Below are 119571 nucleotides of genomic sequence, written 5' to 3'. Positions count from 1 at the left end.
AAACTAAAAAAAAGAAACAAACAAAAAGTGTAATACACTTCCAATTTGTTTGGTTGTTGTTTTTTTTTGGCTACTCGAAGGACCAAGAGATCTGCTTTATTAGTGGGTACTGCCCCCATTCATAAAACATAACTATGCTCAGAGAAAACCTCCCTTGATTTACCCTTTTCTTAAATTTCATTGAAACAAGGCATTCCCCATGTCTAGAAAGTACTTTATATATATATATATATATATATATATATATATATATATATATATATATATATATATATATCTTTCAGATTCTGGGATCCAGTCAGGTACTACATCCTCTATGAGGCCTTCTTTTGACCCTGACCATACTCCTATGCTTCCATAAGAATACTCTTTCTCCCTTTACATCATATAACCCTAGAGTCCCTTGACTTCCCACCTTGTGTGTGTGTGTGTGTGTGTGTGTGTGTGTGCGTGTATACATATAATATAAAGTATATAATATAAACTTTGGAGAATATAAACTCAAGATTCTCTCTCTCTCTCTTGCAAGCACACATGCTCAATGATAATTTCTAAGAAGATGACACAGAAAAGTATATATTCAATTCCAGTCCCTCTCCTGAACTCCAGATTCCCATCACCAGCTGCCCATTGGACATTTCAGACATCTAAAGTAGATCAGAGCTCATTTATCATCCTTACTCCAAAAACTACCTTTCTACTGAACTTCTCTATTTCTGTAGAGGACACCACCATACTATCTGCAGTTCTTCACTCTCCTTAGTTCAATGTTTGCAATCTGTTGCCAAATCTTGCTCTTTCTATCCCCACAACATCTCCTTTTTTGCTACTATAGAGTCATCACCTTAGATCCTCATCATCTTTCATACATCCTATTGCAAGTCAGGCTCTCCCCACTCCACTCTTTCCTTCATACAGTACCAGAGGGCTTTCCCTTAAGCATAGATCTATGTCACTCTTCTTTTCTTTTTTTTTAGGTTTTTTGAAAGGCAAATGGGGTTAAGTGGCTTGCCCAAGGCCCCACAGCTAGGTAATTATTAAGTGTCTGAGCCTGGATTTGAACCCAGGTACTCCTGACTCCAGGGCTGGTGCTTTATCCACTGCACCACCTAGCTGCCCCTAATAAGTATTCACAACAGCCACACATTCAAAGGCTAGTCTTCCTTTTTTTTGGGGGGGGGGGGGTTGCAAGGCAAATGGGATTAAGTGGCTTGCCCAAGGCCACACAGCTAGGTAATTATTAAGTGTCTGAGACCGGATTTGAACCCAGGTACTCCTGACTTCAAGGCTGGTGCTTTATCCACTATGCCACCTAGCCACCCCCTGTCACTCTTCTTTTCAATAAATTCCAGTGATTCCCTATTACATCTTGGATCAAATATAAACTCTCTTGTTAGGCCTTCACAAACTAGCCTCAGTCTATCTTTCTAGCCTCATTACATTTTATTTTACTTCCCACACTCATCAGTCTCTGTGTTCTTCACCCAAATCAACCCATCTCTGGCCATCTCCTGTGCTTAAAATGTATTCCCTTTTCAACTCTACTTTTAGAGAAGTCCTCACTTCAAGCATCATTTCCTCTAGGTGCCTTCCCCACCATACTACCTTGCATTTAACTATGTTCTATTTATTTGTATATTTTTCTGTTTGCATATATATATATATATATATATATGTATGTGTGTGTGTGTGTGTGTGTGTGTGTGTGTGTGTGTGTGTGTGTATGTGTGTGTATATGCATGTATGCATCTCCTCTGATAAGATATATGTTCCTTGAAGACAAGGACTCCCTTGAAGACAAGGATTCTTTCTCCATTACCTAGGACAGAGCTTGGCAGGTTGATTGAATTAGAGCTCTGGGGTGGCCAGGGTACCATGGTAGACATGGGCTATTGGGATCAGGGGAAGCACAGGACATTTGAGAGGACACAGAGCATTAAGGGAACCATATATTGTCAGGGCAACTCAAATCGTTGTGGGGATACTACACTAGAATATGACATTATGGGTAGATCTGGGACATTAGGTACACTTGGGCAAGGAATAGAAGGCATATAGACTTTATGGTAGGGATAACAAGGCATGTAGTGTTAGAGAAGGCATGAAGAGATACCTAGAGTATTGTAGTAGCATCACCTCTCATTTAGACTACCACAGCAGCCTCTTCAGTCTCCCTGGCTCAAATCTCTCCTCTCTTCTTCTGATCATAAACCTCTGTTAGCTCCCTTTTTACCTTATATCAAATACAGACTCCTCTGCTTGGCTTGTAAAACCTTTCTCAATCTGGCTTGGATCTATGTTTCCAAGATTCTCATGCATCAATTCATGTATACACCCCTTCAAACACCTCTGGTTGTTCCTCACACATGACATTTCATAAACATTCTTTGTATCTTTTGTACTGTTTCCCAACTTGTTTCAGATCTGTCTCCAAGAATCCCTAGTTTCCTTTAAAATTCAGCTCAAATACTAGCATTTCCTCATTGGTGCTTCTCTATCTTATTTAGCCACTTAACCCCATTTGCCTTGTATGGGGTAACTAGGTGGCTCAGTAGTTAGAGCTGCCTCATTCAAACATCCAGGAGGCCTTTAACAAGTACTTTTTCATTGACTAAGATGGGGATGGGGTGGAGGTGGGACTGTTAGAAAGAGAAAAAGTATTAAGAGAAAAAACAGTGCTACTGGATCTCACAAAATTGGACATGGAGGAGTGGTGGTGGTGGTGGTATATAGGACATTAGGGGTTTTTCTTCATTTTTGAAGAAATCCATGACATCAGGGAGGTGATGCCATGACAAGTACATGAATTAGATTTGAATGAGGGGGTGCTGCATCACCAGTCTCACTTTCCCCTCCAGAAATATGAATCTGGACAGTAGGAAATGGCATTGGATATTAGGCAATAAGGGTTAAGTGACTTGCCCAAGATCACACAACTAGTAAGTGTTTGAGGTCAGATTTTAATTCAGGTCCTCTTGACTTCAGGGACAGTGCTCTAGTAAATAGGACATTTGGGTGTCAGGGTATGGGAATTTGAATCCAGGTTGAGACACTTGATACTCACTAGCTGTTTGAACTTGGGCAAGTCCCTTAACCCTAACTGCCTCGCATCCAGGGCCATCTCCAGGTATCCTGATTCATATATGGTCATTGGATCCATATGGCTTTAGACGAGAAAGTGAAGCTGGTAACTGAGCATAGCATCCCCTCACTCAAATCCTGTGCTTGTCATGGCATCACTTCCTGGTAGTCATAGTCTGAGAGAAAAGGACAAACATCATCAGTATATAGGACATTATGGTAGATATCAGGAACATCTGGGGAGCAGTGGATAGAGTGCAGGGCCTAGAGTTAGGAAGGCTCATCTTTCTGAAATCAAATATGATCTCAAACACTTACTAGTTGTGTGACCTTGGGCAAGTTACTTAACCCTTTTTGCTTTGGTTTTCTCATCTGTGAAATGAGTTGGAGAAGGAAACAGCAAAAAAGCACAGTATCTTTGAGTTGGACATGACTGAAAATAGCTGAACAATAATAACAAAAATGGTATATATCAGGCATTGGGGGAGGCACAGTCCATTGGTAACAGACAGAGGGCAATGGGATGGTACATGGTGTTAGGATCACAGAATTTTATGGAAGAAGTTGGATATTATCATACAGGAGATCAGGGTGCAATGTGTCACAAGGCAGTAAAAAAAGACAGAATTAGGAGAAGTCACAGTTTGTTAGAGGAGACAAAGGCATTGGGGAGCACAGTAAGAAAACAAATGGTATTAAAGAAGGTACAGGATGTTTATAGAAGTGCAAAACAGAAGGGAGGCATTAGGAATTTTGGCAAGAACATGATGTTACGGGGGCACCAGGTGTGAATCAGAGGGCAATAATTGGGGCTTAGGATCTTTTTGGGGGGACTAGGGCAGTTCACAGGGTGTCTGGGAAGTCACAGAACATTAGGGAAGACAAGGAGTACACACACAAACACCACTGACTTTTTGTGAAATCAAGTTAGGTATACATAGAGAATCATCTGAAGCACAGCCAAATTAGAGAAGGTACGGGATATTAGGGGAGACATTTATAGACAAACAGGGTTTTCTTGGGGTAGCACAAGGCATTTTGAAAAGTAAATGACATCAGGAATATAAGGAGATTTTGAGTGGTAGATTTCAAAGAGATAGATGACATCAGGGAGATCATGAATTGTTAGAGTAGATGAGACTAGAGCACTGGCCCAGAAGTCAGGAGGACCTGAGTTCAAATCTGATCTCTGACACAATGCCTATTCAGCTGTGTGACCTTGGGCAATTCACTTAACTCCATTGCCTTGCAAAAACCAAACCAAACTAAACTAAATAAAAGAATATTAGCAGAGGGGGCGCTAGGTGGCATAGTGGATAAAGCACCAGCCCTGGAGTCAGGAGTACCTGGGTTCAAATCTGGTCTCAGACACTTAATATTTACCTAGCTGTGTGGCCTTGGGCAAGCCACTTAACCCTGTTTGCCTTGCAAAAACCTTAAAAAAAAAGAATATTAGCAGAGGCACTGGGTATGAAGGGGAACAAAGTGTGAGGGATGCAGTTGTCATTAAAGAAAATGTAAGGTATTTGTCAGGACTGAGCATTAGGTGATGTACAAGATGTTATGGAAACAAGGCATTACAGGAGGAATACACAAAGCATGAGAGGAGATAGGAGAAATTATGAGGGACAAAGGACATGTAGCAGAAACAGGTCATTAGAGAAGGTGCAGGGCATTATGGGCAGCTTGGATTACTAGAGGAGCACAAGACATCATGCAAGGTTCAGAGTATTAGTGGGGAAAAAAAACCCCATCATAGACTTAGAACTAAAGTCATCTAGTTTACCCCCTTTATTCTGCAGCTAAAGAAACTAAGATGGGCAGCAGTTAGTGACTTGCCCAATGTAGGAATCAGATGGCAGATTGAATTCACTTCTTTATTTCCAGTGCTCTTTCCTCAGTGCCACCCAAAGAGCACCAGGAAAGGTCTGGAGCAGTAGGAGAGGCATAGGGCACTCATGGAGACACAGGACTTTTGGGGAGACAGTGTAGTAGAAGAAACCATTGGATGTTAGAGAAGACAGAGAGTGTGAGGGGAAGCTAAGGGCTTTCCAGTAGAATGTTAAACTCCTCAAGGGCAGAGGCTCATATTTTTGATCTATGATTCCCAGCATCTAGAACAATTTTTTTGCATACAGTAGGTATTTAACTACTATTTGGGGAGGTCTAAGGAGTTTGGGGAAGCACAAGATAATAGGGAAATAGGAAAAGCAAAAGAATCGAGGACCATAATTCCATTTACTTCTCTAAATATTTTTTAAGGTTTTTTTTACTTCTCTAAATATTTATTAAGCATTTATTATGTACAAAGGATTGTGCTAAATATTGGTGATATAAAGGCAAAATATAAAGGAAATCCCTGCCTTCAGGACACAACATCTGTACAGATAAATAATTTGAACAAAAGAATACTGTCATCTGAAGGAAGGATGGCATTCACAAAAGGTTTTCTAGAGAAAGTGGGAGCTAAGCTGAATTGGATGGAATTCTCAGAAGTAAAGGTGAAGGTGGGGAGGAGTACATTACAGGCAAAAAAAAAGTGTGAAAAGTCTGGAAGTGGAAAAAAATGCTTAATACTGGGGACACAGGTCAATTTAATTGGAATCAGTACATGATGGGGAAAATGCCAAACAAGCCAGAAAAAAATTAAGTAGGAGCTTGATTGGGAGGTAGAGCATTGCCTGAGAAATTCTTATTTAGTTAACATGGGAGGGACATGGCCTCATATATGCCCTAGGAAGATAATTTTGGCATAAGAAAGATGGATTGGGGAGGGGGGAAGGTTGTAAGCTAGAAAGCCAATTATGATAGATCAGGTGATGAAGGTCTGATATGAGGTGGGCCTTTTAAGGGAAAAGATCTGGATGGACATGGGGACACAGGCCGTTGTCACAAATGGTGCAGGGCATTATGATCAGCTTGGATTACTAGAGGAGCACAAGACACCATCCAAGGTTCAGAGTATTAGTGGGAAAAAAACCCCATCATAGATTTGTAACTGAAGTCATCTTGTTTACCCCCTTTATTCTGCAACTAAAGAAAAGATGGGCAGCAGTTAGTGACTAGTGCAATGTAGGATCACATGGCAAATTGTCTCCCCAAAAGTCCTGTGTCTCCATGAGTGCCCTATACCTCTCTTACTGCTCCAGACCTTTCCTGGTGCTCTTCGGGTGGCATTGAGGAAAGAGCACTGGAAGTAAAGAGGTGAATTCAATCTGCTATCTGATTCCTACATGGTGTTCCTGGAGGCATTGGGTAGTGGGGCACAGACTGTGGAAGGGACAGATTACAAGAATTGAGGGTGACATGATAGAGCTGGTACAGACCATCAACAAAGTCACAAAGAAGACTTTATGGAAGTCAAGGATGACTCTGAGGTGGCAAACCACAATCAATAGAAATCAGGAAAATTGTATCAGGTGGGAATGTGCTAAATTTGCCTTGGGGTACCTCTGAGATGTTGGCAAAGCTGGACCAGAGTTCTAAACTAGGCAACAAGTTTGGGCTAGACATATAGATTTGGGAGTTACCTGCAAAGAGATAATAGTACTTGTAAGAGCATGTGAGCTCACCAGAGCAAAGAGTTTAAAGGAACAAAAGATAACATAGGCAGAAAGAACCCACTGCAATGACTTTTGCAGGAATGACTCTTTTTTTTTTTTTTAGGCTTTTTTGCAAGGCAATGGGGTTAAGTGTCTTGCCCAAGGCCACACACTTAGGTTGTCTGAAGCCGAATTTGAACTCAGGTACTCCTGACTCCAGGGCTGGTGCTCTATCCACTGCCCCACCTTAGCCACCCCTATGACTCCCATTTTACAGATAAAATTATGAGGGCATAAAGATGAACTGACTTGTCCAAGGTCATATAGATAATGAGTATCAGAGGCAGGCTTTGAACCCCAGTGAGTCCTGATTCTGGGTCTCACACTCTTCCCACTAAACTGCACATTATGAAAGACAGAAGCTGAGTCGGGTGAGGGGTATGGTGTCAAGGTGTTGTGGGCATCATAGAACATTAGTGGAGGCACAAGGTATTTGAGGAGACAGGGTGTTGGGATGAAACACAGAAATTAGAAGTGACATGGCAAATTAAGGGCATCAAGGAGATACAGCGTATTTTAGGAGGCACAGTGTCCGAGGGAAGTAATAGCATTTTGAAAAGGAAGTCCTAAGGGGAACTTAGATTGTGGGAGGCATTGGAAAGTCTGCCTTGGAAAGCAGAGAGGGTTATGGGGACCAGGAGGCATTCGAGGAAGCAGTTAATAAAAGGTCCAAGTCACATGTTAGGAAAGAACAATGTGTTCTAGGAGGTACAAAGCATTTGTGGAGACATGAGACTCTCAAAGAACATAAGTATTGGTGGAAACACAGGCAGTTGTCACAAATGGTGTTCCTGGAGGCATTGGGTAATGGGGTACAGACTATGGAAGGAACAGATTACAAGAACTGAGGGTGACATGATAGAGCTTGCACAGACCATCAGCAAAGTCACAAAGAAGACTTTATTTAAACACAAAAGGTTAGAGCTAAAAAGAGTTATGGGGTACACAGGTTGTTACAGGCAACATATGCAGAATTCACGACAAAGGGCATAGGCATAAATAAAGCCTGTAGCTCAAACCTAGGACCAAAAGGATTTGGGGTTGGGTCATAAGGTCCAACCCTCTGCTTCAGGAAGACTCAGGGGTATCCACAGCATGGCCTCAAATAACAGCCGGTCTGAGCCAATGAGAGGGAAAGAACTTTTCTAAAAATGGCCAGGCAGGATCCAACAGCTGGGGGTCAGACCTGTCACATGCAGGTCTAGAATTAGAATTGCCCTCTTCTATCCAGTAGGCCTATGGCCTGAGCAGGAGTTAAGATGATATTGGGGATATATGGACCTGTTTCTATAGGAAGCCGTAAGCCCAGCAGAAAGATGGATATTAATAAAATTCTTCACTTCCCCAATACCATTGACAACGTGTGACCTTGGGCAAGCATCTTAACTTCTGTGGGCCTCAGTTTCCTTATCTATAAAATAGCAGATCTGAGACTAGAAGATCCCTTTCAGCTCTATGCAAAGCTTCAGATAGCACATAGCCCTCTCAGGAAGCAGAGAGTAATAGAAAGAGCCCTAATCTTGAGAGTCAAGGACCTAGGTCAGGATACTATTTCTGTAACTTTAGGCAGATTACTTCTGCTCTCTGGAGTTTGCTCATCTGTAGAATGAAGCTAATATTCCCACTCCATCCCTCAGATGGTTGTAGTAAAGAAAGCACTTTGTAATCTACAATAGAAAAAGGAACTCCATTCTCTCACCTGCTACCTTTGGTTATTTTGCATCTCTTTTTAAATGATTCTGACTTGAATTTACCATTTTTGATTTACAATAGGTCTCTAGGCACAAGTTTCTTTATCCCTTTATTTCTTGGATCCTATTTAGTTCTTACACTTTTAAGTTTATGAAGACCCAAGTCTCTCTTCTCAGGAAGCAGAGATCTTCCCGAAAGAGTTCAAAGAGGGTTTAAAGACTAGATCTTGGAGTTGATTGATAAAGAAAAATCCTATCACTAAAGTTATAGGGAGGGAGGTGTAAGTAAAAGGGATAGGAGTTGATGCTGTAATTCATAGGACTTCTCCCTCTGTGAACTGAACTCCTTTCACTAATGCAGGATCATTCCCCAATATTCAGAGGAAAGGAAATCTTCCTATTACTACCACTAAGCCCTCCAAATAGTGATCTTCAGATATCCTTAAAGTAGTGGGTATGCAAGGGACTTAGGTTTTTGGCTTTGTGGAAAAAAAGGTTTGGGGATTTTTTAAGCCATCAGTGTCCACAGTCAAGGCCATGAGAAGACACCCCCCCACCTCCACCACTTGTAGGTATCCCCTGCACCATGGAGGATGGTGTACTTCAGTATTTGGGTAAAGGATGTATCCAGATGGATGGGCTCACTTTGCCTTAATGAGATTTGACACTTACTCCAAAGGAATATGTAAAAATTTTATTTCTTAGAATAATTTTGGAAGATTGTGTGGCCAGCCTAGAGGGGGTCATAGATGGAGAACACTAAACATCAAGTTCACATTCAGACTTCGTTCTGTCTACCAGCCTTTCTCAATCATACTAATCCACTTTTATGCTGGATGTTGACTCTTCATCAAGAAGTCCCACAAACTAAGGTTGCTATAGACAGTTCTTTTTTGAGTTGAAAAATGAAATTTGTTGCTTAGTCTCTCAGCTGTGCTAATGGGGAGAGGTGAAAATTTTAGTTCTAGGTTGGATGAAACTCAAAAAACCTAGAATCTAGGAGGTTGCCCTCTGCTCTCCTTCACCTTATCGTTCCTGACTCCCTACCCCACTCCACCGTCTTTTAATAATAAAGTTAAAGAGGACATTGCCTGCCAGTATTGCTCTGATCCAAGAAAGCAAGTGGATAATGGAGGAAAATCAACTCCCCATCAAAATTCACCTCTCATTTAGAATAGTCCTCAATAGGATACTCTTGGAGCCTCAATTTCCTCATCTGCCAAATGGGAATAATACTTGCACTATCCCCCCCAAGGCTGTTGTGGGAAGTGCTATGTAAATCTTAATGTACTATAAACATGAAAGTTGGGTTATTTTAATTCTAAAGGAATGAATATTTACAAAGCAATACATGCCAGAGAGTAAAAGCTAAGATAGGAAGGTCAGAGGCATTTTGTGAAACTGAAAAATCTTTTAATTGCCCCATTGCCACAGAAACTCATTGGAAGCTCATCACCAGCAAATATCAACATCTCCTTGCCTCTCCTGTCTCCCCATCCCACTGTCTTTTAATAATAAAATTAAAGAGAACATTAATACTAAACCTTTACCCCAGGGGTACTTATAAAAAAGAACTAATGGAAGGGAGTGAGGACACTGTACTTTGGTTTGGGGTTTGGGGTGTGGGTAGGCTTGCTAGTTTACTTAAGTGGTAGGTCTGGGATTGGGTTCCACCATCCAAACAAGATGGTGGCTAGAGCACTTATCTCTAGTTGCTATCTAAACTGGAAAGAAGCTGCCTGGTGTTGTCCTGTGGACAAGGCAAGCTCTATCCACTGTCTTCTGTTTCTGGGGTGTCACTGTTTAGCAAGCTCAGCAGACATCACCCTGGGTTTGAGTGTAAGGCACAGAGCTCTAGAGTTTCTATCCCTAGCCTTAAACTTGCAAGGAATAGGAATGTCTGTCCCTGAAACTCTCCATGTGCCCTCCCACCCCCCTCCCTTGTGGTATGTGTCCTCAGTCCCAGGATTCCACTGCAGCAGAGAGCATGCATGAAGTCAGCCTCTTTCTCCAGTATTCCTCATTTGGTTATGGCCTTGGGCCTGATACCTGTAGGGAAAGAAGAATAAATAGTTTGGTTAAGAGTGACTTGTCTCTCCTTTCCATCTTCATCATGCTGCTGAACCATCAGTTTCCTAGTAGGAGAGGCAGCACAGACTGCAGTGGGGAAAGACCCCCTTGTTAGTGGAAACTTTGAGCCAACAAGACGGGGACACAAGGATGCTGCACTTCTGACTCTGCTTCAGCCTGAATAAATGGTTTCACAATTTTCCAGCAAAAATCAGAGTACAATTTCATTCAACTTTAGATTGTTTTACTTCCCATTCTTAGATTGATGGAAAGGATCTTAGAAACACCCTCCACGTCCTCATATTTGAGGAGAATGAGGTTCAGGAAAGGAAAGAGACTTTCCCAAGAAGACATAGTATCAGAGCAGAAATTCAAACCCAGATATTTAGTTGACATCATGGAATAGACCACTGGGTTTGGATTTGAGAGGACCTAGATTCAAAACAAAGACTTGCTACTTACTGCTTCTGGGACCCTAAACAAATCATAATCCCTTGGAACCTCAGTTTCCTCTTGGTGAATCCATTCAATAAAGCTTTGCAGTGATAGGCTAGGACAGAAAGAACTAGCATGAGGAAGAACCTGGAGTTGCAATCACCTCAGTGCAGAAGAGGAACAATCAGCAAGAGAGACCAGTGGTTATTGTAACATAAAAATGTTGGTATTTTAAGATAACCAGCAATCTTTTCCTCATCTGGGGGATCAGAGAGAGTAGAAGATAAGGAATGAGGGAAACATGAGGAAGAAGAGTTTGATTGGCCACCTACAGCACATGTTTGCCACCAGCAGAAAAACCTGCTGCCTCCCAGGGGAAGAAGCACTACGTTAGTGGAGAATCGTCGACACAGGACTGGGGAGAGCACCGTCCCACCATCGCCACCCAGGTTAGTCGACAAGAAGCAGTATATCTGACCATTTACCTACCTCACTGAACCACACAAGGCCATTTTGTTTTATGATCTCCAGAATCAAAGTCAACCTCTGCTTTTGAATAAAAGACACATGAAATACCTTGTCACATAGAGCCAAAAAACTCCCCAAAATAAAGCAAAAAAAAGGTACTTGTAGTACTGTTTGAGATGGCAAACTCCTTAAGGACAGGAAAACAAAGGAGAACAAATGGAACTCTACACCAGTGATGTCAAACTCAAATAGAAATGGGGCCACTAATTCATATGCATAATGGCCACATATTAACTAAATTTTAATTTATTTTGCTATTTTATCACATATTTATCAATTATATTTAAATTGAACTAGGGCAATGCTTGGAAATATTATGGGCATCTCTGCCCATAATTCAATAAACTCTTAACAAGTGACTACTAAATGCAGAGGCTAGTCCTTAGTTCAGTGAACAATTTGAGTCTTTTTTCTAAGCTAGGTCTGGAGAGCAATAAGAGCTGAAAAGTATATAAGGTGGCAAGTGAGTACTGGATATTTACTGAAATTTGAAAAGCACCTTATCTGTTATTTGAGCTTTGTAATAGTCCTATGAGTGAAGCAGTGAGTAAACTACATTGTCATTCTCATTTTACAGATGAAGAAACTGAGACTGAGAGAGGTTTTAATGACATGTCCTAGAATCAAGTAAGTGACTAAGGTGGGTTAGAGCTCAAGGGTTTCTTGGCCACAAGAGCATCCCCCCTTCTATCCACTTTATGTCACTGCCACACTGTATGTGTGTGTGTGTGTATTTATGATCCTTTCCATTCACACTGAAATATGAGAGAGTTCTATTAGCCATGAATCCCTATCTAAGAGACAAGGGGAAAGGCAACGAAGATCACAATTAGTATCTGAAATGGTGTTGACCTTCATGTATGAAAATGACATGAAATGAAGTTGGCATCTACATGGTGTTTTAAAAACTTAAAGCAAAACTTATCCCATTTGAGCCTCACAACCACCCTGGGAAGTAGGTGTTGTGATTAGCCCCATTTTGCAGATGAGGAAACTGAGGTTGAGAAAGGTCACATGGCTTGCTTAGGGTCATACTGCTAGTAAGTGTCTGAGCTAGGATCTAACTGCAGGTCTTCCAAACTCCTAGTCTAGCATGGTACTACCTAGCTGATGGTAGGTGGAGGGTCTTTACTGAGCCTGATCTTTCTTGTGACCAAAGATGTATTTCTGAGCGGCTGGCTGAGATCTGGGTTCATTCTGCAGGTAGAGTCAGAGCTTAACTGTCTTCTAGCTGAGAACTGAGTTCTGGTTGGTATCACCAGATACCTTAGGAAGACCAGATGCCATATGACCATACAATCAACTTCTCTGACTTAGTGGAAAGGGCCTGGAAATGGACAAAAGAAGTTACCTTCATGGCTCCTAGAATGCCTCTTCTTCCTCCGCTTCCCAGATCCCTTCTTGGTCCGTTCCTGGGATCGAGGAAGGGTTCCAGAGCCTGAGGAGTCAGTAATAGCTCCTTCAGAGAAAGATCTGTCCAAAGATGTGTCTAGGACTGAGTCTGGTGCTGTATCTTCTTCTTCCTCCTCCACCTCTGGAGGAGTTGGATCTGCATCCTCTGATCTCTGATAGCCACTCTCAGGTCCCTTGGCTGTTCTGCCAGCCTGGTGTTCTGCAGTTTGATCCTCTGCTCTGGTGGCATCAACCTCACTGCCTATGTCCATGCCTGAAGGGAAAGAGCCACTGGAAAACTTGATGGGCTTCAGAGTCTTGGAGTCATCAAGAAGCACTATTTGAGGGTCACTGGAAAAGCTTGGAGTAGAAGCTTTGTTATCCTCTGGGCCTGGATTGTCATGACCACTGACTTCAGAGTTTCCTTTGGAGATTCCACCAATAGACCCAGGACCATCTGGGTAGTCCTGGTTGCAGGTCTCTCCAACAGCAGCAGCAGCAAGGTCAAAGCCCTGTTCAGACTTGGAGCTCTTGCCAGCATCCTTTATGGCTGCTAAGAATAAACATAAGAATGTCAGGAAAGGTATAACCATTCTAGAAATGGGGATGGTGCTGAATCACTCTTTCACTTGGTTTTATTCTAGGGAGAAAGCTCAATATGGCCATGTCCACAGTACCCTATGAGATTATTATTTGTATATCAATCATCCTTCACTCATGTAATTGCTGAATGTCTCTTCCCTCTTTTATCTCAGCTCCCCACCCCAAGGTCTAACTTGAATGCCACTTTCTCTAGGAAACCTGCCCTGGCTACATTTCACCTCCACTGAGCTCTCCTTTCAGGGATCTCCTATTAACCATACAGTCTTGAAGTACCCTCATTTTATATGAGTTGAGTTTCCAACTAATCTTAGAGTCTCCCCAATCAGGAATTGTTTTGTCTTTGGATAGTAAGACAAAAAAGCCACTCAGAGCATTTGATGAAAGAGTGGGCTACAAGGAGGGATCCAAGTTCTCAACTCAGGGAACCCACTTCACTTAATTTACATTGAGTGTGTGATCAATGGCAAAAGAAATCCTCGGGGAAGCATATTCAACTTCATCTATATCTACATCAGGAGAGCTAGATGACCATGAATGAACCTTCAAGGTCACCTAGTTGAATCCCCCCATTTTACAACTGAGAAAACAGAGGCCTAGAAATACTTGAGGATTTGCCTGAGGTCAGATAGGTAAGCTAGAGGCAGAGTTAGTTAAATCCTAATTTTCCTGTTCCAGAACTCTCTCCACTGTGTCACATGAACCAAAGCTAACTCTTGAGTTTGTGGGTAATACACAATGTTGTCTGCTACTGAACTGTTCAGTCTGATTAGATTGGTGCTTACCCTTGAAGAGTACTTCCAGTTAATCTATTATTGACATCTTCAGAACGGGGAGGAGGTGGGTTTATTTTTTAAATATTTTATTCAGAACTTAAGAAATAAAACAAGCATTTCCATAACATATTGGAATAGAAATAAAAAAAGATGATTGCACATTAAATGGCAAATCTATCATGTATAACTTGTTATTCTGTTTGTTGTTGTTGTTTTGTCCTTTGTTCTTGAAGAAGATCATGACACCATGGAAATGAGGGTATGTGGATTTGAGTGAGGGGTAGGTGTAGTGCTAAGTCTCCAGTCTCACTTTCTCCTCCAGTCATCTGGGTCGAGGGGCCAGATATGGGTCAGGATGACAAGAGATGGCCCTAGATGTGAGGCCATCAGGGTTAAATGACTTGCCCAAGGTCACACAGCTAGTAAGTGGCTCTAGAGCTGGTGCTCTATCTACTTTGCCATCTAGCTGCCCCTAAATTATCATAGAACCTTCTTCCCCCCATGCCCCCCCACTCACCTCAGGGATGGCTACCATTAGATGTAAATATGTAAAATCATTCTATACAAATTCTTATTTATTACTTCTTTCTCTGGGTGCCCTTGAAATTAATATGAATAGGGCCTTAATAATGACAATGATAAAAAATAGTACAAGAAATTTATGTAGCACTTTAAAGTTTACAAAGTGCTTTACATGTTTTTTCATTTGGTTCACTATCATGATCCTTGTGATAATATTTATCATAATTTATAATTATTATGATAAAAATTTGCTGTTATCTTTGTTTATACAGTTGAGGAAACTGAGGCAGATAACAGTTAAGTGACTTGCTCAGGGTTACACAACTGGTTAGTATCTGATTTGTATCCAGGTCTTTCTAACTCCACTTTCTCCACTTTGGCATCTAGCTGTCCATATTAGTGATGTAGAAAAACAGAACAGAGCCAGAGCTTGGCAAGCCTCTGAGGTTTTAGTGAGGGGCTATCAATACAAGAAAATGAATCCAAGGTCAAGGCTAAATTGGCATATATACCAGCCTGGAGTTGTCAGCTGGTCATTAATTATATCACCTGGGGGTAATTATGGACAAAATTTCAGAGATTTCATGAGCAGACTGCTGACACCTGTGAGCTTGGCAGCTCTGCAGAGACAGAATGTGGATGAGACCATTCTCCTGGTGCTATAAAAGGGAGGTAACTTGGACCGGGTCAATGGCCTAGATTTGGGACGGGTTCTATTCCCATTGTGCTTTTCTGAGTGAACTGTCTGATTCTTTGAAGGTTCAGAACCCTGGGGAGGGTGAAACCTGTCTGGGCATCCCTATCAGAGAGCTAGGAAACTTTGGAGCCCCAATATGGCTTGTCTGTGGAGCTGGATTTGGAGGGCTGCCTATGAAGATACCCTGACCTCAGGGACAGCTTTAGAATACTTGCTAAGTTGCAACTAAGATGCTTTCCATTCTCCTGGTAAAGTTAGTTAGAATAACAGGGAATAAGAAATCTGGTGGTGGTTTGGCTTCCTTTCCTCTATGCTCCTCTCCCATACCTTCCTCCTAATGAAAGGGTAACTTCAGGACTCAAAGAGGAATTCCTCATTAGAACAAAAGGTTAAACAGAAAAAATGGCAGGGCACAGGGAGCAAAAATTCAAGCTAGGAACCAACCAACCAACCCAGTCTTCTTGAGCCCTGCTCTGTGTACAGTCTGAGGGAATAAAGAGAGGTTCTGGATCAGATCCAACTCCTACTCTCCTACTTTTGGGGAGTTTACAAAATTGAGGAGATTTAAGCTTTTTCCTCAGGGATTTCCCAACCTGGACACACACACACACACACACACACACACATATAATCAGAGAGTCTCCAAATCTTAACAATACAAATTGTAGGATCTAGAATTATATAGGGCTGTGAACTAGAAAGGAAGTTGGAAACCATTTCCTTCAAGTTTCTCATTTTATAGAAAGAGAAACTGAGGCAAAGAGAGGCAAAATGTTGTTCAAGATCACACAATGAATTGGGGACAAAAGCCAGGATTAGAATCCAGGTCTGGTTTAGTATGAGAAGGGAAGGCTTCACGGAGGAGGGAGATTTGAGTCCTGAAAGATGGGCAGGTTGACAAGGGGTTTGCCTTCAAGAGAGCAAAGGAGCCGTATCTTACCAGCCTCTTTTTCCTTGCAGGTTTCAGCAGGGGCCACTTTTAGACCATTCTCTGAGTCTCCTTTGCCTTTGGCAGTCTTCCTCAGCTGGAAACCTTTCCTGATATCAGCCAGGAGGGCGTCGATGACACACACTTCCTCTTGTTTCACGATTCCCTTACGAACTATAGAAATCCCAGATATCCCCCAGTCACCCTAAAGATAGAGCCTGCCCAGTCTTGAGGTCTCTGAGACCAAAAGAGTAGCAGATACAACTTCTCCCCCAAATCTGAAGGGGAGGAAGGAATATGACCTCTGCCCTCCAGGAACTCCCAAGGGGAGGAAGAGAATCTAAAAAGGATGTAAGGCAAAGAATTGGAAATTAAGTGAATGCCCTTCAGTTGGGGAATGACTTAACAAACTGTGGTGTGTGTGTGTATATATATATATATATATATATATATATATATATATATATATATATATATATATATAATATATATATATATGTATATGTCATGAACACTATAGTTCTATTAGAAACCAGGAGGGATGGGAATTCAGGGAAGCCTGGAGGGATTTGCATGAACTGATGCCAAATGAGATGAGCAGAACCAGAAAAACATTGTACACCCTAACAGCAACATGGGGGTGATGATCAACCTTGATGGACTTGCTCATTCCATCAGTGCAACAATCAGGGACAATTTTGGTATATTTGCAATGGAGAATACCAACTGTATCCAAAGAAAGAATTGTGAAATTTGAACAAAGACCAAAGACTATTACTTTCAATTTAGGGAAAAACCCTGTTATCTTATTATGTAATTTTGCTATCGCTTGTACTTTATTTTTCTTCCTTAAGGATATGATTTCTCTCTCATCACATTCAACTTAAATCAATGTATACCATGGAAACAATATAAAGACTAACAGACTGCCTTCTGTTGGAGGTGGGGGGAGGGAAGCAAGACTAGGGGCAAAATTGTAAAACTCAAAATAAATAAAATCTTTCTTTAAAAAAATAAAAATGAGGGGTGGCTAGGTGGTGCACTAGCCTTGGAGTCAGGAGTACCTGAGTTCAAATCCGGCTTCAGACACTTAATAATAACCTAGCTGTGTGGCCTTGGGCAAGCCACTTAACCCTGTTTGCCTTGCAAAAACCTAAAAAGTAAAATGATGTAAGGTTATTTAGGAAAAAAATAAATAATTTTCAGTGAGTAAGGTTGGGCAAGAATGAGGGGTTGCTGGAATCACTGGCAGAATTAACTGGGGAGGGGGGGGCTTTGATAAGATGAGCTTTGTAGAGAGTGGTTTGGGAAATCTTAAGTCTTGGTCTTGGCTGAGAAAACTTGGGTTTGGGCTTTTAGAATAGTAGAAGGAGAGGATTCTTCCCCACCCTTTAGCCTAAGCTGCTTACTTGGCCCAGATTCCCCATGGCCCTGGTTTCCATGCTTACCAATCTTTCCATCTTCCCCCCGGGGCCTTTTGGCTTCTTCAGCTTCTAGCTGCTTCTTCCTTTTCTCTGCTTTTACCGCCTGTTCTTTCCAGTCCTTGTTCTCCTAATAACAAAGAGAGAGAAGGAGAAAAGGACTTCTGTCAGTGATGAATCTCCATGGGCCTGGCCTGGGGCTTTGGGTTTTGTCACAGATGCCTATTTATAGCTTATTAGAATGTCAGAGGTCTTAAGAAACTATCTGGTTAGCACTCTCATTTTCAGAAGACAAAAATGAGACCAAGAGAGAGAAAACCACTTGTCTAGGGTCAAACAAGCAAGTTAGTGAGTCTAGAACATGGATATTCTGATTCCCAGTGCTGCTCTTCTCTCAATCACTGCTATGTTTCTATTTAGTTGTTTTTGTGTCCCATATAAATATAGCTGTGTACTCCTCTTAGATGATGAGCTCTCTGAGGGCAAAAACCATTTATGTGTCAATATAGCACAGAGAAACAATAAGCGTCTGATAAATGCTTACTGGCCAAAATGGAATGGGATCTCATTTGCACAGATTTATTTGTCAGATGGTGATCTCTTTAAAGGCAGGGCAGAGACCACAATGTTTATGGCCTTCTGACTGTCTAAGATAGGCAGGGAACCTGTCTCCATAAGTCTGTCTGACTCAGTGGGCTCCCTGACCGTAAGGGCTGTCTATGGAGGGCTCTCTGTCTGAGAGGTGCAGACACCATGTCTGCAGAGCTCTTTCCAGTGGAGCCCAGCCTGGCACCTCAGTCTTTATCTAAGGTGTCCTAATGATGCTGGTATCAATGCCTCAACTTCCTGGGTCTAGAAAAGAGCCTGTGAGGAAGCAGAGTGATCTACCTGATGCTGAGGCAATCCTTTGGGTAGATACAACTTGTCAGATTAAGTAAAGAAGCCACTATGATCACACAGGCCATTGATCTCATTATCACAAGTAGCCCAGGAATCCAGAGCTCCCCTGATAACAGCTTTGGAGTAGAATGGAAAAGATTTTATTGGTGTAGGCAGTTCCAAGTGTGGAGTTGTCCTCTACCGATCCAGAGTGGGATTCATCTGAAAGTTACAGACTTGGAGGGTTGGTTGTTCATAGGAACTGAGAGATAAGGCAGCATATAAATCTAGATCTTTCAGACTCTGGGGTCAGCCTTCTATCTTCTATGTTACAGTGCCTCTCAAAAAATATAAGATCCCATTTCTATAATAAATGGTCAACTATTCAAATTTCCATTGTGCTTTATAGCTTATGAAATATTTTCTTCACAGCCTTCTGAGGCAGAAGGTTTTAGAGAACAGCCTCAGAGAGGGGAAATAATGTGCCCTAGATAACTTGGCCAGTGAGGGAGCATCAGAGCCAGGATAACACCCCAAATCCCTTTAGACTATGCAAGTGGGGAGTTCTAGACTAATTCTGCCAATTTGGGCAAATTTGTCCCTTTGTGTGCCTCCTTAGCAGCAAATACGGGGCTCAGAATCGTTGCTTTCCTTCCCCAACAGGGGATACTGTGAAGCTGAAATGATATAAAAGCTAAGAAAGGGTTCAAGGAAGTTATGAGTAGCCTGTAGATGTCAGGGATCATGAATGTGGTGTATCTCACTTATTTGGTTTTGTATGTTCAGCATTTAGTGCCCAATACAATATTGTCATTGTTCAAATGTGTATGACTCTTCAGGACCCCATTTGGGGTTTTATTGTCAAAGATAGTGGAGTGGTTTGCCATTTCCTTCTCCAGCTCATTTTACAGATGAGGAAAATGAGGCAAGCAGAGTGAAATGACTTGCTCAGGATCACACAGTAAGTATCTGAGGTCAGATTTGAATGGTCTTCTTATAATTTCACTCATATCTGAGTTTGTGACCCCCAAAACAAAAGGGTTTTCTTGTCAAAGATACTAGAGTTTGCCACTTCCTTCTTTAGCATATTCTACAGATAGGGAAACTGAGGCAAACAGCATTAAGTAACTTGCTCAGGGTCCATAACTAGGTCAGATTTGACTCAGAAGAGGAGTCTTCCTGATTTCAGGTCTGACACTTTATCCACTGTGCTACTTAGAGCAGTCAATGCTTAACCTATCTATTCTAATCATCTTTCTAATCTAATCATAATCTGTGATATCTGTCTATCTATCTATCTATCTACCTATCTATCTATCTACCTACCTACCTAACTAAATTTATTTGAATAGAGGGTCTCAAAAGTACCCAGTAAATGTTTTTGGTACCAGCAAGTACCAAATGGATATCTGTGCAATTTGAATTTGTAATTGTAGCATGAAATAAAAGTTTTCCCTTGTTCATTGATTACTCACCTTCAGGGCTCTGATGAAAAGTTCTCGAAATGTCTTCATGGTGTTAAAAGTGTCCTCCAGAGAGAGCTTGTGGGCATCCTCACAGAGGTAGTCAGCCAGCTCCTCCTTCTTCCTCTCAATGACCTTAAATTCTTCCTCTAATTCTCTGGAAGCTGAGATGCTATCCTGGGGAAGAGTAATTCATTCCCAATTCAGCTTTGTCTGAGGACCACCCCCCTTCAACAGTCCACACATGAATTGTATTAATTCTGCCAGGAGATCTGCTCCATCTAGTTTGGGGACTGTTTTCAGTTCTAGAGAGGTTTTACCCTGGATCAAAACTGGCCTTTCTGCAATTTATGATTACATTTGTATGCTAGAGCTAGCCTATACCAGCTTGAGAGAGGTGATTATTAAATTTCTAATGTGAGCATTTACATCTTGGGAAATCGGTGCTACAAATCAGGTTGATTTATTATTTTGTTGATTGTCTAAAGACTTAATAAAGTGACTGATAAAATGCTAATAAAGCACATTAAACTTAAGAGTGTGTTTTCTGTGCACTTATTTTTCCCTTTGGAGAGTCAGTTGTTTTAAACATTTACCTATATATCACTGGTAGAATCTTTGGGTCAGACAAGATTTCAGAAGGCATCTAAAATTCTCTCCTACCCTCTCCTAAGTGAACTTTCTTGATGACATCCCCAACAACTCAGCTTAAACAACTTCTTATTTCTTGATGTCATTGTCTCAGATGCTTACTCTGCTTCTGGATAGCTCTGAATGTAAAGGAAATCTTGCCTCACAGGATCTCTGCAACTTTTATCTAGTGCTTGGTTCTTCCCAGACACAGGGTCCTTAGATAAGTATATAGAAGGAGTTGTTCCTAAAAATGCATCATACGTTCAAAAGAACCCTCCCCTTGGATAGCAGCTGATGGTAAAACCCATACCCTACTTGCTAAAGACACAGAACAAGGTCTGAAGAGGCCTCAGGTCACTGCTAGGAACAACTCACTCATGGTTCAGTTCTTCTTCACTTCTAACCCCTGTAGTTTGACTTTTGGGATCTTTGGTTCTGTCACTTGCCCAGATCTGTTTATTTTGTTTTTTTGTGCCTCCCCCTCCCCCCCCCCCCATTGGACCTAGGAGTTCAGGAAAGACTTATTGAAGAGCCCTCAGGGCACCAGACTTTCCCTTTCCTTTTTACATTACTGTCTTTTTATCTTTCTCTCTTTCAGGTTATCTGTCTTCCCAGCTCCTTCCCTCAGTTTCCATCCATGTCTGGTGCTCTCCAAAAGCTGTTCTCCCAATCCAACACATCCTGACCTATGCCTCCTTTGGACTGTGCCCATCACTCATGAGTCTACATCAACCTCCCAAATTCAACTGCTGGTCACTTGCCTGGAGGGGCTTTGCATACTGCTCCTGAACCTCAGGAATCCCTGAAGATACCTTCCGCTCCATTTCTAGCAATTGCTTCAGGTTGGTGCTGGCTTCTGAGTGGATGACATCAATATTGATCCTGAGAGGCAGTGAAGGGGGGTGGGATGGAAGAAGGACCTCAGTGTGAGAATACAAGTCAGAGACAATATGCTTTAACGCTGGGAAGGCCTATTTCCCATCTCCTAATATCTGGCTTATCCTCTCCCCTTCCCCCATCTTAAGATAAAGAAACTGAGGGTCAGAGAGTTGTAAAATGTAATAGCTAGAGATCATTAACCAACACTACAATCTCTCCCTGACAATTTTACAGATGGGGAAAATGGGTCTATTTTGAGAATCAAAGGAATAATGTGCAAAGGAAAGTGGAAAGTGACAGAATGTCAGATGGAAATGAACTTAGTCTAACCCACTCAATTTTAGAGAAGAGAAAACTAAGGACTTAACTAAGGACTATTAAAGTCACAGTCAGTCATTAGAAGCATTAGGATTAGGACCTGCTACAAATAGCTTTCAAATGACTACATGCTCTTATATTCAATGGGGAGAGGCTAGAGGCATTCCCAGTAAGATCAGGGGTGAAACAAGGATGCCCATTATCACCACTACTATTCGATATCGTATTAGGAGTGTTAGCTTCAGCAATTAGAGAAGGAAAAAGAAACTGAAGGAATTAGAATTGGGAAGGAAGAGACAAAATTCTCACTCTTTGCAGATGACGTGATGGTATACCTAGAGAATCCCAAGAAATCATCCAAAAAACTACTGGGAACAATTAGCAATTTTAGCAAAGTTGCAGGATATAAAATAAACCCTCATAAATCCTCAACTTTTCTATATATGACTAGAAAGATACAGCAGAAAGAGCTAGAAAGAGAAATCCCATTCAAAGTAACCTCAGACAATATAAAATACCTGGGAGTCTATTTGCCAAGGCAGACTCAGAAACTTTCTGAAAACAATTATAAAACATTTCTCACACAAATTAAATCAGATTTAAATAACTGGGCAAATATCAACTGCTCATGGATAGGTAGAGCTAAGATAATAAAAATGACAATTCTACCCAAACTAAACTACCTGTTTAGTGCCCTACCAATCAAAATTCCAAAAAATTACTTTAATGAATTAGAAAAAGTTGTAAGCAAATTCATATGAGAAATAAAAAAATCAAGAATTTCCAGGAATTTAATGAAAAAAAGTGCAAAAGAAGGGGGCTTAGCCCTACCTGATCTAAAATTATATTATAAAGCATCAGTCATCAAAACTATCTGGTACTGGCTAAGAAATAGAGTGGTGGATCAGTGGAATAGACTAGGTGCAATAGTAGGAAATGATTATAGTAATCTGCTGTTTGATAAACCCAAAGAATCTGGGGCAGCTAGGTGGTGCAGTGGATAAAGCACCGGCCCCAGAGTCAGGAGTACCTGGGTTCAAATCCGGTCTCAGACACTTAATAATTACCTAGCTGTGTGGCCTTGGGCAAGCCACTTAACCCCATTTGCCTAGCAAAAACCTAAAAAACAAAAACAAAAACAAAACCCTAAAGAGTCCAGCTATTGGGATAAAAATTCTCTCTTTGATAAAACCTGCTGGGAAAATTGGAAGTTAGTATGGAAGAAACTTAGATTAGACCAACACCTCACACCCTATACCAAGATAAGATCCAAATGGATAGAGGATACAGACATAAAAAAACAATACTATAAGCAAATTAGAAGATCAAGGACTAGTTTACCTGTTACGTCTATGGAAAGAGGAGCAGTTTATGACTAAGGAAGAGATGGAGAACATCACTAAAAACAAACTAGATGATTTCGATTACATTAAAAAAAGCTTTTGCACAGATAAAACCACTGTAACCAAGATCAAAAGAAATGTAGTAAACTGGGAAACAATCTTCACAACTAATGTTTCTGACAAAGGACTCATTTCTAAAATATACAGAGAACTGAGTCATATTTTTTTAAAAAAGCCATTCCCCAATTGACAAATGATCAAAGGATATGCAAAGGCAATTTATAGATGAGGAGATCAAAGCAATCCATAGACATAGGAAAAACTGCTCTACATCATTACTTATTAGAGAAATGCAAATTAAAGCTTCTCTGAGGTACCATCTCACACCTCTAAGACTGACCAATATGACCAGAAAGGATAATGATCAATGTTGGAAGGGTTGTGGGAAATCTAGGACACTATTACATTTCTGATGGAGCTGTGAACTCTTCCAACCTTTTTTGGAGAGAAATTTGGAACTATACCCAAAGGGCAATAAAAATGTGCATACCTTTGATCCAGCAATACCACTACTGGGTCTATACCCTGAAGAGATGATGAAAAAGGGTAAAAACATCACTTGTACAAAAATATTCATAGCAGCCCTGTTTGTGGTGGCAAAGAATTGGAAATCAAGTAAATGTCCTTCAATTGGGGAGTGGCTTAGCAAACTGTGGTATATGTATATCATGGAACATTATAGTTCTATTAGAAACCAGGAGGGATGGGAATTAAGGGAAGCCTGGAGGGATTTGCATGAACTGATGCTGAGTGAGATGAGCAGAACCAGAAAAACACTGTACACCCTAACAGCAACATGGGGGTGATGATCAACCTTGATGGACTTGCTCATTCCATCAGTGCAACAATCAGGGACAATTTTGGCATATTTGCAATGGAGAATACCAACTGTATCCAAAGAAAGAATTGTGGAATTTGAACAAAGATTATTAACTTTAATTTAGGAAGAAAACCTGATATCTTATTGTTTGATCTTGCTGTCTCTTATACTTTATGTTTCTTCCTTAAGGATATGATTTCTCTCTCATCACACTCAATTTGGATCAATGTACAACATGGAAACAATGTAAAGACTGGCAAATTGCCTTCTGTGGGGGGTGGGGGAGGGAAGTAAGATTAGGGGAAAAATTCTAAAACTCAAAATAAATAAAATCTTTAATAAAAAATTGAAAAAAAGCATGACTACATGCTCTCCCAGATGGGGAAATTGTTTAGGATCCAAATATAGGCTCAGAAGATGAGTGAAAGTGCTTTTCTTCTGAATGATACCAAGTGATCCAGGTGAAGCCAAACCCTCCTCTTCTTGGATATGGGAGCTACAGCAATGGCCAGGGTAGTTTCTTACCCTGCTGCCTGGGAGATGTGCTCTAGGTCACTGGGGAGTTGTAGGAGGTCAGGATAATTTTTCTCCACTTCCTGGAAAAGAACAGGAATATTTCAGCATCAGTGAAGATGAGAACAGTGTCCTCTGTACAACGAAAATTTTCCCTAGCACCCAATACACTGCTCACATATAGCACATTGAATTTCAGACAAAGCATCCTTTCCCTTAAATGCCTCCAAACCTAACTCCTCTCTGAGGCCATACTGGATTAACCATTAGAGTGAGAGCTGCTATATTCCCTGAGCCTGTTTGATCTGGATATGGGCTTCCTTTAATGACTTTTTGCCCCTAATGTGAACCAGAAAACCACTCATTTGTAGAAAAATTTTATTTTCAACTCCATTCCATTGCATCATTTTTCTCAGTCACCCCAGCCCCTTGCCCTTCCAAGGTAACTTTCTGGCCTATTTGTGGAGAGGGGTCATCTGGATGACTGTTACTTGTGGCTAGTCAGTCTACCTGATCTCTGATGGGTATAGTCAGCACAACTTTCTTAACTTTGAGTTCCAGGAAGGACAGTGACTGGGGCCATGAAATTCTTCATGCAGCATCTAGCACAGTCAGCTCAGCCCCTCACAAAGCTTTCTGGTGACTGCTCATAAATGTTGGAGCTAAAGGAGATGAACATTGGGAACTGCTTAGTCCAACTGCCTCACTGTGCAAAAAAGGAAAATAGCCCCTCGAGGAGGAGAGCCTTTCTTAAATTCAGAACTAATTAAGGGCCAAGCCACTGATTCACTGAGGGCTTTAAATTTCCCATCTTTAAAATGGAATGGACCAGAAAATCTGAAAAAAAGCTGATGTTTTATTAATACTTGTTGCCTTTGTATCAGTTATTTCTGAGCCCCATTTTAGATGGAACTCTCCTTTCTGATGCTGTGTAGGGAAAAGGGGGAAAACTTTATCATGGTTATGTCTGTCAATGTGCACAATAGCCTGTTCTGGTCCAGAGTCTTTAAGGTCTCTTCCATTTCTAACATGATGTGATGAAGTGAATTTCCAGAAGCTGGGAGGTTAGGACACTGGCAGGAAGACAGTAAAAAGAATAGAAAAGCCTGACTGTGGAGACTTTATGACCTATGCTTCAACTTCTGTAGATGGACAGAAGGGTCATGTGGATGGAATTCTGTCCTTAAAGTCTAGAAAACTAGACTCAAGGACATATACTGGCTGTGTGACTTTAGGTAAGTTCAACCAGTATAACTTCTCAGGATTCTAGGCAACTCTTTAAGACCAGAGAAAGTGCCAGTCTACTTGACTGAGGAGCTAGCCCTTTCTCAGAAGCTCCCTGTACCAATCAAATCAAATGTCTGATTAAAAAAAAATCCAAAACAACAACAAACCCAACCACCACCACCACCACCATCTTTTTATTGGGTAGCAGTTATGAATGTGGAGAACTAAGCTCCACCAAAGAATGTTTGACATGGTCTCCAAGATCCCTACCTCTAGGATATGATGTAGCAAGGTCACACGGCTCTGGTTGGCCTTGGTTTCTGTGAGTTTGAGCAGGGTATTGATTTTGAAACCATCAGCATCTCCTGTATGACTCCCCTGAAAGAGAACAGGAAAACCATTACTAAGGCTCCCATAATAAGCAGGGATGAGGCAAGACAGTACAGTGAATTGTAGTGGGTTGGCAGGCAACTTACATAGTTGAGGAAATTTCCAATTTTGAGAATCAGTTGGCAGAAAACTGGCAAACGCTGACTGGTGAGAAGACCTGCAGAGCAAGGGGTGTTTTTAATGATTCATTTCTGTGAACAAATCTGCTTTCCAGATACCCCAAAAAAACTATCAAGGGTCTGCTCATGATCTTTGCCAAGGGCCCTGAAAGGATAGGTTGGAGAGGATGCAGTTGTCCTCATGGGTCAGGGATGTCCTCAAACATAATAAATATTCTTTAATAATGTCTTACTGATTTGTCATCAGGAATTTATCTAAACCCTTCTGGAACTTGCTGATATTCTTTTATGAAATAGTTCAAAGAATCACAGTATATAGAGTTGGGAGGAGTTTTGAGATCATTTTATATATGTCAGAAGTTCAGGGTCAAAGGGTCCAATGACATGATCAGTGTTTATAGTAGGAGTAGCAGATATGAAAACAGATAGGTGGCTTATGAATTATATTTTCTTACATATTTTATTTGTCTTCTTTCTGTTTCCTTTTTTCAGAGTGAAGAAATGATAGCTTTTGAACCTGTATCCATACAGTTTTGGAGTCCACACACAAGTCCCACCCTCTTAGGCCCCAGTGGTTCCACTTACTTTCACAGGCCCTACGGATGACCTTAGCTTTTGGTTGGATCATATCCAATATGATGATGGTCTCTTCACAGAGCAGCATGCATTCAATCCGTAGCTGGTAGCTAAAAGGGGGAATTAGTAAGGAACTAGGTCACAAGTTCTTTTAGTCAGTAGGTATTTGGTTCCTCATAATGGGTTCAGCTCCACTGAGAATTACAGAATCCCAGAGATGGAAAAGACTTGAGAGATTGTATAGTCCAAACTATCCTTGAACAGGAATCTCCACACCTTCCCTAACTGTGATCATTCAGTTTCTTCTTGAAGACTTATAATGATGGGAAGTTCACTGTTGTCTAAGGCGGATCATTCCACTTTGGGACAGTTCTGATTGCTAAAAAGTTTTTTTTAATTTTTTTTATTTCAGGTTTTTGCAAGGCGATGGGGTTAAATGGCTTGCCCAAGGCCACACAGCTAGGTAATTATTAAGTGTCTGAGACCGGATTTGAACCCAGGTATTCCTGGGTGCTTTATCCACTGCGCCACCTAGATGCCCCCAAAGTTTTTCTTTTTATTGAGCCAAAATTATCCTTTCTACAAATCTTTCTCTCCCTTCTCTTCTGTTGCTTTAGGTTTTGCACTCTGGGACCAACAAAAACAAATCAAACCCCTTTTCCAAATGATAGACCTTTGAATATTTCACAACTAAATCATTTCTTTTCCTGTTTCCCCTTTCTCTTTGGGGTACACTTACCTCCTACCAAGGCTGTATTCTATTTGTATCAAGTAGATTTCCAGTCTTTTTGCATATGCGCTATACTTCTTTGATAAGAGTAAGATATAAGTAAATTAAAGTACTTTGAAGTACTCATCCATTCTTTTTTTGGGGGATTTTTGTAAAGCAATGGGTTAAGTGACTTGCCCAAAGTCAAATCGTCTTCTTGGCTCCAAGGCCAGTGCTCTATCCACTGTGCCACCTAGCTGCCCCTGTACTTAGCTGTTCTTGACCTTAGCTCTCCCGGTATCATAAGAAGACATTCAAACTGGGTAAGAGTGAGGCTTAGATTAAGAGAATGACTCAAAGATCTCAGTCTAGACAATATTTAATAGATAGATGAATTTCATATTTAGCTAGGGATGAGAGCATTCTAGTCTGGGAAAATGAAGGGAACAAATCTAGATTGCTCCAGGCTAAAGGAGAATCAGGGCTGGTCTACAAAGGGATTAGGCTAGGAATTATAACAGCATCTAGTCTCAGGCTAGGAAATTTTCTTGTGCAGCCACAACTAATGACCTTCTCCTGATGTGACAGTTCTGAGTTTGTATATTATTTTGTCCTTTGTGAACAAGCTCAAGGAAAGGTACTTGTGATGACTAGAATACGTGGAGGAAAAAGGGAGAAGCAGAGGCTGGAAAGAGGCATTCAAAGATAGGAATGGCAATATAGGAAAGGGGAAGGTAATTAGAACTTGGATGCTACTAATGTCAGTGTTCAAAGGATCAAGTTGTCTCCAGAGCTGGGCCCTTTGACAGGGGTTCAAGGAAGATTTAGAAAGTAGTGAAAGATTGAAGCTAAGTTCATCTGGACCAGCTCTAAGAGGGGGAAATGGAACTCTGACCATGGGGACAGCAAATCCTAAGATCAACCTAAGTCCAAGCTTATTTGGCTTTAATTAATTTATTAATAGCTAGATGTACTTCATAAAATCATAGAATATTAGAGCTGAAAGGGTCATTGCAGACCATTATGGAGGAAGAAGTGAAGGCTCAGAAAGGAAGGGAGTCTTGGCAAGGTCCCAGAGCAAAGGAGCAAAAGAACTAAAATCCTTATTTTTCTACCCACCTTCAATGCACCATGAAGCAGGTGGTGATGGGAAAGTTCAGAATCAGCATTAACACCTGATGGCTAAACCAATACAAATCTTAGGATTATAGATCTGGAGTTTTAATATAATAAAAGAGTGTCCTTGGAAAGAAGAGTACACAACTTTTTTTTTTTAAACAAATAGAACTTTTAAACATTATAAGAGTTGCGGTAAATTCTGTTTTTATTTATCCTTTTGTAAATTTGGATTTTCACCCTGCTTTTTCTTAATTAAGTTTACCATGAATGCAGAAACATGATTAAAGAAATAATTAATGTCTTCTTGACTGGGGTCATGAACCAATCCCTCTTTTCTATGGGTTTTTTTGTCACCATTTTCTCTTGGTTCTCCCACTTCTCTAGCTGTTCTTTTTGTCTCCTCTGAAGGATCATCATCTATGTCCCACCTTGGAAATGTGAGTGTCCTTCAAGGTCTGTCCTGGCCCTCTTTTCTTCTTCCTCTCAATACTCTCTCTAAGTGATCTCTTCAGTTCTCAAAGGTTTATTATCTCTATGAAGATGACTCCCAGTGTATAACTGCCTAGCAAACAAAACCCACTAGATGTGTGCAGGTACTTTAAAGGCAATATATCCTTCCAAGAACTCACTGTCTTCCCTCTTCAGTTCACCTTCCCTACTTCTCTAACTTTCTTCATTTTTTTAGGTGCTATTTTTTAGGTGGAGGGCACCTCAGTCACCCTTGCCTCTTCACTCTCCCTCACCACTCATGTGAACTCAGTTGCCGAATTTTGTTTATTATTAACTCCACAACATTTCTCTCTTGCATATACTCACTCATCTGGCCACCACCCTAGTTCAGGGCTAGCCTCCTGATTATTCTTCCTGCCTCCAGTCTCCTATCTCTCCAATACACCCTTCCCACAGCTGCCAAAGTGATCTGCTCCTTGCCTAGCAATCCATGTCACCTCCTTGCTCAAAAAGACATCCTAGTGACCTCCAGTTACCCCTGTGATGAAATAGAGACTCCTCTGTTAAGCTTTGAAAGACCCTATCTGGCTACAGTTCATTTTTCTAGTCTTATTATATATTATTCTCTTTCCACACACTGTACGTGTTTCAGCCATTGGGACTCTCTTTCCAGGTCCCAGCATACAATATTCCATCTTTCCAGAGTCAATCTGGAATACATGCTCTCCTCAACACCAACTTAGACTCTCTAGCTGTCCCCTAAGCTCTCACTGAATGCCACCCTCCTATGGGAGGCCCTTTGCTGATCTCACCTACCCACCTACCAGATATGTGGAACCTACTGCAATATATCTATCAATATATCTATCTATATCTATATCTATATATATATATGTTATCTCTGTGTGTGTGTGTGTGTGTTACATGCATTTTTAAAATATAGGGTGCCCAAGAGCAAGAATTTTTTTCTCTCTATCTTTCTTTTTCCAGCACCATGACACAGAATAGATGCTTAAATGAACGTTGGTTGATCCCCATTCTAAATGGGATTGAGGACCCATGAGGCTCAGTGCTCCTATCTTGTTAGAAGGACAAGCCTATAGAAGGAAAGGGCATAGAGAAGCACTTACCTGGGCACACTGAGGAGGAGGAGATAGAACTGGTCAGCACTGGCTAACTTAGCTTTCTCCTCTTGAAATGATTTCAGATTTTCTATCTGTTAAGGACAGAAACCACAAAAGAATGAGGGGGTCCTCACCTTAGATCCTCACCCAGGCCCTGGCAGCAGTCCTTCCTCAGCCTCCCCAAAGCATTCTTGGACTTCCAAGTCCTGTGTGCTCCAGGGGGGTGTCCCCAAAGCCCTCCCCAGTCTTGCTCTGACTCCTATAGTTCTTCTGGCTAAATAACACAGCCTTTGGTATGTTAAATAACACATTCTCCCCGCCCCCCACTCCACTTTTAATTTAATAAATGATCTATGGGGTCCCATTTCCCCCTTGGACTGTAAACTCCCTGAGGGTAGATTGCCTCCTCCAGTCAATGAAACCTTAGGTTTTGGCTAGAATCTCTTCTTTCTTGTTGTCCCCACTATGTGGACAAGCGTAGAACTGAACAGAGAGTGGGTTTGATAATGTTACTGGGCATCTTCTTAAAGAAAAGATAAAGTCAAGAATCCTTCTTGTGAGCACAACTTACTTCATGCTTCTCAGGGAGCAGTTTGAGGAGCTGCTTCAGAACTTCTACATCAAATCTGGTCCTGTCCCCTCTTTGGATCATGTCTGTGATCTCTTCATTGGAACTGTAGAAAGAGCAATTAGATGTGAGCCCAACACTCCACTCAACAAAGCCAGGATGACCCTTTATGTGCTTACTTATGAGGAAGCAGCCAAGGGAAGAGACTATCTTACAGTCTCAGAAAGACAGTCACAGCCTCTAAGTTGGAGGAGACCTAAGAATCCACCTGGGCCTAGAGTTGACTAGATAAAACATAGACTATCCTCTCCTCTTGAATCCTTTGACCCCTTGTTTTATTACCCCCCTCAAACACAGTCTACCAAATGAGTTCCTGCACCACTACTGCTCCTATTGCCAGAAATCATATATGTGTGTGTGTGTGTGTGTGTGTGTGTGTGTGTGTGTGTGTGTGTGTATATATATATATATATATATATATATATATATATATATATATATATATGTTGCTGTTTTGGAAAGTAAATTGGAATTGTGCCCCCAAATTTACTAAACTTTGCATCTTCTTTGATTCAGCTATACCTCAATTAGACCCATATCCTGAAGAGATCAAAGAAAGAGGAAAAAGACTTATAGGAACATAATTTTTTTTACGGCATCTGTTCATGTGTGTATGAATGTGCACTGGCTAAGAACTAGAAAACAAGGAGATTCCTATTACTTGGGAAATGGCTCAGTAAATTATGGTGCATATAATTGTGCTATAAGAAATAATGAAGAGGGATCATTTCAGAGAAACTTGAGAACACTTATATGAACTGATACAGAATAAAGTGAGTAGAGCCAGAACAATTTAGAGAAAAACAAGACTTTGAAAGTCTGAAGAATACGGGTCTTTATAATAACCAATGAAATTTCAGAGGAACCACATTGAAATATGCTGCACATATCCTAAAAGAGAGACAGACTGAGACATCTATTTGATGGACATGTCCGACATGGGAATTTGTTTTACTTGACTATGCATTTGTTACAAGTATTTTGATTTTTTTTTTTTATGTTGGAAGGATAGGGAGAGAAATTTTTTTCTCCTCCTTTGGAAAAAATAAATTTTTTTAAAAAATGTATGCTGTTAGAAAAGTTGCAAAACTGTGTCTCCTTCCTCTCAACAGATCTCCTTTCTTCATATTTAGCTGAGAAACCTAAGGCCAACTACTATGAACTCTCTCTTCTCCCCTTCTCCTCCACTCAAAACTCAATAACATTTCCTATTTTCTGTTCCTTAGATCTTTTCTGTAAGAAAGAGATAAAAACAATTAAAAAAAAAAGAGATCACAGGTTCATAGGATCACAAGGTTGATTCTATCCAATGCTCCTCATTTTATAGTTGAAAAAACTAAGGCCGATGGGGTCAAGTCATTTGCCCAGGGTCACCCAGCTGGATTGTATCTGGATTGAACTCAGGTCTAGTGTTCTATCCATTGAACCACCTACCCTTCCATCTCTCTCTAGAAGTTTGCCTTTTGAGTCCTTCAAATTCTCATTCATATCTTCTTGCTCCTCTCTCTTCACATAATTTTATTCTTCCTTCCACCTCATCCCCTAAGTGTTATTTTATCTATTAGGTCGTTCCCCACTGACTGTAAACAAGTCTGTACCTGGAAAAAGTATCACAACCTCAAAGATTCATTAGGGATTTATAGGAGGGACTTCTGGTTCCACAATTGTAGTTCATTAGGTATCTCTGAAAGCCACAAAGTTCTTCAAAGGAAAAGAAAATTGAAGGCGAATAGTGGTGTTTCAGGCACTGTGATAGTTGGACCTGTGGTGGAGACTTCCCTCATGGGTGACAAAATTTAGTCTGCCCTTCTGACTCTAACACTTACCATTTGAATTGCTTCAGAAAAATGTTCAGATTGAGACTTTTCTTGGCATCTAGAAATGTAATCTGAGAAAAGAAAACAAAATCCAACCCCAGGTTAGATTACATGAGAAGCAGTTTGAGGTAGTAGAAAAACCCTGAGTTGCATGATCATAAGTAAAGTCTCTTCCTTAGTCTCAGTTTTCTCATTTGTAAAAATGAGAATAATCCTCTTGTCCCTACAGGGCTATTGAAAAGAAAGTACCCTGAAGTGCTCTCCAAATGGGAACTGCCAACCTCCCTAGACATCCTGAGGAACACCCAGAACCAGGATACCTCTTTGGGCTCCTTCTTGACTGGGGCAACCTCCTTCTCTCCTCCTCAGACATCCTGAACAATGCCCAGAGCCAGGCTACCTTTTGGGGCTCCTTCTTGGCTGGGGTAGCCTCCTTCTCCCCTTCCCAAATATCCTGAGCAATACCCAGAGCCAGGCTACCTCTTTGGGTTCCTTCTTGGCTGGGGCTGCCACCTTCTCCTTGGGCTTCGTTATAGGGAAGCAGAAGAGCTTTTCGATGCTAGTGTAATCAGGTTCCATGACTTCGCTGCTCAGATTGCTCGCTGATGCCCACATTGTGTTACCATCTGGAAAATATGAGAGGAAGCAGAGATTTGTGAGGTGGGGGGAGGGGAGTTACAGGGGAGCCTGAATAAGAAACAGATGGAAGGTGATAGATTAGAGATAACTGAAAATGGCATGGGCAGTGCTGTTGCTGTGTTTTGTCTGGCTATATTTACCTTTATAAGGGAACAATTCTACTTGTGAGGGACAAGAAGTGTAGGAAGAAGGGTTAATGAGGAAAAAAGAAACATTCAGGGTCACTTAAAAATATAGGTGATTGTACTGAGGCTAAATTTTCAATTAATAAAGGATAAACATTAATTAAGTACCTACAATGCATTATTTATTATGCTAAGTGCTGGGGAAACAAGAAGAGACAAAAGACAGTCCCTGTCTTCAGGGAGTTTAGGAGCTAATGGGAGAGACAATATGTAAACAATTATACACAAAGCAAGTTATATAAAAGATAAATATAGGGGCAGCTAGGTGGTGCAGTGGATAGAGCACTGGCCCTGGAGTCAGGAGGACCTGAGTTCAAATTTGGTCTTAGATGCTAGCTGTGTGACCTTGGGCAAGTCACTTAACCCCATTGTCTAGACCCCCCTCAAAAAAAACCTAAAAATAAAAAAGAAGATAAATATAAAATAAGAAAGTATGGCAATTAGGAGGAATTAGGGAAGGCTTTATTAAATTCTGAATAAAACACTTGATGAAAAGGAAAAAAATACTTAATATTGTAGGAAAAATATTAAATCTTAGCATTTCAGATATAAAAGTCACTATTTAGTCAAACTCATAAATTTTATTAAAAGAACCCCAACACAAAAATCTCTAGAAAAAAGAGAATCAGTGATGTATTGGAGCAAGCTTGAAACAATTGGGAGAGCTGTAAAATTTTTAGTGAGCATTTATGACTTGGAAATTTGCAAACTCTACAAATCGAGGCCTGATTTATTTTTGTGTGGTCTGATTAGACTTAAGAAAATGTGAATAATGCAGATTAAACTTAAAAGTGTGTCCTACATACATCTCTTGCTCCTCCTTGAAGAGGGGTAATTAAAAATTTATCTTTATACCCCTGCAGGGAATGCTGCTGCATTGCTGCTTGTCCTTCATTCTTGGTGACATCAAGGACCTGACTCCAAGACAGGCAATATGAATTGGATTTGAGTGAGGGGGTGCTATGCTAAGTCACCAACCTCATTTTCTTCTTCAGAGTCATCTGGGTCCAGTGGCCAGATATGAATCAGGATGACTGGAGATGATCCTGGAGGGCATGCTATATCTCAAGAAGTAGCTTATTTCCAGTGCCTACTCTCTATTAATTAATTGCTATTTATCCAATACATAGTTTGTTTGAATGTACTTGCTTGCATATGATTGTCTCTCCCTTTGTAAGCTCCTTGAGGACAGGGACTGCTTTTGCTTCTTTCTGTACTCCCAGTGTATAGGCATGGGACATAATATATCCTTAATTCTCCCTCTCTATCTCCCTTCTTTCCTTTCTTCCTTCATTAGCTCTAATAAAGATCTAGTTCTACAAGGTCTAAGTCTCCAGATTGGATACTCTATAGCAATGAAAGGTGGGCCACTAACTTGTATATAAGGATCCCTGTAGTCTGATACTGACAGTTTTAAGAAGTAATATTATCTGCTATATTCTATTTTTATTTATTTTGTCAAATAATCTGATTTGGGCTATATTCAGAGAGTGGGTTGCATGTTTGACAGCTCTGTTTTACAGATGAGTTGGCTGCCCCAGGAAACTGGCTCTGAAGCTAGGTTAGGGAACTGTAGGGTTGGGTTCTCTGAGATCTTTAACTCAAAAATTTGGGGCCATTAGTTTTCTCTTTTTAATCTGGATTCCTAAGCACTGGTAAAGATCTCAGGTAAACTAATAAGAAAGGAAGGAATGTAGATAATATTCAAGCTAGATCCAGACAGGGGACATAATTATCCATGAAGCAGACAGAAAGACCCCCAGAGAGTCCTGAAGGCCTTGGAAGGAAAAACTGAGTTAGCAAAGAGTCAGAAAGTAAGAAAACCCAGGTGAGATTGGTTCTAGCTGTCCTTTCAGGTCAGAATCTCATGTCTTCATATGCGGTACTTAGTCATGGAATTAAAATTTCTGGACTGACCTACCAGGGAGCCTGTGATCAAGGAGAGCACCAATTGTCATATATGCAATGGGAGGAAGCTATACATGTTCTAGAGAGGTGGATGTATGGATGGTGAAGTAAGCTTTGTGAATCTGGAGGCAGAAGGGGCTTCAGAGGAAGCTTCCCACAAGACAGCTGCTGAGAACAATGTTCTATTGATGAGGATAATACAGAATAATCAAGATAATCCTGGCTTTAGAGCCAACAGACATAACTCTGATGCTCAATTGCTGTAATATGGGCAAATAATTTCTTTTCTGAATTTGTTTTCTCTGTAAAGACTTGCACTATCTACCTTCCAATCACTGGGGTGAAGGTGGAGATCATGGGGAAGGTGTCTACCCCATCTATTGCTCCAGATATTTCCTGCTGCTAGCCTGGGAAGTGTGAGTATGGGCATCTCCTAAAGAGGGTGAGAAAGTAGTGACACTGAGACAGAAAATGCCAAGGCAGACAGGGTTTTTTGGCAAGTTTGGGATGTGAAAGAACAGGGCACATTAAGTCAAATGATACAAATGGAAGGCCTGATGGTCCTGAAATCTGCCTTGGCAATAACGTTCGTGATAAAGACAGCAGGCTGGCCTGGGCAACTAGAAAAATTGATCAATTTTAGCTTGATGAAGTAACGATTAGATAAAATAGCTGGTTAAGACTAACCAGTCTGAACCTGGTGGTTTTCTTTAATTCCCATCTCTAATTGACATTCCTCTGATGTGTTATTGCTAAATCTCTTTTCTCTTTTAATAAACCCTAGAAAATGCACAATTGTGGCTTGGAGTATGTGGAAATGGGGTTTAAGGTGAAAGATGGAGATGCCAGAGATAGGCAATCAGTTATTATGAAAGTGTTGGGGGAAGGGGAAAAGTGAAAAGGGTACTTGGGGAGTAGGACTGAATATCTTTAAATCCAGGATACCAAAGATGCAAACTCAGGGGTCCAAGAAAGCCAGGGAGCTTCACTTCTGCCTTGGAATGATGTCAGAAAAAGCTTTTAAAAAAAAGAGTGAAAGGGTGAAAGACCTAGGGTGGAAATCAAAGGATCTTAAGATGAGTTCAAAGGAAAAGGTGGTGCTCGAGAAGTTGATGTAAGCCACATGTGAAGCCAGGAAACCATAGCAACCACCCAATCCAGTCTTAAAATTTCTGAAAAAAAAAAAGCCCAAACAGCCAATATAATATGCCTTCGGCAAAGATCTTTCAGTAAGACCTTAGGAAAAAGATAGTCTAGCCTACATGGCACACCAGCCCTATCATAGATGTAATACAGATTTTTTATGACCTACATTGCTAAATATAAATTCCCAAGAATATAATCCTTCTGGTAATTTCTGATGGCAAAGATCTGGTTCTAAATTGCTATCATAAAGTTTTCTGTTTCCATAAATGAATTCATATAATTCAGTCATCTGTCAATATACTGTTGACTGAATACATGCAGGTCACTTGTTGGGGCCTTTTGATTCCATTCTTGTATCTTAACCTCATCACAGGCACCATCTTAAAGTGGTTTTCAACAAATCAGTGGTTCAACAAATCCAATGGTAGATATCTATTATCAGTCTTTACTAGTGTTTAGTCAAGTGACGCCTACAGGTCCAGTCTTTTTGAAGGCTTTTTGACCTAGTTATGTTCTCTAAAAATGTCTATCATTTTATTCTTCCTTTTTGCTAAGGGAGTTTAATCGTTTTTATAGCTTCTTCAGAACAATAAGCTTGGAGTTTCATTAATCTTGTACAGGGTTTTTATTTAGTATACTTGGCAAATCTATGGACAATTTTACTGTGGGTTGAGAATAGGACTTCAGAGTCAGAAAATCTTGTCCTTTGCAATTACTAACTGTATGACTAGGAATAAATCATTTGCTCTTCCCTGAGTTTTTATTTCCTAATCTGGGGAGCAGGTGCAGTTTTGCAGAAATGTGGCTGCAGTGATGGCCTGCTCTGCCTCCCAAGCTGGTAGGATATGGGGGAAAAGAGAAAGAAGGGTTTTTTTCCCATCCCTATCCTCAATTTCTACAGCTATGGGGGACAAGTTGGGGACAGATCAAATCATGCAGAGGTAAAAAAGGGAAATACTGTACATGAGATGAATCTGGGTAGCATCCTTCTTTCCTGCCAACCTCTCTGACCGAATCATAGTTGCAGAGGATTTAAAAGTCAGAAAAGATTTTAAAATGGGGAAACTGAGGTCCAGAGCAGAGACAGAATTTGTTCAGGCCTTTTGACTCCAAATCACTATTCTTTCCAATAGACCTTAGTGCATCTTTGCCCGATATCAGGTTTCTCTCATGATTTGCTCTTTCACAAACTACTTCCTAGCTTACCAGGAAGAAGCTGCCCTAAAACTAGACATACCTCTTACCACATTGGATGGAAGTTTCTGCCAGTTCAGCTTTTTCATCCTCAGAGTAGGAGGGTTCACTTTCCTGTGGCTTGGAACTCTTGCAAAACCTAGACCATGGTCCACCTGGGCAACCACTATTTCTTCAATGCCATTCATTGGAGGGGGAGGGGGAGGTGGGACACATGCCATACCAGGCATAGGGGGAGGGGGAGGGATGCCACTCAGACCAGGCAGAGGTGGAGGTGGAGGAATGCCACCCAGTCCAGGCAGAGGGGGAGGGGGAGGGATGCCACTCAGGCCAGGCAGAGGTGGAGGTGGAGGCGGAGGTGGAGGGATACCATCCAGGTTAGGAAGAAGAAAAGGAGGAGGAGGAGGAGGAGGGGGAGGGGGAGGGGGAGGAGGAGGGATATAACACAGACCAGGCAGAGGGGTTGGGGGAGGAGGTAGGGGAGGAGGAGGAGGAGGAGGAGGTACACAGAATTTACTGAACATAGGAGTGGCTGGAGGGGGGGCCCATGAAAAGATGGGCAGAGGAGGAGGTGGAGGAGGTGGAGGTGGAGGGGGAAGACTGGCTTTATCAAGGAGGGGAGCAACAGGGGCTGGGGTGGGTGGTTGTGACTCAGGGATGGCAGAGGTTGTCTGTATTTTGGTGGCTTTAATAGTCTCTATACTGCCATTGTCTGATGATGGCCCAGAGGCATTTTTGTTCAAGCTCCCCTTTGGTGCTGGTTCCACTATATCCAGGCTAGTTTGGATACACTTGTGGTCTGTCTTGACCAGGCTACAGATCTTGGGGCTCTTCTGAGATCGCATCTTCATGGACAGGAGTCTCTCCACTATTTCTTCAATGCTGCTCTCCTGGACTGCAGAGAAGAGACAAAAATGGAATCAAGTTAGGGGGATAAGTATGATGGAAGATGGGGGGGGGATTGGAAGATAAGGAGAAGAGCAATGAGCCCCAGAAGGGATGGATGATTCCCTGGAAGAGCTGAACTGGTAGGGAGAAAATGGTACCTTTTGCAAAACAGATGATCAAAGAGTTCTAAAGATGACTTAGCCCAGAGAAGAAAAGACTCGTGTGGACATATAGGATCATAAATTTAGAACTGGGAGGGATCATAAGGGAGTATTTAATCCTAAATCCCTCATTTTACAAATGAAGAAATTTGAAGTATAGAAGTGAAATAATTTGTTCAAGGTCACATAGTTAGGAAGTGTAGAGCTGAGACTGAACTCAGGTTTTTTGACTCCAAATTCAATACTCCTTCCACTAAACCATGCTTTAAAATTCTTCCTTCCTTCACCTGCAATTATTGTTTTCAAGTACGGAAGGATTGTCATGGAGGTGGGATTAGATTTGTTCTACTTGTCCCAGAGATCAGAACTAGGGGATGAGATTGAACTTTGATTGGATAAATTTTTCTAAAAAATACTTTTTAACTTGATTAGAGCTATCCAGAGATATAATGAATAGATATCCTGGGAGATAGTGATTTCCCCATCCCTGGAGGGTGACAAACAGAAGTTGGGTGATCTAGTCAGGGTGTTCTAGAGGAACTCTTGATCTGAGTGGGTAAGGTTGGTTAGATATCACTAGAAATTTCTCAAGTTTTTTCCTAAATCTGAGATTCTGATTTCATTTAAATGAAATGTGTGTGTGTATGGGGGTGTGTGTCTAGAAATGGGCAGAGAGGCTAAGAAGAGGGATTAGCAGTTCAAAAGTGGAGAAATGGGATTTCACTGAAAAAAAAAGGCCACCCTGCATCCTAGACTGAGGCAAAACTAATATTAAAATCTCTAAAGCCATATAGAGGATGGAATCAGGGAAAATCAAAATGAACACTAATGGATAATCAGTGTGACTCACTACGAGTATGGGAGTTAGAAGGGTTTGAGTTCCAACTAGATCACTTGCTGCCCTTTTGACCTTGGGTATGTTCCTTCTTCTTCCTCTTTAGGTCTCAATTTCTTTTGTAAAATGATGGGTCAAGAAAGACTAAAGAGGGGGCGGCTAGGTGGCACAGTGGATTAGAGCACTGGCCTTGGAGTCAGGAGTACCTGAGTTCAAATCCGACCTCAGACACTTAATAATTACCTAGCTGTGTGGCCTTGGGCAAGCCACTTAACCCCATTGCCTTGCAAAAACTAAAAAAAAAAAAAAAAAAAAAAAAAAAAAAAAAAAAAGAGGAATAGGATAAACATGGAAAAATATTAATAGAAGCATACAGAATTAAATGAGCAGAAGCAGAGCAATTTATCCAGAAATAACAATATCATCAAGATAAACAACTTTGATAGAGTCAAGAATATAAGACCAAGTACAATTCTAAGCAGACAGAATGAGGAGCATACCACCTCCTAAGAGTTGGGTGTATTATATATTCATAATACAGCATGAGACATAAATTTTCGAAGATAGCCAACAGAGGTATTTGATTTGCTCGATTATACAAGGTTTTGTTTTTTTCTTTGTCTTTCTTCCAAAGGCTGGGAGAAAAGAAGTACTTGTTAATTAAAATAAATGTAACTTTATAAAAACAAAAGGACTAGAACTAGATGATCTCTAAGGGAGCTTCCAGCTCTAAAATTCCATGATCCTGGTAGTGTATCCTGCCTGTACATTCTCAGGTCTTCCCTAGTCTCAGTCAGCAGTGAGCTCCAGGGTAGAGGGTTTCACTTGGCCCCTGGCCCATCAATCTCTCCAGGCTCTTGATTTCAGGGGCCTGAGTCACCAGAATGGAATGTACTAGTATGGACACTTGGCTCTAAAGAACTGACCTGTGACCTTGGAAGGGTCCCTTCCCTTCTCTAAGACTCATTTTTCCTTGCAAAATGAGATGGTTGGACCAGAGGATTTCTATAAATTCATAAAATTTTATGTTCCTATCCATGGGTTCTACCTTCTACTCCTCCTGACAGCTTTCTAAGGGTCTCTCCTCTTTAAGGTTCTGGTATTTCTAGCTCTAAATCTTGTAATTTTAAGATAGGCTCATCCACTAAATCCTGGAGAACAGGACAAAAAATCATATTGCTTCAACTGGAAGGAAATGAATCTATGGGACTGATTCTCCCTAAGTTAAGATCATAAAGTGGGTCAGGATCTTTGGGTAGTAGAAGCATCTAGGACCACTGATGGGAGTTTGGGGGTCCTGGAAGGGATGTTCTTCATCTAGTTTTCTGCCCCCATTCTCTTCAAAAGGGCTCATTTAAAGACTGGTTTCTAGCTGGTTTTTGACCCTCAAAATTCAGAACTAAAAGATCTGGCTTGGGGTTCTCACTCTCCAATTTACTAGCTAGATGCCTATGGACAAATCCTGCCTCTCTGAGCCTCAGTTTTCTTACAATAAGGCATCTGAACTGGATCAGATCCTATTCAATTCTAAAAACCTCTATGACAAAGATCTAGAGGTATCGAGTGACACTGTGAGACAGATGGGGCAAGGACTTCATCACTTATTGACTATGACCTTGAACAAATTAATTATTCTCTCAAGGTCTTGGTTTCCTCAGCTTTAAACTGAGGGACTTGAATCCTAAAGATTCTTTTGAACGCTAACATATGGACATGTATTCTGCCAGTACTTTCATTCCAGACCCAGTAAATCTATGGGGAGGATCCAGGATGTCAACAAGGCAGGTTAAAAAGGTGAAGGAGCTCTGTAAAAATTCCCAACCATGCTCTACTCCAAGGGTCAGTCTCATCACTTTCCCAATGACCTGAGCTCTCAAACTGCAGGGACCATGTTTTCCTCACTTAATCAGAATAGAAAAAGATGAAGTTTTTGACTCAGTTCAAAAAGCCAACTCTACAAGTACGGTGTGGAGGGTTATAGTGGACTACAAGCTCTATGGGTCAACAGTATGCCAAACAGTAGATAGGAACCTAGGTTATATTAAGTGAGGCAGCAAATCCTGTTCAGAAGAGTTATCATTCTCCTGTGTTCTACCTCTGGTCAGGGTATATATGGAGCGCTGTGTGCACTTAAGTGCAATGGACAGAGTCAGGCCTGGCCTGGTCTAGAGTCAGAAAGACCTGAGTTCAATTTTAGAGTTACTGGGTTTGTTTTTATTTTTATTTTATTTTATTTTATTTAGTTTTTGCAAGGCAATGGGGTTAAGTGGCTTGCCCAAGGCCACACAGCTAGATAATTATTAAGTGTCTAAGGCCAGATATGAACCCAGGTACTCCTGACTCCAGGGCTGGTGCTCTATCCACTGTGCCACCTAGCTGCCCCCTGAGTTCAATTTTGACCATAGTTACTTGCTAGCTGTGTGACCCTGGGCAATTCACTTAATCCCATTTGCCTTAGTTTTCTCATTTGTAAAATAAGAAAGAAAGTATCTCTGTCAAAAAACCTCAAATAAAGAACCAGACAGAACTAAAACTGACTGAAAATCAATCTCTCTCTTTCTCCCCCTCCCAATTTTGGGGGGGGGGGGTGATGTTGAAGATAGGATTTCTGATTCCTGTTCAGGTTTAGGATGGACTAGATGCCCTCTGAGTAAGCTTGAATACTCTTGTAAGTTTAAGAATTGGGGTGGGGGGAATGGGAGGATAGCAGTAGGAAAGAATTAGGGCTCCTACTCCTTTCTTGGAGCCAGAATAAGATTAGAATGAGTTGGAAGGGAGCTTAAGATCAGTTTATTTAACCTAATTCCCTCAGCTTCTCCTGAGAGCTTTCCTTTTCCTCTTAGAAATCATTACATTGTGTGCCCCAGCACCTCCTAGAGAGAAGCCAGAACCTCATGGGGGTACTCAGGGCCTAGTAGAGTGTTATGCATGGGGTTCTAAGAAGGAATGAGTAGCAGGATAAAGAGCTGGCTTTATAAGAAGTTGGAGAAGAAAAAGAGTATCAAAGCTGGGAAGGTATAATAGGGTATAATAGACAGGAGAGGATGTGGAATTGGGAAAGTATTTGTGTTTGTGTCCTAGTTTTTCCATTTATCAACCTTACAATTCTGGGAAAGTCACCCCCAAATTATCAATTTCTTCAGTTATAAAATAGAAAAAATATTTGTATGACATACACCTCACAGAGTTCTAAGGAAAGAACTTTCTAACCCTTAAAACTAATATGTATAGATGTGTATCTGTATGGGTATACCTGTATATACACATATGTGTGTGTGTGTGTGTGTGTGTGTGTGTGGTATGATTACTATTATTTGATTCAGCCTTCTCATTTTATCAAGGAGTTAAGTGAAAACCAGGAGGATAGTGGCTTGCCCTGAGACATCAAGAAAGTTAGTGACAGAATAGGATTTAAGAGCCCAAGTCTCTTCAATATTGCCTATCTAGTATGATGGAAGGGTCATCAGAGAGACCCCTGGAAAGGTGAATAAAATTCCATCATTAGCATCTCTTTTATAGAATCACAGAAGCTCAGGTATTGGGAATGACTTAGAAGTCATTTTTCCTATGGATTCAGAATTGCCCTCTCAATCTACTACTACTATATCTACTACTAAATATTGCATTGCCAGTCATTTACACATTAGTGTACCTGAAATAGTCAGATCCCTTCTGACCCAGCATTTAAGAATTTAAAGAATTTAAGAATTTTTGTAGGAAGAGGGTTAGGCAAGGTTCAGAGTAGGCCTGGTTATCTGTGGATCCTTTAGAAAGGGAGAAGGTGGGAGGGAGGCCATGTTGGACAGTGCTGTCTGAAACAGAACCTGTTAGTAACCTGATAGTAACCTGGGACCAATCCTTACCATCACTGGCTAAGAGTACAGCTCTATTCACCAGAATTTCCAGGGCTTCCCATAGCAGCAAGCTTGAGTGGTGGGTGGGTTCCAGGTGCAGAAGACCTTGCAGAACAGAGAGTAGTTGGACTGAGATGGGGGAGCAGCTCACCTGGAAGGCAAGAAAAAGACCAATGGGCAGAATCATCCCCAGTCTTCTTCATCATTCCTCTCCACAGGATGAGGAAGGAAGAATCTGCTCCCACCTAGATCAACCAGGTCTTTCCTTAGTTCATACCTAAGGCTAATGGTTCAGCAGCCCAGATGACTATGTTCTATTTTTGCCTCAGTGTCTCCCTTACTGAAGCCCTGGCCCAGGATGTGGAATCCTAGAATCTCAGAGCTGAAAGGGACCTCAGAGATCTCTTATCCAACCTCACCCATAAGAGCAGGTATCTCCTCTACAATTCCTCACAGGATCACCTAACCTCTGCTTAAACATTGACTGTGATATAGGAACTCATTACCTCACTATTTTATTTTTAGGCATTTATAAATATTAGAAAAATCACCCTCCCTCAATTTGAGTTTCAATTTGTTTCCTTTTAATTTCCTCATCTTTTTCTTAGGTCTTCCTTCTAAGGCAGAATAAAACAAGTCTAGTCTTTCTTCCAAATGTCAGTCTTTCAGTTTCTTTGTGACCCGGCCCACTTAACACAGAGTCTGGGACATATTAATTAATATAAACATATATATTTATTAATTGCTTATTGACTAATTGTGATTAACAACATGGTTTAGTAGAATGCTTGCTGTATCAGGGGAGTTGAATTTGATTCCCAGACCTGTTATTAACAAGCTGTGTGAACCTATCTAAGTCCCTTCTCTCTAGGTTCAGTTTCCTCCTATGGGAAATGAGGTTGTTGGGTTAAATAATCTTTAAGGTCCCTCTTAGGCTTAATATCCACCCCATGTTGTAACATTCCTTCAATGAATCTCTCACCTCCCAAAAGCCTTCTTTATGGGCTCAAAAATGCCTACATCCTAGAATTTATCTCTCTTCCCATGTTGGTTGTTCTTATCTAAGATACATTATGATTTATCTGAGGCCTTCTTAAAACATAGTAATCAGACCTGGTTACCATTTACACATTTTACCTATTCCCTTGCTATCATCTAACCAGAGCAGAAGCAGTCAGAATATTATCTTCCTTATTCTGAACACTAAATTTGCGTCAACACAGACTTTTTCCACATTTCAACACCATCTCAAAGGCCATTCCCTAGCAAGTCATCAGGATTTAGAGCTAAAAGGGACCTTGTGCCCAACCCATGGCCCACATGTGGCTCTCAAAGCTTATTCATGTAGCATTATTACATTATATTATTATACTCCTTGGAAATATGAGTTTTGTTGTCATAAATAAATATTTAATTCTAAATGCAACCTTTGAAATATGTTTGTTGGGTGAATTGGCCCCAAAATGTTAAAAGGTTGGATTATAGTTATAGATTATTTTATCCTGTCCTCTTTTCCTCTCTTCCCCCACTTCTAGTTTTATAAATGAAGTTATTGAAGCTCAGGGAGACTGACTTGCCTAAAATCACAGCTGGGAATTTGAATAATAATCCTTTAACTCTGGGTGGCGCCATAGTGCAAGTCTGAAGTCAAAAAGACTCCTGTTCCTGAGTTCAAAACTGACCTCAGACACTTATTAGCTGTGTGGCCCTGGGCAAATCATTTGGACCCTGTTTGCTTCAATTTCCTTATCTGTAAAAAGAAGGAAATGGCAAAATCCCTTCAAGATCTCTACCAAGAAAACCCCAAATGGGGTCACAAAGAATTGGACAAGACTGAAAAATGACTGTACTCCTAAAACTTTTAAGTGGAGTGCTTCTTCCCCTTCCCCTATGCTCATCTTTATCTTTAGCTGTATTTCATTATCTAGAGGAAAGTCTACTTCTTCCCCTGGGTATCCCCTGACCTTATTAAACAGGGTGGAGAAGACTTCCTGGTGACTGCTCATGTCAATCCCATCAAAGATTCTGAGCAGCTCCTCATCATCCTCGGTCTTGGCCTCCTCGAAGGTCTCACACTGGATCAGAAGGTCCACATCTTCAATATCTCTGTAGCAGGATAAAGAGTGGGAAGCAGAACATGTTGGGTGGGTACATAGTGGTGGGAGAGGGGGAGTATGAGAGGGAGTGATCTCTGCTGCCCACCTCTAACCCATTCACCCAATCATTTCCTCCTCAATGACCAAGAAGGTCCCTGGTATCAGTAATTCCATATATGTATCATATAGGACTATGGCCTCTCCTGGCTGATGAAGGGTATAGGCATTGCAAGATGCCAAGGTATTTAGCAGCCACTGAGATCAGTTCTCATATGCAGGAGTTCAGTAAATGGGGTCCCTCCCAGGGAAATATAGAAGCAAACAAGGCCACGTAGTCACAAAAATCCCAAAGTCTGCAAAAATCTTTTTTCTATCAGGGTAGCAGGACATTTGTGTCATTATTCTCTCCATGCCATAAGATTATTAGGTCCTATCTTTTGAACAGAGATGTACATGGAGGAGAAGTGCTAAATAAATGTTTGCTTAATCGAATCTTATCTCTCTATCCTATTTCCAAGCAGAGGCTGAACTATTAGGGTTGAATCTGTGTCTCCTAGTTTCTTCCCCTTGCCTCTTGACCCTTGTAGGGTAGGTAGTGGATGCTCAAGAAAGATCAACTGACTGATTGGTCTCTGGGATTGTTTTAAGTTGGTCTCCTACTTCCAACATAATCTTTTAAATATTGATCACTAAAAGCCTACATTAGTTTATAAAGCACAGGTCATTTCAGAGACCAGAGAACACTAGGTTTAGACTATTCGGATCTTGACAAAATATCTGTCAAAGTCTCATCCTAGGGACAAAATGAAGAGATATCAAATGAAGAGATATCAACTAGATGATAAGGCTTTGAATCTGGTTAATCAACAAGAGCCAAAGCTATGATTAATGGTCTAACATCAAACTGGAAAGATGTCAGGCAGGCAGTCAACAGAGTCCCTTGGTCCTGTGCAATGTGGTAGAGTTATTTATGGCATTATGGATCTATGGCATTTTCCAAATAAACAAAGCAGGAAGAGATTTCTAATATGCTGAATGATATCATCAAATATCAAAGCTATTATAGGTCAAATTTAATAAGATTACACTCAATAATGAAAAATGTCAATAAATTCTTACACCTGGCTTAAAAAAAATCAGGGTTAATAATGGGATAGAGAAGGCCTGGTCCAACAACTATCTGTATTAAAAAAAAAAGACCTGGGAACTGCAAGCTGAACAGTTTGACATAGTATTTATCTGAGTCTGTGTGAACAGAAAAACAGTGTGTCCAAGATAAGAGATGATCATTTTGCTTTTCTCCACTTTCATCATATTTTATCTGGACTATATAGATTTAATCAGGATGAAGACAGAGCAAAGTATGTTGATCTGAATGAAAATGACCAGGATGGGGTAAAAAATGGTAACCAGATATGAGATTCAGTTAAAGGAACTGAGAACATTTAGCCCAGGAGAGAGTAGACCTAGGGGAGATAGGATAGTTATCTTCTAGTGTTGAGAGTCATCTGGCAAGAGGGATTCAACTTATCCCATCACTCCAGAAGGGCACTACTAAAAATCCCACACAAAAACTGCTTTGGGAGGCAGGATTTGATGGAAGGAATTAAGTCTCATTAGTGAGAGCCATCCAAAAGTAAAGTGCCTTGAGTTATGAAGCTTAAATTTCAAGTAACAGCTGGATCACAGGATTCTAGATAGGTGAGGGTCCCTAGAGGGCTACAAATCCAACTCCAATTCACAACTGAGAAACTAAGGCTTAGAGATGTTAAATGACTTGCCCAGAGTTGCACAACTGGCAACTATCTGAGGCAGGATTTAAACTCAGGGTTTTTTAGCTACCTCCAGATGATCACCCCCAACTTATCCAGTTGGCATCAAGTTTGTACATCCTTATTTGCATGTTGCCTCCCAGTTAGACTGTAGTTTCCTTGAGGGCAGGGAATGGTTCCCCTCCCTTCTCTAAATCTCAAGATTTTTGCATAATTCCAAGAACAGAATAGGCATTTAAAAGATGTTGGTTGATTTAGGACTTCAAAGGAAGAACTCCATCCAGATTCCATCTACCAATCTGCCAATCTGCTGAGGAAAACATGCTTAATTAATCCTGAATAAGTAGCACTATTATACCAGTATATGATCTAAAAGTCACTAAAACCTCTTCTTCCCAAGAAGTGTTCTTTCTCACCTTTCCTACATTAGTATTTGTAGGCAGGGGTGTATTGGAGTCACTTGTAAATGGCTCAAAAAGACCCAATTGTTACATTTTCAGTGAACATTTATAGCTTGGAAATTGGGAAATGCTACAAATCAAGGTTTAATTGTTTTATTGCTGTTGATTATCTAGAAGTAAGAAAATGATGGATTGTTATTAATATAGATTATACTTTAAAAGTGTATGATAAGTACACATCTCTTCCCCCGCCACCTCCAAGTTGGGTGGTTAAATATCTACCAGCACACCTGAAGAGGACAACGTAGAGGTGGTACATGAGGTGGTACAGAAACCTCTGAAGTCATTTCCAAGTCCAGTCCAGTGAAGTCAAGTAAGAGGGGCCCTATAATTAGGTAATCTAAGACTGTAGGACTAATTCAAACAATAGCTCCATTCAGATGGGAAGTTTGCATTGTCATGATATTCAGATTAATATATCACTAAGAATATTGGCAGAAGATGGACAAACATGGATGGGTTGTGAAACCGCACGTGGTTGTAGGGAAAGTTCACAAGGAAGAACTCACAGATCCTTCTGAGCTGACATTTACTGTTCTATTCTCCATCCCAGTGAATTTAACAAATAAAGGTAGGCTTGAGTGATGACAAAACAATCAAAAGTACCCTGGAGACAGTTCCTACCTGTTCTCCGAATAAATTCTTAAATTTTAAGTACATGCATTTGGAATTGGAAATTAGTAAAGGTAGCTAGGTAGCCCATGAATAAAGCCCTGGACCAAAACTGATTTTGAATCTGGTCTCAGATGCTTATAAATTATGTGACTTTGGACAAGTCATTTTCACTACTTTTGGCCTCAATTTCCCCAATAAGTAGGTAATAAAAGCACCTATCTTCTGGGGTGGTTCTGAGGATCATATGAGCTGATATTTAAAAGGTGCTTAGCCCAGTGCCTGGCTCTATATAAAGGTTAGCTATTATTGTTGTCTTGTGGATTGTCTAGCTCTAAGAAAGTAATGGAGAATATGTTAATAATGTAGATTAAAATTAGAAGTGTATTGGAGAGCCAGTTGTTAAACATTTAATAGCAAACCCCTGAAAAGGGAATTATAATTATGAAATAATAAAAATACTTTCTAATAGCAAGGACTGTCTTGAATGAGTACCAGAAGCAATATAGTGCAATAAAATCCAAGGATCTGAGTTCAAATCCAAGTTCTGCTACTTATTAACATGAGTATGAACTCAGGCAAGTCCCTTCTTTCTCTAGTTCTCAGTTTCCTCATTTATAAAATGAGGGGGTTTGGATTTGATCTTTAAAGGCTCTTTCTTTATATTTCAATTCTTAATCTATGATCCTATTATACCTGACTCCTAATGACATGCAAGACTGAAGAGTGTCAGATGCCCCCTGCTGGACAGGCCAGGAATAGCTGTCCAAAGACTGCCCTCAGGGGTTCTGCACTGACAATTGTTTTGGAGATGGGGAGTGGGAAGGGGATGGGGGCAGGAAGGAAGCCTAGAGGAGATTTGTGGACATACACTTTAATCAGAAAGTGAATTGGGCTGGAGTTAGAAAGAGGGGCGAGGGGTTGGGAAAACAGGAAACTTACCTTAGTTTGGTTAAAATATCCAGCAATTGGAGACCTGGGAAAATCAAACCAAAACCAGTTATTGCACTTGTTACCTCAGATAAGTCAGTGACTGTCATTTGTTAAGAAGTAGCATATTCTCTTGCCTTAGCAGAGCAACATCAATAGATGAACATTGTTCAATCTTTATTTAATTGCTATGAGAGGCGGGGGGAAGAAAAGTGGAAAAAGGACTGTTTTTCTGTGTTTCAGAGATGAAGAAAATGATGTTTAAGGAAGGGAAGGAACTGTAGCATGCTAAGGACAAAAACAAGACCAGAGCCTAATCTCCTGACTCTAGTCCCTGGTGTGGGAGTTGGGTGGCGGGGGAGAATCCCCAGTCTTTCTACTGCACCAGGTAATTATTAAAACTGAAAACCAAAAACAAACTTAGGGAGCTCCCTCCAAGCCACAATCCCCAGGTCACCACCTTCTCAGGAACTGCTTTACCTTAGAGACCACATAACTTTGCTCATATCTTTTTTTTTTAATCTCTACCCTCCCCTTCATTTCTGATTGGTGAATACCTAAGTGGGGACACCAAATAATTCAAACTGGTTGTCTCTCTTTAATCCTAAACTTGTTGTTCTCAATAGCTAGGGTTCAGCATTAGGCTTTGACTATTATAAAGATTTGCTGCCTTTAAGGAAATTCTTAAGATACCTTCACAGTGGAAATTTGGGCTAGATAAACTTAGGTGAAGTTGGTGCTTGATTAGTTTAGAAAGAGGACAAAGCTTGTCTGGATGGTGAAGTGTGCCTAAAGTAAGAAGGCAGAGCCCTGGTGCTTAAAGTTTGTAAAAGTTTGTTTTACGAATGCAATTTATCTGCCCTAGGAGGATTGCATGAGAGGAGGTGAGAGGTTCTGGGACAGGTGAAGATGCCAGCTGAAAGTCCCTAGGGCAACAAAGAGAGGGGCACCCAAATACATTAGGTAACCAGAAAGGAACAGTCCAAAAGAAATAATTTAAAGAACATCAGTTACTAAAAAGCAATGGTCTTTTATTATAGAATGCTATCAATCTCCATCTATAATTCATATAACTTTTCTTTTAAAAGATTCATTTTTTTTAGGTTTTTTTGCAAGGCAAACGGGGTTAAGTGGCTTGTCCAAGGCCACACAGCTAGGCAATTATTAAGTGTCTGAGAGTGGATTTGAACCCAGGTACTCCTGACTCCAGGGCCGGTGCTTTATCCACTACACCACCTAGCCACCCCTCTTTTAAAAGATTTTTTAGGGAATCTTCACCTATATTTATCCCATCTCCTCCCTTAGACTAGGGGCTCATTTCTTTAAAAAAAAATTTAGATGCTATAGTATTTGGTACAGTATTGCTATTGCTTCATTTCCTATGATTCATATGAAGAAAGCCAGGTTGGAAGTAGTAGATTTGTAATTTCCTGCACAATCTCTTTTTATTGTACTATGATATGAAAATACTAGTTTTTATTCCATAAATTAAAAATCAAATAAATTTTTAAAAAAGCAGGGGCAGCTAGGTGGAGTAGTGAATAGAGCACCGACCCTGGAGTCAGGACCTGAGTTCAAATCCAGCCTCAGATACTCAATAACTGCCTAGCTGTGTGAGCTTAGGCAAGTCAATCCTATTGCCTTAAATAAAAATAGATATAAAAAAGCAATGGTCTTTGAGTCCAAAGAGCTGACTTCAAGTCAAAACTCAGTCATTTACTAGTCATGTGAGCTTGGGCAAGTCCTTTCCCTTTCTCTGAGCCTCCATTTGCTCATCTGTGAAATATCTGCTCTTCCTTTCTTCCCTCCCTTCCAAGGCTGTAATGGTTCCAGTGTTTGTAGACTTTGAGGGTTACAGAAATGGAGGCATTTATCATGGGGTAAATGCCTAATCTCTCACTGAGGTCAGACCAAGGCTTCCTTCCTAGTTTTGGATTTTTCCTCAGGCAGGGAAGGGAAGGGAAGGGGCAGAGCTGGTTACCGATGAACTCATTCCGGAGCTGAGTTCGGGCTCTGAGCTCTTCTGTGCCCAAGATGATGGCATTGATGACGCTCAGCAGGGTGATGATATAGGGAACGTTGTCTGTGCTAGAGAGCTCATTCATGATAACACTGAAGCGGTACTGCTGGCTCTTGACCATCTAGGGATAAGGAGCATGAGAGAGATCAGAGGCCTAAGTGGGGTCCCATGCCCAAATAATCCTGTTGGGAATGGCTTGATGAAGTGACAGTCACTTTTCCCAAGTCTCTAAGGACATCATGAAGGAATCTTACCTACGTTCATCCCACCTCTCCCCTTAGACCAGGGGGTCATTGAGGACACCATCGTGTCTCCCTCCTATACTAGGACAGAGTCCCACCTTTCCTCCTCAGGCTGGGCATTCTTCAAGGGAAGTCTGTAGTTTCCCCTTTCCCTGGCTCCCCCCACCCCTTGTCCTGGGTTCTGCACATAAGGCTTCCAAGCAGAGGTTTCTCTTGTTGGTACAGAATTCCACTTAGGAGGTGTCCTGGTCAGTTCCTATGTGTCCTCAGAGATACTAGGGGACAGCACTTTGCCTCAGGTTTACCTTATAGTGGTCCAGGGCATCTAGAGTTTGCTTGTGACCTTCAGGGGAGTAGATCGAGAGAGCAGCTAACAGCTCAAACACTTGCTTTTTGACCATCACATTCGATGTGTCCAGAGCTGCAGATAGAAAAGAGATGAGAATGTGAAAGGTATTCTTTCTTACTCAAATACCATATTCACTATCCCTCCAAACAAAGGAACCCTCCTTGGCTCCCTAGTCAACAGTGAGTGCTGCCTAACATGAACTTATATAACATTTTCCATTTAAACCACTCAAGAAGCTCAGAAGGCTATGGTTGGAAGGACCTGAGAGATCACTAAGTCCAACACCTCAATTAATAGATGGGGAACCTAGGCCAAGAAAAGGGCAAGGATTTGCCCTAGTTTATCATATAGGCCACCTGATACTCTGGATTGCTTTCTAATTGCCTTCTGTATTTTCTCTCCCTACACCCCAAGTTCTCTGAGGACAGGGCTGTGGGGCAGGGGTTTGCTCTTCCTGTCTTTAGAATTCTGAGTTTCCTGAGAGTGGGGAGTGGGGTTCCAGCTCCTCTCCCATAATGGGTCCAGAACAAAGTTGTCCTCTTTTGCAAGGCTTCAACCTAGAAGCCTTGGACTTGGGATGGATCACCTGCAGGTCTCTCTATTCTGTGCTTCTTCTTGAGGAACCAGTTTATCCTCTTCTAAGTAGTCTTATTGGTGCAGGGCTTTAAATTCCAGTCATTCCATAAGCTGTCCCAGTAAAACCTTGGCTTGATACCAGAAGTCATGGTGGAGTTCTGGGCACCCTTAGAAGCCTTAGAATGTAGCCCCTTCACCTCCCTGGTCCGTTAGCTCTAGATTCCTTAGCTGTCAATACAACCCACTCTAAGGTTTTTCTGTGAGAATTTTTTTCTTCCGGCTGGCACATGTAAACATGTCTGCTTTTTTTTTTTTTTTAAACTCAGCACCAACTGTTATTTTGATAGATTCAGGCTGGATACCCAACTTTGTCTTCCCTCAACCCCATCAGTTCCAGGCACTTCAAATGTATGTAGGTTTTTTTTTTTATATTTTTTCCCCTGACCTGATTTCCAAAGCACTTGGGTGGAAAGAACAAGTCCTGAATAGAAGCTGAGCCAGGCTACACCCACAGGCACTTGGGGTGCTTCCTCTGTGTCACTCGCTATCTTCCAGCCATTCAGTGGAGGGCTTTCAGGGTCTCAGGGGAGTCATTCAGAGGGGGATTCTCCTTTCCCCAGATCCCCACCTCCCTCAAAAAACTATCCTAGGGACCCAAATACACCAACACTCCAACATCTCTTATCTGGCTGTGAAAATTAACATAAGCCCAGGAGAAGCTTCCCTGGGTCTTGGTTTTTCCTCTCTATGAAATGATAGGACTTGGACTGAATGATTCCTAAGGTCTAAAATTTTACATTCTACTGTTTTGTCTAACTAATATGCTATGCTATATGTCCTAAGATTCTTCCTTTCCTCAGAGACTGCTAGGTGACATGCATATATAGTGCTGGGTCTGGAGTCAAGAAAATCTGGGTTCAAGTTCAGTCTCAGATATTTATTAGCTATGTAACCCTGGGCAAGTTGATTAACTTTCTGTTTCCTAAACTGCAAAATGGGGATAATAGCACCTACCTTCCAGGAGTTGTGAGGTCTGAATAATCTAATAATTGTTAGGCATTTTAGCATAGTGTCTGGAACAAAGAAAGCAATAAATATTGAATATCATTATCATCACCAGGACTGAAATTGGAACACACTTGAGTTCAAATCTGGCCTCAGATACTTATTATTATTATTATTATACTATTATTTTTATAATAATTATAATATTATTAGTTGTGTTTCCCTGGATAAATGACCTGTTTGCTTCAGTTTTCTCATTAGAAGAATGGGAATGATAATATCACCTCTCTCCCAGAATTATTATGAGGATAGGATGATATATTTGTAATGTATTTTGCAAAACTGACAAGGCTTATATAAATACTATTATTATTTATTATTATTATGCAACCTAGGACCTCTTTTCTAGACATTTACATTCTTGTGAGGAAAAGTCTAAAATTATAAAAAGGTTTGTAAACCTTAAAGCACCTAGATAAATGCTAACTATTATTATTCTTCTCCTCAGATATGATATAGTCAGACTCCATATCAGAGAAAACACAGAGCAATTTTAAAATAAGGTCAGAAGAAACTTCTAATATGTGCCCTTGGCTCTGTATTCCTTGTGACCATTCCTTATTGCTCTGCTCAGTCTCCAGGAGACTTCTGGACTCAATATGGAATAACTCCATGATGATACTTCACCTAGAAAGATGCTGATGTTGACAAACCAACTGTCATCTGTTTGAAGGACTGCTTGTATCAAAAGCCTAGTTCTGATCACATTCCTCCACTGCTCAAAATCTTTCCTTGGCTCCCTATTGTTACAGAATATAACCAACTCCTTGGCTTAACATTTGATGCTCTTCACAAGGTCCCAAACCAAGTCTGAATTCCAGTGTCTCTGTTGGGCAAGACACCAACTCTCTCTGGGTGTTTTATCTATAAGTTAAGTGGTTTATATTTGTAGATGGTCAAAGTCTCTTCCAAGTCTAAAATTCTACAATCCTACTATATCCATATGGACTCTACCCCAGGTAAATTACAGGTATTGACTGGTGCCATTTCCTTTGCCTGGGGTGATTCTTCTCCACAACCCTTCACCTAACTTCCCCTATCAAAATCCCAACAGTTCTTTCTGGTCCAATTCAAGTACCACCTTCGCCAGGAAGCTGGAAATGATTTCTATTCTAAGGTCAGACAATCTTGAGTCTAACTTTCATATAGAATAGCTATTATAGCTAGATTGGCAGTGTGGGATAGTGGAAGAAGTTCTAGATGGTGTCAGGAGATCTAGGTTCTTATCTTTGTCACTTAAGATTTGAACAAATTGCTTACCCTCCTTCAGACTGTTTCTTCTTCTGTAGAATTAGGGTACTGAACTTGATGCTCTGTGTGTTTCCTTCAAGTTCTCCTGGTCTGTGCTTCTGTGATCACTAGATATATTTCCTAATTTCCCCCCCTAGATTATCAGCAATATGAGGGCAGGGGCTAATTCCTCTATCTCTGCCAGCTTCATCTTTACAGTTGAATGGAACATCTAGTCTCACTTGTACCTGAATAAGATTCTCCTTCAGTTCTCACTTGCATTCCTCCAATGATGCAAAATAGACCATCTTCCAAGATTTCATTTCCTCTTGGGCAGCAGTTCTTAGGTTTATCTTATATTTAGAGCCATCCAGAATTTTAGGGACATTGGATAATGGGGTCTGAGCCCAGGTATTTAAGAGTAACATAGCCTGGGTTGTAGAAAACTATAACATTTAGAGCAGGGAGGTTCATCAAAGGTCAAGTCTCAATCCTTATCCTAGTGAAGATGAAACACAAATAACTCTCATTTATATAGTGTTCTAAGTTTTCTAAAGGGCTTTCTTTACAGTAACCCTGGTGAGGTTCATAGTATTTTAATGCCCATGTTATTTAAGGAAGGAAACTGAAGCCTGGATAGTTATTTTTTGTCCATGGTCACATATATAATTAGTGACAGAATAAGAATTTTAATCCAGAACCCCCAGACACCAGAGATAGTCTTTTTTTCATGTCCATAGTCATACCTAGAGACCTTTGGAGCTGACTGTCCAGTTCCTCCCATGCCCTTGTCCCATCTTTCCCTAGCCAGCCCCAGAGTGGCAGCAGCCAGCCCTTACCCTCTGAGAGTTTGCACACGTAGCCCTGGTTGCTCAGGATGTACTTGATTCCCTGGTGGGCGTTCATGACAGCCCGCACACAGCTGATGCACGTGAGCTGCAGCAGGGCATCTGCAATTCTTGACACACCCCGGCCTGATAGCCGGGCCAAGGCCTCCAGGAGCAGGTCAAGGCCACTCTGCTCCAGGAACTGCACCAGCCAGCCATCATCGCTATTCTCCAGCCGCTTGCGCAACCCAGAGTAGTTGACCACAGATGGCATCTGCAGGAGACGGATGCATAGCTCAGGCTCAGCATTCTCCAGGTTGGCCTCTGTGGGGTCTCCATCCTGGGGCCCCAGTTTTTCCTTCAGGGCAGCCCATTTCTTCTGCACACCCTCCTTCCCTGACATCTCGCTGATCTGGGTATGGGAGAAAAACAAGAGGAAAAATCAAATTTATTAGCACAGTGTAGGTCTCTGGGTCAGAAGTCAAGAGATGGGGAGGGGGAGGAATCAGTCTAAGGAAGCAATCCCACTCTATGAGTCAAGAGACCTGGATCCTGGTCCTAGTTTCTACCATAACTTTGCAGAATCATTGAGGCAAGCCATTTGACATCTATGAATAACAAATTTTCATCACAGGATAGATCTTTGAAGATCATCCAGTTCAAACTCTTAATTTTCCAGGTGGAGAAACTGAGGCTCGGATATAGAAGGAAGGAAATAAGCATTTACTCAGTGCTTATTGTGTGTTCTCCAAATAATATCTTATTTGAGAATCACAACAGCCCTGGGAGGTGGGTGCCATTGCTATTCCCATTTTCAGTTGAGCCAACTGAGGTAGGCAAAGATTAAATGACTCGCTAAGAAGTGTCCAAAGCCTTAAATTTAGGTTTTCCTAACTCCAGGCCTGGTACTTCTCACTTAGAACTGGGCTGGGATTCAGGGGACCAGAGTGGGACATCTGAAATTAACATTGGATCAAAGGAAGTGGTACCATCTCCAGTTCTGAGTTCTGGCATAGATCAGCTGCCCCTTGTGCCTGAAATGGGCATGGGGTTCCGGCTCTCAATCTCCCATTAAGTTGCTGTGTGACTCTGTCTCTTTCCTTTGCTGGGCTTCTATTTCTTAAAATGAAGGCACCGGACTACACTCTATCTAAAAAGTCATCTAGCTCTCCAAATACTAGACTCCATGATTCTCTAGTCAATAGGCAGTCCCAAGGGTCAAGCTATGAGAAGGTCTGACAGTACTCCCTTAAAGGTCAGGTACTCCCCAGTTGTTTTTAGAAATTGTCTATGGTATTGCCATTATGCATTAAGAATGAAAGACTTGAAAGGGGAACAGTGTCCAATGTAGGACAGGAAATTTTCATGTACCTGTAAAGGCAGAAAAATGGGGAAAGGGTTTAATAAAAACTAAGATAAGGGAATGTATTTGCCTTCTTAGACATAAGAGCATCAGTCTTTGAGAGAAGGGATCATATACTTGTTAGTATTTGTGTCCCCAGAATGTCGAACAGTTCTTAGCACATAGTAGGTACTTAAATGCTTGCTGACAATAGTTTATACTTAGATAATACAGACTTAAATGCCTATCATCCTGATCCTGCTCATTATTCTAGTTGCCTACTTCTAGCATATTACTGCCATAATGGTGGGTGCATATGCAATGGCAATACTGGTTGATTCAGAGAGAGGAGAATAGTTTATGATTTCTTTCCAATTCCCTTCATATACAGATATATATATATATATATGTATCTATATATCTATATACATATACATACATACATATATATATATATATATATATATCCCATTCAATAAACTATAAGTGCTTACTTCAGGTAGGGGAACAGATATAGTCTCTACCCAAAAGATGGGCTCAAAGATCACTGCAGAAAGTGGCTACAGCCATGAAATTAAGATACATACTCCTTTGGAAAAAATGCCATGGTAAATCTGGACACCATACTAAAAAGGAAAGATATCATCACCTTGCCCACAGAGGTCCCCATAGTCAAAGCTATGGTTTACCCAATGGCAACGTATGGCTGTGAGAACTGAACCTTAAAGAAAGCTGAGAAAAGCAGAATCAATCATTTCAAAACACGATGCTGGAGATCAAATCAATCCACACATAAAAGAAATTAATTCAGATTATTCATTGGAAGGTCACATACTGAGGCTGAAGCTTAAATACTTTGGCCACATAATAAGGAAATGGGGCTCACTGAAAAAGATCCTGAGGGGAAAGACTGAAGATGAAAGAAAAGCGAATGGCAGAGATTGAGATGGATAGACAGTGTGACAGACTTAGACTTCAAGAGATAATGGGAGAGAGAAGGGTCTGGTTTCCATGGGGTCACAAAGAGTCAGATATAACTGAATAACTGAACAATTAATCTAAAGGAACTCATACCATCATTGAGGGAATTTAATATGTGCTCAAATAAATTTAATATAAAGCAAAAATGTGATGGGATCAAAGGAGAGATCTGGATAAAGTGGTCTAGGAAAATAGTAGAGGAAAGGTGACTTGGGTCATGGGTCAAGGAAGGCTTCATGGAGGAGGTAGTTCATGTGTGAGACCAAAAAGAAAAAAAATGTTTCAACAAGGACAGAGTGTGTTTGTGCAAACAGAGATAGAAGAGGGTAAGATGTGACTAGGAGTAATCTAGAACTACTGAAAGATAGGTTGGGGACCAAATGTGGTGAGTCTTTTTGAATGCTGGGCTGAGAAGTTTGTATTTTTCCAATAAGTCACACTGAAAGTGCCTGCAAATACTGGGGACAATCATTTAGCTTCCATGTATTCTTAGGGAAAATACTATGATTCATAGATCATTTTCCTGTCCTTTTACTTAACTTGAGGGTTCCTTCATATTTTGAATTATGGAAATGGATTTTCAGAAGAGTAGAGGTCCAAGGGCAGCTAGGTGGTGCAGTGGATAGAGCACTGACCCTGAGTCAGGAAGACCTGGCTTCAGACACTTAATAATTACTGTTGCTTTGCAAAACAATAACAACGACAAAGCAGAGATCCAGGGATGGAATATCTGAAAAAAGGCAGTACAAACTTGTGGAAAGAACATGGAAATGGAATCAGGCGGACTGAGATGGAATGTTATTTTTGAAATGGACTACTCATTTGCCTTTAGGCAAGTCATTTTCCTTTTCTGGGATTCAGTTTCTTAACATAAGAACGTGAGATTAAATTGGTCTTTCTAGCTCTAAATTGATGGCACCCTGATTGTAGGCTAATGCCTGATATGACAGGGGTCACTGTCCCTTCTTCATTAGAGAGGATGGTTCCTATTATTGGCTGGCTCTTTCTGGGTCCATATAGACTCTAGCCCAGTGGCCCTGGAGACACCTGGTTCTTAAGTTTGATGAGCTTGAATTACGAAAAAGGAATGTCCTGGCTAGCCTGGGCAGTAGGAGCTTGGCTCAGGTGGGAAGCACAGGTGTTCTCATTGAAACCGGCCCTGCCCATTTGCTGGAAGCAAGGAGAGATCAGGATCTTTAGAGGAGATATATTTCGGTATCATACAACAGGTTATTGATCTGAGCCCTTATTCAGAATAAGACACCCAATGGAACCAATTATCTCCCCCACCCCCAAACCCCAAGACTGGGTCACTTGTCCAGTGAGAGTCTTAAGGAAGAGGGAAAGAATGTGGAGCTCTCAGTTCCCATGGGGAGGGCCTCAGTACAAAATAAAATCTGAAACAGGCTCTGTAGGTCAAAGTCTAAAGGCAGGAAGGAGATAAAAAACAAACCTAAATTTCTTTATGATTGCCTTGGCAAACACACCTCTTTTCCGTCTTTCCCAAACTTTTAGAAAAACTTGGGGGTGGAAGTAGAGAAGTTTCCTTTCCCCTCTATGTAAATTTCTAACATAATGGGGTTAGGCAAGATTTTAGACTATCTTCTACTTCTAAAAATCTAAGATTCCATGAAAACTTCACCTCAGTACTCAGCCCCACCCTCACCAAAGTCTTCCTAGACTGACTCCACCTACTTGAGTCACTCTAATTTTCCTCAACCCCCCAGGATACAGTAACAGTCTAGTTAGTGTTTATTCTTTCTACCTGTGTGACCAGGCAAAGAAGGTGGGCCAGTCATATAGCCACAATAAGACAATAGCCAGACAGTTATAGTGGTTCCCTTGAGATACTAAAAGACAAGAGGGAGGTCTCCAATACATGGAGTAGAACCTCTTTAGCTGAGCATCTCATAGGATGAGGAGGGATGGAGAGGTTATGAATTGCATGGGTGCACTGTTTATTTAAGGGAGATCATGAAGTCATCAAGGAGACTGGGAGGGGGGGGAGCAACATAAGGGGAAAGGCTATTTTCTTTCTTCTTTGACCCCAGGGTTCCTGGGGATCAAAGTTCTATATCAGATTCCTGAGGGTTCAGCCTGGGCAGGGAATGAAGGATTTTCACTCAAAGAAATTTATGTAGTCCATTCATTCTCCTCCCACAAAGGCCTTTTATGACAAGTTCTGAGTCTTCTTGTTATCTATTTCATCTCACCCCACCCTCTAATGAATGTTCTTTTTTTTGAGAAACTTTTGATTCCTGTATTCTCCCCCTACCCGCTCCATCAGCCCCCAAACTATCTGAACAAGGGTAGCAGGCTGCCTTCTCCATCTGCCCCAGCTTTCTTTGGTCACGAATATTCCTGACTCACAGGAAAGTCTTTCTCCATTCCAGGCTTCTGTGGGAGTAACTGCAGGACTAAAATCTACAGGTCCTGATTCTGATAAAAAGTCGGATTCTGATAAAAAGGGACTCATGTCCCCTCCCCTTCCTAGACCTGAATCAGCAATATGAGAGGTTGGAGTAGACATTCTCTTAAGGCCCCCTGCTCTGACATCCTAAGACTTGACTTTACTCTCATTTTTGGAGGCTTTTCTTATAGCATTTATTACAGCATTTTCTATAGCATTCTACTGTTCTGAGTGGGTATCTTACTTCCCCAACCATATTCCCAAGGGGAAGATACATAATCTTTTTCCATCTCCTCATAGTGAAGCAGCTGGACAAATAAAGCAGGAGTGGGAGACTGAGGCCATCGAGATTGGGTAATGGCACAGCCTCAGGCCAGTGCAGGTGTAGAGAGGACACTTCATCAAGTCATCACTTACTGCTAAGGCTCTTGGTTGGCATCTGATTGGCCCAGTCAGTACAGGCTTGGGAGGGAGAAACCCAAGTCTGTTTTTGTTTTTTTGTGTGTGTATTTTTTAAATTCCTTAGAGCAATTCAGGTCAGAGGATCTTTCCCACGACTTCTATTTAGAATCTGGTGTCCTGTTCCCAGCTTATTCTGATCCCTCTGATTATTTCAGGCAGATTCTGTCTAGTCTGTCTCCAATGTTCAATGATTTTCTGCAGGCAGAACTGTGACATCAGCAAATATCTTTTTTATGTTGTTTTAACGAAACAAAAAAACTCACAAAATACCAAGAAAGTGTATTTTAGGGCAACAGCTTACCAAAATACAACACAAAAAAGCAACTATAGATAACCAAACAAGATTTATTAAAAGAAAGGAAAGCTGAGTATTTTAAGTTTATAAAACAGGATCAAATATTGTGAGCAGAAAAGGTCCCCTGAACTCTCCTTAAGATGTAAGAGATGATAGAAAAGCTGATCCAGGTCACTTAAGAAACTGGTCTCCTCTACAACCTTTTTCTCCTCTAGCACAGCTATCTACAACCTACAATGCCATCTTAATATTTACTGTATTAGAAATTAAAACATTTTAGTATTGTTATAAAAATAGCTTTAACCTTATGAACTCCTTGAAAATGTCCTGGGAACTCCCAGGAGTCCCTGGACCATACTCTTAGTCTATTCTCCTTTCCATAGAGAAAACTAGGTGGTTCAGTAGATAGAGCCCTGACCTGGAGTCAGGAAGACATGAGTTCAAATACAACCTCAGAAACTTACTTGCTGGGTGAGCCAGTTATTTTAACCTCTGACTATGTCAGCTTCTTCAACTGTAAAGCAAGGATAATAATAGTGTCAGCCTTCCAGGATTCTTGTGAGGATAAAATGAGATGATATTTGTAAACACTTAGCATAGTGCCAGATAAACAGCAAGCGCTTAATAATTGTTTATTCCCTCCTTTCTTTCCCACTGCAGGGATCGCTTTACACAATATCTCTAATGGGATCTATCACTTTGTGTTAAGACTACTGTGCAGACTATGGAGAGGGAGGAGGGAGGTGTGTGAGAGAATCAGAATCTCCTCAGTTCACTCTCCTACCCAGTCAGGAACATCAGGAGTTTCTGGGACTTCCAAGGTAGGATATGAAGTATTTTTAGCTCCTCTATGAGCCCAAAAATTTTTTGGCTGCCTAGCAACAAGCAAGGAGCAAAAAGTACACTGGAGATTTCCAAGACAGCCTTCCCATCCTTGAAGGCGGTGGTGATGACAGTGATGGCAGCAGCGGCAGCACCCCCAGAGTGAGTGACAGGACAGCCAGTAAGGGCTCCAACACCCAGAGGAAGTAAATTAGAGATGAAAGCCTGGAGCCCAGACTGCATATGGATGAATTGAGCTATAGAGACAGGTGGAGATTCAGAGAGTCTGTGATAGTTGCCTTTAAGTAACCAAGAACCAGGTCCAATGGAGACAAATTGCAAGAACAGAGATTTCAGTTTAATATAAAGAAAAACTTCCTAATAATCAGAATGGGATGTTTCTGGAGGGAATAAGCTCTTTGGAGCTACTGGAGGCTTTAAGAGGAGATCTGATGAACTCATGGCAGGGATCACAGGATCATATTATGAATATGAAACTGGAAAGAACCCTCAGACACCATTTAACCCATCCCCTAATTTTACAAACACAGTTGCCCAGAGAAGGTCCAGGGACGTTATTCAACTTGCCCAAGGTCACGTAACAATAGCAAGGCTAGAATTTGAATCCAGGTTCTGACTCCAAATCCAGTTGTTTAGAAGGAACTTCTCAGAAATAATCTGAATTTGAGATAACCTCAAAGATTCAGGGAGATGGGAAGAGGGAAGGTGAAGGCCATTTCTTCTAAGGGAATAAAGACCACACTAAACTATGAGAAGGAAGGTTCCTTCATTCTGCAGATGTTCTCTCCTCTCTAGGGACCCTTTATTACAAAGTTCCTATCAGTTCTCATTGCCACTGAGTGTCCTCTCAGCAACCCCTAAGCATCAGGAACAGGAAGAAAGTCACTGCTCACTGAGCAAATGAGCTCTAGGATGAATCTGAACAATATCCCGCTTTCTTTTGAAAGTTCCCTCAATACTCACTGACTTCCCAAGGAGAATTTGTCCTTTCAGACTTAGGATGTGAGACTGGGGTCTAGTTTTTTTTGTGAGGAGTCTACTGTCCTTCTCTGGGCCTCAGTTTATCAATCTGTAAAAATGAGGACACCAGATCAGGGTAGATGCCCTTCCAGCCCTTATGTTTTCTGTGTTATGATTCCAAATGAGGGGTGAGGACATTTGCGGGGCAGGGACTAAGTATTGGTTTCCAGCTCTTATTCCCATGACAAACTCTGCTCAGCTTCAGACCTTTAGGCACTAACTGGAGAACCTGAAGTGCCCTGGCCAGTGAGCTTACCATGGGCTGTGTGAACAAATGTCCAGTTCACGGCCCATCAGTACGGAAGCATTCTTGGCCCTGTGACAATGCTTTCAGTGAAACAGCTGCCCTGGCTCGGAGCCTAGCTCTGGCCTCTCCTTAACTGTTTATGCTGCTGCCACAAGGTTCCCTGGGTTTGGGTGAACCCTGTAAATCTCTTCAGCCTCCTGTGCTCATGATACTGCTCCACCCAGGAAGTTAATCTCCCCGCTCAGACCTCACCTGCTGGAGTTGGTCCAAACACAGAGAGCCAAGTGTGTCCAAAACAAAAGGGGAAATTGAGGAGGAAGACCCAATAAATACACAGAGAGGCTTCTGGATAGAGGGGAGAGGACACTCATCTGAGAGGCAAGAGATATGAGTTCTAATCAGTGGCAGAGTGAACAGAACATTGGAGAATTGAGTTCAAATTCCAAGTATGCCATTTACTTAAAATTTTTTTAGTTAACAGAATTCTATTTTTTCTTCTCCTCCTCCATCTCTCCCTCTACTTAAAAAAAGAAAAAACAAACAAAAATTGGATCTTTGGAACAAATATACATAGTCAAGCAAAACAAATTCCCTCATTGGTTTTATCCAAAAAAAAGATTGATCCTTTGAAATGGTCATTACAACTAGGTGGTGAAATGGATAAAATGTGGGAGCTGGAATCTAGAAGACCTGAATTGAAATCCAGTCTCAGAAACTAGCTGTGTGACTCTGGGCAAGCCACTTTAATAGCAGGGCTGCCTCAGTTTTCTCATCTGTAAAATGGGAATAATAACAAGGCCTACTTCCCAGGGATGTTGTGACAATCCAACATGAATATTTGTAAAGTGCTTTGCAAATCTGAAATTTCTCTATATAAATGATAACTATTATTACTTGTAAGCTCTTTAAAAATTGTTTGCTTATATGACCTTAGAAAAACCACTTCTCTCTTAGACTAGGAATAATAATCTTTTCATTGCCTACCACATAAGAAAAGTTCTTTGTAATCAAGAAGCAGGACAGAAAAGGCAGTTTAGTATGCTGCTAATGTACTAGTAGCTTGTTCCTCTGAAACAATCCTCAGGGTCCTGTTTCCACAGGCATAGAAACTGGCTCTGCTGACAATTTTTGTCTGTCCCAAAGCTCAACAGCATGCTAAGCAAACTGAATAGAGAGAGATTAATACATGGAGCTTATAGTCAAACTGATCAGATTCTGGGTAAGAGAAGTGATGGGCACATTTAGGAAAGCAGTTATTGGGTTCCATGATGCTGGATAACCACTCTCCCTTCTCCTCTGCCCCCAACTCTGGGAGGAAGCCTTACTTGTTCATTAGGTCAGGTTGGGCTGATTCTGTCAGCCCACAGGTAGCAGAGAAAAGCCCATCTGGTCAAGGCCTGAGAGTTTAAGTGAGAATGCTCATTTATGAAAGAGGAGAAGCCAAGGTTTCTCAGCTTGTGAACCCCTTAATAAGAGGATTCATATCTTCATAGAACTTGCCCATCTATTCTCTCATCACAGCCTCACAAGAGTATCAGGAAGGAAGGAGAACAGGTGTTTGCCCTCATTTTATAGGGGAGAAAGCTGAAGTTCCTAGAGACTCAGGGACTTGCTAAGTCTATTCCAAGAGAGCTATCCCGACCACCTTGGTTCCCATAGAGAATTTTCCTTCCTCTAAAATTTTACAGTACTGGATGGCTCCTCCCCTACCACCTTTGTTCCTGTTCATTTCCTTCTACTGACAACTCTCCCTCCCTGCCCTCTCTACCTGCCTCCCATCCCCAACCATGTGGACCTGAGACAAAAAGAAACAAAACTCCCTCACTGCCTCCACCCTGACCCCCACTGCCACTAATCTTCTCTCTGATCAGTTAGATGCTCCTTGCACCCCAAAGTTCAGTGTTTATGTTGGTGATTTTATTAATTATTCAATTTCCAATGCTGGACAGACAAGAAAGAACCCTGCCCTAGGGGTGGCCACATGGTGCAGTGGATAAAGCACCGGCCCTGGAGTCAGGAGTACCTGGGTTCAAATCTGGTCTCAGACACTTAATAATTACCTAGCTGTGTGGCCTTGGGCAAGCTACTTAACCCCATTTGCCTTGCAAAAACTTAAAAAAAAAAGAACCCTGCCCTAGGAGAGTTCTGGAAGAAACAGGAGATGGAGGGTCAGGGTTCATGATGGGCAATGCACAGAATCATGGATCTGAAGCTGGAAAGGCAAGGCAACAATACTCTGGAACAAGCATCTTAAGCATTCCCTATGGGTCCTGTACATTGATAACTGATGGGGAAACAAATACAAACAAAAAGAAAGCTAACTCCTGCCCTCAAGAAGCTTACAACTTAAAGTATGCATGAAAACAGATAATAAACTCAAGATAATAAGGTGGGAAAGAACTAATAACTAGGGGAAATCAAGAAAATTTCCCTTTAGTAGATTGAATGCAGCATTTAGGCGGAGTTAATATCTCATCCTAGTAGAAACAGAGAGTTACCAAGAATTCTTGAGTGAGTGTGCTTTAGGAAGATTATTTTGTCACCGAGGAATAATGTGGAAAGCAAGAAGATTAATTAGGAATCTTCTATTCTAATATAGGTGAGAAGTCATCAGTACCTGAAAGAGGTGGGAATGGGGGTGGGGTGTGTGGATGCATCAATGAAGAGGAAATATGGTGTAGAAGAACTGACCAGAATTTGGGATTATACCCAAAGGGCAACAAAAATGTGCATACCCTTTGATCAAACAATACCACTACTGGGTCTATACCCTGAAGAGATGATGAAAAAGGGTAAAAACATCACTTGTACAAAAATATTTATAGCAGCCCTATTTGTGGTGGCAAAGAATTGGAAATTAAGTGAATATCCTTCAATTGGGGAATGGCTTAGCAAACTGTAGTATATGAATGTCATGGAACACTATTGTTCTATTAGAAACCAGGAGGGACGGGAATTCAGGGGAGCCTGGAGGGATTTGCATGAACTGATGCTGAGTGAGATGAGCAGAACAAGAAGAACATTGTACTCTCTAACAGCAACATGGGGGTGGTGATCAACCTTGATGGACTTGCTCATTCCATCAGTGCAACAACCAGGGGCAATTTTGGGCTATCTGCAATGGAGAATACCATCTGTATCCAGAGAAAGAATTGTGTACTTTGAACAAAGACCAAAGACTATTACCTTCAAATTAGGAAAAAAAAAAGCATTACCTTATTATGTAATTTTATTATCTCATACTTTATTTTTCTTCCTTAAGGATATGATTTCTCTGTTATCACATTCAACTGAGATCAATGTATAACATTGAACCAATGTAAAGACTAACAGAATGCCTTTTGTGGGGGTTGGGGGGAGGGAAGCAAGAATGAGGGAAAAATTGTAAAACAAAATAAAATCTTTCTTAAAAAAAGTGAAAGCAGCATAAAAAGGTTGCAAGGTGCAGTCATGCAACCTTCATTTGACTTTTTCACTATTGATTAAAAAAGAAAAAAAGATGAAGGCCTGATTTATATGTTAATGTCATGATTGCCTAATAATTTTGCTCTAAATTTAGTTGTCACTTAAAGGTATATATTCATTTATGCAGTTGTCATAATTATGTACACTTTTCTTTCTGGTTTGTTCATTCTGCATCACTTGAACAAAAGGATGAAAAAAGCATTTAAAATAAATAAAGGAATGTTTCCAAAAAAAAAAAAACTGGCCAGACTTGGCAACCAACTGTATATGAATGGGGAAAAGGGGTAGGGAAAGTGAAGAATCAGAATGATTGCAAGTACCATTGCATCTAGTTGGAAAAACAAATAAATAAAATATTTAAAAAAATAATTATGACTGCAAGGTTGGTAAACTGAATGACTGAAGGAACAGTTAACAGTTACAGGGATATGAGAAAGGGATGTTTCAGACTCTGAGTATGATCATGTTGATGGGCTATTCAGGAAATGTCCAGTAGGCAGATGGTAAAGTGAGACTGGAAAACAGGCAAGAAATATGATCTGTATATAGAAATTCAGAAGACATCTGGACAGAAATGATTCTTGAACTTGAAAAGGAAGGATGAGGAGGATGCTGGAAACAAAGGATCTGAGTTTGAATTTTTGCTCTGCTATTTAAAACCTGTGTGATATAACATGATTAAAATGGATCTATGTTCAGTATGGTTACACATGTAAAGCCTATATTGAATTGCTTTCTGTCAGGGAGAGGGAGGAGAAAAGGGAGAGAGGGAGAAAAATGTAAAACTTCAAACCTTGCCCAAAAAATGATAGTTGAAAACTACTGTTGCATGTAGTTGGAAAAATAAATAAATTAAATATTTAAATTAAAAAACCACAAAACTTGGGATGATGGGTAAGTCACTTCCCTCTCTGGGTCTTATTTTCCTTATCTGTAAACTGAGAGGCTTGGAGTAGATACCCTTCAAGTCCCCTCCAAACTTTAGGGCTGTGATCCCACAAGCCTATGATATGCAATGGACTCAACCCATAGATAGGGAATGGTGCCTTGATGATTAACTGACAATGGAAACACAGGTAAGAGAATGAGGAGAGAATATCCAGGAGAAGGGGTTAATTAAATGATCAAAAACCACAAAGAAGTTAAAAAAAAAAGATGAGGACTGCGGGGGGGGGGGGGGGGGGGGGGGGGGAGTTGTACTATTTAAAAGAACATTTTTAGTCTGTCCCCTAAAGAAAGCCAAGGGGAAAAAGACTCATATGTACAAAAATATCTGCAGAGGCCTTATAGAATTGGGGAATGACTGAACAAACTATGGTATATGAATGTTTTGGAATTCCATTTGTTGTAAGAAATGATGAAAGGTATGGTTTCAGAGAAACTTGGAAAGATCTGTGTGAACTAATACAAACTGAAGTAAACAGAACCAGGAAAACAATATTGTAAAGATAAACAACTTTCAAAGTCTTAGAAACTCCGATAAACCACAATTCCAAAGGACTGATGATGAAAGAGGATATCTACCTCTTGATAAGAGAAGTGAAGAACTCAGAGTGCAAATGGAAATATATATTTTTTTAAAATATGCCCAATGTGCTCATTTGTTTTTCTTGCTTTCTCATTAAGGGGAAGTGGGGAGAAATTAGATGTCAGTTTTTTAAAATTAATTATAAAAACCCCCAGCATTAATAACCTTAACAATAGTAGTTTCTGTAGAATGGTAGGATTGACAGTCAGTCAAAGTATGACTTTGAAGTTATACTACAAAGGAATGAGAAATGAGTGAAAGGTCATCGAGTAGCTGTAATCTGTACAGTTTAGCCGTGAAGGGAGGAGAGTTATTGGAGTATTGTTGGAGGATCCAGCTCAGGGGAATTTTTTTTTAAAGGAATCAGTCAATTAATCAATTGACAATTAGTGAGGGATTAGGCAAAGAGAGAGGTGGAATGTTAGTGGAATGTCAGAGTTCTAAGGAAGTGGAGTACTTGTTGGTAATCAGTTCTATTGTGTGACCTTCCTTTTTGGTGACTGGGGCAGTAGGAAGAAACAGGTCATGGAAGGTTAGGGACTTTGAAGGACAATCATTCTGAATGCTGACAGTCTCCTTATATAAGGATTAGGGGAAGGAAAGATGATCAGGCAGGACTTAGATGATTGAGAAGATATTTCAGGATGAGGGACAGAGATTGGACATAGAAATGAGGGAATGTGTTTTGTGTATATGTAGAAAGAGAGACTTGTGTGTGTATATTTGGGATGGAAGAGTGGGTAGAGAAAAGAAGAGACAAAGAATAAATCGATTTGTCTGCCTAACAATTTAATTATTTAATTAAAAGTTGTTTTTGTTGCTGTTGACTACAGAAGTCATCCTATGTTCAGCTGGCCTAGCTCCAAGATGTTTTTCTCTGATGGTAGTAACACTCATCCTCTTGATACAGCTGATATTTCTTTGGTTTTACGAAAACTACATTGGATCAAGAACTGACGGCCAATGTACCTGACCCATTCTATGGAAAGTTCTGCAAGGAAGTTTCCAAGACACAGTATCACTATTATTTCCAATTTTTTAGCTGTAAAACTTTCCCCCTTTTCAGTTTACACATGAATTTTCCTTCCTCCCTCAGTCTTTCCAGGTAGTCAGTCATCAAGCATTTAAGTACTTACTTTGTTCAGTGTGCTAAATGCTGGTGGTACAAAGCAAAATTACCATCAATCTGACAAAAAAAATTTGTGTCTCCTATGTCCAGACACTGTTCTAGCATTGGAATTACAAACATAATGAATAAAATGGTGCCTACCTGCAAGAGACAACTTACATTATAATACAAGAATATGTTTGGGTACACACACACACACACACACACCCACACCCGATAATCTATCCCCTTTACACTCATAGTTCTGAAATTTTCTTTCATTTATTACAAGCATTTATTATCTTTTCCTTATACTCCATATTCTACTGAACAACAATAAAAAGTAAACTTTTATAAAAATATGCAAAGTCTAAGAAAACAAATTCTCACATTGGCTATGCCCAAAACTATACTGAACCTTTCTTCAAAGTCAATTTCAAATATAATCTGAACATAATTATCTTCTGTGAGATTTTAAGCACAGACCAACAAGTCAAGAATAATCATTCTTATTTTACAGATAAGGCCAATAATCATTCCACAGCTGTCATGGATACACTCTGGTCATTAACTGATTGAGTGAAAGAATAAGAGTTGGAAGACTAAATGGTGTCACATACAATGAGAAGGCAAAACCCTGGAGGTCCCTTGGCTAGGAAACCTAGGGACTGTGACTGGAAAGGAGACTGACAGAACCAGAACTGAGTCCAAGAAACCTTGAGTTGTAAGGAGACCTGAGTTCCAGTCCACTATGAGCCTTTGAATATGCCATTTCTCTGGTCTTCAGTGTCCCAATCTGTAAAATGGAGATTAAACCATCAACCCTGATTAAAACACTGGGATACATGGGGAGAGAAAGTAAATGTGGTGGTGTTAAAAGACTCAAGTTTCAGGATTTGTTATCTCTGATATTTAATTACAGTGTGACTGGGTCATTTCCTCTCTATGTGCCAAATGTTCTCATGTGTAAAATGAGAGGATTCAATTAGATTATCTCTAAGGTCTTTTTTCAGTTCTAAAAACCTGCCATTTGTGAGAATTGAGAAAGTGTTTATCAGGAAATAGAAGCCCAATGGAGCTTCTCTCTTCAAGAATTCCCAAGGTATGGGGCAGCCAGGTGGCACAAGAATAGAGCACTGAACCTGGAGTTCAATGAGCTCAAATCTTGCCTCAGACACTTAATAATTACCTAGCTGTGTGACCTTGGATAAATCATTTAACCCCCCACTGCCTTGCAAAAACCAAAAATTAAAATTTCCAAGGCACTTTGTCCCCATCTCTTCTTTGCCCCCTTCATTCTTTACTCTGCAGTATACTTATTGGTATATCAGGTTAGCCCAATACATTAGGATACAAGCTTTTGGGGGCAGCTAAGTGGTGCAGTGGATAGAGCACTGGCCCTGGAATCAAAAGGACTTTAGTTCAAATCCATCCTCAGACACTTAATAATTACCTCACCCAATTACCTTGGGCAAGATACTTAACCCCATTGCCTTGTAAAAACAAAAAACAATTGTAAATTAAAAATTTTTTAATTTGTAAAAAAAAAATACAATTTTTTTGAGGACAGTGACTTTTATTTCTATCTTTGGAACCCTAGCTCCTAGCACAATGCTTTATACATAGTACATACTTAATGAATGATGAGTTGAATTTATTTATTGAATTGAAATTATAGAAAGGGCAGGCACAATTAGTAAACATTCTTACTGTTACAAGGCAAGGTTGGGAGGGTGGAGTGCTCTCCCCACATTCCAACATAATCATTACTAACCACCTCCTCCCCAAATGACCAAGAAAAACCAACAAAGCACAAAGAGTATACTCAAAAATATTGACTATCCTTGTGAAAGAACAGTCTGTCCTCACTCCTACACTTGCTTTGCCCACCAATGCAAAGGGCAGATTATGGACAAAATCAACTTCTTAGCTTGGCATTCCAGGCTCTCCATCCGGTTTAGAATCTGGTCTCACACTTTGCCTGTCCTCTTTATCCCTCCTTGCTCTCACACATATGGGAGCCTTTCATGAAAGTGGAAATTTCTCTTAAGACTTTGCCTTGCTCCTTATACTTATAAGCCCCTCTGTCTTGCATTGCACTTTACCTATGTACATGTCCTTCCCCCTATGAGACTGTGAGCTCCTTGGGGACAGGGACAATGTATTTCTAATGCCTGTGAGTGAGACTCTGCACATAGAAAATACTTTTGAAGTATTTGTTGTTGAATTGAATTAGCTAGTGGTATTCACTGAAGAGCAAAACCTTGGTTGGACCCAATTCTGCCACTGTATGACTTTGAGTTGAGAACAATCATTCCCCTGTTCTGATCCTCAGTTTTTTCACTGGAAAAGGGGTGGTCTAAAATTTTATATGGAAATTTCCATTGCAATTGTTTCCATGAAGTTGTGCTGAAACAGCTTTCTCTTCCCCCTGATTCTCTGATATCCCCTTTAATTTCCCCCTCCCTCGTCCTCCATGTGTTCCATATTCTGCTCCAAGTACATTTTTATTTTTTAAATTTTTTTTCAAGTACATTTTAGCACCACTGTTTGCCGATGTCAGGAAAGTTGACATCTGTCTCTCTCCCCAGAATCCCAAGGAAGTGGCACACTCTTGGGAGAAATGGGTTTGTCAGACTCTGCCTGTCTGGGTGTTCTCAGTATGGGCACCATTAGGCAACTGCAGACAAGTATGCACATACATCCAGGTGAGCATCTCAGACACACGACTTGACTTGTCTATTCAATGTTCTCTGAGTTGTTTTTCCCACAGCCTCATTTCCTTCTGCCGCTGCTTCTTAGGACCAGGGTAGCTATGGATCCACTCAGCCCATATCAATATCTATCCATTCTCACCCCCTTTTCTCCCTCCCCACAACTCAATGGAAAAGCTGTTTGCTTCTGTCCCACTCACACCCATAGCTTCTCTCTTAATATCAAAGAACCTTAGACTCTGAGTTTTAAGGGATCTTTGTGGTCATGTGATATTGTGCCTAGTCTAGAGCCTCATATAACACTGTTTCTTAGCTGCAATTCAGAAAATAGGTCAATTCTTGCGTATACTTTGCATTCACATCTGGCTTCACTTGGAAGAAAAGAAAGAAGGAAATAAACAATAATTAAATGCCTATAATGTGCAGGCATAGTACTAAAAAATGGGTCACAGTCCTAATTACTTATACACAAAATGTCTAATATGTAAGCATTTAAATACAATTAAAGATGTACAACTTTTACTAGACTGTTCACCACTAAGGGGAGGGACAGAGGAAGGGAGGGTGTTAGAAAAATGTGTAGCATAAATATCCAAGTAAATGAATAACATGAAATTGGAAAAATAAAAAATAGCAAGTTAAAAAAAAAGAAATGGGTCGCTTCCTAAATACATTTTGTATTCATTCTCCTGGGTCAACTGCTTTTGTTTTGGCTCTCTTCCCTCCAAACATTCTTGGTCCTAGAATACAGACCAGAATATGTGTATTCTCTGAAAACGTTTTAGAAAAGACAAATCTGCACAATTTTGTCAGTCAAAAATAATGCATTTGGGTAGTCTGAAACAACCTGGCTTTTAGTGACCTAGAATAAGTACCTTCCTTTCTCTGGATCTGTCTTCCTATCCATACATAATAAGGGATTTGAAATCCTATCCCTTTTAAGGTCCTCCCAGCTCTGGCATTTTAATTTTTACAGCACTAGTCCCACCCATTCTGAGCACTTCCAGTGTATGATGATGTGGAGGAGGCAGAGGAAGAGCAGACCTCAGTCCTCTTCTAATAGTCAGGAGTGGGAATAGGAGGAAACAATTCAGGACATGTGCCCTGAAAAAGCTCACAGTCCCAGGTAGAAGACTATCACATACAATGAAATGATTAGGTAATTACACTACACAGTATATGATTGGTCCAGACAGTGACCTGAGTAAAGCTCCAAGTTCCTCTTCCTAGACACTATGACTCTGTTAATGAAGTCCAAGATAACATTAGCTTCCTTAGTTGCCATGTGTTACTATTAATCTATCAGAGTTTGAAGGTCATGAAGATCCTGATTTTCCCCCCAGTGTCCTCCCCTCAAATGTTCTCACATGTTTAGACTTGTCCTTCCCATCTTATAAACTTGACTTTTTGACACCCTTCCTCCCCCCAGTGAAGAATTGAATCAGAGAGACACTAGGCAGAGAGAAATATTGTATTCTTTTTTCAATATTTAGAGATAAATACTGCATTCAGACAAATATTATAATCCAGATAAAAATTATAATTATAATATATTGTTATGACACTTTCCTTTCTGTAAGGGCCTTGTACTTACAAGGCAAACTCTCTCACTTAGCAGAGAATGCATCTAACAAGGCCCCCATCCCCAATTAACCAACTGGGAAGACACTATGCTAAAATAGTTCATTTTTAAAACAGTTAATATCAGTTAATCTACTCCTATATCTCATAAGATTTCCAGCTCATGTATGTTTTGTTATCTAGACAGGAACCATTCTGGACTAGTGTCTTGAAACTCAAACTCATACAAGAAAGGATGCCAAGGCACCATAAAAATTCTTTAAGACACCTGGACACCAATTAAGCTACGGCCCTAAATTACAACCCTGAACCAAAGTTAACCCCTCGACATGTGCTGTGGACACTGCCTTATTTCACGATACTCTTTAGTTGCTCCTCTGTACCACCCTAACCCTTCCCTAACTCCTCCCAGAAGAAACAACATATTTTGCTTCACTTAAAAGAATCCCTAGCTTCTCTCTTTAGGTTTGTTTTTCCACTAAGGAGCAGTTCAGTTGCAAAATCCTTGAAATTATAATAAAAAACTTTTTTTCCTTTCTCTCTCATCTTTCATAAGAAATTCTACTGTGATTCTGGTCATCTCTAGCAGTAACTTTTGAATAAAGTTTATACTCTTAACACTTCTCAGATTGAGGAATCCCAGCAATCTTTTGTTTGCAGATTATACACAACACACACACACACACACACACACAAACACACACAAACACACACACACACACACACACAACCAGCTCCCTCAGTCAACTGTCTAGCTGGCATCAGGAGTAAATTTACCTTTACTCATAGTTGGGCCATCATCCTAACTTAGCAATATATTTGTAGGTCTTGATTCTATCATGCAATATAATAGGTTACCTATCATTATTATCTATAAATCTCATATACCTTATCATATATCTGAGTCTGTCTGAGTTGTTGATAAAAACAAACAAACAAACTATGAGTTAAGGTCTCTGGGGATCCTCTACCAAAGATGTCCCTCTAAGGTAATATCAATCCATTGGAGACATATTTGAGGTTCAATTAGTGGTCATCAAATTCTGTATATTTTACCTATCCAGTATCTCTATCACCCTTAGCCAGAGTATTATAATAGCAAAGTTGACCCTCTGTTTCCAAACCTTTAATCTATCTTGCATAGAATCAACTCTCTAATGCTCATATGTGATTAAACCAACTGACTCCCCTGTTTAAACAGTTTTTCCTGGCTCCATTACTTTTGGAAGATGATCTAAACTCCTCAGGGTGGCATTCAAAGTCCCAGACTACTTTTAGCTTCCATATAAATGTCTACTAAGCTAAGAGAAGTTTCCCTTGTCTCAAGTGGTTCCCAACATTTATTCATGCTATTTCTTCCCTTCTCCCTACCTTGGAAACTTAAGACACAGAACAGATAAGTGCTTAATTAACTGCAGCTCTACTGACCTTAAGAGGGAAAAGACTATGAATCAATTTATTAAGGTAATATTTACATTTTTATTAACATCCCTCATTATCTGTAGCCTCTCAGATCTTTCCTAGAGTAGTAGCTTTCAGCAAGTGATAAAATGTGAATTTTACAATTAGGTGAGTATTTTCACTGGCTCCTCAGCATCCATCCAGTACTTTCATATAATTGAAGTTATATACAAGGCACTATTAGGTACCAAATTCATTCCTGGGAGCAGATAGGTCAGTGGAATCTGATTAATGGTCTCAATGGTGCTCCACCCTTAGTCCCCACAGTAGGAGAGAGGAGTAGCTAAAAGAGATAGGGACCAAGAGATAGCTAGGTTGTACAATGGATAGAGCACCAGTTATATGGAGTCAAGGGGCCTGAGCTCAAATATAGAATCAGATACTTAACACTTATAAGCTATATGTCTCAGGGCAAATCATTTAACCTGAAATACCTTGCCTAAGAAGATAGATAGATACTTAGAGAGACAGGCAAGGAAGGCAGACAGACAGACCATGCTGAATGAAGTCAGACCTCACAGAATCTCAGTGGAAATTTAGCTCAATCAAAGCATGAGCATGAATCTTCTGCATAACATCTCTGAGAGTATTCCACCTGAAGACCTCCAGTGATAGGGAGGAAGCCAGCTAGTTGATAAATACTTATTAATTTCCTATGATGTGCTGGACCTTGTGATAAGAGTTGAAGCCTCAAAGAAAGGCAAAAGATAACCCCTACTCTCAAACAGATTAAGGGGGAAATAACATAAAATAATTACCTACAAGCAAGATATAGACAGGATAAATTAGAGCTACTCTACAGAGGAATCAGGAAGGCTTTTACAGAAGCTTTGACTTGAAGGAAGCCAAGAGGCAGAGAAGAGGAGAGACAAAGTTCTAGTTGTAGAGGACAACAAATAAAAATGGTCTGAGTTGAGAGAGAGAAGTCTTGTGGAAAGAACTGTAAGAAGATCAGGGTCACTGGATTTCAGAGTATATTGTGGGAAGTCAGAGATGTGGGAAGACTGGAAAGAACGGGGTTGACTTTATGAAGGGCTTTAAATGCCAAAGAGAGGATTTTACATTTGTTCCTGGAGGTAATGAGGAGGCATTGGAAATTATTAAATAGGGCTATATGTTTGTGACATATTTAGACTTAGACTTTAGGAAGATGAATTTATCAGCCAAATAGGGGACAGACTAGCCTGAGGAGGTTTAACACTGGGAGAACCACTAGTAGGCTATGTCAATAGTCCAGGTGTGAGGATCTAAAGGTCTATACCCAGGAGATGGCAACATCAGAGTTGGGAGTGTATTTAAAAGATGCTATGGAGGTAACATTTGTAGGTCTTGACAACAGGACATAAGAAAGGATGAGGACTAAAAGATTAAAGTTCAAGTCTGGGTGATTGGGAGGATTATGGTGCCCTGACAGTAATGGAGAAGCTGGGAAGAGGGGAGTATTTGGGGAGAAAGATAATGAATTTGGGTTTGGAAATATTTAGTTTAAGATGTCAGTGGGTTCAATAGATGTTCAATAGACAATTGGTGATACAATATTGGAGAATCAGCAAAGAGGTAGTCTTGAAATAAATTTGAGAATGACCAGCAAATAGTTAATAATCGAACCCATGGAAGCTGATGAAATCACTAAACCAAAAAGTACAGAGGTAAGCAGAAAGTTCAAGACATAGCCATGGGGTTCCCAACCCACAATTAACAGGCATAACTTGGATAGAGAACCAAAGGAAACTGAGACATAATTAGGTAGGTGTTAACAAAAGGATACTCTCTCATTCCCTAGATTACAAGGCATTTACTGTGAGAAGAACTTGCAAGGGAGAGAAAAGCTTGTAAGGGAGAAGAGAAGGAGAGAGCTGTCAGCTACTCAAAGGAGGTATAGAGTTGGGTGACATATTAATAGTTTCTAGAGGCTTTCCATCAGGAGGTGGGAGTTAAAGGGGAAGACACCTGTAGACACAAAAAAAGTCAGGGAGCAGGATGTTTAGAAAAGTCCCCAACAAGTTCTCAAGTCTGCAACTGTTGCTCAAGTTTCCCTTGAGCTGGTCAAGGCTGGTTCTATGGTTTCTGGCAGCTATTGGTATTTCCAAATTGGGTTAGAGTTCCCTCACAAAGGAGTATGTAAAGCAGCCCTGGGCTTCAACCCTGATTGATGTGTGACTCCAGAGTCCTGCTCACCTGTAAGGAAGGGAAGCTCCTATTTATCTATAGTCATTACAAAGCCTGCATTCACAGAGATCAAGGAAAGAGAAAAGAATATTAAGGTATTTCAGGTTGAATGATTTGCCCTGAGACATACAGCTTGTAAGTGTTAAGTATCTGATTTGATTGATAGTGTCAAAAACTATAGAAGACAGAAAAGATCATTAGATTTGACTTTAATAGATTATTGGTAACTTTGGAAAGAGTATTTTTGGTTTTCTATTAAAGTACAAAGAAGAAAGAAGAGGGGGCAGCCACAAAAGGGAATGGGCATAAGGAAGTTGGGAGTGGGGAAGGGGAAGGGGATTTGAATGACAGTTGGAGATTCAGAATTACTGGGAGTTTGTCAATCATTGATGAATGGGTTCAGTTGAGTTATTAATACTCCTAGGAGTTTAGCCTCAGAATGGAGTTCTCTCAGGATGTAGACAACCAGGGCAGTAGATCAGCAGGGAATGAGGTGCCCTGCAAGTGAGAGGTCAGTCTGGAAGACTCCAATGGAATGGCATTGCAATGGAATAGTATCTCTCTGATCCCCTATGAGCAGGAGAAGCCAATTTAGGAGATTAGGCATGCTTTCTGGTCCTCCAACAATGTTGTCCATTCTATTTCTGGATAGATATAATTATGTTAAGCCAAGATTTTCCTCTCTGCAACTATACCTGCCCTTCTATTGCTTCTAGTTCTGTCCTCTAGGACCAAGAAGAACAAAGCTAATGCTTGACATCTATGAAGATGGCTATGACAGTTTTTCTCATTCTTGGGGTCAACACTCCCTAGGTCTTTTTTTTTGTTTGTTTTTTTGCAAGGCAATGGGTTAAGTGACTCGCCCAAGGTCACACAGTTAGGTAATTATTAAATGTCTGAGTCTGAATTTGAACTCAGGTCCTCTTGACTCCAGGGCTGGTGCTCTATTCACTGTGCCGCCTAGCTACCCCCTCCCTAGTTCTTTCAATGGGTTACTTGGTTGACATGGTGGTCAGACTCTTTGCCATCTTGGTTGCTCTTTTCTAGATTTGCTTCAGCTTGCTAATGTCCTTCTTATTTCCTTGGCAGCATGCCTTGCTTGCCTCCTAAGCTGTCTTCTTCATGCTCAGAGGGGATCAAGGAGATACCATTCCATTGCATGTCAAATCTCCTGGGTTCACTTCTTCCTGTCAGCACAGCATCAGAGATATGCCATTCTATTGGAGTCTTCTAGAATAGCCTGTTCTCACTTCCAGGACCCTTCCCTGCCTTGGCAGCTGAAAGAAAACACACTATTCCAGATGTGGTCTAGCCAGGGTAGATACAAAGTTTGACTCTCAATTTCTTTATCCATAAAATGAGGGTAAGACTTGTGGTCTCTCTTCCCATGAACTATTCTGAGGAAAGCACTGTAATCCGCCTGTAATGCTTTATCTTTGTGTGGAAAGACCTCTGTTTAGAACAATGTCTTTAGAAGAAATTCTTAATTGAAGAAAATGCTAAATTTTAGTTAGAGGTTGTTGAAAATAAATACATAATTTTTTTTCCCATCCAAGTTCACAGACTCTGGTTAAAAACTTTTGGTAGTGTATAAGATGCTAGATTTGGGAGTCAGGAAGATTTGTGTTCAAATTTCTCAAGTAGTTATCAACTGTGTGAATTTAGGGAAGTTAGCACCTCTCTAGGCCTCAGTATTTGTAAAATGAGGGGAATTTAATTAAGTGCCCTCTATAGTTCCACCCATCTCTAGAAAAGTGATCTACGATCAAACTAGGTAAATTCAATTCAGAGAGGCACATCATTGATTGAATTCTTCAGTCATGGCACTTCTTAAAATGTGGCTGGTGGAAGGAATCATAGACTTTTGAGGTGTTGAATAGGTCCTAGTTGGGAAGGGTGATATGGGCTAGCCCTAAATTTATCTTCAGGGGTAGAAAACCTTGGTCCCTATTTGACCTTAATTTCAAGTCTAATCTAATGGATCCGATCATCCACATTTACAATTCATTGAGAGGGAAGAAAGGACCTATCAATCAGCATAAGGCTCAAGTCCTTAGTCTATTATTTGGCTTCAAAGGTCTGCTTTACTCTCAGAGTTTAGGTCACTGAAGGGAAGATGGTCTTGACATTGGCTACAGTAAAGAAGATTTCTCTTCCTTTCTGCCTTCATAAAGCTAAAGTGAAAATATTAACATTACTTTGGCAGTTTGATAGCAAGTATTTTGGGTTAAGGATCTTTCACACTTAATAGCTGTGTGACCCTAGGCAAGTCACTTAACCTCTTTCTGCTTCAATTTCCTCAACTAAAATAATCTTCCAAGATTGTGACAAGGAACAAATGAGCTAACATTTGTAAAGGTGTTAGCACAATGCCTGGCAAGTAGGAGCTTAATAAATGTATGTTCTCTTCCTCTCTTCATCAAAACTCAAAACTAGAGAGCATGACATAGGAAGAAAGAATCACTGGTTTTGAAACAGTTGTGCCACTTATGACTAGCTGTGTGACCTTAAGCAAGTTCTTTCTCCTCTCTTTGCCTCAGTTTCTTCCTTTGTAAAATGGGAAAAATAATTCTTGCACTCCCTTCTCCTGCTTAAAGCTGATGAGAATCAGCTAGGATACTGTGTGTAAAGCTTTTGTGAATTATAACTAGAGGGGACAGAAGGAGAAGAATCAGATTTCTGGTTTATATTTTTAGCTCTGAATCACCAGCTTCATCAAGTAATTCCCAGTTTGATCTACTATAGTTTCTTTGAACAGTAGCAATTCATTTGAACTTCTGCCTAACTTCTTCTACCCTTCCTTCTTTCTCATCTTTCTCTCCACACAATGAATGTTGTAAGAAACTATTATGGCTTTAAAAATAAGATTAATGTGAAGATTTTCTTTTTTTTTTTTAATTTTGAAAGCATTTAATTAGCCGGAGATTATCCTTCTGAAGAGATGTACAGAACTTGTGCTACTCTGGGTCTGGCAAGCAAAACTCCTTTTCCTCCTACGCTCTTGTCACAGACATCTGCTGACACTGGCCTCTGACTTCCTGCCATCCTGTAACTGAGAATGCCAGGTATCTCTCTGCCAGTCCAGTACAGTTATAGAGAGACATAGGAACTATAATGGAAGAGGATTATGGCTGGATCCCTGATCCTAACTATAGCTATGAGACAAAGAAGAGGCATTCTTCTCTACTTTAAATGACATTCCAGAAGAGGCAGATTAATCATAGAAATTTCAGAGGCAGAGAACTGAATGTCTATATTCAAGGCATGTAGGGAGAATAATTTACTCAGCCCTTTGAATCTTATCTGAGGTGATCATAAGACAAAAAAATAGATAATTCAAATGGCATAAAATTAAATTTTGCAGGTTTTTTGCTGGAATAAAATTAAAAGTATGTCCAATGAAATGAGAAAATAATGTCTGGAAAAAAATTTACATTAAGTATTTCTGATTAAAGCCTGGTATCAAAGACACAGAAGATTGACATAAATTTAGAAGACCAGGAAACATTCTCTAATAGACAAGTGGTTGAAGGATATGAATCAGCAATTATCAGAAGAAAAACAAATAGCCAACATTCATATACGTGATTATTCCAAATCACTAAAAAAAGTAAGCAAATTAAAATAAATGGTTTCACATCACAGTATATTGACAATGGTGATAATTTCCTTACTACATGTTGTAAGGGTTGTAGAAAACAGGCTTACTTCTACATTGTTGGTGGAATTGTTAAAAGGACCTCCCATTCCAGAAATTAAATTGGAATTATGAGAAAAGTCAATAATTGGTTCAAATAGTTTGACCTGAGTACTCCTCCATAAACAATTATAGGAAAAAAGATTACATATAGATAGATGTAGATATATAAATATAATTTAAAGATATATATAGATACATATATAATTTTCATATCAGTACTTTTTGTAATAACCAAATGAATTATACAATGGGTTCCAATCAGTTGGAGAATATGTAAGAAATAAGCTATAGAAATGTAATGGAACATTATTGTAACCCCAAAGTGATGACTAATGAGAAATTCATAGAAATCCCAAAAGACTTGTGTGAAGTGATATTGGGTAAGAAAACAGATAGAATCTACAATGAGGAGACAGCATGCTACAAGAATGCTGATTTGAAGGCAGAGGATCTGGGTTAAAATTTCAGCTATGTCACTTACTATCTACATGACCTTAAAAAAGTTCCTGATCTTTCTGGTCTTTGATTTCCTCAGCTATAAAGGGAGAAGATTAAACCAAGTTATTTTATAAAGTTCCTTTCAGCTCAAAATATAAATTTGCACAATAAATCTAATAAGATAAATTATAACAATTTAAATGAACATCTGGATTCTTTAGAGCTGATAAAGGAATTCACCTTCCTCTCTGTCCAGAAATGACACTAAAAATGTTTAATTCCATATAACAATAGAAGACAAGATTGACTTTAATTCAAGGTTTTGTCAGAAAGCAGAGTTCAAATGGGAAGGGAGAAGAGGAGAAGATAAGTAGAATTAAAATAAACAATAAACCTTAAAATGCAATAATCATTATTTTAAAATAATTTATGCAAACAAGAAAAAATCAATCTTTTCAAATAATAAAGAGCCTGGCAAACCAAAAAAAAATACTATTTATCCTTCAATTCATTTTCTCTGAATTGATAATAATGGCAATTTGAATGTGTTTAGGATTTTTTGTCTAGTCATTATTCCTTTCACTCTATCCTAGATGCTTCTCCTAACTTTGTATAGTTCTTTGGTCTTATTCATATTCTGTCTTGTATTCTACTTATCTGTATATGTCTTAACCCTTCAATAGATTTTAAGTTCTGTAAAGGATGAAACTGTATCATCTTTTCATCCTTATGTCCTCAATAGCAAGTTCTGCAATCAAATAATGAATTTATTAAGCTCCTCTATGTGCCAAGTTATGGTGTGGATACAAATACTCAAAGATACTCCTTTATGTACTATGAATACAAATAGAAAGAACGAAAAAATCCCCAATCTGAGAATGTTCTCAAGGAGGAAACAAGAAGTACACTGAACAAGAGATTCAACCTAAATACAAAGTTTATAAATACTAATAGATGCAAAGTCTTTAAAATAGAAAATAGTTTGGGAGAGAGGGTACCATAAACTCGGAATGGGAAGATGCATTAGGAAATGGTCCAAACAAAAGACAATCTAGAGCTGACCCTTGAAGAGAAAGGCAAAAAACAAAATAATATAAGGAACAAATTCATTCCAAGCATGGAATGATGATGGATAAGAGATTAACCATCATATGCAGAGATGAGTTTTGATGAGTAGTAGGGAGAGTGAGGTCCAATAAGAGAGGAAGGGTAGGATAAGATCAGGCTGTGAAGGGCTTTAAAAGCAACAAAGGAATATATATTTTATCCTAGAAGTTATTGGAAATCAGTGGTGTTGAGTGGAGAAGAGGCATAGTTAAATCTGTGGAAAAGAATTCTTTAGCCAGATATCTGTAAAATGTCCTAGAATTGAGAGCACCTTTAGGCAAGGAAGTAGTTAGGAGGCTGTTGCAATAATCTAGACCAGAGGTGAGGGGAACTGGGTCTAAGGAGGTAGTTGCGTGGGTGGAGGATACTAGAGATATTTTGAAGGTAAAAATGACAAGATCTGACAAATAAATTGGCTTGTACAAGTGGAGCCCTATAAAAAGCCTGCCTGTATCTAATAGCAAACAGTGGGTACCTACCACTTGCCAATTAGCTAGAAATTTTATAAATAACTCAGATGTCTGAAAACAGAACAAGATGATTACAACCATAGAGGCTGCCCAGCTGTGGGAAATGAGGTATAAAGGTTTAGGGGTCACCAGGGCTGGCCTTGGATTCAGAAGAAAGAAGCCAGAAATCAGCTGCTTCCTGTCCTAGGCAACAGTAGTAAATTTAATCAGGATAAGGATAAACACATGAAGTAGGGAAGACTAATATGGAAGACTAGGGAAGAACCATTGCAGTGAAGATTTAGAACTGGAAACGACATTCAAGATCATCTATTCTAATTTCATTTCATTGAGGAGGCAACTGAGGATTCTGGTCAACTCAAAACTTGGCAGCAGAACTGTTACGTGATGTTCAGTTTCATGAACAAACTAAAGCAATTATTTAAAAAAAAATCCAAACTAGGTTATTGTGAGGGATGTAGAATGTTTGACTTCCACAGAATGTAAGAGGAGATTGTTGGTTTAAAAATATACATGTATTACAAAGACTGGGGTCTGTCTGTGGTTGTGCCTATGTGCAGCTATGTGAGTGTAAGATAAAAGAATTGACCCCAACCTGATGAAACCTGAGATTAAATTAGGCCTGCTCCATCTGGTTCTGAGTTGACCTAGGGTCCTTTTCCTTTTCAAATGACAGTATATTCCTCCAAGCTCATTAGTATAATGACCAGGGTGGGAAAAACGTATTATTAGAGAATGGTATAGATTAGATTGTAACCCTGACCAATGATTAGCATAGAGGGGAGGGATAAGCCTTTCAAGACTAGACAATGCCATAATTTGCTGCCTTTCACTCTAGGAGAAGTAGCCCTCCTCTAAAGAGAAGTTTATTAATAAAAGCTACTTAAATCACTCTGGACTAAGTATTTACAAGTCATTTATAATAATTATCATGGAATAAAAATGGTACTAATTCAATTCACTAACCAAAACTTGGAAAGTTTTTTTAACATTGAAAAAATATTGTAGGGGCAGCTAGGTGGCGTAGTGGATAAAGCACTGGCCCTGGAGTCAGAAGTACCTGGGTTCAAATCTCATCTCAGACACTTAATAATTACCTAGCTGTGTGGCCTTGGGCAAGCCACTTAACCCTGTTTGCTTTGCAAAAAAAAACAACCCTAAAAAAAAGAATATTGTAGTTCTTCCCTTTTTTTCTGATTCTTCTTTCATAATGTGACTAATATGGAAATATGTGAAACATGAGTGTGCATATATAATCTATTGCTCTCTGTCTTGAGGAAGCGGGGAGGAAAGAGAGAGACAAGAAAATTTTATAAAAATGAACACTGAGGAGCAGCTAGGTGGTGTAGAGAATAGAGCACTGGCCATTGAATCAGAAGGACCATGTTCAAATCTGGCCTTAGACACTAATTGTGTAACTCTCTGCAGGCCACTTAACCCCAACTGCCTTGTCAAAAAAAAAATTGAAAGCAAAAATGAGTGTTGAAAGCTATTTTTTACATGTATTTGGAAAAAATAATACTATTAAGATTAAACTTTTTAAAAGAGAAAGAAAAATATTAAGTTCAAGTAATTAAAAAAATGTAGGTCCTCCATTTCTCTTCATTTATGGAGGTTGGGGGGAATAGGGGTGAGAAAAATCACAAAGTAAACTGGGTTATTTTTAGGCAAAGTACCAAATTGAAGATCATGCAAGATGCCATCCACAATAATAACAACATATAAGTTATTTTGCAAACTTCAAGATAGGCAAAGCTCTTTTATTATTTAATTTGACCTGCACATGAACAACCCTAAGAAGGGCTACAGCTGCAAAAAAAGCTGAGAGTGACTTGCCCATCAAGAAACAGCTAGGAAGTAACCAAAGCTAGAACTGAATAAACAATCTCATGTCTGTATGTTACTGAACAGAAGTTGGAATGGATGATCTCCTAATAAGTTTAACTAGAGTATCAAGTTTGGGAATCAACTATTACAGTGGACACAGAGATAAAATCTCAACACAGCAACATAGTTGGGCATTAAGGAAATTTCTGAAGAGAGGACCTCCTCTTAGATTCTCCCTCCCACTATCCTGGCTCCATTTGTCTCTCAAGGTTGTTGTGAGGATTAACCTATGATCTTGCATTTATTAAATGCCTATTAAGTGCCAGCAACAAATGAGATACAATTTGTAAAGTATCTAGCACAATATTTGGCAAATAGTAAGCACTTGATAGACCCTTTACTTTCTTCCATCTCCCTCCCCTCCCCCCAACTCCACCACAGCTGCAGAAATATTTGAAGCAACCTTTCACTTATCATACCTGATTGTGAAAGATCCTGGAACATATATCTGGGATTGGGTGTTAAACATTAGGAAATAATAATTTGTATCTTTCTCCATTGGTTAATGACTCATGCTTCCCAGATTTCAGCCCATATCTATAGACTCCAAGTTACCCCACCAATGCCTAAAGTTAGGCAGCCCTTCTTCACCTAGGGTGACTGATTATCAGACTGCCAGAATTGGAATGGACCCTACCTTCATTACCTCATAAGTAAAATGGGGATAATGATAACTTCCTCCCAACTCCCTTACAGGGCCATTATAAGGAAAGTGTTTTCTATAGTGTTACAGAAATCTGAATTATTCTCTATTTACCCAAAGTCACCTAGGTAGTAAGTAGCAGAACTGGAGTGCAAAGCCTGTCTGGAATTCTTGATGATTAATCCAGTAGCCATTTTCTTCTCCAATGGATTAAGACAAACAGAGTGACTTACCCAAGGCTGAATATCTAATAATGCCTGTAACTGCATTTGAACTCAGGCCTTTCTGATTCCAAGCCCAGGATTCTATCTGGCACCTGACTCCAGCACTTAGCTCTTTCCTCTCATCAACAAATATTAATACTGTGACTACTAACCTGTGTGTTGTCCTCATACTGGAGAAGTTCCAGAACCATTGCTCTAGGCAAATCCCTTCATTTTTCCCAGAGACAAAGGGTCATAAAGTGACTTGGTGAAGGATTTTAATTAGAACTCAGTTGTTTGAGCTCCTTCCAATTCTTCCAAGATGCTAAGAATTCTGGGTTTAAACCCATACATTGGAGGGCTTGATCTGTGGTTTATCCTCTTCCTTCAAGCAAAGAGATGGCTGCCAATTAGGAAGTGGGTTAGCAGGGCAGGAAAGTGCTAAAATTCCACTTGAGCTGTCCTAATATCATTTTTTGCCTCTCAGGTGAAGATATTAATAATGAAAATGAATTCTGGAGTTTTTGAAGGGGAAGGTTAGTTCAAAGCTTACCTCAAGTTCTGGTGCCTCCAGAAAGCCTTCCATTAGTAGTCTAGCCCACAGTAAACTTAAAATCACACAGTTTAGAAATTGTTTGGGAGCAGGGAGGGGATGGGAGCAATGAGAAGTGAGAGAGAAGAGATTTTTATTTGTTAAAAAATAAGTGAAAAGAAGTTGTGTGTAGAATCAGAATGGAAAAGACCAACAATAATTTCTCTTTCTTTACTGAACATCCTTGTTTAGGAAGCTTGGACTTAGAGGAAACCGAAATCCTTGGCACTGTCCTCCCTCCCTTCATTGATGCTTGCTTTGCCATGTGTATAGCCAAGGAGAACAAATATAATACCTTTCCCACATGAGGACCCTCCTCACATTTGAGACAGTTTGCATGTCCCCTCTGCCCCTTCTACTCTTTAGCCTAAATATCTTCAGTCATCTTCACTATTGCATGGTTATCAGTCACCACTTCAGCCTGGGTGCTCTCCTCCTCTGAAGGCTTCCAGATTGTCCACATTCCACTGCTTGCAGGATCCAGCCCAGATATGAACAATGTAGCCCAGATGTGTTCCCCCAGTAGGACTATTGCCTTCCGTGCTTTAGAGATGATATTTCTGTGTTTCTACTCTCATCATCCACATGAAGTGCAAATGCTTACTGAGTATCACTCATGTTGCCAGGTGGTTTCACCAGCTAGTGGGGTACTAAGGTAAATAAGATTTGGTTTTTCTTAGTTCATAGGAAGCTAATGGTTTGCTTGATGAAACAGGATAGACAGACTAAAACAAATAAGGTAGTATTTCTCAGACCCATGAACAAGTCAGTCACTCCAGGTCAGAGGTCATTTTTGGGTGGGATGACCTTTTTCTCTCCCCCTAATGAGGATGGGAGGAGTCCTGAAGGCTTTAGTCTTTTTTCTTCTCTTTCTCCCTTACAACTGGACCAAGTTCCTGGTCAGGCAAAGCTGTGGAAACAGCTAAACCTTTAGGGAGAGATGCCAATTTCCCAGGTATTCCCAGAATTTAAAGATAGAAAAGACCAGCTCTAGTCCAACCCCCTCATTTTTCAAATGAAGTATCTGAGGCCTCTCAAGGGAAGCAATGGTAGTAAGTGTTACAGCAGGAATCTGAAAATCAGGCTTCTGAAGAGATTTTACAAGCTATCTAGCTGAAATGACAGATAAGGAAACTGAGGCAAAGGGAGGTAAAGTGATTTGCTCAGGGTCACACAATTGTAATCTCTTGAAGAAGTATTCAAATTTAGGTCTTCCTGATTCCACTTCCAAGATTTATCCATTATAGCACACAGGTGCCATCCAATTGCAGCATCTCTGTTGATCATATATGTTAATTTGCATACAGTTGCAAAAGCTATTAACAGTTACTTTCCCTAAGTCATTTGTACATTTTTAAAAAATAAGAACACTTAATGTCTTCACCAAAAGGAATGAATAGTAGCACTAATAAATCACATTTAGGTAGCAAAATGATGTAACAGAAAAGAGTTCTCTACTTTGTGAAGATTGTGTGACCTTGGGAGAATCATTTTTCTCCTGGGCCTCAGCTTCCTTTAAAAATGAGGGAGTTGTCATCAGTTCTCAAAGCACATTTGCCCTGAGACCTTTTATGGAGATCTTTGAAGTCAAACCTATTTTGGGTTTTTTTTTTTGTTTTTTAGGTTTTTTGCAAGGCAAATGGGGTTAAGTGACTTGCCCAAGGCCACACAGCTAGGTAATTATTAAGTGTCTGAGACAGGATTTGAACCCAGGTACTCCTGACTCCAGGGCCAGTGCTTTATCCACTACACCACCTAGCTACCCCCAAACCTATTTTCAAAAGAATATTAAGATTGTTATTTGTCGATTAAAATAGTCTCTTTTCCAACTATATAAACTTAGTCTGGATTTTCTTCACATACTTCAACTAAAACAACCTAGTGCAACAGATTGAATGCAAAGGCAGATATGAGAATCCAGCTGTCTTCTTTTTTTTTTAGGGTTTTTTTTTTTTTGCAAGGCAAATGGGGTTAAGTGGCTTGCCCAAGGCCACACAGCTAGGTAATTATTAAGTGTCTGAGACCAGATTTGAACCCAGGTACTCCTGACTTCAGGGCTGGTGCTTTACCCACTGCGCCACCTAGACACCCCATCCAGCTGTCTTCTAATGTAAATCAGATACCAAATAAAACAATGTCATTTCTCATTAAATTTTGTTTTGGTATATAGTTACTTTTCATTAAAAATTTTATTTTATGTTAACATGGAATGAGTTTATTATTTTAAATGAATTAATAGTTTTAAAAATGTTTGTTATAATTTCTAATACAATAAAATTTGATCAATATAACCCACATGATCAAAAGCTCTTTGAGATCCTCAATAGTTTAGTTTTTAAAAAGACTAAATAGGTTCTGATGCTTAAAAGTTTTCGAAAACCACAGGCCCAGATGATCTCTTTACATGAACACCTTTTTCTAAACTTACATGTTTCTGTGTCTTGCTATTGTACCAGATTCCTTTCAACTTCCTCATCTGTAAAAGGGGTTTCTAGCTCACTCCAGTGACCAGTCCTTTGTTTCCTTTCCTGGATCCTCTTTTGGATCATGACTTCTAACCCTAGGTGATCCTCAAGGTTTTGTTCTGAGTCCTCTTCTCCCTCTATATACTGTACCTTTGCAACATCTCTCAAACACATTACTCTGGTGCAGGCTCACATCATCTCATTTATGAACTATTCCAAAAGCCTGTTGGTGGATCTGCCTAACTCAGTTTCGCCCCATTCTAATCCATCCTCCATTCAGCCACTAAAGTGATTTTTCTAAATGTAGGTTAAATCATCACCTCCCTGCCCAATAAACTAGTGATTTCCTACTGCCTCTAGGATCAAATATCAAATTTGGACATTCAAAGTCCTTCACAAACTATCAGCCTCCTACCTTTCTAGTTTTCTTACACCTTACTCCCTGATATACACTCTTCATCCCAGTATATTCTGACTCTTCCACAAACAAAACAAGCCATTTATTACCTGCAGGCATTTTCTCTGGCAATCCCCCCCATTCCTGGATCTTTCAATTTAACTACTGACCTTGCTGGTTTCCTACAAATACCAAAGAAAAGCCTACCTTTCATAGGAAGTCTTCTCCAACCTTCTTGATTCTGGTAATGGTCTCCCATTGATCCTGTATATAGCTTGCTTTGTATATATTTGTTTGTATGTTGTCTCATCTGTTAGAAGTATGCTCTCTGAGGGTCTCTTCTCATATCCTGGTAGCCTAACATAATATCTGGCACATAGTAGGTACTTAATAAATGTTTATTGATCGATAACAATACTAATGAGAGTACCTACCACAAAAAACTGCTAGGAGACTCAAATGAAATAATGTACCCACTAAAGCATTTTGCAAACTATAAAGTGCTGATGTGTTTTACTATCATCATCATCACCATCACCATCATCATCATCATCACCATCATCATCATCATCATCACCACCACCACCACCACCACTATCATCCTTCATATTGCCCCTAATCTTCCCCAACTCAGAAATGGTTATGAAAGGAGGGAAAGTGTTTTGAGAAGTGAGTGCAGTTTCTTTTCCCAGAGATATCTTTCCCTTTGCAGATTCCCATAGCCTGTCAGTGTCATAATGAAGTTCTGAAGTAGTCACACAAGGAGTCAGTGAAGTTTCCTAGTTGCTTTGACATTGCCTTAGCAGCCTTTAAGAATTAGCTAACTCTTCCAACCCACTAAAAATAATTGCACTTTGATCAGAGGAGAAAAGAAGCTATTTAAGGTAATAATTTAAAGGTCTTATGTATGAGCACAGGCAATTAGCACTGACATCTACATCAGCATCCTACACAAAGCCTGGGAAACACTTTATGTCACTTGTTAACTCCAGGTTACTGCTGAAGACCTTTTTGTGCTGTATTATCCTCAAGTCTGCCTCTTCCTGGAGCACTCCCTGATTCACCAGGAGGGTGGCAATTTCTCATCTACTTCCTCATGCTCCTCCAAAGATCATCTTTTCCTCTCATATTACTTGTATATGGCAACCTTCTCTCTGGAAGAATACTTGTAGAAAGAATACTGGATTGGAGTCAGTAGGCCTGGCTTCAAATTCCATCCCAATCATTTACTAGCTACAAATATCTCCCCACCTCTCAGAGCATCTGTACCATGAGAATAGATACCAGAACTGACTGCCCCATAAGGTTATGAAGAAAGCATTTTGCAAACTTTGAAGTATATAGAGATTGGCATTATCGTTATTCATGTACACCCAACAATATTGGCTCTAGTCTTCAGTCTTTCCTTGGCAAGTGAATCTGTGACATTCACTGAGTTTCAATCTTCACTTCTCTAAAATAGGGGAGAATATCTTTTGTTATAGAATAACCTCTCTTACAGAGATGTTATGTAGAAAGTCCTTTGTGAACCATTAACAAACCCAGTAGTTAACAATTGTCATCATCATCATCATTATTATTGGACTATAAGCTCTGAGGTCAGGGATTGTTCTTTTGGAACAGGATAGGACCTCTGGCAACTAGGAGTTTACTGAGACTTTTGGACAGTAAAGACAACAATGAACAGGAAAAAGGTCCTACCAAATAGAACCAAAGGGAAGGCATTTTGGCAGAGCTAAGTGAGGACTGGACTTAAGAGTCAAGAACACCTTTGTTCAACTTCCCCTAACTAGCTGTGCAACACTGGAAACTCACTTGTTAAGTGTCAATTTACTTAGACTGTTGGATGGTAAAATGGATGATGATGATGAGGATGGTGATAGCTACCATTCATTTATATGGTGCTTTATTATTTGCCAGGATACAACACCTGGCTTGCAGTCAAGACCTTAGTTCAAGTTTGTCCTCAAGACACTCAAGACCCCAGGGCAAGTCACTTAACTTCCTTGCCTCAGTTTTCAAGGCTGTAGTGAGAATCAAGAAAAAGGTAATTGAAAAGAGCTTAGTGAAATGTCCGGCACATGATGGGTGCTATGAACGTTAGCTACTATTACAGGTGTGGCACTTCTCTCATTGAACTGTCCTAGGGCTCAAGTAAGGTAACAGGTATGTAAAGTGCTTTGCAAACTTTAAAGTAAAAATCAGCTGTTATTGTTCCACTTCACCTATAATAGGCACTTCAATGCTGGGGCACAACAGCTTATATGATTATCCTTAATATTTGCTAGAGGATTAACCACTGGATTAATCTAGACAGATGTTCTGATGAAAGTCACTGCCCAGAGTCATCAGGAAAACCTGGGGTGTTTCAAGGATATGGGATGTCTGTATCAGGGGTTTTTCTCTGACACTGGACAAAGTAAATCACTCCCAAGGAACAATAAGAACCTTCAGGATACAATCTGCTGAGATCAAACAAATGGGTTTGTGTATTATTTACAGGGCTTGGTTTCTTTTTCCTTTTCTGCTAGATGTTTGTTTCCCCCCCCCCCCCCCATAACAGGAACAGGGAAATCTTGGGGCCAAGAACTCCCTTTCCTTTTTCTAGAGACTAGCCTAAGGTCAGGAGTTGTATCTCTTCCTTCCTATCTCCCAAACAGTAATCTGCCAAAATAACTTTGGTTGACAACTTTGGAAAAGGATTCAGTAATAGTTAACTATTCCAGACTATGCCAGCTTCAGGAGAAAAATTCATGACCTGGGCATTAGGCCTCAGACAAACTTTTTTCTTCTCCTTTTAAGCCCAGAGAGCCTGTTGTTTGTGCATGTTTCCCATAAAATTCAGTGAGCCTCTCAGTTCAAGCTGGCAGTCCAGCTTCAGAATTGCTCCCCACATTGACTCCATAAAGAACACAAAGACATCCAATCTGAAGTCCCATGGGGGCCTTTGCCCTTCTGCCAAGTGCACCAATGTGTGTCTGTCTCTGGTGGTGGGAGGAACAGAGGCCCCAATTCCATTCCTAAGAACAGAGGATCCTCTAGCAGAACACCAGTGTTTTCAACAAGCTGACTCTCTCTACCCACAGCCTGGAACCCTGCAAAGTTCCTGCTATTGTAAGGTCCTCCCTCCTTTTAAAGTGCCAGGCAGCTGAAGGGCTTGCTCTCCAACAGAGGGAAAAATTATTGTAAACAGAACAGCAATTATTCTGTTCAAATAGTGCTTAGTCCCAGACCACCAACACGGTGGAGGATTTTACCTCCCCATCCATGGCCAGATCACAGGGGCCCCTCTTTGCAAACAACATCCCCAACCCCATTCCCTAAAAACTCCAAAGGGATGAGGCTCGTGGACGGACAAGAGGGTAGAGCAGTTGCCCTCTCCAGATGACAGTGGGACTGTCCTCTTTATCACCATTATGTTCCCCCTCAAAACTATTTTTACCCCTAATTCTGCTTGAATAGCAAGACTGGGAATGGTCTGGTTTTCCCCTCCAGCTGCCTGCCTCCCGTTCTCCCCCCCACCCCATCTCCTATCCAGCTTCAATCCTCTCTCCACTTCGCACCACTCACTGCTCTCCCCTCCTCGTTCACCCCCCCCCCCCCATCATCTGCCAAAATCTTCCACCTACATCCCAAAGATTAAAGTTCAGCCTTCACAGACTCTCCTCAGGGTGTGATGCGCTCGGCGTCACCACAGGAAGGATATAAACACCAGAATGAACCAGAGCGATAGTCCCCACCGCTGCAGCCAGACCCACCCATTCCTCCAAACAACGGAATCCAGAAGTAAGAAGTTGACATTTCCTCCCTCATGTTTTCACTGAAGTTCTTTCTGAGAAAGAATAGAGATGGGGCAAATCTGAAAGTTGGACGTGAGGAGGTTGCAGAACTTAATCCAGAAAGTCCCCCATTTCCTTTGGGTAAAGTCTGATTTGGAGGAGGGGACTATTTATGGAGGGAGCTATTTAATTGACTGTGTAGTGGAAGAAATAACTAAAAAGACTGGCCACGACCGCCTCCGAAGCCCGGGGTGGAGGTGGGAGTGTTTGGGGAGGTGGGATGGGGAAGAAAGGGGAGGCGCCCGGGAGCCTTGGTCCTTCTCCCCGCCCCCGCCCCAGTCCTTTTTAGCCCTCAAACTGGATTTGGGAGGCAGCGGAGTGGCGGCATTATCTGTTTGGCCCCCTCCAGGAAATAAGCAGAGACTCAGGGAGGAGGGCTGCTGCCTCCACCTTCCCAAACCTCCCCAAAGCTTCTCAGAGAAGTAGGGGCCAGCTCTGCAGGGGCAGCCCTCCCACTGCAGCCCGTTTCCCCCTTGCCCAAGTTCCCGCCAGACTTACCAGGAGAGGAGAAGTGGCAAGGCTGGAGTCTTGGCTCTCTGGATCCCAGCCTTGTCTCGTCCGTCAGTCTGGCTGTCTCTTTCTGCGTGAATGCTTCTGCCAGACAGAACGCCGATTGCCGGCGCCTAGTGGCTTGGCACTGGGCTCCGGGCGGGGCTCCTGGAGCTGGAGCCTGGAAGCGCGGGGAAGGTGCGGAGGCGGCGCCCGGCCCGGCCCGGCCCGGCCCGGCCCAGCCCCGCCGGCCCCGCCCAGAGAGGCCCACGTGGAAGGAGCCGAGGCTGGTACGGGCCAACGCCCAGGGCTTCTGGAAAGCCCGAGATGGGGAAGGGAGTGGGCGTCTCTTCCTGGGTTGTTCAGAGATCATTTGAAATAACAGATGTGAAAAAGAAATAGCCTGGGTAGTTGGAAAGAACCAGGTTCAGGACTCCTGGGCTCAATTCAGCTTAAAACCCATCAACACAGGACTTTTTAGATCGGCTCTATGGTTTCATTGGTGTAAGGACACTCCCACTAGCGTACAAATCAGCGCTGGCTCTAAAAGAGTTTGAGAGCTGCTGGGGTTAGTCACACAGCCACACAGTCAGTACAACAGCTGAGTTCTACATAGCTAGATGGCGCAGTGGGCAGGGAATCTCCCTGAAGTCAGGAGAATGAGTTCAAATCCAGCCTCAGACACTAGCTGTGTGACCTTGGGCAAGTCACTTAAACTTGATTGCTTCCCCCATCCCCCCAGGGCTTTCTACAGGCATCCTGATTCATATCTGGTCGCTGAACCCAAATGGTTCTGGAAGAGAAAGTGAGGCTGGTGACAGCACAGCACCCCCACCCTCTCACTCAAGTCCAATTCATATGCATATCCATGGTATCTCCTTCCTAAGGTCCTGGTCTTGGAGAAGAAAGGACAAACGACATCATCATATCTGAGGAAGCACTTGAACCCAGGTCTTACTGAGTACAGGCTCCCATCCCTTACAACAGACTACCATCTTGTAAGAGGAAGCACTTTCTACTATTCAGAGGCAAGGAAGCTGGGGGTGGGACACAGATAAAAAATACAGATAATATAATATAGAAATAAGACCAATACGAAAATTTTCCTGACCCCCCCCACACATATTGACCAAACTGTCTTTTTTTTTCTATTGCAATCATAACAGCAGCATTAACTCCCACTCAATTTTACTGCTACTATCCTTTTTTCAGACCTTCAACCATTCTAGCCTGAATTATGACCACAGCCTTCTAATTGTGGGACCTTACTCACTTCTCTCCAAACTATACCCTCCATAGTCACCCAACTGATTTTCCTAAGGAACTGACTTGACCTTTTCATCCCTCTTCTCAATAAACTCCTATGGCTTGGTAATATCTGTAGGATCACTTGGCATTTAAAACTGTTAAAACCTGGACTTGGTCACTTTTGCACATTGCTCCCCTACACTGTCCAGTCATACTGGCATACCTGCTCTCTCATACTTGACCTGGCTCCCTCTGCTTTTAGTGGCAAATAGGAGGCTCAGTGCACAGAGCTTTGGGCTAGAGTCAAGAAGATCTAAGTTCAATACAACTTCAGACATTTTACAGTAGGTATGTGACCCTAGGCAAGTCACTTAAACAATATGTGTCTGTTTCCTCAATTGTAAAATGAGGATAATAACAGCACTTACCTCTGAGAGATGTTGTGAGAATCAAATGAGATCACATTTGTAAAGGGCTTAGCACAGTTCCTAGTCCATAGCAGCCATTTAATAAAAGCTTATTTCCTTCCTTTCTTTCCAATGACTACCCCACCCCCCCAAGCCTGGAATGCTTTATATCTGTTTCTTGGAATTCCTGCTTTCTTCAACACTGCCTTAAGGACTACCTTCTACCAGTACAAGGATTTTCCTGATCCCCCAAACCATTGCTGGGTTCCATTTATAAAGTAACTTCATATTTACTTTGCATTTATCTTGTATATACATTAATATGGCCTCATTAGAATGTGGGTTTCTCAAGGGTTTTGCTTTTGTCTTCTTATTCCTGGGTGCTTAGCATTGTGTCCTGCACTTGTGTGCTTTAATGAGCATACAATGTTTTTGCATTGATTAATGAATCTCTAGTAAACAACTTCCCCAGATTCCTTGATGAGAGGTGGTACCCCATGGAGATTGCAGTCACAATTAAAGGTCAAAATTGACTTGAATTCAATGAAATAAGATACCTACATGGAAAAACCTTCAGAGACAAAGTGGATATTCCCTACCCTAGAAGGGAAGTTTGAATATTTAACTGAGTATGAAGAAGCTGTTAAGACAATGAAACAGGAACAAGGACTATATTCACATTTTTGTCCCTAGTCACTAAGATTAAAAGAGAGATATGGGAGGTGAAAATAAATTGAAAATAATTAGTCTAAGGTAGATGGAATGGCTAGACATGGTTGTTCTGTCATTTCAATGGTGTTTGACTATTCCTTACCTCATTTGGGGTTTTTTGGGTGAAGATATTGGAGTGATTTGCCATTTCTTTTTCAGAGCTTTATACAGATGAGAAAACTGAGACAGACAAGGTCACATAGCTAATAAATGTCGGTCTTACTCCAAAATCCCAAAGTTGGATTTTCAAGACTCCCTCCCAAAACAGGATCCAGTCCAATTCTAAAGAAAGAGGTCAGGAAGCTCCAGAATGATAATAATTAATGATTAATAATCAAAGTAAGATACTCACATTGAGGCAGTCTGGGGCAGTGGCTAGACAACACTGGAAATCCCACAAAGACCCCCTCCAAACTCTTGCAGTAATTATAGAAATCAGACAAAGAGAGGAGTTATAGAATGTTAATGTGGATTGGCTGATGTTTTGGGGATTACACAGCTCAGCACTGACCTTGGGTCCCAGATACCTAGGTCCCTATCAGTTCTGTTTTGACTAACTGATTTTCAAGGTTATACACTGGGCATTTTCAGACTATTTAGCGCCCTGGTCAGAATGCTTTCTTTTGGTTTCCATTAATCTTGGGTTACATTATTCATAGCTCTCACTGATAGGAATTCATCATCATCATCATCATCATCATCATAATTATTATTATTATTAAATATTATTATTAAAAGCCACATCATGGCTTTTACTGCTTAAGATGTCCACATTATTATAGCTTTCACCAATGGGGGTTACAGTGTCTGAGGACATATTTTTCAGTTTGGAAGAATTTATTGACTAGTGAAGACAAAACCTCTTTTTACCTGTTTTATAGCATAGCCTAGTAAAAAAATAAGTCCAGGAATCTGGAGGGGTGAGGAGTCAGAGAGTGATCTAATCCATCCAACTGACATCATTGAGGGCCTGTAGTTCCAGAATTATGACTTCCCTTTACTCAATGTATACATGACTACTCTCTCCTATTTGTGTTTATATTTGCGGGAGGATATGACTAGGTATTGGAGAAAAGCAGAAGCTCACAGAAGCTCACCCCTTAAACTCTAATAACTGTGCAACCAAGTTGCCAATAACTGTGAGAGGTGGGTGAGTGGGGGAAATTAATGAAACATGCCTATTATCAAAATATAAGAACACCAATTGACAAAATAGACAAATTTTAAATTTATGTAATTTCTACAAAGCATTCACAGTTTTGTATCAATGAAAAAAAGTATATATGAGCTAAGACTTAAAAAGAGTGTGCCAAAAAGTCCCAGGGTGTATAAAAAGTAATTTCTTGATTTTATTATTGAACAAGCTTCCTGAAAAAGTTATGAGTTATACTGTCTTTGTTGAATATCAAAAACATTTTACTCAATTCCATAATAATAATTTATTCATGTGTTGTAAATATGGGAAATAAACCTAAGTATTGGGAAAATTTTAGAGGACTTGATGTCCACATGAAAAGTCCTCTATTTAAAACACACCAACAAATTTAAATTTTAACAAACATTTATTAGGCCCCTAGTCTGTGCCAGGCACTGGGAATAAATGCTTTACAAATAACATTTCATTTGATCTTCACAACAATGTTGTGAGATAGGTGCTGTTTGTACCCATTTTAAAGATGAAAAACTGAGACAGGACATGAATAATTGATTTGTTCAGGGGCATATAGCCCTGTATTTGAACCAAGGATTTTTCAATCTAAATTCAAGGCTCTATCCACTGTGTCACCTAGTTTCCATCAACTGATGTCAAGAAAAAATAATTTTTAAATTGCTTTTTTTAGGGAGACAGTTTGATTTCATGATGATTTTTCCCTAGCCTCAAATCCATTATTATCTTTTCTAAATAGAACTAGGTATGATTTCTAAGTTAAACAGAAAACTGAGGCAATAAATTTTATCAACTATTTGAGAAATGTAAATAACATTAAGCTATATGTCTTCTGAAAAACAAAGTAAATAACTCCATAGAATCATTCTTGGTTGACATTAGAATGGCATTTGGATTCAAAAAGTGTACAGTTTCTAAATAAATGTGTGTGTGCCAAGGAAGGGGAGAAACTAAAGACATTAAACTTGAAATTGGAGGTCAAATTCAACCAACAGATGAAGGTAATACCTTGAAAAAACTTGATCTCCAGGAAAGACATACTGAGCATAGTGATATCAAGGACAAGGCTGTGGCTAATATGTTGAGGCTTGCTGACATCCTGAAATCAAAGCTGAGTGGGAAGAGCATGTTAAGGCAGTTAACAACTATTCAATATCACTCTTAATCTATACCTTTGGAAAAAATACCTCGGATGAACTTAGAAAGTATTTTAATAAAAAAAAAAACCTGTAAAAATATTAATGGAATTCAGGGCTTGTCGCACTAAAGCAGTTAGAGAAAGATGAACATTTCCTCATCATTAGATTTTCAGCTCCTTGAGGGTAGGGATTCTCTTGTTTATATTCTTAGTGCTTAGTTCAAGGCCTGGCACATATTAGGCACTTAATAAATGTTTATTGTATCATATTACCACAAAGCAGCACCTAAGTGATAAAGCGGATACTCATCAGAATTCAAGACCACACACCTCAGACAATTACTACTTATATTCAACTTCAGACACTTACTAGCTTGATCATCCTGGGAAAGTCATTTAACTCTGTTTGCCTCAGTTTCTTCATCTGTAATATGAATTGGGTAAAGAAATGATAAATTACTCTCATACCTTTGCCAAGGAAACCCTAATTGGAGTTACAAAGAGTCTGACATGATTGAACAACAATAGAATAAATATAAAATATATACAAAGAAGTGAAATACAAAGTTGTTTGGGAGAGAGGAGACAGCTTCATGTGAAAGTTTGGTCTTTGAACTCTACCTTGAAGTTGGTGAGGGATTTGATGTGGTAGAAATGTGGGGACAGTGCAAAATTAGGGTGGGGGGCAGTGTTGGGGACCAGTCTAACCAAAGACTGGAAATAGAGTGTTATGTATGAGGAACTGAAAGATGAGAGTCCCAAAGAGGTTAGAAAGAGGTTGGGGGATGGGAGTGGTAAAGCCAAGATGGCAAGTTGAAAGCAAGAATTTCCAGAAATTTTCTCCAAAATACTCCAAAAATCTTAATATTATGACTCAAACCAAATTTTAGAGAGGCAAAATCCATAGAAAGACCCAGTGAATCAATTCTCCAACCAAGGAAACTTGGAAGATTTGTTGGAAGGTTCTGAATGCAGCTAAGGTCACTCATTGGAGTGAATGAGCTCCAGCCTTCCAGGAACAGGTTGGGTGGGGGGGGCAATGTCTGGGTCCCTGGAGGTGCCTGGACTGGAAACAGCAGAGGCAGTTTCCAGACCTCCCAACCCAAGGATCACCAAACACAACTTGGAAGATCAATGGGAGACCTCTGCCAGAGTGACCCCAGAATCCAGACCAGTGTGGCCCTCAGTGCAGCCATGGCCTTCAGCACAGCCCATCTGGGGTATGGAAGCAGGCCTATGGAATCACCCAGCAGGGAACCACCTGGTTCCTGCTTCCAGAGTGCTCAGACCACAGAAGGTAAGGGGATTGGGGAGACTGTTGAAGTCTCTCTGCTATCCCTGGCACAGGACTCTTGTGCTTTGTCCATATTCAGACCCTGGTCAAGATTTGGAGCCCCTATTGCCATTGCAGAGCAAAAACCCTCCTCACAGCTCCAGGGCAGAGGGGAGTGCTTTTGATCATCCACAGGCCAGTGCACAGACCAGGAGAGCACTCAGAACCTCTCATAAGACCTTGAGGGGACTGAGGTTCTTGTGGGGGTGTCCCAATAGCACACAAAACCTTGGGAAGCACCTCTAAACCATGGCATAGACTGGGGAAATGAGTAAACAGGAAAAAAAAGAGCCTGACCGTTGATAATTACTTTGGTTCCATGGTGGATCAAAATATACACTCAGAAGATGACAAAGTTCAAGCTTCTGTATCCAAAGCCTCCAAGAAAAATAGGAATTGGTCTCAGAGGGGAAATTAGGTAGTGCAGAGAATAAAGCACTGGCCCTGTGAATAAAAAATGAAGTTTTCTTATAAGTAAGTTCTCTCAAGCCTGTATGAAGACGTGCCTTCCTCACGAATTTACCTTCCCCTCCCCCCACATACCATAGATGATTTGGCTGCATTCCAAAGTTTCCAGGAGCCAGCCACTCCTTGTAATACAGATAGTACTGAGGAGAACTGGCTATTCTCACAGTATTGACTTTATTCAAAATAAAACCTTCTGGCCCCCTATGGCATTTCTTTGAAGTCTTCAAACTGGTAGACTTGTAGACTTTTCCCATATTTCTGTTAAAGGAACTCGGGAATCCCTCCCAACTAAATTAGCAACTCGCCTTCTTTGTTCTCTACTGATAAATACTCTGAGGCTCCAAGCATTGGTGGGAATCTCATCCATGGAGAATATTTTCTGCCTGGGACTTTCTTTCTCCCTTTCTCTCACAGTCAGGACTCAAAAGGCTGAAAAGAACAAGGGATTCCCCCAGCCACCGACTGTTCAGAGTTGGTGCTCCCCCGAATTGGTGATGTTTTCTTTATCTTTTTCTTCTACTTTGATCTACTTTGTCTTTAATGTATTATCTGCTGTATTGGATGTTATTGAAATCAATCTATTCCTTGTGTTGTGTAATTAAAATACTTTCATGCTCACCAGTGTCAGCTAGAGCGTCATTTGCAGGAACAAATCCGAACCTCATTTAAAATCACAATACACCCTGGAATCAGGAGGGCCTGAATTCAAATATGGCTTCAGACACTTAATAATTACCTAATTGTATGACCTTGGGTAGTCATTTAACTCCATTGTCTTGCAAAAAACAAAAAAAGGAAACAAAAGAAAAAGGAATTGTTTTCAGGCTATGGATGAAAGATTTTGAACATCAAGTAATGGAGGTAGAGGAAAAATTGGGAAGAGAAATGAGAGCAATGCAGGAAAATCATGAAATCCAAGTCAGCAACTTGGTCAAGGAAATACAAAAAAACATACAGAAGAAAATAACATGTTAAAAATCAGTTTAGGTCAAATGGAAAAAACAGTTCAGAAAGTTCATGAGGAGATGAATACCTTAAAAAGCAGAATTGGTCAGATCAAAAAGGAGATAAGAAAGTTCTCTGAAGAAAACAACCACTTCAAATGTAGAATGGAGTTAAAGGAAGCTGATGACTTTGCAAGAAATCAAGAAACAATAAAACAAAACTAAATGAATGAAAAATTAGAAGAAAATGTGAAATATCTTATTGGGAAAAACAACTGACCTGCAAAGCAGATTCAGGAGAGAGAATTTTAAAATTATTGGGGTACCTTAAAGTCATGACTTTAAAGAATTTATACAGGAAAATTGCCCTGTTATCCTAGAAGCAGAGGGTAAAATAGAAATTGAGGGAATCCATTCATCACTTCCTAAAAGATATCCCAAAAAAAATAATTCCCAGGAATACTAAAACCAAATTCCAGAATTCCCAATACAAAGAGAAAATATTACAAGCAGACAGAAAGAAATAATTCAGATACCATGGCACTACAGTCAGGATATCACAGGATTTAGCAGCAACTACATTAAAGGTTCTTAGGACTTGGAATATGATATTCTGGAAAACAAAAGAGCTTGGACCACAACCAATCAACTACTCAGCAAAACTGAACATCCTCTTCCAGGGGAAAAGATGGACATTCAGTGAAATAGGGGCCAGAGCTGAACAGAAAGTTTGATCTTCAAGTACAGGACTCAGATAAGCATAGAAAGCATGGATGGGAAGGGCAAACTATGGGGGACTCAATGATGTTGAACTGCTTCTGTTCCTGCATGGGAAGATGAAACTGATAACCTATATAAACCATCTCAATTAATATAGCAGTTAGAAGGAGCATATATAGACAAGACACAGGAGAGAGCTGAATATGAAGGTATAATATATTTTAAAGATGGAATCAAAGGGTGAAAAAGGAATGTACTGGGGGAAAAAGGAAATAGGTAGAATGGGCTTAAGATATTTTATGTAAAAAAAATTAAGAAAAAGCTTTTGCAGTGGAATGGAAGGGGGAAAGCGAGGGGAAATGAGTGAGTCTTCATTCTCATCAAAACTTGCTCAAAGTGGAAACAACACACACACACACACACACACACACACACACACACACACAAACACACAGATACTTAATATGGTATAGAAATCTATCTTATACCAGAGGAAAAGGAAAGGATGGGGATGAGAAGGGGATGAGAGAAAGAGTCAGGGGGAAGGAGGGGGTATAGGTGATAGAGAAGAGGGAAAATGGTGGGAGTGGGTAGTCAGATACAACACACTTTTTTTTATTTTTTGAGTGACCTGCCTGGGACCACATGGCTGGGTGGTTGTTAGATGTCTGGGGTGAGATTTGGGCTTAGGTCCTCCTGGCTCCAGGGCAGGCACTCTGTCTGCTGTGCCACTTGGCTGCCCCACAACATATTTTTAAGGGATAAAGTGAAGAGAGAGAGAAAATATAATAACTGGGAGTGGGGAGGAATTAGCAAAAGCAACTGTGGGAAAAAAAATTTTGAAGCACCTTCTCTGATGGACTTATGATAAAGAATGCGATCCATCCTAGAGAGAGAACTGATGGTATCTGAACAAAGACTGAAGTACAATTTTCTTTTTCTTTTTTACTCACTTTATTTTTCATGAGGTTTTTCTATTTTTGTGGGGGAGAGGAGGAATTATGTATACAAGACTATTTTAGTAATATATAAATAAATAAATAAATAAATTTTTAAAAGTTAAAAAAAAAAGAAAAAGCTTATTGTATTTTCCAAGCTAACATTTGGTTTTATATAGGTTCTATTTGTCTTATTAAAGGTCATTTATTCTTATACTTTTTAGTGATTTGAAATAGAGGCTAAATTTTGTCAAAAATTTTTCTGTATCTGTTAATAACAGTACATGTGGTTTTGTTATTTTTCCTTATTGATATAGTCTATGTTTGTAAATTTCCTAGTGTCAAACCAGCCCTGATTTATCTGACCTAATTATAATATATGTCTATTTAATATAGAAGTTTTTTGAGGTCCTCACAACATTTTATTCAGCTTTTTTTCACTTCATAATCATTAAAGATATTGACCTATAGTATTCTTTCTCTGCTTTATCTATCCCTACTTAGATTATCAATACTGTAGTACCATAATAAAAGAAGTTTGCTAGGATCCTTCCTTTCCCCATTTTTTACAAACAAAATATTTTCTAATATCAAAAAAAAGGAAGAGGTTGGGTCACAAATTGTGAAGGACTTTAAAAACTACAGAGAGTTTATAGCTTATCTTAGAGTCGACCAGAAAGGGGGGGAGGTGTTGATTAAGAAGGGGAATAACAAGGTCAGAACATCTCTGAATGGGTTGCACTAAAACAATCAGTGTGGAGGATGGACTAGAGTAGGGAAAGACTTGAGGCAGGGAGATCCATTAGGAAGGGGTTGCAGTAATTTAGAAAACAGTGACTAAGGACTGGTAGCTGCAGTAGCTGTAGTAGCTGTAGCAGCTGTAGCAGCTGTAGTAGCTGTGTAAGAGGAGAGAAGGGAGTAGGGTGGCTAGGCGGCACTGGCCTTGGAGTCAAGAGTACCTGGGTTCAAATCTGGCCTCAGACACTTAATAATTACCTAACCGTGTGGCCTTGGGCAAGTCGCTTTAACCCCATTGCCTTGAAAAAAAAAAAGAGGAGAGAAGGGGTCTGATGTTGATAAGTGTGTAGAAATGGAATGTTTTGGCCTTTAAGTGAATAGTGAAAGAGGGTAGGAATAGAGGATAATGCCATAGTTAGGATCCCAGGAAACTTGAAAGATGGTGGTACCTAAAAGAATTATCACAAGAAAGTGACTTGATCCAGGATCATTTTTATCCAGACCCCATCAAAAATTGAGTAGATTGAGACAATAATAACAATCCTGCTATTTATACAGCCCTTTAAAATTTATTAAAAATTTTTCCTTCATTATCTCATCTGCTCCTCAAGATAACCTATGAAGATTGTGTTGGTTGGAGATAGGTAAACAAGACCGTGGACTGAGTGGTTCCTTGAAGCAACTCCAAATATCAGTGGGAAGATTTAGCCCTATCCTTAGGAAGCATCTCATGCAAACAGGAAGAAAAGGATTTGGGGACCCTTCAGACCTCTTGCTCTGAGAGGTATTTATCCTGGACAGTATGTGTTTTTTCCCTTACTATTCTTTTATAACCAGGAGTCAATCAAGTACATATTATGTCCCAAATACTATGCTAAAATTTAAAAAATACAAAAAAATTCTGGTCTAAAGGAACTCATGAATAAAGGGGTACTACATGCAAATTTATAAAAAAATATGCAGGAGAATTTTGAGGTGATCTCTGAAGAAGGTACTAGTTAGTATTAAGGGAAACTAGGAAAGTCTTGTTGCATAATGTAGGATTTTAGCTGGAAAGCAGAGAAGGCAGGAGGCCTAGTGGGAATTCTAGGCATTGAGGACAATCAATTTAAATGTAGTCAGGAAATAATATGAGGTATACTAAGGATGTCATTGTTACTGGATTAGAGTACTTAAAGGTATAGACTGTAGATGGCATTTGGAGAGTTTCAAGGAGAAACATAAGAACAGCTAGTAGAGTAAGATCAAATGAAGGTATTTTCAGGAAGGGGAAAACATGGGGACCATCTGGATGGAGAACATTTTGGTTCGTTACTAGACTTTACCATCATGACTCAGCTACAACATTCCCCATCTGCCCCTTCAGGCCACAATAAACATTTAATAAATGCTTCTTGACATGACTCTAACATGGTTGTATTTATAGGTAGCAGGGAAGGGAGATCAGTGAAAAGGGAGTAATGATAGAGGGCAATCTACTGGAGAAGACAGGATGGAATGGGATTAGCAAAGAGATGGGCCATCTCTTTATATGAGATGATATGAAGGAGAATATAATGGAGGAAGGCAACTGCATGATTTGAGATAAGGAGGAGGGAGAAGAGGAAGCTCTTAGTGAATGGTCTAGATTTTTTTCAGTGAATCATTAGGCAATATTATTAGCTGAGACAATGAGGAGGGGGAGCCACAAGAGATGATGGAAAGTTTAACTGGTTTACCAAAGGATCAAGATGGGGAAAAGAGGAGAATGTAATCAGATAGGAGGACAAAGATGTGCCTTTCCCTATCCCTGACCCCAAATCTGCTTCCCAAATCTAAAAACTCCTAATTATGCATATTTGGGCAGGGGAGGATGAGGTCACTGGGCCACTCCACACTTTTCATAAGTCAGGAAGATTGATATATCAAAGTCGACAAACTGCCTGGAGCATCATCATTGTTATATCATCACCAACACCATCATCATCAAAACCCTCCATTTCTCTGCAATTAAGGGGGCAATTTCCTCAAAATTTTGTGAAGTTGGTTTTTGGTTGTGAAATCTTAGGTAACTTTCATGATGGAAATTTCCTATACCAAAGTAGTTTAGAAGCTGATTTTTCAGATGAGGAAACTGAGACAAACAAGGTTAAATGGCTTTCTCATGGTCACACAACTTTTAAGTGTATGAGATTGGATTTTGGTTTTTTTTTGTTTTTTGCAAGGAAAATGGGGTTAAGTGGCTTGCCCAAGGCCACACAGCTAGGTAATTATTAAGTGTCTGAGACCAGATTTGAACCCAGGTACTCCTGACTCCAGGGCTGGTGCTTTATTGACTATGCCACCTAGCTGCCCCCATGAGACTGGATTTGAACTCAGGAACAGAAGTCTTTCTGATTCTAGGATCTGTGCTCTATTCATTGAGCCACCTAGCTTCCTTTGCTTCCTTCACTACATGGCTATTTCAGTCTTGAATCTATCTCTTGTAAATTAGATAAAACCAGAATTATTGTCTTTTTAGATTAGATTAGAAAATGGAAGCCCTTGAGTGGTGAAAGATTTGCTCACTTAAGCAGCAAGAGTTGTGGTACTTATGACTCAATCTTAGGTGCTATGCCTCAGAGACCAGTATTTCTTTCTATCACACTCCCTCAAGAAAAGGTACTAAAAGGTAATAAAACACTCTTTTATCATTACATTGTAAACATCTTGAAAGCAGCATGCCCTTTCTTTTACTTATTGGCAGCACTTAGCCAGATACAAAGTATGTGCTCCCAGGTCAGATTCTTTCTTGCCAAGAGATGAGTCTATTTACCTTAAATCCTTTCCCCCTAGACCAAAGTCCTCTTTGAATTGAACTCAGTTCTATGTCCCCTGAAAGAGTCTTGTTTTCTTTGCCTTCTCTTAAGGAGATGATAAAGCAGAGATCTGGATAGGCTAGTTTGGGATTTTCTTCAAAGAAAATCTAATCACCCCATTTATACTTTTTTAATCTAAAATTTCAGTTACTTTTTTTTTTAATTTTTATAAGGCAATGGGGTTAAGTGGCTTGCCCAAGGCCACACAGCTAGGTAATTATCAAGTGTCTGAGACTGGATTTGAACCCAGGTACTCCTGACTCCAGGGCTGTTGCTTTATCCACTGCGCCACCTAGCAGCCCCTAAAAGTTTCAGTTACTTTTTGAAAAAATTTCAAGCTACAAATAAACTGAGAAGTCATTGTATGATTTTATTAGTGTGGGGGAATTTCCCACGTGGAAATTTCCACTGATTCTGTAACTTCTGGTCTTAGAGAGTAATCAGGGGTACTGAGAAGTTAAGTGATTAGTCCTTGGTCACAGGGTTACTATGAGTTAGAGGCCAGACTAGAAACCTGGGTCTTCTTAACTCTAAGACCAGGACTTTCTTCACAGGGGGCACTTTCTAAAAGGAGAGCCTATAAGGGACTCTGGACTACTGTGAACAATGAATTTTGCCCTTTAAAATATATATTTTAAACTTATACAACAGTAATTGAAAATTCACCTTTCACATAAAGCCTCCTTTTGATTAGATCAAATTAGAGAACAGTTTTGTTGGGTGAGGTCCAACATTCACATAGAGTTTGTATCACGACCTTACGTGTACCTCTCTGTTCCACCTGACTGTCATCAAATGTTTATACACACACCAGAACTATCTCGGGTGATAGCTGAGACTTGAAGCCAGAGTGAGGAGTGAGAGCATTTTTGGCATGAGGGACAGCCAACCAATGAAAATGACTAGCGTCAGGAGATGGAATGTTCTGTTCGTGGAACAATGGGCCAGTGTCAACTGTCTCAGAGTACTGTAGACTATGCAGTTGATAGACTTGCCTGAGGCTGAGCAGATAATATTCTCCCCCCCCTCTCTATTTTGAAAATATCCTAACCTTTCCCCTCTAGGACCTAAACTTTCTCTTTGGACTTTCAGTGATTACGCAAATACTTAATGTAAACCATAGAAAATCCCTTCTTGCACCCAAATACTTTATAAGTGCATTATGTCCAGCCCCCTCCTTGGGCTCACCAGCACTTGCTGCTGAGAGGAACCCCAGCTGTAATTCCTTACTCCAACTAAAAGTAACAATTTTTGCTATATTGGTTGACTTCTTATTGATTCAAGTCGACAATGTTAAGAGGAGTAAGGGGTAAGAAAATTGGAAAGGTATGAAAGAGTACAAGTTGCAAAGGATTTTAAAAACTGTATGACTCTAGACAAGTTCCTTTAGATTTTCTGAAATTATTTCTTCATTTGCATAATAGAGATAATAATACTTGAATTTTCTTTATCACAGATTGTCAAGATGAAAATGTTTGTAGGTGCTTTAAAATGCCACAGGAATGAGAGCTATTACAATAATTGTTCCTATTCCTTCTTATTCTTGGAATATCCTTTACCCTTTTCTCCCATCCACTTGTTTATCCAATCATTTTACACCAGCTGTCAGATACCACCTCCTTCAGTTAGCTTTCCCTGATCTTGCCTTTCCATTTGTTTGCATCTCATTAATTCAATGTTTCTGCATTTTATGTTCGTAGCTTTTCCCCAGCTAATGATAGTTTATGACTATACAGTGTAAAGAATGTTTTAAGTTTTGCAAAGCACCTTCCCTCATTACAACCCTCTGAGTTAGGTGAGTGCTGGCATCTTCACTTCCAGTCCACAAATGAGGAAACTGAGGCTCAGACCAGCTGTGGAAGTCAGGAAATATCAGGTACAGGGATTTGAACTTAGATCTCCTGATTCTTAGGTCTGTCCATTGTGCGGCACTGAGTCCCATGGGCACACAATCCTCTGTAATCTAAAATTTGTTCCTTCTCCCCTATAACTGAGTATAGTATCTGGTATACAGCTGGTGCTTAATGAGTGTTGGTTGAGCTTGTGACTAAAGTGGGTGCCTCCTGGGGTTTCTGGAGGACCCGGTTGCAGTATTTATTAGATTGATGAAACTCAGATGAAGAGCTCAAGGTATCACAGGTAAAAAGTGGATTCCCAGAGGGCCTCTTTCTAGGATGACTGTTTCAATGCTGCTTGGTGGCTGGGTAGGGGAAGGGGTAAAGAACAGTTTTCACAGAGCTGAAAGAGAGCCTGGGGGGGAGGGGAGCAGGAAGTGGTGACTGAAGGATGAACCCTCCTGATGGGCACCTTTCTTGTTTCAAAATGCAGATAAAAATCTCATCTCTGAACTCCTTTCCATAGCTGCAACCCCAAATACTGCTCTGTTTAAAACCCTCCAGTAACTTCTCATTCTCTTAAAGGATGAAGCAGGAATTCCTTAACCTGGCATTCTAGGCTCTCCACACTCTGACCTCAATATTTCTTTTCAGTGTTCTCCCACTATGCCTTAGAACTTAATATTTCTTGCTTGCCTTTTCTCATTATCATACTTACATTTATGAAGAGACAGATAACATGGTGAGTAAGTGGAAAGAGTGAAAATCTGAACTCAAAGGAACCAGCTTTGAACCCTAGCTCTGAAAGTCAGTTCCCTTCTCTGGGCTTCATTTTTCTTTTCTGTAAAGTGAGGACATTAGAATAAATGAGGGATAAAGTCTGGATCTACTTTAAATTCTGTCCTCAATGTCTTGGTACTATACATTCTCTCTCTCTGTCTCTCTCATCTTCTCTCCCTCTTTCCTCCCCTTTCTTTTTTAATACTTCATGAATGATTTCTGTTTTTTATACTATAGGCACTCCTTAATAAAGACAGCCCACCTCCTAATAGAATCATTCCTTATAACAACATCAATGCCAACATCAACAACAAATTAGCAACATGTCTATACCCTCATGGACATAGTTTTAATAATATTTTTATTGATATCTTTTGTACTATATCCTCTTCATTTTAAGCAATTTCTTTTCCTTCTCCTTCCTTCTGCAAAGTCAACTACTATAACAATTATAACAACTTTATTTCCCATTGTTTTCTGTATATAGTCTATTTGAATATATTTGTTTGCTTGTTATCTCAATTAGATTGTGAGCTCCTAGAGAACAGGAACTTTCTTTCATCTTTTGTATCTGTAGAGCTTTAATATGACCTGGCATTTAATAAATGCTTATTTGTTAATTGATTAATTCTAGTCCCCCACAAACTTATTTCATGGAGCTAGAAACTGAGGTCCAGAGAGCAAGACTGCATCATTTTCACAGTACTTTACTTTGGAGATGGTGGTGGTGACGATGAAAGTGGTCAGGACTTGGAAAAAAAGGAGATAGGGTGATTTGCTGGGAAAACCTCTTTTTCCTGTCCTGTAAGTGAAGGCCAGGTCCTGCTGTTCTTAATAGGGACAGTCATAATAATGGGAGATTGAATGCCCATCATAATTGGAGGTCAGGAGGCCTCATCTTTGACCATGGTTCTCAGTATTTCCGGGACTGAGCAAACCAAAGCCAAGTTGAGTCAACAAGTAACTTACCTTCTCTCTCATCTTCCTACTAGAATGCTTTGAGGCAACATTCCAGGACCACAGAGCACTAGAAAAATATAAATGAGAACTCTCTGGGCCACTGCATCATTCTATTCCAACTGTGATGAAAGATCAACATTCTATTCACACAAACCAGAGGAGATGAAAGGAAACACTACAAGTCATCTAATATTATTGATGATAATGAATAATGGTACTGGCTCCTTGACCCTGCTATGAGTAACACATATTTACTGAATCTCCACTCAAAACTCATGTTCTATTGATATCACTTTAGTCTCTTTCATATCACAGTGAAACTTTGGAGGAAGAGGAGTGAAAACAGAGGATGATAATAAAATAATGGTGCTCAAAATTTATACAGTTATACTTTTGTGTTTAGTGTATTATCTCATTTGATTTTCCCACAATAAACCTTTTGAGGTTGGTAGTGTAGTTATAATTCTCCCTTTTTTATACTTATAAAGGTGAAGTAATTTACCTAAGGTCATACAGTGAAGAAGAAGATAGAGCTAGGACACTAGCATAGGTTTTTTTTTTAAATTAATAGTATTTTATTTTTTCCAATTATACTTAAAGATAGTTTTCAACATTCTTTTTTTTTTTTTTTGGCTAGGCAATGGGGTTAAGTGGTTTGCCCAAGACCACACAGCTAGGTAATTATTCAGTGTCTGAGACCAGATTTGAACCCAGGTACTCCTGACTGCAGAGCCAGTGCTTTATCCACTGCACCACCTAGCCACCCCTCAACATTCATTTTTATAAGATTTTGAATTCCAAATTTTTTCCCTCTTGCCTTTCCCTTCCCTTTCCTCAAGATAGCAAGCAATCTGACATAGGTTAGGCTAGTACAACCATGACAAACATATTTCCACATTAGTCATGTTGTGAAAGAAGAATCAGACCAAAGGTGAAAAACTATTAAAGAAACAACAATAAACTAAAAAAGTGAAAATAGTAGACTTTGGTCTGCATTTAGATTCCATAGCTCTTTTTCTGGATGAAGATGATATTTTTCATCACAAATCTTTTGGAATTGACATTGATCATTATATTGCTGAGATAATGTTGCTTACTATGTACAGGGTTCTTCTGGTTCTGTTCACTTCACTTGGCACCAACTCATGTAAATCTTTCCAGGTATTTTGAAATCTACCTGCTTATCATTTCTTATAGAACAATAGTATTCCATTACATTCATATACTCCAATTTGTTCAATCACCCCTCAATTAATGGGCATACCCTCAATTTTCAATTTTTTACCACTAAAAGAGCTGTTATATTTATGTACATATGAATCCTTTCCCCTTTTTTATGATCCCTTTGGGATACAGTTCTAATAGTGCTGGATCAAATGGTTTACATGACTTTGTAGCCCTTTGGACATGGTTGTAAATTACTCTCCAGAATGATTGAATTAGTTCAAAACCCCACCAACAATGCACTAATGTTCCAGTTTCCCCATATCTTCTTCATCTTTTATCATTTCCCTATTGTCCTATTAGCCAATCTGATAGATATGAGGTGGTATCTTAGTGTTGTTTTAATTTGCATTTCTCTAATCAATAGTGATTTAGAGCATTTTTATATGACTATAGATTGCTTTAATTTCTTCATCTGAAATTGCCTGTTCATATCATTTGAACATTTACCAATTGAAGAATAACTTGTATTCTTATAAATTTGACTTATTTCTCTATATATATTTGGGAAATTAGGTCACTATCAGAAACACTGACTTTAAAAATTGTTTCTCAGCTTTTTGCTTTCTTGATTGTATTCATTTATGCAATTTTTTATATTTAATATAATCAAAATTATCCATTTTGCAATTCATATTGTTCTCTATTTCTTTTTTGGTCATAATTTCTTCCCTTCTCTATAGATCTGATATGTAAAATATTTCTTGCTCTCCTAATTTGTTTATGGCTTCACTCTTTATATTTAAATCATTTACCCATTTGGATCTTATCTTAGTTTAGGATAAGAGATGTTGGTCTATGCCTAATTTCCACAATATTATTTTCCAGATTTTGTCAAATAGTGAGTTCTTATCACAGAAGCCAAAGTCTTTGGGTTTTTCTGTATTTGTGTACCTAATCTATTCCATTGTCTTAACCGGTACCAAATAGTTTTGATGATTATTGCTTTATAATATAGTCTTGAAAATTTTTTTTAATATTTATTTTTATTTTTGTACAAATGATGTTTTTTATACATTACTAAAATATTCTTAAGGATAAACATAAACCCCTTCCCCCCCCCCAAAAAAATATAGACCCTCATGAGCAATAAAGTAAAGGAAAGAGAAAAAAATAAAAATAAAAAAAATAATAATAGGAGCATTGAACAGAGCACTGCCTTGGAGTCAGGAGCACCCGAGCTCAAATCTGGCCCCAGACACCCGACAATCACCCAGTTGTGTGGCCCTGTGCAAGCCACCCCAACCCCATTGCCCTGCAAAAAAAAACCCAAATAAAGTAAAATATAATAATAACAATAACAATAATAATAATAATAGTAGGTGAGGCTAGGTGGCGCAGTGGACAGAGCACTGGCCCTGGAGTCAGGAGTACCTGGGTTCAAATTCGGCCTCAGACACCCAACAATCACCCAGCTGTGCACCCAACCCCATTTGCCCTGAAACCACCCAATAATAATAATATTAATAATAATAATAATAATAATAATAAATGTGCTTCAGTCTGTGTTCCAAACCACCAGCTCTGTCGTGGATGGATCACATTCTTTATGAGGAGTCCATCACAGAAGTTATTTCTGTATTTTTCCACTGTTGCCATTGCTGACCACAACTCCCTCCATCCATTCCTCCCACTACCATATACTATATTTTCTCTCTCCTTTCACTCTGTCCCTCTTCTTAAATGTGCTGTAGGGTAGCTGAGTGATGCAGCAGACTGATCACCAGCCCTGGGACTAAGGTCTGGAGCCCACATACCACCCCTGAGACCCAGCAACCACCAGGCCCTGTGGTCTCGGACAGGCCATCTAATCCCAGCCCCTTGGAAGAAGTAAAAAAGAAAATGTGTTATATCTGACCCCTCTCCCCCATGCTCCACCCTCTCCTCCATCATTCACATCCCCCCCTTCCCCCTGTCACCCTTCTCGTCTTTTTACTCTACATGTCTATACCCCATTGAGTATATATACTGTTTCCTCTCTGAGCCACATCTGATGAGAGGGAGGGTTCCCTCATTCCCCCTCACCTTCCCCCCTTCCATATCATTCCAATAGCTTATTGTAATAACAAAAATCTTATTATATGAAATATCTTAGCCTATTCCACCTCTCCTTTTTCTTTCTCCCATTGCATTTCCCTTTTAGCCATTGGCTCCATTTTTACAATATATTATGCCTTCAAATCCAGCTCTCTCCTGTGCTTCATCTATAAAAGCTCCTTCTACTTGCTCTATTAAATGAGAAGTTTCTTATGAGTATTATCAGTATCATTTTTCTAAGCAGGAATACATATAGTTATATTTTACCCTTCTCCTCCACTCTCTATGCTTCACCTGAGTCCTGTATTTGAAGATCAAACTTTCTGTTTAGCTCTGGCCATTTTAACAGAAACATTTGAAATTTTCCTGGTTCATTGAAAATCCATCGTTTTCCCTGCAAGAGGACGTTCAGTTATAATATAATCTTAGATCTGATACAGCTATAGCCAAGGTCTTTTAACTCCATGTCTGGTGCCATTTTCACTGCATCATAGCTTTCCAATCCTAGTGAATAGATGGATTCCTTGTACAAATAGATTTTTAAAAATTAAAATACATTGAACATTTTTAAAATTAAGTTTTTGTTAATGTAGTTTGATTCTAGAACATTACCATATTGTCCTCTAGCATTCTTCACCCTCAGAGAGGTATCTGATAAAACAAATATATATATATATTTATATATATATATCTATATATATATATTTTTTTTTAGGTTTTTGGCAAGGCAAATGGGGTTAAGTGGCTTGCCCAAGGCCACACAGCTAGGTAATTATTAAGTGTCTGAAACCAGATTTGAACCCAGGTACTCCTGACTCCAAGGCCGGTGCTTTATGCCACCTAGCCGCCCCCAAAACAAATATTTTTAAAGACAAGAAAAAGAAAAAAAATCAACATAACTGATAGGAGAATAAAGTCTGAAAATATGTGTAACGTATCAACTTAATGGACCTTCCAGTTCTGTATAAGAATAAAGTAGGGATGTTTTTTCATTATTTGATTCTGGTCCTGTTTGTTCTTTCTAATTTCGCAACATTAGATACTGATTTTTTTGCTATGTTTTTCTTTCCAGATACATTGTTGCAATCCACTGTGTATACTGTTTTCTTGTCTCTGATAACTTCACTATATATCATTTTATATAAAGCTTTTCATGCTTATCAATATTTATGTATTCATAATTTTTAATAGGAAAGTAATATATGATTATATTCATGTACATAATTGTTTAGCTTTTTCCCCAAATAATGAGCATTTACTTTGTTTTCAACATTTTGCTATCACAAAAAGTATAGTGTGAAATGTTTTAGAATATATGGAGACTGTTCTTATCAAAATGGCCTCCCGAGGTTATGTCTACTTATGGATTCTCCAACTCAAAAGGTATTTGCAGGTTAATCATTTTATTTGCCTACTCCAAATTGCTTTTCAAAATTTTTTTTCCTAATTCACCAGCAATACACTAGTGCTTTTCTTCCTATGACATAGCTCATATCTTGTGATCTTTACTAATTTTCAAGGTATGAAGCAAAACCTCAGCCTTCAACAAATATTTTAAATCTTTGAAGTCATTCTCAAATCTGTATGGGCTAAAAATCCACTTAAAAAAATAGAGACTCCGCTGAGCAAAAAGGAAAGTTTATTTTGACTTTTCTAGAGAAAAGGATATACCCAGCAACAAAGAGAAGAAGAAAAAGTTTTCATAAACTATTACCTCACCATCCAAATGGCAAGGGTATCAGAAGAAGATTTCTAATGACATTCTGTTAAATGAACTAATGTCTGAGCATGCAAGGTCTTCTAAAGAACTCTACTATCTTCTTAGTTTAGTACTTATCAAACAAGAGAAAGCAGGTTACTGTTCTCACAGTCCATTATCAAACAGGTGGCTAACTAAGACTGCAAGATTTCTTATCTGGAAGTATTCCATTATTTCCCTCCCTAACAAAATCAATGCAAAGTCTTTCTGGAAATAGTCCACTGTTTCACTCCCTAGCAGAATTGGGAGGGTGTGTGACTGAGAATGCAAGGCCTCTCTCCTTCTTCTAAGAATAGTCTAAGAGTAATAGTCTGTCTTTGTTTTAATGATTTTTAATCCTGAGAGGATTTCATTAGGAATGTTAACTCTTTTTTTTTTCAGGTTTTTGCAAGGCAAAAGGGGTTAAGTGGCTTGCCCAAGGCCACACAGCTAGGTAATTTTTAAGTGTTTGAGACCGGATTTGAATCCAGGTTCTCCTGACTCCAGGGCTGGTGCTTTATCCACTACCCACCTAGCCGCCCCCAGGAGTGTTAACTCTTAAAAGGTAATATTCCACTCAAATCTTTCTTTCCCCTTACTTTTCATCTAGAAAACATTTACTAAAAACTGTTAGTTCTAGCTCCACTACATTCCCTCTTTCTACTCGTGGCCATCACCCTCATTCATATAGTCATCACCATTCACCTAACTTCTTTATTTTTCTCCCCGAAAAATGAAGCCTTTCTTTATCTTATCCTTGCCTTTTTTCCCCAAACTTATTTCACATTTATATTTCTTCTTACATTCTAGGTTCCAGTCAAACTGAACAGGAAATCACTTAAGGCATGAATGTCCTCACTTCTACCTTAAGAATACTGTTTCTTCTACTTCCTCTACTCTGCCTTGTAGAATCTTGAAGTTCTTTGAAGTTCAACTCAGGTGCTACATTTGTGGGCAACCTTTCCTGATAGCCTTGATTATTTATTTGTTTGTTTGTTTTTTTAGTTTTTGCAAGGCAATGGGGTTAAGTGGCCCAAGGCCACACAACTAGGTAATTATTAAGTGTCTGAGGCTGGATTTGAACCCAGGTACTCCTGACTCCAGGGCCAGTGCTCTATCCACTGCGCCACCTAGCTGCCCCCGATAGCCTTGATTGTTAGTGCTTTTTCCCTTTTCAATTTATTTTGAATATATTCATCTGCTTAACCATCGAAAAGTAGTTTTTCAGTGGGAAGTCAGTTTCTGAGGGCAGGGACTAATTTTTTTTTTATATCTCCAGTGCCTAGACCAGTAGTACTTTAAACATAGTGGATACCTAATAACTGTTTGCTGAATGAATATTTTAATCAACACTAGTGTGTTTCAGTTTAGAGGTGCACTTGGCACCTCTAGGTGTCCTGACATAGCTGTAGAAGAGCAGAGAGGTGAAATAGCAGTAGTGGCCTCAATTACTTTCTTCTGAGAATTGTGATGTAGGAAAGAATACTCTGCATTAGAAGAGTCATACTTGAATACCGGCTCTGCTACATACTATCTGTGTGGTCTTAGAGAAATCACTTAATCTCTCTGACCTTCAGTCTACTTATCTGTGCAGTGAGGAGATTAAACAGCTGAAGCCAAGATCCTTGTATGAGATTCCTTCAGGAATCTTTAAGAGAAAGGGTATCTTTAACTTCAGATATCCTGTTCTTTGAAGGAGAAGTTTGTTTTTTAGTTTGATTCCTATTTTTTTAAATTTTATTTTATTCTCAATATAATTGTCCTCCATGTCAACCACCACCACTTCCATTTGACCCTTCTTCTCCCTAACTTTGATGAATCAAGAAAGCCTTTCAGTTCCTCAGGACCATATGGAAGCAGAAGTCATTTTTTTTTTTTGCCATCACAATAACTTTTTGGGCACTGAGCCAGGGCTCTTTGAGATGGCCTGCCTTTTTCTGAGTCTCCCTCCCCCAGCCCAAAGAGCCCTGCAGAACTTGGATAGGAGATCATATTTAACCAACAGCAAGATGCTTTTAGGAACAGGAAACCTCAGTCTTTTCCTCTTCTGGAGAAAGCACCAACAGATCTGCTGGATCAGCTTAGACCAAACCAGATCAATACATCTTGTTCTCCATGTAGCCAAGGGAAGGAGCTGGAGGGTACATATTGGACAGCTATTAGCTGTGAGCCTCTGAGCAGGAATGTTTCCCTGGGCTTTTATAATAAAAAAGAAACAAGCTTCCTGAGAGGAGGGATCAGGTTCTTACTTAGCACTTTTGTTGAATCATAGACTTATAATTGGAAAGAATAGTTTAGCAGACAGAACACTTATTTTGGCATCTGATACCAGTGATACCAGGTACCCTAAGCTTCCTTGGGCTTCAGTATCCTCATCTCTAAAATAAAGGAGTTAGACTAGCTTCTGAGGTCTGTTCTATCTCAAAAACTGCGATATTGTTGTAGAGTCATCTTTCAATCTATTATTCCCAATTTTATATTTACAGTTGAAAAACCTGGAAAACATGGAAGGAAGGGATCTGCCTGAGTTTTGCATTTCTCTAAGGCAGTTATTATATAATACAGCTAATTGTGCCATGAGATTATGAGGTCAAAGACTATGTCTTGTCTATACTCTGTATGTCCCCAAATACCTAATCCATGGTATAGTATGAATGATTTCTGAGTAAATTTCTGAATGAATGAATGAAGTTGACTAAAGAAATATTCATCAAGCCCTTACTATGTGTAAATGTCCTATGTTCTGCACTGAGGATAGAAGAATGGAAAGACAATATAATATTTTTAAAGAAGTCTGTAATCTAATGATGAACCATGATGCCATGATTAATTTGAAAAAGGAGGATCTCTTTTAATTGGAAAGATCAGGGATGAGTCATTTCATGGAGGTCAAGACTTCAACTAGTAGAGATGAAGAGTGAATTATAAGACCTAGGTACAACCTGTTTGAGCACAGGACAGGGGACAGAAGAGGACAAGAGGAGTATGGCAAATTGAGTTGATCAGATTGGTTTCTCCTAATGACTTCTCTACTAGTTTGATTTGCAAAATGGATATTATTTTTTCCATTCTTAGCCTGCATTGAGTTAGTTTCTTAGTAACAATGGATTTTTACTTTGATAAATACTTTTAAATGATTTATTTTTAACATCAATTTTTTTTTTAGGTTTTTGCAAGGCAAATGGGGTTAAATGGCTTGCCCAAGGCCACACAGCTAGGTAATTATTAAGTGTCTGAGACTGGATTTGAACCCAGGTACTCCTGACTCCAGGGCCGGTGCTTTATCCACTGCACCACCTAGCCACCCCTATTTTCAACATTAATTTAAACAGTGTTTGGAGTTCTTAATTCTCTCCCTTCTAACTTTCTCCCATCCACTGTGAAGGCAAGAAATGTGAAATCAATTACATGTGTGAAATTATGGAAGATATATTTCCACATTAGCTGTGTCAAAAAAGAAGCAAAAAAAAAATAAAGTGAAAAATCTGTGTTTCAATTTGCTTCAAGAATTCATTGATGGGCAGCTAGGTGGTGAAGTGGATAGAGCACCAGCCCTGGAGTCTGGAGTACCTGAGTTCAAATATGACCTCAGACAATGATTACCTAGCTGTGTGGCCTTGGGTAAGCCACCTAACCCCATTGCCTTGCAAAAAACCCCCAACAAAAACAAAAAAATCCAAATTCATTGGTTCTGTTTCTGGAAGTAAATTGCATTTTTCACCATGAGACCTTTGGAATTGTCTTGGATCATTGTATTGATCAGAATAACTAAGTAATTTGCAGTAGCACTATTTGATACTGTTGTTGCTATGTACAAAATTCTCTTGGTTCTACTCACTCTATTTACCACAGTTCATCTAAGTCTTCTCAGGTTTTTCTCGAAATCAACCTTATAGCACTAGTGTTTAACATCAAAATCCTATACTTTAATGTGTTCAATCATTTCTCAGTTGATGAACATGAAACACACTCTATCATTGGGGTGAAACAGAAATCTTGCCAGGAATGGAAATCAGGGATTATTGATTAATTTTTATAAGGGGACACTTGAGAACTGGAGTATGGCAAGGTGACATAATGGCTCAGTAAATCAGTGATGGGGGATAGAACCAGATAGGTCTATACTTCCCTTACTTTTGATATGAATTTATCCTTAATCATTCACCTTCTTGAGGCCAGTTGTGAATTTATGACTTATAACTACCAGTTTATTTTTTCTTTATTTTGAAAAGGTCCCTCAAAAATGCCTTTCATTTTTACATTATCTTCATTTTCCTGCATCTCTTTCTCTCCTACCCCCAACATGGAAGATTTTCCTTATTAAAAAAATAAAAAGAGGGGTGGCTAGGTGGCACAAGTGGATAGAGCACCAGCCCTGGAGTCAGTAATACCTGAGTTCAAATCCGTCCTCAGACACTTAATAATTACCTAGCTGTGTGGCCTTGGGCAAGACACTTAACCCCATTTGCCTTGCAAAAACCTAAAAAAAATAAAAAGGGAGAAAAGTATAAAATCCAACCCATAGATAAAATTTAGTAGCTTTTTGCAGGATTCTGCATAAACCTTGAATCCTTTTCTTTGGGACCAAAGAAGAAATACTACAAGTTATTTCAAATGTATTTCAAATGTAAAACTGTTTTTCATGTTTCCAGAGGGAACTCTGAGTCATAGGAATAGCAATTGCTTGTCTG

General features: G+C 40.0%; 1 protein-coding gene across 5 annotated transcripts; it reads right to left on the bottom strand.

Moving 5' to 3' along the window:
* Window positions 1–9053: 9053 nt before the first annotated feature.
* INF2 (inverted formin 2) lies at window positions 9054–94124 on the bottom strand. Of its 5 annotated transcripts, XM_074213228.1 has the most exons (24): window positions 93666–94123; window positions 61755–61804; window positions 55813–56212; window positions 52059–52174; window positions 51473–51632; window positions 49504–49537; window positions 45585–45726; window positions 43630–43771; window positions 37926–38777; window positions 33291–33436; window positions 32820–32881; window positions 30937–31039; window positions 30372–30457; window positions 26973–27073; window positions 26355–26425; window positions 26149–26256; window positions 24664–24734; window positions 21480–21600; window positions 20098–20262; window positions 17771–17873; window positions 16335–16496; window positions 12759–13352; window positions 11369–11428; window positions 9054–10423 (listed from the first exon to the last, which is right to left on the bottom strand). In XM_074213228.1, the coding sequence occupies exons 3-23, from the start codon at window positions 56201–56203 to the stop codon at window positions 11370–11372; spliced, it is 3789 nt and encodes a 1262-aa protein (XP_074069329.1). In that variant the 5' UTR covers window positions 56204–56212; window positions 61755–61804; window positions 93666–94123; the 3' UTR covers window positions 9054–10423; window position 11369. The 5 variants fall into 5 exon arrangements, with proteins under 5 accessions (XP_074069329.1, XP_074069331.1, XP_074069328.1 ...); XM_074213230.1 differs by lacking the exon at window positions 61755–61804 and having other exon boundaries at window positions 12759–13349; window positions 93666–94124; XM_074213227.1 differs by lacking the exon at window positions 61755–61804 and having other exon boundaries at window positions 93666–94120.
* Window positions 94125–119571: the final 25447 nt, after the last annotated feature.

Source organism: Macrotis lagotis, chromosome 1 (assembly GCF_037893015.1).
Source record: "Macrotis lagotis isolate mMagLag1 chromosome 1, bilby.v1.9.chrom.fasta, whole genome shotgun sequence".
Taxonomy (NCBI): domain Eukaryota; kingdom Metazoa; phylum Chordata; class Mammalia; order Peramelemorphia; family Peramelidae; genus Macrotis; species Macrotis lagotis.
The sequence above is the reverse complement of the archived record's forward strand: the minus strand, read 5'-3'. Positions and strand labels throughout refer to the sequence as shown.

What these genes read in the sequence shown, in the direction of transcription:
- INF2 (XM_074213228.1), bottom strand. Translation starts at nt 56,203, where the DNA reads ATGTCAGGGAAGGAGGGTGTGCAGAAGAAATGGGCTGCCCTGAAGGAA. An exon ending in GATATTTTAACCAAACTAAG is followed by an intron (nt 45,727 to 49,503) that starts GTAAGTTTCCTG and finishes ATCCTGCTACAG; the next exon opens with AGATATTGAAGATGTGGACC. An exon ending in TGTACTCTTAGCCAGTGATG is followed by an intron (nt 38,778 to 43,629) that starts GTAAGGATTGGT and finishes TCTTCTCTGCAG; the next exon opens with TCCAGGAGAGCAGCATTGAA.